The sequence below is a fragment of the Thamnophis sirtalis genome, unplaced genomic scaffold (assembly GCF_051295495.1).
Source record: "Thamnophis sirtalis isolate CommonGarterSnake01/CBP01778 unplaced genomic scaffold, rThaSir2_p1.2 scaffold_1, whole genome shotgun sequence".
Lineage (NCBI taxonomy): Eukaryota > Metazoa > Chordata > Lepidosauria > Squamata > Natricidae > Thamnophis > Thamnophis sirtalis.
Genome location: NW_028261381.1, coordinates 29837599 through 29981777, shown reverse-complemented (window position 1 = coordinate 29981777; position 144179 = coordinate 29837599). Strand labels below are relative to the sequence as shown.

The window sequence follows — 144179 nt, the reverse complement described above, 5'->3', positions numbered from 1 at the left end:
TTCTGTATGTGTCCGAAAGTGATGTCACTCAGGAGAGCTGATGAAATGAACTATTACAGTCCACCAAATCTGATGCTGAGAAATAGTTTGATTCTGAAAGTCCTACTGGACTCTTTGGAGATATTTTCATTAAGCCTAGGGGTCATTTGCTTCTCTATGAAGCAGGGAAAGAGGTGGAATAAGAAAGAGCAGCCTTACCTTCCATTTATCAATTGGACAAAATAAAAAATGGAGGTGGTGTTTTATTTCCCCCTCCCAAATAAGTTTATCAGCGCTATTGTTTCTTTCTGATTTTATTTGCAGGTGCTAAAGCAAAGGACTGAGGAGATGGTTTTCCTGCATAGTGGGCTGAAGATAACACAGGGATAGAGGCCAAGAAGGCAAGCAAATATTGAAAACCAAAATGTAAAATATTTATAGGGCTCCGCTTGGTCAAGCCAGAAAATTATCCAGCACTGTGGAATTTTGGTGAGCCTGTTGGTTTGGCATCTTTGCACACTCTTGCTTCAAAACCCCATTTTTTGTTAGCACAAAAGACTCCTGAAATGTGCAAGCTAAAAATACTGGGAGTAAACTCAGTGGGATTTACTTCTGCATCAAGCTATATACAATGACACTGCAAGACTATGGCAAAAGAAACCAAAGCATGCCACAGCAATTTCACACACAATGTGTACTTTTTGCTGAAGAAAGATTGTATTTAGGTAGAAGTATGCTGCATTGGATTTGTTGTTTGCAGGAATCACCAGATCCTTTGATACAGGTCCAGGCTGCACGTCAGCCTTCCAAGGCAGAAAACCTGATTGTGGGTTGTTGTAAATTTACTCAGAAGCAAAATACAGTTTTGGGCTGTGTCAACCAGAAGCGAAAGAGACACATTTTGGAGGGAAATCATAACTGCTGAGTGGTAGATGGAAGGGCTTTACTTTATTTCAAGTCCTGCTTTTTTAATTGAACAGTAAAACCTTCCATCTACTACCCAGCAGTTATGATTTTCCCCAAAAATGTTTCTTTCACTTCTGGTTGACACAGTCCAAGACTGTATTTTGCTTCTGAGTAAGTTTAACATGGTCATAATGACTTTTTCTGCAATTCAAGGAATAAACTTGTCTTCCCAGCAAAATTACTATTAACAGTCTGACAAATAGGAGCCCAATGAATGAAACTTTTCACATAGAATGCATGGCAAACACAGTACACATTCTGCTCCCTGACCAATTGTAAATTGCTTAAAAATTACTACTCTGTTTTAGATACAATCCAGCCTCAGTTGCAATTTGGGTCCCTTTTTAAACTTAAATTCTGCCAGCTGAGTTAATGAGATACACAATATTCAAAAAGAGGTATTGTGTAAATTGAATGCCATCCAATATGTCATTAAATTGCATCCACCATATCTGAAAATGTTTGAAATTAGTATTTTTCCCAATAACGCACATAAAATTTAATCATTGCCACTATATATTTAAATATTGCACAAATGAAACAATGCCTCTTTTTTAAATTACATCCTTAAAATGCAGTAAAGTTTTTTTTTTAAGTTTGGGTGTTCCAAGAATACATACCAGCATAAAAGCATGCCCATAGTTGCCCTGAGTGGAACATTATTCCCATTTCACAGATAGGGAAAGACTCATTTGTCCGTAAAGAACAATTAGTACTATCTTAATGAGATTGAATAGAGAACTAGAAGGGAAACTCTCCCCAACATTTTGTGGATTAGGATTCTGGGTAGTTTTAAGTCTATAGCAAGGAGCAGTGCTTGGGGAGTGTCAAATACTTAACCTTTGAGTTGGAAGCAGCCTTTTAGTTGTCTAACTGATAAATGATCTCAGGTGTTACTGCTGGACTTAGCTATAACTAAAAACAACTGCTAATTAAGAATAAAAGTAATTGCTGGACTAAGGAGAAAACACTCCTAGTCCTATGGAGAGGCTGTCCTCTGCCTATAGCCATGTGGAGGAAACTGCCTATCTCTCTTGCCCAAAGTAGCTCCATCCTTCCAGCAGAAAATCAGTGGACCCATTGTGGGGTTTCCCCCCACCTGATGAGCTGTGATTTTCGCAGGTGGCACCACCCACCTTTCACTGAGGCAGCAATATAACCTACCTCCCCCCACCCTTGCAATCCACAAGAAAGGGCTAAAACTGAGAAAGGTGGTTCTACACAAGCCAAAGTCAATTGCCTCATTTCCTATTATAATGTGGACTTCAGAGCAGAGGGTCCAGATTGCTTAGTGAACAGTGAGCCTGTCTTTTCATCTCGTTGATTAAACTACTCAGGGAAGGTAGCTTCACACCCCTTTGGATTTTGAAAAGATCACTCAATCCATACATTGACTTGGGGACCCTTAAACTCAAACCACCTCCATGGATAATACTACCATGCAACACATTCCTGAATCCATGACCTCTCCTGAATTGGTACAAACACCCTGAGGTAATGATTTGGCCTACTGTATTTTACCCAAGAGCTTTCCTCCACATCCAGTCTTTGAAAACACATAGGTGAGAAAACTACTTGTCCTTCAGTGCAGGATATATTTTAAAAGGATCATATTTAAGAATATTTGAATGAAATATGAAGGATTTCACATCAAAGGATATGAAGGATATTTATAAAGCCAAGTACCCCTTTTGAATATTATATTAAAATTAAGCAACGGAGGGACTCGAAGGAGCCTAAGAGATAAACTTGTTATGCTCTTAAACAATAAGCGTAGATATTTCTGTGGGGTATGTCTGTTAAGGAAAAGGGAAGCCCCTGGAGATAGTCTTTTTTTTTAATGAAAATTTTGAAAAAAAAACTTTTACAAATATTTTCTTCCCTCCCCCCCCCTCCCCCCAAACCCCACCCAACCTCCCCCCCCCCCCGCGACTTCCTAGAACCAATACAGGGTATAAATCTTAAACATTCTAAAATAAACTTTAAAAAAGTTAATATCATCTTTCATTTGAGCTTTAACTCCTCCTTGCTAGGCTAGCTCTAAACAAATTATATCATTCCTTGTTTCTTTAGTCATAAGCTATCTCAAATTTCATAGTCCCATATTTATTTTGAGTATAGTCAATCCATCTTCTCCACTCCAGTTTATATCTCTCGTTTGAATGGTCCTTGAGATATGCAGATATTTTAGCCATCTCAGCTAGGTTTGTTACTTTCAATGTCCATTCTTGAATAGTAGGCAAGTCTTCCTTCTTCCAGTATTGTGCCACCAGCAGTCTTGCTGCGGTTATTAAGAGCAAAATCAGGTTAATCTCTACAACTGTACAATCAGTAATTATACCTAACAAAAATAACTGAGGGGTGAGATCAGCCTTAATGGCAAAGTCCTAGGGAGGGCACACCAGAATGCTGCAGCTTTTTTGCCCAAGAGAGTCTATTGGCACTTCTGGACATTAACCTCCACATTAAAGGGCGAGGGCAATAAAAAGGGGAGCCCCCAGTCTTCTACTAGATGTGAAGCCTGCTTGCATGCAACAGCGAGGCATTTTCCTTGCTGCTTAGGTGGCACAGTGGTTAGAGTGCAGTATTACAGGCTACTTCTGCTGCCTGCAATTTGGGAGTTCAAATCTCACCAGGTTCAAGGTTGACTCAAGCCTTCTATCCTTCCGAAGTGGGTAAGAGCATCCAGATGCAATATGCTTACTCTGTAAACCGCTTAGAGAGGGCTGTAAAGCACTGTGAAGCATTATATAAGTCTAAGTGCTATTGCTATCCCCAAGGAAGCACTTGAAGCCATGTGGCCGCACCATTGTTGGCAAGTGGAAATGGGCTGTTGAGTTGAGTTGCTTGCTCTCCAGATGGGAGGAGCTGTCAGCCTGGTTTCTTTTGGCTTCACTTAAGCATCTCACGCATGAATCCCCAGCTGCTGTGGAACACTTCCAGTCATTTTGCAAGTGAAGGGCTGCCCAATATTTTACTTTTCATCTCTTTGCAACCGGAAATACAAATTGGGGCTCTGGTTACAACACCTAGTTATTTTCTGAGTAACCAAGGAGTACTGAATAAAATAATAATAAAGCCACAATGGGCTTGGATATACAACTGACCAATCAAAATAAACACCTCTATAGTTTAGTGTGATGACTACATGCAAGGCTGTGAGATACAATGTTTGTATGTGTTTCCTTTCCTGTCTCTTCTAGGATTGAGTTTACACAATTTACAAACCCATAAGCCAAACCACAAAGGTGGTTTGCCTGTTGGCTCCTGTTTTTTTAAAATCTGCCACTAGGATCCAAATAGTTTGCCTGCCACAGATATAACAGATTGATATGATATCCTTATTACAGTATGAATACATGAATTTGCAGATACAATTATTAACATTGATCAATTAGTCTAACCCATTTGGTAGGAAAGCTTGAGACAGCTGAAACAAGTAAACATGAAGAGCAAAGCTAGCTGTGGGCAAAAAAAGAACAAGCTTGCTTGTTGTTTGGCCTATTCTCTGAACCCAGCCAGTAATGTGTTTGGCTGAATGCATTGGATGAGGAACGCTGGTTATAACGATTCTTCTTTAGTGGATAGGTCATTTAGGAACTATTTGCAAATATGCAATAATATATCTTTAAATATCATTATCTGACCAATGCTTGCACTAACAACCAAATTTCTGCACCTGACAATAACACCCGAGGGAGTGATGAGACTAAGTTTGAGATTTCTCTCCTCCCCGTTCCATATACAGTAGATGGAGGAGGAAAGCTCATATGCTTTTTTCTTCTCCTACAAGCTAAACTCTGTAAAATCAAGCAAAATATATACTCTGGAAGGCAAAGATGTACCAGTTGCTAAGAAGGAACCCATATTGCTCTGCCCACAATGAGAGTAGCTTTCACCATAAGATCTCACTTCCTTTTTAATTGTTTTAAGGATGTCATGGGCCTTATTTTACCTTTTTTCCCGTCAAGATCAGCTGTGGAAGTTGGAATTGGGGAAGTACTGGAGTCAATCTCATTGGGTGTGAACCAAATCTTCATTTCCATAAATACTGAATTTTACCAGAAGCTTTTAGTCTCACACCCAGAAATCCCCCAAAATAAGTAAAAGCAGAAGATAATCTGAAGGGAAACTGTATATATTGTTTATTTGGAAGGGCTCCTACCTGAAATTCAATGAACTGATTTAATTGTTCCCATTATATATGTAAGCAGAAAGCCAGCCATGTTTCAACTTAGTATGCTATGTCAACCAAGCCAGCCCCATGTGCTTGGTTATATTAACTCAAGAAACCATGTTTGTGTTGCAAGCCAGCTATGGGATATGACTGGACTGAACTGAAGGGTGGAATAGATTCAGGATCTAGGAAAAAGGCTATCTGTTTTCACAGTGATAGAGAACATTGGGGGATAAACTTGGAAAACTCTCCCATCCTATAGAAAGCAACATATCTTCATACACCCCCTCCCCTCCACTTTCCCAGCACCTTATATCCCCTCAATTGAAGTTTGTTTGACTGTTTCCCTTTCAGGCCATCTTAGAAAAACTCAGTTGACTAACAAGGCAACAGGAATTAATGCTGAGATTCTACTGAGTGAAGGTGTGGAAAAAAACGTGGTGCTAAAAATCAGGAGTGGAGAAAGAAGGCAGGACTCTCTTCACAAGCTTGATTTTTGTTGGATGCTACTTGACAAATCTTAGTCTCTCTCAGGATGAGACTTCACCTTTATTGACTGAGACCACTAACCACAATGACTAGGGAATAGGTCCAGTGATGGGACATGGAAGGGTAACATATTGGGTGTGTTCACAGGAAAGAAACTAGCCAGCCACATTTTAACATAAAGTTTGTCAGCAGTCTGATAGCAGTTCATACTTTTGTGCATCCTGCAGAACCACAAAATAGGATCACAGAATAAAAGTGAATGTGTGAAGCCAACCCATCCATAATCACATACATGCATATTGCCATCTACTGATTGACTATGCTGGAATCTCTTTTGCAATTTAGTGTTTTGGAGTGATCAAAGTATTTTAGTGGGCAGTTTTATCCACAATTGCAAGACACTAAATTGGTATGCTATGTTCCATATATATTTGTCTAAACACATTTAAAATTGCTGTGACATTAGTATTAAAACAGATTGAAAATCTTAATATTTGATTTAAGCAACCTGGACAACCACTTATTCAAAGATCCTTACTGCTTGCAACACTCAATCACAGTAGCTATTTCAATATTCATCATTGGGCAGAGAGGAATGTAAAATACTCATTTCTCCCCATACCTTACCAGCTTTTAGACTAGGAGAATATTAATAGGGCTTCCTATACAGATAGTCCTCAACTTACATCATTTAGTGACTATTCAAACTTACAACAGCACTGAAAAAAGTGACTTATAATCATTTTTCACATCTACTTTTGCAGCATACCCATGGTCATGTGATCAAAATTCAGATGTTTGGCAAGTGACTCATTTATGACAATTGCAGTTTTCCAGGATCATGTGACCCCCTTTTGTGACCTGACAAGCAAGGTCAATGGGAATGTTTTTCAAGGAACTTGGCAAGGCTGTTCCAACATCTTGGAGAACTAACCACATGTCTTCTGGGGATGTAGGCTACCTCAAATCCTTCTGTCTCTTTATATAATCCCAAAGAGATCAGAAGATGTTGAGATCAGGCCTCTGTAGCACCAAACCATCACTTCCAGGACTTTTTGTTCTTCTTTATGCTGAAGATAGTTAATGACATTGGCTGTATGTTTAGGATCATTGTCCTGAGTAAATTTGAGACCAATCACCTGCCTCCCTGATGGCATGGCATGAAGGGTAAGTATCTGCTTGCATTTCTCAGCATTGAGGACACCATTGATCCTGCCCAAATCTTCAACTCCATTTGCAGAAATGCAACCCCAAACTTGCAAGGAACCATCACCATCTTTCACTGTTGCCTACAGACACTTATTATTGTACCGTTTCTCCAGCCCTTCAGTAAACAAACTGCTTCCTGCTATAGCCAATTTCTTCAAATTTTGATTCATCAGTCTAGAACACCTGTTGTCATTTTTCTGCACCCCAGTCCTGTTTTCATGCATAGTTGAGTTGCTTAGCCTTGTTTCCACATTGGCAGTATGGCTTTGGGGGCATAATTCTTCCATGAAGACCACTTCTGGCCAGACTTCTCTAGATAGTAGATGGGTATACCTAGGTCCCACTGTGGTGATGGAACTGCTTGATACTTTCTGAGGTCAAAGGAAATTAAGCATGATGTGTCTTTCGTATGCAGTATTAAGTTTCCAACTACTGCATTCACAGTCCTCAACATTGCCCACATATTTGTGCTTCTGTAAAACAGCTTGAACAGCAAATCTTGAAACCCCAGTCTACACTGAAATCTTTGTCTGGGTGAGACCTTGCTGATGCAGTATAACTATCTTGTGTCTTGTTCCTGTGCTCAGCTTTGCCATGGTGTATGACCTGTGACATGAAATTGTCTTCCACAACCTCCCTTTAATATCAGATTTTGGCTATTCCTCACCTCTCCTACACAGTTGTTTCAGTTTCAGTTAATGACTGTTTCAACCTACACATGAAATTGATGATCGTTGGCACCTGCTTGGTATAATCATACGCCTGCCTCTAATCCTACAAAAATCCCTGTCTTTGTGCAAGTGTAAGAATTGGTGCTGGTTTGAAGCCACAAGGTAAGTCCCACCAAAGATTGATCTGATTTAGATATTTCTTCGGATTGCTCAAAGAAATAAACAATTAAAACTATATTTTTGAAATATAGTTCTTAATTTACAGCATTTTTGCACAATTACCTAAAATGGCTGCACAGTACTGTATGTCTCTTATGACTCTGACCCTCAAAAGAACCATTTTCTGACATCTGGCGACTGCCTGACCCTTGGCAAAATAGGATCCTCACTACTGTCTTAGGCTATAAAAGGAATGGAGGAAAAGATAACTTTCATATTTGTAAGATTGTCCTGGTATGGTAGATCAGACAGGAAATATGGCCAGATGAACTAATTCTATTTATTTTAATATTAATTAGGTTTTTAGCTTTACACATTAGAGATGTCTCAGCTGTGCAGGTAGTGTGAGTGCAGGATATTTAATAGAGCCTAATTACCATACTGTACTTAAAACTGCCTCCCCTTAAGCCCTCATATAAAATATTCAGCAATGCTCCTTCTGATATCATGACCATTTATGATGTTTGGGAGGTCAGGAATTAGATTTGTAGAGGCAAGCCTCATAATGGTTGAATTATCAGTGCAATAGAGGGAGCACCTGTCAAGATGTACAAGAATGCTAAATTTGAGAATACGATTTTTTTTTAATTATAAACTGAGCTCAAATACAGTGATTTCAGAATTACTGTGTAAAATAAAAGATTCAAACAAAACTAAATATATATAAAGGCAAAATTGTACAACCAGCAATGTGAACTAAAACCTATTAAGCTTTTAAAATTATTACAGAAAAATATTAAAATATCTTGAAGTCAGATAGTGTTTTCTCATTATTAAACATTTTTATACAACCCTACTTGTCCATGGATTTCAATAGTAGCTTCCTACAACAATTGGAGTGTGCAACCACTTTATTGTGTCAATGGCTGCGCAACTTTGTTAAATCAAGAGCTGCACCTGCCTTTCAATAGCTGGTTGAAGGCCTCAATGCAAAGAGCATGGGGCCACATTAAAATATTTTAAAAAGTGGGTAGGGAATGAAAAATCAAATGAATATGGCAGCAGCAGATGTACACAAATAGAAGATGAAACAGTTTTTGCTTGACAAATCCATAAAGATAAAAAATGAACAAGACTGAATATCTAAAAAAAATAGGACAGCAGTACATAATGTGTTGGTGCTGTAACCTAATACAATTCCCATAAATCTTGGCCATCTTCTCTCAACTGTCATGCAAAGCATCTAGAAGACATCAGCTTAATATTATGCTTAAAAGCAGAGCTCCAACAGAGCTTCCCTCCTTGGAAATTGACCCCACTTCTGGATTCCCAACTCTTAGGGGATCATCTTTTAGTTTTCGAAGGATCTCTATATAAACTTTCTCTACTTATGACAATCAAAATATATGTATGGATTCTAACTCAAGACATGCTGCTCACCTTTTGAGAGTACACATTTGAAGGTTGCTACATTAAACTACCAAAAATATCCAATTAAAAAAGAATGGCACAAGTAGCATTTCTGGGTTTTTTTTTTTGTTTTTTTTTGGTCTTCAGCTTCCACCATTTCCAAACAATGGGAGGAGGTGGGGGGATTAAAATTCAAAATTTCCAGAGAGCATCAAGTTGCCTACTTTCCTGGTCTAAATGCGGGTCTCCTCCCTCTCTCCCTCTCCCTCTCCCTCTCTCTTGTTGGGGGTCAAGTACGCTATGTGTTTTCCTCAGGGTAAAACCCAGATTTCACTTTCCAGAAAATATGCTGCATGCCTACATTTATAGACTCATTTTACTATTAGTGTCATCAGATACTTAAAATACAAGATTTAGTTTTATTACATGACCTGGAAAGATAAACAAGTTTATTTATTTATAAATAAATGTACTTATACAGCATACCAATAAGTTGATACTTTCTTCTAGCAAATCTGTTTTGGCAGCTTTAGAAGGGAGGAAAATTTCCTTTGAATCCCACTTGACTCCTGGCAACTTATATGGAAGTAATTGCTCTTTCCTTCATGCCTAGTCTGCAACTTTGGCGTTTCCTGCTTACCTGTCTCAATTCTAATCCGGTGAGACCCTGTTTATTTTTTCCAGATCAGTCAGGAAATTGACCTACCGAATTTAGAAGGGCAATGATACTAATTGAGGTGCAGTGGTGAAGGCATGAGGCCAGAAACTGGGAGATAGGGAGTTCTAGTTCTTCCTTAAGCACAAAGCCAGCTGAATGACTTTGGACCAGCCTCTCTCTCACAGCCCTAGGTAGAAGGTAATGGCAAATCATTTAAGAAATCGTGCAAAGAAAACTGCAGAGACTTGTCCAAGCAGTTACCGCGAGTCAACGACGATTAGGAAGTACCAAAAAGAAGTCACCTAAGATCGTGCTCTCAGCTCCCCACCAGTATTTCAAAGGGTTAATAGCTTGACGCTGTTCATCTCATTGCTCTCACGGGAAAGCGACCTTCCTCCAAACTGTACCTGTAGAATCGCAGGCAGGCGTTTTTCTAAAACCTGTTAAAATGCAAGGAAGCCAGGCGTAGCCGGTAGCCACGGTTAAAAAGAAAAGGCAAGATGGCGACCACCAGCCCGCCTGTTTTTGACGGATATTGCAAGAGGCGGCCGTCCTGGCCTACATCTTAACTTTTTGGACCATATGCCGAGGTTATCCTTGACATGTTAAGGGACCTGGTGCGGCTGAATTCATATTCTGGGTTGTTCGCGCTGCAAATAGGAATGCTTTCTGCTACCTTCTTCATGCATCCAGGGAATTAAGTAATCATGACTGTACAGAGTTAAGAAAATCTTATTTTATTCAGCAGAGCTCTGCAGCTGCAAAACTAAAGACAATCTGGTTTCTGGCGCGGAGCTGGCATTCGCCTGGCGCGAAATGAATGTACGGCTCCTTTCCAGTTGGGAAATACAACTAGCTGCAAGGCGCTTTGATGAACTAGGATTCCTACCATTTCCCCCGATCTGAGACGGCGATGCTGTGCAAACAAAAAATTACCTGGGGTCAGATTACAATTCTGGACTGTTGTTTGGGAGTAAATCCCATCGAATTATGCGGATGGAGCGGGACGCGGAGTGTGGGGTATTATCATGTTTCTTCTCCCCCCCCTCCCTCCAATATACGTGTTGGACTACCACACCCATAATCCCAACCGGCCGAGACTATACAGTTTCAAAAAAATCGGAGAGTACACCTCCGCGGCCGCTTCAAAACCAAACCAGCAAGAGAAACCTGGTCCAAATTGTACGGTTCAGCAGGTACCCGGAGCTGCCAGGGCACCCTTTGCAGCCTCGGCCTTCGTAGCACCGAAGCGCCCCTGAGCAGGAGCCCTGGGCTAGTCTTGCCCACTCCTCCGGAGGCATCTCCCCGGCTTTGAACCGTGATTCCTCCGAGAGTGGCTGTGTGAGCGCTATTGCCAATCCCGGAGGGATTTTTCTCTGAGAGCGGCAGCCGTCAAACTGGAGCCGCCCTCCCGGGTCTCTCCTCAGCTGGGGCTGTGGCGCGCTGGACGGCCTTGGCTGCGCTGCTTTCCGCAGGACGGTTCTCTCGGTTGTTGCATTGTTTGTATTAATACGAATATCTTGTTCTGTTTGTTTTGTCTCTTGGGAGCCAATAAAGCTGTGAAGTTTTTCTTTACACCAAATGCAGCTCTACGGGCGATCAATCAATGGGTAGTTTTTGGATAATCTGTGAGAGTGAGAAATCTAATAATGCAAGCAACTCAGAAAAGGAAAACAGTCTATTTTCTCTTACGTTAGCAGAGCCAGGACTAGAACCGCGTATGCAAGAAATTAGTGCACGTCTTGGTTTGTATGTATCCGCGTGTGCGCGCGCGCGGGCCTGTACACAGACACATTGCATATGGCTATTTTTATCGACGCACAAAAAGCATAGGAAATTTATAGTTTTAATCGCATATTCTACATTACTGGAAGCACACGACTAAGGTGGATGGGTGGGTGGGTGGCAGATTACTGAAGGCAGAAAGGGAGGAAAGGTGCAGGTTTCGGCTGGCGGCTACGGGTGACAAAGGGAAAAACCTCTCTCTCTTGACATCCCAATGGCCCAATTTATGCGACTGGATTGTAGCTGTGGCAGAAAGGTCTCTGCAGGCCGGAGAGGCCACCACCCTTTTGCTGAGAAGCTATGGTACTCAGCATTCGTCTCTGTGGTCCAGGGACAGAGCTATAGGGCATCTGTCGCGTTTATTATAACAGCTTTCCAGCGCACTTTCCTCCATCACCCCACTTTCCCTTTCTGGAAGCCGCCTCAACCTGGCGCGGCCTAATAGGCCCGGCTCCTGAATATTAAATTGGGGGCGTTAATCCGATTCCTGCAGGGTTTATTTTTTATTAAGAGTAGGATGTAAACCTGTTGTTAAGGATGATAATTGATAGCCCCCCCCCCACACACACACACAGTTTTACTTTGTTAGGCCAAGGGTCTGAGTTTTAGCACCTGTGGGAGATGTCATCACCCCTCCCCCCCAACCACTTTGCGAGGCAGAATTGTTGAAGTGCAGGGGAAAGGCCAGGGATCCTTTTTCAAGTGTGTTAGCTTCGTGGAAAATTTAACCAAGCCACCAAACGACGCTAAATAGCTATGACCCATCCAAATCCAGCGCTTTAAAGTCTTATAGTGACTTTAAATCGGAAAGCTATGTGTAAACCTGAAACTGAAATAAATGGTGGACCTGTGCCTTGGAAAAAGCGCCATCCTTCAACTGCAGGTGCGTCCTAACTTGCCAGGCAAGCCCCATTAAAAACGGCAGGGTAAACGAGGTTGGGCATCCTTTACCCAGAAGTAAGTTTTCGGGCAACTTCTTAGCTGTCGCTTGGCTGCCATTCTATCGCCTTTATGCCAGGGACTGGCCCCCATTCGCATCAGGACTACTTTGAAAAATATGACCCAGAAGACCGTATCTTGGCACTCCTGGGAAGGTCTCGATCCCCCAGTCGCGTTCATTGCATCTCTCCTCGCGGGAGAGGCGTCGCTGGATTCCCACGCCAGGGGAGATTGCGTGTGCTGGTTTGACGGCTTAATTGTGCCGTGGGAACCCAGCCAATTTAGAGGTATATGACACAACAAGGCAAAACTAACTACCGACGTGAAGCTGGTCTTTCCCTGCGCAATGACTGGCTTCTCACGCGCCTACTCAGAGGTAAGGCCCCCTCGAGTTCAGCGAGGATCTCTCCAGGTAAGGGGCAGCAGGGGCTCCAGCTAATCAGGCTGGGCTGCGAAACAGACCCAACCCCGAGCCCCCACTCCCATTAGCAGCTGGCTGGCAGCCGGAGCCCTGCTTTCGACGGTGATGAATTGCGAAGATCGCTGGAACCTTGTTTTAAAGTCACGGGTAATAATACAACAAGTGAAGCCACAACCACCCCCGTGACTCTGGAGATGACAACTGAAAATCCCTACAAATTATTTAATCAATGAAGCGTCTAACACAACTCTCACACTTCCCGGTCGCCTTGTTAATAAATGTAATTTGAGGTAGATTTATTAAAGAGGCGGAGCGGCTGGGGGAAGAGAGCAACTCAAGCCGCGTTAGGCGCCGTTCGCGTCTCCCAGATGCCTACGGACCCTCGGAATGAGGTGTTAAAGAGACAAAAGTGACCCATACCGCCTTTAAAAGCGCAGCATGACCATGGTTTTTATCTCCCCCCCCCCTTTACTTCTCTGCAAACCGCCTCCCCAACACACACACACACACACACTTTGCGGTTTTTTTTTAAAAAAAGATGAAACTTCTCTCCAACTAGCTATCACCCAGATTTAGTGTGAAAAGTAGTGTAATTGTAATTCACGCCATCAGGGTCTATGGCTGATAGACTATCAGCTGTTCTGTAGTTAGGGGAGGCCGCCTTCTTCCTTTGCTTTCTCTCTCTCTCTCTCCTTTTTCTTCCCTTGGAAAGAGGAAAGCTGCCAAATGCTCCGATACCTCCAGCAAGCTAATCGGATGCCAAAACAGCAGCTGCACACATATGCAAATTGGCAATTAATAATATAACATTCTGGGTTGGGAGGGGAGAGAAGAGAGAGAGAGAGAGATTTAATATTTTCCCCACCCCCCAAAGGGAGGAGGAAAAGAGGAGCTACCTGAACGCGTCTAGCCTTCTCAGTGCCTGGCAAACTTGTTCTGAATGTCACGCAATTAATGAGCCACTGGAGAAAGAGGGTGGGCCACCTTGCTTGGATCTTTGTGATCCTGCCGAGTTTCCCCAGTTAGAGAGTCCCAGTCATGTTGGCTTTCCAGAAAGGAATCTCTCCAATTAGCATGGCTTTTGTCTAAAGGAAGGAAAAGAATTCACCATACAATTGCCTGCCTATAAAGGCAGCCTTCCCACTAATACCCTCCTATTCCTTCATCTATGGTACCAGAGTATTATTGTTATTGTTGTTGTATTATTGTTGTTGTTGTTATTGTTACAGTATTATGGTTAGTTGCACAGTTAGTTAACAATAATAACAACAACAATAATAATAATACCACATTTCCCCTAAAATAAGACCTCCCCAGATAATAAGCCCAACCAGACTTTTGAGCGCATGCGCTAAAATAAACCCTCACTGAAAATAAGCCCTCCTCCAAAATATTGCAACACAGCAGCAGCCATGAGGTGACTATGCTCCCCGCCTCCTGCACCTCCAAAACAGTAAGACCTCCCTAAAAATAAGGCCAAGCCCTTATTTCAGGGGTCAAAAGAAAATAAGACCCTAATATAATAATATATAAAATAAAATAAAATAATTATATATATATATATATATATATATATATATATATATATATATATATATATATATATATATATATATATATATATATATATATATATATATATATATATATATATATATATATATATATATATATATATATATAATGGTGTACATGGATGATTTCAAGTTGTTTGGTAAAACAAAAGCTGAACTGAATTTATTAATTGAAAGCACAAAAGAATTTAGCCAAGACATTGGTATGCAGTTTAGAATTGACAAATGTGCAACAATAGTAGCTTTTTAAAGACAACTAAGTCAAAAGCTGAATATAAGAAAGAAGTAATTGAGAAGCGAGCTGAAAATTGGAAAAACAAAGCTATGCATAGCCAATACTTGAAAAGTATTGAAGGCAAAGCTTACCAAAAGCTAACTTGGAACTGGTTAAGATCAGGAGCACTGAAAAAAGAAACAGAAGGCTTTATTTTGGCAGCTCAAGAACAAGCCTTAGCCACAAACTGCATGAAGGCAAAAATTCAACATGTTATCACCAATAGCAAATGTCGTCTCTGTAATGAGATAGATGAGACAGTTGACCACTTGATCAGTGGGTGCAGCAAAATTTCACAAACTGACTACCTACAATGCCATGACCGCGTTGCTAAGACCATTCACTGGAAATTATGCCAAAAGTTTGGATTTGAGTACTGAAAAAACCACTGGGAACATGAGGTTCAGAAGGTTTTAGAGAATGCGAAAGTCAAGATCTTGTGGGACTTCAGAATTCAGATTGACAGGCACTTGGCCCACAACACACCTGACATAACAATAGTTGAAAAGAAAAAAGTATGGTTCATTGACATTGCAATACCTGGAGATACACGAATTGAAGATAAACAGCAAGAAAAAAATCACAAAGTACCGGGACTTGCAAATTGAAGTTGAGCGACTGTGGAAAAAGAAATTGTGTGTTGTCCTGATTGTAATTGGAGCCCTTAGAGCAATACCTAAAGGGCTACCTCGCTATTTGGAAATTCTAAATTTATCAGACTTGAACATTCTGATTCTACAAAAAACCACCCTACTTGGAACAGCTTATATCTTTCAACATTACCTTAACAATTCCTAGGTCCTTGGTTAGGACTCGAGCTGTTGAGCTACCAACCAGCCCCAAAGGCTTGGTGAATCTCACCAAAGATGAACCACATGATGATGATGATGATGAACCACATGATGATGATGATGATGCCCTGGTACATAGTTTGTTATTATTATTACACTAATTATACAAATATAAATACAAGTATGTTATTTGTGGTCATTAGCCAAATGCAGTGCATATTTATCAAAGGGCTTTTCCGGGTCATGTACTGCAGTTGCGGCATCAAGTGTTATCACACAAACTGGGATTGTTGGGGCTCAAGTGCTGCTTCTGGTTAAAAAGAGGCAGCTGCCTCAAATCTGGTTAGAAAGGGGCTGCCATTGTTTAGCTCTTGAAATTATGATAATGGTCAGGTCTTCTGGATTTCCCAGAAGGTGAGAACCTGTGGGGAGATGCCCACTGCTTCTGTTCCCTGTCCATGGTCTGGTCACAGCACAGAAAATACTATAAGCCATGGTTTGGAGCCTGTCTCTGACTTGAAATCTGACAAGGTTTGTATGTTTGCACATATCAGCAACCTTGAAACTGAACAGAAAAAAAGGCAGGCATACACGCCCTATTTTTATTCCCCAGTTGAGGTGGTCAGATTTGCTTTGGACCTGCCCCTCTGCCTCAAACAGCAATTCCCGATGCATACATGAAACTGTGGCACGACAAAACCGCGCTCGACTACAGCGCGCCCGATTAAACCGCGTCGCTGACATCAGCAGCAGGGCGACAACAGCGAGCGCGGAGAAAAAAGGGCGCTTTAAATAGTGCTTTGAAAGCAAGCCGATTCAAGTTAAGGTAAGGGTTAGGTTTAGGGTTAGGTTAAGGGTTAGGGTTAGGTTTAGGGTTAGGTTAAGGGTTAGGATTAGGTTTAGCGTTAGGGTTAGGGTTAGGGTTAGGTTAAGGGTTAGGGTTAGGTTTAGGATTAGGTTTAGGGGGGTTAGGTTTAGGTTTAGGTGTTAATTTTAGCTTTAGCGTTTACAGCGTGCTTTTTTCTCCGCGCTGTTGTCGCGCTGTGATGACGTCAGCTACGCAGTTTCGTCAAGCGCGCTTTAGGTGAACGCGGTTTTGTGGTGGAACCCATGAAACAGAATGATTTTTACTTCCATGCTCAGCAGGTCTTCCTTTGCTACATTTCTTGAAAAGTGGGACTGAGCCCAAGACTACGTACACTTCTCTAGAAATACAGCTCACCGCCAGTTGTCTTCTATCCATTTCCCCCACTTGTTGGAGAAGACTTGATGGGTCACCCTCTGGTTAAAAGTTTTCAGGGTCTCCTAGCTGGAATTGGTTAGGGAGTCCAGAGGAAGGAGGAGAATAAACCAGAAAATTGTTTCTCTGGTGAAATCAAAAGAAAAGCTAGATGGGCAAAAAAAATTGATAGATGGACAGAAATACACAGCTTAGCATGCTAGGAAATTGATGTGTTTAATTTGCAGAGAAATTGCATACTCATTTATAAATAGTCTTAAGGCTGTTTCTAATATTAAGCTAAATCCCGACTGGACTCAGGCTGGATTTAAATAGTATAAGGTAACGGTAAAGGTTCCCCTCACACATATGTGCTAGTCGTTCCCGATTCTAGGGGGCAGTGCTCATCTCCATTTCAAAGCCGAAGAGCCAGTGCTGTCCAAAGACATCTCCGTGATCATGTGGCCGGAATGACTAAACGCCGAAGGCACACGGAATTCTGTTACCTTCCCACCAAAGGTGGTTCCTAATATTTCTACTTGCATTTTTACATGCTTTCGAACTGCTAGTTTGACAGAAGCGGTGACAAGTAATGGGAGTTCACTTTGTTATGCGCCCTAGGAATTTGGACCGCTGAACTGCCGACCTTTCAATTGACAAGCTCAGCGTCTTAGCCACTCAGCCATCGCATCCCTTCCTTAAATAGTGTAAGAATACCCATTTTTCAGAAATAAAATGGGCATTTGAATAAGATTATTACTACTGAAGCATGCATTTATTAGTTTTAGGATCAAAATGAGTACTTTAATCTTGCTTTGCAAAGAACCCATCCAGATTTTGACAGCTTGCCTCCTAATGACTATTTCCTTAAAGTGTACAAAGTGTACACTTATATTTAATATATTTCTTTCTAGTGTCATGCATATTCAGTTGCCAAATGCTATGATTTTCAGAACTTTTCAATTTTAAAAAAAAATTAACTCTAAGCATAATAGGAAATGTAGTACCCAAACAAGCACTTGGTACATCTAATAAGCATAATAATTCTGAATCTTCTAAGTGAAGATAATTTAAAGGGGAAAGAAAGTGAATTGGAAATCTACCTTTGTCTTGAATACTGTTTGTCAAATCTCGTCCACTACTTTTTTTTAGAGTATCACTAATATGGTAGTTTTTTTGAAGGATACTCATAGAACAAAGAGTGAAGCCTTTATAAACATATATGCACACATATATAGAACATCTTCAATTTAAATATCTCACAAACAACAACTGTCATAAAATATATTAACGAGAAACAAACAAGACCAGGCATCTAAAAATAAAGAAAAGTTTTCTTAGATATTTCTATACAGATGTGGTTTTTCTCCCCTGCAGCAACAACTTTTCATATGTATTTTGAGTGATTTGATAGTTTTGTAATTTCTATTTTTATAGGATAAATGTATTAGTAACAACTATAGGACAAGTATGATCAGTATTAATTTTAAATGAATCATTCAAGTACATGGAATGCTTCGTTACCTGGTTGTGTCCCCCAAAAACCACTTCCCCACAACTGCTATCAAAGTTAACAGCCTAAAATCAACAGCTCTCTAGCCAAAACCTACATCACCAGTTGCAATTTAATGCCAAATCACATTCTCTTCATTGGCAGGCACACTAGTAGTTTTGTGTGATGTTTAGTCTTTTCATCTGGTTTTGTCACTATCCCCCTTGGACCACCAAATGGGAAGATATCCACAAACTGGAACACTGAGCAGTTGTGAGACTCCACCTTAATTTCCAGAAGCTGATTTGTCTTCTCATTCTCTCACATCTTGTTTGGGCATCTCAGAAGTTAAAGTAATGTGAAATGAAGAAACATATGGGGAAACAGCTCACAGTGATAAACATGTGTCTACCAAAAAAAATATATCCTTTAATTGATAAAGAGCAGCACCAGGCATTTTCTAATTCTATCCAATATAATTAGACATACAGAGGGATACCCAAGGCATAAAAAGCTCTACAGAGCTAAGAAAGGGAAATATGAATGACAAAACAGGTAAAAGATGGAAAATAGAAAGAAAAAAATTATTTGAATATTATAGTGATATTGGGGGGGGGAGTTAAAATAGAGATAGAAATAAGAAGGGAATGATATATAAATAGATATAGATATAGATAGATATATGAAAGAACAAAAAGGTTTAGAACTGAAGGGCGATAATAAAAGGTATGTGTAAACAACATGAAACAATGAAATGAATAACAATATTATGCTTATTTGTATTGAAATGTATGATACTCAGGTATCACACCATTCACACATTGATATGTATAAATATAAAAAAAACATTAGAACTAAAAAAAAAAGGAAGGAAACAACCTCTGATATATGCCTAATAAACCCTATAAAGTTGGTAAACTAAAACTAACCAACCCATGGACTATCCAGCATCTTACGTCCTTACTTCCAATTTATTGATAATGGTAATTCTTGTAAAAGACCAGTTCAGTCTTTTGAATTACTTTCAGAATGCTGTAGCCACCACAGAGATCTGGCCTCTGTGTTTACCCTGACGCTATTTAGAAGTTGAAAAATCTATCTATAGAGACTTTTACCTTCTCCTTTAATATGATTCTCCCCAGAATTATATTTGTTATGCTCTGATTTTTGCTCTCCTCTCCTCACAGTATGTTTGGAAGGAAGACCCTGGGAGAGTTTGAGTTTAAATATGGGAGATCAACTTGGAAAGGAAACAGCATGGAAAGAAATTATAATATGTGTAGATGATCCTGGACAATGGCCAGAAGGAAAGGCTTCCCAAAAAACTACTAATATGGTAATATACCTATAGCAGTTTATGTTTGTTTATTGCAGTCAAAGACCAGAGACCAGAGCAAGTTAAAAACACTCAAGGAATAAGTAAAGGTAAATGTTCCCCTTGTCATTCCGACTCTAGGGGCGGTGCTCATCTCTCTTTCAAAGCCAAAGAGCCAGCGCTGTCCGAAGACGTCTCCATGGTCATGTGGCCGGCATGACTAAACACTGTAGGTGCATGGAACGCTGTTACCTTCTCACCCAAGTGGTCCCTATTTTTCTACTTGCATTTTTACATGCTTTCGAACTGCTAGATTGGCAGAAAATGTGACAAGTAACGGGAGCTCACTCTGTTATATGGATGCTAGGAATTTGAACTGCCGACCTTTCTGCTCAACAAGCTCAGCGTCTTAGCCACTGAGCCACCGTGTCCCTATCAAGGAATATCCAGTTAAAAATTATAGAACAAAATAACAAAATAAATAATATAGATAAAATCTATATGATATTAAAATCACAATTTGGCATCCAATCTGCCAGTTGCACATGAGCAAAACACAGCATGGCCTAACTATAATATAATATCACTCCTTAAACTATGAGGCCAGTAGTCATTAAATACTCAAATGCAAGAGAGTGATAATGCTACAATAAATAATAGATAGCCACTATATTTGTTATAATAGAGCTAGGTGTGGTGTTTAAGGCATTGGGCTAGAAACTAAGAAGATTGGGAATTCTACTTCTGCCTTAGGCACAAAGCCAACTGGTTGACCTTGGGCTAGTCACTTTCTCTTTCTCTCAGCCGCAGGAAGCAGGCAGTGGCAAACTACTTCTAAAAAACATTGCCCAGGAAATCGATAATTGAATGGAAGGGGAAGAAAATTTTATGCCTCAAAGGTATGGCAGGGCAGTATTGATTTAGGAGGGGCAGGGGACTGTTTTTATTCTGATACTGTGAAAAGACTGGAGGCACTTTGGGACCAAGATGAAACATGGGGATTGCCTAGGCATTGTTGCCATTTTATCTACAAGTGGGGAAATACTGTAGTGAAGAAGAAAAAAGGTAATGCTTTGGAAAATTCAGTTTAAATCTGAATTCTTGCTCAGTTGGTTCACGTTATTAGCATACATTATCATATCTAGCTAATATTTTAATTTTTTTAAACATTTCAGGTTATTAGCGTAGATTATCACATCTAGCTAACATTTTAAAAATGTTTTCTTTGATATGAAGATAATCTTTAGTGTTGTGCTTCGTTATCGTACCTGTGCTATTTCCTAGCTGAACCATTGCTACTCCTGTTGTTTCCCACATTATTACTAAGAGTGAGGTAAGCACATAAAGTAAACAGTACAATGGGATCTCTTCAGTGCTCTAAAAAGGTATGCGCAATTTCCTGAATCTAAAATTTAAGGACACATTGAAAATAGGAAATCAGAGGTCATGTTCCCTAGGATTTGAATCTTAGAGAAAGTGGGCCAAGTCACTGATTGCAAGCATAGAATTTACGGCTTGGGAATCTTTCTCTCTTAGTTACATTGTGGCACTTGGATTAAGCGGACATTTTGTGCTGATAAAATCATTACAGAAGCATGGCTATTATTTCTGCCATATTTGTTTGTTTTTTAGTCATTTATTCATTTATTCATGTGAAAAAAAGAACAAAACCCAGATGCATTGTAGATTCTTCTCAGCTGGCACCCACTCACTTTCCACTACACCTCTTCTAAATAAATTGTTCTGTGAATGTGTAACAAGAAAACATTTGTGAATATGAAGCTGTACAGCATATTGATGACTTCCAAACAAGACAGAAAGAGATGGCACAATAAGCTTAGTTTAACTTAAAAAAAAAGCTTGTTGAAATACACAGATTTTACAGACTTTGGCTTCTTTCCTTTTTTTTTTAAGCTTCTGTTTCCCAGGGTGTTGTCAATTTTTCAGTGGAAAGTTTAATTTTCTGTAGTGTGTCCCTAAAAGCATCTAAACTAAATAGAGTGGTTGCCTATGTCCCCTCCATGAGCCAAATAATATGCACACGTCCCTCTGCTCAAAATTGTATTTGTGCCAGTAGTGAAATTCAATTTTTTTAACTAAAGGTTCTGTGGACGCGGCTTGGTTGGGCATGGCAGGGGAAGGATACTGCAAAATCCCCATTCCCTCCCCACTCTGGGACCAGCTAGAGGTGGTATTTGCCAGTTCTCCAAACGACCCAAAATTTCCGCTACCGGTTCTCCATAATCTATCAAAACCTGCTGAATTTCACCCGATTTGTGCCATATGTTCTTGGAGAGAATGGAAACAAAGACATTATTCCCCAAGTCTTCAAAGTTTTCATTGTTCCAGCCATGACCATTCTTGCCTTGATTCTGAAAACTCTAATTTAGAGTTCTTCTAATCTGACCTCTGCCCAAAGCAGGAATCCTTACACCATCCTGAACAAATTGTCCACTCTTTTCTTGAAAACCTTCAATGATGAAGCACCCCCAACTCCAGGCAAGCTGTTCCATTGATTAATCATTCTCACTACCCGGAAATTCCTGAATTTCCAGACTGAATGTCCCTCTAATGAGCTTCTACCCATTGCTTCTTAGTCTCCTGCCCTCAAGTGCTATGGAGAATAGTCAACACCCTCTTCCCTGTGACAGCTCTTCAAGGGTTGGAAGACTGCTATCATGTCTCTCGAGCCTACTCTTCATTAGGCTAAACATGTTTAGTTCGCTTAGCTGTTCATCATAGTATTTAACCCCGTCCCCTTATCATCTTTGACACTGTATTCCAAGTATGGTCTCAGCAGTGCAGTATAAAGCAGCACTATCACTTCCCATGATCTTGATACTTTCCCTTGTTGATGCAATGTAGAACTGCTTTTTGGGGGGGGGCAGCGGCAGCACACCACTGACTCATACTAAAGTCATGATCCATCAGGACACCTCTCATTTATTTCTGTTGAACCAGATACCCCCTATCCTATATCTACGCACTAAGGATCTTATTTTTCTCATCACTGAACTGCATCTTGTTGGATAAGGCCCAATGTGCAAATCTGTCAAGATCCTTCTGAATCTTGAGTTTTATCTTCCAATGTGTTGGCAATTTCCTCCCAGATTAGTGTGGTCAGCAAATTTGATGAATTCCCCTTCTATCCCCTCATCTGGATCATTTATGGAGATGTTGAAAAGCAGCAGGCCCAAATCAGAACCTTGAGGTACCCCACTGCATGCTTCCCTTCATGTAGCTCCTTTGAGGACTATATGCTGAGTGTGGTTGGTCAGCTAACTGCAAATCTATCTGATTTGCAGCTCTACTCTACATTGTTCTTATCTTACTGAGAAGTAGGCTGTGGTCTACCATGTCAAATGCCTTACTGAAAACCCAGTGTACTATATCCATAGCATTTCCCTGATCCACTAACTTAGTCACTTTATGAAAGAAAGCAGTAAGGTTTATCTGGCATTATCTGTTTTTAACAATCCCATGTAATCATTTCAGTAATAGTTCATTTCTACATACTCACAAATTCACTGCTTGATCATCCTTTTCTTGTTTTCCCTACTGTAGTGTTCCTGGCTATTTCTTGGCTTTTGCTTACTGATATTTATGTATTTATATTTTAAGATTTATAAGGCCACTCAGTTCAAACAATGTAGAAGAGAAAATGCCACAGCTTTTGATGGCAATGATATTTGTACACTGATTTTACAAGCAGTGTTTGTCCCACTGGCATGGACTCTTAATAGACCTCATGTGGAAATGAAATGAAACCTGATGGTGGCACATGGCATTGGCTATTTGGTGAACATGGAGAGTTGGATTTGGAGCAGGAAGTGCTGTTATCCCCAAGGGAGTGAAGGAATTCAACTGGATTAACAAACAGCTGTCAGGAAGAAAGCTGCCAAGCCAAGCCAAGGATTTTGAAGTGATCAGACCTTGAACGTGCCTCAACAGCAGCCTTTGCTGGCTTCACCTAAGGCATGCCAACACTGCAGGCACCAAAAGCAGGGCACTGGCTGGAAATGCATCTCTTAGTTAAACCATAAATAGAGCAAGAACTCAGGGCTTGGAAGTCAGGCTGGTAGTAAAAGCAAATACTATGAGCAATAGCAGTATATTAGAATCCTTGTCACATCTCATTTCACGTCAATACAATTTCTATTTGAGTCTCAGTTTCTGAAGCAAATATAGTCTTGCTCAGGTCACGATCATGCAACTCAGAAGGGGATGATAAAGCTGGAGCCATTCTAACAAACACATTCTATTCTAACCCAGTTTCCTGAATTGAGATTTTGTTTTAATCCTTTCTACTTCTTCAAGGATTATGTTTTTGGTGCAGTTATCTGTCTTTTCACGCAGAGGGCAGGCAAGACAGAGTCACAAACTAGCTCCAGGATCCTCAAACATTTTTGTGATCTTTAAAGAAGAAAATTTAAGTTTCGTGTTCCTTTTATTTGTTTTCCTTGGAGAAGGGGGGGGAATCCCCCAGGTAGCCATTTTTTACTTCTCTTTTATCTCTGTCTCTTGAATTTCCTTTCAAGGCAAAGTCTGTATCTCCACAATTTATCTAATCCCTAAGAATTGAGTAACAATTTTCCTCTGAACCACAAAAATATTACAGATATCCATGGTTTTGCATTCACCAGTTGTGGGAATTCTTTAAGTAGAATGATGCAATTTTACACCTCCCTCTTTTCTTTGGTCCAACAAATATATGTATAACTCTCAACTCTGTTCAATAAGTCTAGTTCTGTGTTTGCCTCCAAAAAGTATACTTTATTTTCAATTATCCTTGACTAACATCTATAATTAACATAACCTCTTGATTTATAGTTTACACTGTTTTCCGTGACATTGTGGATATGATCTCTTATGAATCTCCAATCTGAAAATCATTATAAAAATCCAGTGAACGTGTATATTGTTCTGCCTATCTAGCTTTGATCATAATTTTACCTCAAGTAACTTCAAGAATACATTATATATTACCAAAATTAGACATTTTTAGTTAGATTTACATTCTAAATGAAAAGAGCATAGTTGATAACCATTGCTCAACTTTTCCTGTAACAATACTCCCAAGGGATAAATAGTACTGAGAGACAGAGATTGGCCACAGAATCAACCAGTAATGCATCATCATTGGATGAACTAGTAAATTTCCACAGCTGAATATATATTTTATTTGGGTCTTCCTAATCACAGTTCACCTTAGTCACTGAACCACACTGGGCATACCTGATATGAGTTGCAAAAAGCTGCATGACTATCAGATTGTAACAAGGAAAAGGTTTTGTAACCTGGATCTAGTATTCTTGGGATTGAGTTGAACTCTATTCAATATTCAGAATCCATCTTCAGTGTAAAGGCCATATATCCCATAATCTAAAGGTTTATTTTTTAATACCTGCAAAAATTAAATATCAATAGTTATAAACTGTTACAAGCAATGGTTAAAAATGCTTAAAGTCATTCCAGCATCAATATCAAAAGAAAGAACTAAATCATGAAAAAAAAAGTTATCAGCATGAGAAAATATGGTGGAAGGAACTGTGTATTGGTAGATTTGTATATGTATGGGGTTTTTTTTCCTCAGTTAAATAGTGAAAAAGAGATGAAGGTAGATTTGACCACACCAATTATACAGCAATCATGATAAATTATGAATTAACAGCAACCATGTGATTAATATAATCATAATATTGATCACAATTATATCAATGAAAGAAGTAACAAAAATTGGGAATGCAAATGCTGGAAAACATTTTAAGATAAATCAGAAAAACAGAACATGCAAAAGAAAAGTTGCCTTATATCAAATCAGTCTAGTGGGCCATTTAAGCTTAGTAGTAGCAGTTATAATCACCACTAATCATTATATTAGGGACAGGAATAGAACTTGGATCTTTTATATGCAGAGCAAGCACTATCTCTGAACTGCAGCCCTTCTACTTATTGCATTTTATATTGGATGTAATATCAAATATCTGTAAAGTACATGGGTGCAACAGCAATGGTGCAGCAGTGGCAACAGACCTGATGCCAATTGTTGACAAGATAGCAGCAATAACATCTGTTTTGCTTCCTTTGGGCAAGACACAATGTGGGGGCAGTGGTCATTCTTAGTTCATTCTACCTTTAATAGTGTTTATGCCTTTAGCTGCCCCACTGAAAGTGGGACTGAACTAGGAAAGTATTACTGGGGAAAATAAACAAGAAACCTGTCTTACCAGCTAGCTAGATTATGGTTTTGTTGAAGTGTTAGATGGACCCAGGGAGAAAGATGGCAGGGTGTCATTTCTCTACCTTTATTCTGATATTTTTCTACAAGCTGGGATCTCTAATCTGGGGATAACTTTGATAGCCAACATATTGCAGCCCACATCCCATCAACCAGATACTAACCTGGTTTATTCCAAAATGTGTCATAATTATTCTCACTGACTATATTTGCAATGAGATTTTTGCCAACACATAGTGTGGTTACTTATTTCCAAAGATACCATTTTCCAGCACTACTTTATATCAGAAATATAGGGCTTCCTAGTTTTATCATCTGTTTTGCATTAAAAGTATTGATGCAAGTATTGACAGCCAATTTTCTCAAAAGTTCCCTTTTGCTTCTTTAGCTTTTGGCTTCCCCAACATCTTCTGCAGTGCTGCCTTCAGATTTCTGCCTTCATGCGACCTACCTGTCTTTTATGACATCACAGCAGCTCAATTGTTTGAAAGAGCTTCAAAGGCTGACTTTCTTTCAGAGTTGCTGTGAAATTTTCACTGTCAAATTAGTAAAACTGAATAATTTATTTCCTATCTCATTTATATTTCTACAACCATCATCATAGGAAGAGCTCAGTACTATATTATAATATAATTTATTAACATTTTCCTACATGATTTCATTGTAAATATTAATCTTATCATTTGCCAACAATTGCATTACAATCTCTGATTCAGCATTAATGTCAGGCCCTCAAGGAAAAACTATCAGGCAAGAAGAAAGAAATCAAATCTCATTGAGAATATTAGTCATCATGTACATGAAAGATGGGAATTCAATGTGGAAGTTTGATTACTCAGCCTTCAATTTTGAAATCAAATGGATAAATTGACCCTTTCTTTTTCTTTGCATAAACTTACATCATTTCTTTCTTTTCTTTCTTTCTTTTTTTACAGTAAGAAGACCCTATGTGTAACTTCATGAACATCAACAGTTAGGGAATATATATACCAAGTCACCAGTGTCAAAATATTTCCCAAAGAGATCTGTTGATCTTTGCCCATATATGACTTGTTTATATAAATACACAGAAGATTTCTGTAAGATATATTTAGCTCGTGTATTGTAACTTGCTCATTACTTCTTTGTTTCTTAATGATGCTTCTGCTAGTGAGCTTGACTAGACTTTTCTTATTATTTTACGTCTGAAATGAAGGGATTCTATTAAAAGATGATCTAAATGAAGTGAACCATTTAGGAAATTCCTCACAGACATCTGATTAGAGCTGTCATATATTGCTAAGTGTTTCCAGGATCAAATACTTTATATTTAGTTTATTTAGATGAGTATGCGCGCAATGCAAATATCATCTAAGACTTAAATAGCTTTCTCAGAGTTAATTTTGTAGCTCCCATTTCATTAATTGGATTATTTTTAAGTTGTGCCCAAATCTTTTCGATTTAGCATTTAGAAAGGAAGTGTGGTACCTGAGCAGTTTTCATGCAATTTCTTTTTTAAAACAGGATGGGAGGACTTCTCCAGAGGTGCTCAATGACTTGTTGAGAATGTGCATGATCTACATTAAGATAGTAAGTTTCTTTGTAGATACCCAAGATTCAAAAATGGATTGGGATGTGGGATGGATGATGGATGGGTGGATGGATGAATGGATGGATGAATGAATGAATGAATGAATGAATGAATGAATGAATGGTTGGATGAATGGATTGATGGAGGGATAAGTGTGTTTTTTTTTAAAGGATATATCATTAGAGTGCTTCATTTAGTGGTTCTCTGAATTGTGGCCAAGAATTTGAAGGTCATCTAGTCTAACTCGTAAGATAAACAATTCTGATCTGGTCTTGTTTAAAATATTTTAAATAATGCTGCTCTCAAGTGGCATAGAAGATTAATGCCATCTTAAAAAAAGGAAACCATTCTAACTAGGCCTTGTTGCTTCAGAACAGATGACTGCTTCCCATTTGGAAGGGAGAGAGAAATATAACAGCTATTACACACACAGCATCACTCAGCCTGAAAAAAGCAAGGAATTTCTGAACCTATCATTGACCTTTCACTTCCAACCCTCCCAGCCGCCATATTAGTGCGCTCCCACCAAAATACCAGCTTGTGTTTACAGTCTGATTTCTCCTGATGGTGAATGGGCGCATACTCACGAGCACTCGCTCTATGTGCACTCAATGGGATCATGATCTGGAGAGCTGAAAATGTAAACACAAGCTGGTATTATGGTGTAACTAGCGGTTTATGGAGCTTTGTTTGAATATTTAAAAATGGGCACACTGGGCAGAACAAAAGGAGGCAAAAGCTGTGCTGCTACACAGAGGAAACTTGGAAAGCTCCTGATATTCCTTCACAATTCAAGTCTGGAATGTGGGGGATGGGAAGGGAGGGAGGCAGAGAGACAACTCAAATGTGCCCCCCTACTTTCTATTGTCAATTGAACTGATAACACCATTCCTTTTTCAAATGGGGTGGTGTTATTAACACTTCCTCTTCTTTTTCCACTTTCTCAAGGATTGTATATTATAGAAAGTTCACAGCTAGCAGACACTGAGCTAAGAGCAGCAAATTTGGTAGGGCTCTTTTCGGAAGGGAGCAGAAAGAGGGCCGTGGGCCAATATGAGTGAAAGAACCCGTAAAATCAGGTAATGGTACATACTAAAAGCTAAATAGGTTTAATCTTATTTGCTATCATAGCTCAGAACATTGGCACAGTTACCTTAGCACTGGAAGAAGAGCTCCAAGATTCCAAACTTCCTGAGAATGGGAGACATCTTCTTCATGGACCACCTGAAGAGCAGCCAAGATGGAAATGTCCATGGGTGAAGAAAAGAAGAACATCAGGGAACATCCTTGGCTGCAGGGGAATGTTCTCGACAATGTTCTCAATTACTAATGAACCTTCTCCAGAAGTTCAGTTCAGATCTAGAAATTTCAGGTCCCTATCACACACTACTATGAAGGGACATACTACTTGCCGGTATATATCAACAACTATAAATATATATAATGCCTTGTGCATCCAAACTGGTTAATTGTGTGATATAAAAAAGGGATATTTTTTTTGAAAAGTAGCTCCACAGACTAGTGAGGACTTTTAAAGTAATCTGATCTAGTCTGACTTTCTTGTCCAATGTGGTCATTGGGATATAGCATTTAATTTATTTAGTAAATTAGGAAAACCTGGCTTGATATCCTAAATCACTTTTGAAATTTTCTGGGTATCTTTGGGCCAATCATCCAAGGTTTCACTCCCAAAATCTGCTCAAGCTGTTGTGAGGATAAAATGAGAGGGAACAAGAAATGATGTAGACCATCTTGAACTCTTTGGATGAAATACAAGTGTAAGACTTCAATTGAGACATACTCAATAGTAAAAATCTAAGCATAAATGGTCAAGAGTAAAATTTCTTAAGAGGAAATATACCCTTGATTATATTATCAGATAGTCACACTTAAACCAATTGAAATCTAGGGAATTACATTTTCATATTAATTTCAATGGTACAATCATCTTCAGATGGATTTTACTCAGTTCTACTCCCTAATTCTTAATAACTATAGACTTCTTTTACTTCAAGTTTATTAGCCTAAAATGCTGTTAGAAATTGGTCAAGAATAGTTACATATTTAACAGTTTTATCTTGGGTTTTAGAATACAATGAAGTTTTGAACTGACATCTGCCTGCAGTCTTTGCCTTCTGACTATTGTGCTCACATATTTCTTGTAAACTGAAGAAATTTCCATGCAGCGAGTTTTATATAAGTGTAAACTCCAATTAATATAAACTGCATGAAAACTACTGTGGCACCTGCTGTTCAAATTCAGAAAAACTAGTTAAATTACTAGTTAAATTACTGTTTTAATCAACGTAGTGGTTAGGTTGGTATATCTTATTATGAAATGCCTATTGAACTTCTGCATGACATGATGGCTGGAGTTAAGACATAATGGTACTAAAAATGCTTCCAATCAGAAAGTGATTTAACTCTCATTTCTCCATGCAATTTTCTTGGTAGCATTAGAATTGTTTTTTTTCCAGAATGATTTGCTAAATTCCCAGCCTAGCCAATAGCCCTGGAACTCCTCCATAGTCCCCCATCTACTCTAGTGAAAAGAGTGACAGAATTTGGGGGCAGGATCAAAAAAGGGATCATCCTAGAAGCTCTACGTAAGCACAAGCAAGCTAAGTCCAGCTTGAATTCCGTTGACACATATCTAACTCCTAGCAAGTGGTAACTGTTAGTTGAGAATATTCCTGTGGATAGGCATGAGTAGCAATAAATCAGTGCAATTTCATGCCTGACATCCAGCTGATTTCCAAGCCAAACCTTGCTTAGCTTTCAGCCAAGACCAACAAGGAATTCCCAATCAAATTTGACCTTTGAAAATATTGTTAAGACACTTTACATGAGTAATAAAATGCAAACTACAATGCAATTAAAAAAACAAAAGCCAAATAAAAATGAACGATATATGTTGAAACAGTAATCAAACATATATGTATCTGAAACAATTAGAAATACATTTTCACTTGGATTAATAGAAAGGTAATGTGAATGCCAAGGAATCTGTTCAGCTATAAACTGCAGACAATACCTATAATTCTTTTTTAGCAGGCAGGAAATGGAAAAAATGGACTTGATGATTAAACAACTGTAATTTATAATTTTAGTATGGCCAATGCAATGCTGTGGAATGAAAGGACTACAAGGATGAAAAGAAAGGGAGACTTTAAAAATGAGAAATAAAGAATGGAAAAAATGTCCTGATTCATATTTATCATTTAACTACATAATTAGACTTCAAATCCAGTATCAACTTTTATATTGGTGCTGTTGCAATACCTGGTTCAATCAAATCTAATTTTAAACCCATTCCCACTAAGGGAAAAATGTGAGTCCCTGTCCCTATAAAATGCTATTTTCAGTAGGCTATTCCACAACTTCCAGGACTGTATTAATCATATTTGCCCACTGAGATGAAAGACTGAATGTCAGCTCCCAAATACTCATTCTAAATTGGCTTGCATAGCAGGAATAGGAAACACAATTTTAATTCAGTTCAGGGGGCTTTGTTTGTTTGCTTTATGGTTTCCCCAGCAGCAAAGAAGAGCAAATGTAATACCATTATATAAATCCATGCCACCTTCATGCTTACGATGCAGGGTACGATATTACTCACTCTAATTTTTATTTCCTTAAGAAATTTAAATGATGCCTTTCAGGGAAACTTTGAATATACTTATATTAAAAAAGAAAAGAAAAATGACAGGCTTAAAAAAAATAATGTAGTAAATCAGAAAAGACAAATTACAGAAGGAAAAAAATACCATAAATCTGTTCCCTCTAGATAAATTAATAATGGTTGTTGAGGGAGAAAAGTATTATAAGCTACTCTATATTAAGGAAGCCAGTAAAGCTATTTCCACTTTTTACCTCACTTTGAAATAGTTGTAGAGCAGAGCGTCAAACTCAAGACCTGGGGGCTGGATCCAGCCCGTGGGGTACTTACATCTGACCCACAGGACTATTCTGGAAACAGCGAAGGACTGACCCGTGGTGCTTCTGCCAGTGAAAACGGACTCCCGAGCTCCATTTTTGGCTGCCACAGCCTCCTGCAGCCCTCTGCCAGGGAAAATGGAGCTCACATGCAGCTTTCCCAAGTGCCATTTTCACTGGCAGAGGGTTGCAGGAGGCTGTGGCAGCTGAAAACAGAGCTCAGGAGCCTATTTTCGCTGGCAGAGTGCTGGGGCAACCAAGCGCCCCGGACAGGAGTGACATTGAGCTGGCCACGCCCACCCTAGCCCCTCCACCCTGGCGCCCCAAGGTCAAATACAACCCTGAGTGGCCCTCAATGAAATCAAGTTTGACACACTGCTCTGTGGCCCTCATGACAGGAAGTAGGCCCCGTTCAATAAAGCCCAGTTAAAAGAAACTATCACTAGTTTTAGTACATGTGAATTACAAACATTATACCTGAGTTCACATGCTGTATTCAGCCATAATGCAGTTGGTTTGATTCTGACTTGGCCCACGGAGTAAATCCAACCATTGTGATTAATACATCATGGAGTATGCTTTAGCACATAATACAAGTCAAATAAATTCTATATTAATCATTAATCTACAATTCTATATTAATCAATGGTTTAGAGCAATGAGCAAATTGAACTACTTTCCCGTGTCTTACCTTGCATGTACTCTCTCTTCCTTCTACAGCAGGGATCTCCAAACTTGGCGACATTAAGACTTGTGGACTTCAACTCCCAGAATCCCTCAACCAGGCAGCTTCCAATTCTGCCAGTTGAAGTCTTAAAGTTGCCAGGTTTGGAGATCCCTGTTCTACAGTATTGGTTGTCTACTCCCCGTTCAGCTGAATAAAGGAGAGGGGAGTGAAGTGGGTGATGGGAGGCAAGAAGAAGGCAAGTTTGGTGGGATCTATTGGAAAGGTTCTCCCCTCCCTCTAAAATGGAAAAATCCAGAGATGAGGCAGAAAGAAGAGTTTTCAGCACTGCTGGCATTTGTGACCCACCTAAAAAGCTACATATGATAAAGGGACTGGTCCCTTATGTGGAGAACAAACACAAGACCGACCTCTTTGGCAATTTGAATAGACTCATCCCTATCCCAATGTGTTTGTATTTTCCTGGTTTTTGCTAGGCAATTGCGCTTAAAAAAACAAATGGGGTGTTTCTGAAATACGGTACATTTATTATGCAAGGTTTATATAACACAAAGGATGCTGATTAAAAAAAAAAAAAACCTCTGCAGGGAGCTATTTATTCCTCACCCTCAACAGAGATTTGCACTGGATTTGTTACAAAGAAGTTTCAAGATTCTGGCCTCTCAGACTCGAAATTGTGTTTGGCTTTCCTGTTTTTGTTGTTTCTTTCCTCCGCTCTTCACAGCATAATTTTAAAACATTATTTATGACACGTTCAGTCGCTTGCACAGGCTGCCCAAGTGTAACTGCCATTATAAGGTAGAACATCTTGCCTCGTAATACATTATTCTATGTACAAACCTTTACAAAGACAGCTTGTGAGCATTTCACAAATTATAATAATGGAACCACCTACATGTATAGCCGTGTTGACAGATCTACATCATCTTATTTTCACCTGCAGTAAGTTCACACTCAGCTGCTACAGGAATATGCATGCCTCTCCTCTAAGTATGTTCTGAGAATATATGCATGCATGCTGTTTCATACAAATGTTGAACAGCCATGGTTCAATAAAAGTCTATTAGTTGTGATGAATTTCAAAGAGCATAGGAATGTAACTCTCGCCCCATCATCCCTGCATTCCCACAAAGCAGGAAAACTCTAAAAACAGCTGTGCCACTTAAGTATGCAGCCATTGCTTTTCCACCAGATGGACATTGCTTCATCCTTAGACAGCAGAAGACTTGCAATGCTTAAGCATTTTTGGAGAATCGCACAAGCTGGCATTTTCTATGGGTTTCTGTAACTGAAATGCAACCTTACTTGTGGGTTACCTATATTATGCAACAACTGATTGCAGGGCTGGTAAGGGATGGGGGCAAGCTGAGTTGTGGGGGAAGCCGAATCAACATATTAGACAAGACTTCCAACAATAATGGTGGCAATTTTTGGCTCAGCTTTCTATCTGCTGGGGAGCAGTACCCCATCTTCTGCGTAGTCCCCAGCACTTCTGGGTTGACATACCCAAGCGCTTTCAGATGGGCTCTGCCATTTTACCATGGTGTGCCAAAGGATAAGTGGAAAGTTGCCTATCTTTTAAGGGAAGCTTGAGACTAGACACAGCCAGTTCCTGCTCATGGTCTGTGAAATATATCAGATTGCTCCCAGCCCATTTTCTGCTTAGAAAAAAACATAACAACCATTTCTCAAGGTTCAAAAGGCTAGACAATTGATTTAACAGTAAGTGAAAACATTTTATCTTATGAAGCATCAAAAAGAGTGCATTTATCTATCCTACAATAGATGCCAATTTTGTAAAGGTAGGTTGGTATAGGTAATAATTTCAGACTAAATATGATGGAATCTAATGATAGAGTCCATCATATTTATCAGTAGTCTGAAACTATTACCCATACCAACCTCTCAACAAGATTGACATCTGTTGTAGAATAGCCACACACATCCTAACCATTATTTTTCATTGATGGATTGCAGGCTATACTTTAAAATCAGTGGTGGAATTCAGCTGGTTTGCACCTATTCTGGAGAACCATTTGTTAACTTTCTAAGCAGTTCAGAGAATCTCCTTCCAACAGCCTTTTGTTTTTTTCCCCCCACTTTACAGGGCTAATCTTGTCAGGAAAGCAGGAAAGAAACATTCTGGTGTGTTGCTTGTAGACTAATATTGCTTATCTTTAAGGGGTTTCAGAAACTGCCTCTCTGGTTAAGCCTTGATACATTTTAATATCTAATGGTTCTTGGCAGTATGCCCAGACTTTCTGTAGCCTGAGTTGCTTCTCTGGAGAGACTTGACTTTCTTAAAGGGGAAGGGTTGTTTTAAGCTTTTTACACTGCTTTAGTGGTTCCTGGCACTGCCCTTTTGGGGTGTACTTCCAAGAGGCAGGATGCAAGCTTGGCACTGATTTTTTTACTGCCTTTCTGGGGCATTGCATCTTTCCTTAAATCTGGAAGATTTCCTTAGGATATCTTGTGAGATGAGTGAGACCAACTGGTATCTTTAAGTGGTGCAAATGGATCTAAGGATTGCTTCTCCTGGGTGGAAAAGGGTGCTTTGTCAGTTCACTGAGCACAGGAATTGCGTCTGTGGGGATTCGTCAGTCTTCTAGGTCATGGCGTCCCAAAGGTGCTTTTTTCAAGAGGCAACTGGACTTTCTTGATTTCCAGAGTCTCTTGCATTGCTTTGGAATGGCCAAGGCACATGATTGCTCACTGATAGTAAGATTTTTAAAAAAGGAGGTAGGGATATGGATCCTATAATTCATTTTAATTTTCTCTCATGATAATAAAACTTAGTAACATGGCACCAGGTTTGAAGTTTATTTAGATATCTGTGGCATGTACTAATTTTATTGTGATAAGTTTGGGAGGCTTGAACCTGGGTCCCTTATATACTTTGTTAATTTGTCTCTTTAGCTCGGCGTTTTGTAGCCCAAGTGTACCCACCCACTTTCTGGAGAGCTTAAATGACCTCTCTGCTAAAGGGTTTCACTTTATGAGCAAGAGTTGGCTGCTGATAGTTGTCATTGCATTTTAACTATTTTCATTCTTCAAGGTGTTCTGGCACCCTGCCTGATTTGTAACTCCGGCTTGCAGGTATTGCTGATAAAAAGAAAGGTATTCAGACAGAATGGTTTAGGTTTCCATGATGACTGGGCTATCATTGATCTTCAGTGTGTATTCCCCCATTTCTAATCTAATCATTGGTATTTAGGGCAGCCTTTTGCAAGCAAAGAAGCTTTTTGTATTTTTGTACGGGTAATCCTTGACTTACAACAGTTCATTTAGTGACCATTCAAAGTTACAATGGCACTGAAAAAGTGACTTATGACCATTTTTCACACTTATGACCGTTGTAGCATCCCAAAGTCACGAGAAGCCGGGTGAGGCGAAGTGCCCCTCAATGTAAGTAGTGTTGAGTTGGCCATGCCCACCCAGTCACAAGCCCTCACAGCCACATCTACCTAGCTGGTCATTAGGGCAGAGAACCGGTTGTTAAATTATTTGAATCCCACCACTATTAAAAATGTATTTTTGACATTTTTCAATAGGAACTATTGGCTACTGAAAACTGCTTTGTATATAAAGGAAAGCAGTATGTGTGTGTGAGAGAGAGAACAGAACATAGTTATGTGAATTGGGACCCATGAAGAGTCATTTGGAGTTGAGTGGCATGAAATCAAATCAATCAACCAATCAATAGAAATTGTTTTTTAAAGCAATTAGAAGCATTAGAAGCAAAAAAAAAAAAGTTTTGTAAACACTGATGATATGCAAGTAGCACCACTGGGCAAAAGACTTCGAATGTGGTGCTATATAGGTCTTTAAAAAAAGAAAATGAAACAACAGCAGTGGTCCTGTCTAAACAGATGTCTTCTTCAGATCCCTGCTCATCAATTTAAACTTCCAAGAAAAAAACGAAGGTATTGAATCAGGGCTGAAATTTTCTTAGCAGAACGCTCAATGGCTTTTAATAATTACAGAAAATACAAGGGGAAAATATATTCCCTTGTAAGTGTAGGTGCACAGAAGATGTAGGGAGAGCTTGTGATTGATGGAGAAGAGAAAGAAAGAAAAGTGCTCTGATAGGGAACTAAATGGAAGCAGGAGAGTTAAGTGCCCACAGGTGCCTACCTGGACATCTTACCCAATGCCATCAATTCGAAGGCTAAAACTACATTGAGTGTGTAAGGCTTTTTTCTGGATGCTTGTTGTGAAGGAATGGACCTGCAAACAGAGCCATGCAGAATCCAAAGGCAAAATAAAAGATACATACAGAGATCTGCATGTAACTCCTGGCTGCAGCTTCCTAAATCTTTTCACAGGATAACATTGCAGCCCCAGAAGGCAGCTTTGCAATCTTGCAGAAAATTGCAGCTGCTTTAAGAAGCTGCAGACGGGTGCTACACCCATGCCTCTGTTCATGACGCCAAAGCAACTTTTTGCCCTTGAGTCTGAATCAGTTCTCTGAGGCTACAGAGACCTAATCTGTGGCTTTATAGAACTGCATGTTCTTTTGCTTCTATCTGTTCTTCTTCCACAATTTCATTTAAAGCATTTAAAGCAAACATGAAAAAGAAGCACTCCAGTATTCTCCCACCCAAAGGAAGCAGAATCTGAGTAGTCCTGCTCCTATTGCTTCTTACTGCAGAGAGAGCAAGATTGCATCAGATACATTGGAGAATGCAATCAGAACCCGAGGAGTCCTGTGTACCTCCCAAAACCTTGGGTTCAGCCCGTCCCCTCAATAGTCACTAGGTAAAGGTTCTCTCGCACATGTGTGCTAGTTGTTTCCAGCTCTAGGGGACGGTGTTCATCTCCGTTTCTAAGTCGAAGAGCCAGCACTGTCCAAAGACATCACCCTGGTCATGTGGCTGCCATGACTAAATGCCAAAGGCGCACAGAGTGCTATTACCTTCCCACCAATGTAGTCCCTATTTTTCTACTTGCATTTTTTTAACATGCTTTCGAACTGCTAGTTTGGCAGAAGCTGGGACATGTAACGGGAGTTCACTCTGTTACACAGCGCTAGGGATTTGAACCGCTAAACTACCAACCTTCTTACCCATGAGCTCAACGTCTTAGCCACTGAGGCACCACGTCCCAATTACAATAGTCATTAATACATTGTAATTATGAATATTGTATGGAAAAAGAGAAAAGTGTTTACATATAATGGGAAACAACATTTTATATTTATAAAAGTGCTTGTGATGAACCTTAAATGAAGAGTCCTTCTCTTGCTGGCAATTTTCTCATGCCCACTAAGGTTGGGATACTTCAGCCCTGGCACATTAGTCAAAGGCCTTGCCCTCCTACTTCAAAAGACGATTAAAATAAAACAAAGCAAGTGGAATATCACCATTTAAGGTCCAATTACTTTCCAAATAAAATCTCTATTCTTGTATTTGAGCATTATTAAGTATTGGCTTTATTGAATTAAATGGTGCCATCTGTTTGTTTGTTTTTAATACTTATTGTCATTTTCTTCTTAAAGAAAAAGGATAGAAAAGGTTTGAGAATACAAAGAAACCAATACAATTCCTGTACTCAGGTATCTTTTGATCCCTTGAAGTAAGATATCTGAATAGTGTAGTACAAATTAATCTTGTTATTTTAATACTGTATATGTTTTGCACAGCCTTAACAGAATTTTCCTTTGTTCTACAAAAATGATGTAATGGCAACAATGGTGATATAGCAAGAAAAACAGCATTGCTGGGCTGAGTAAATGCATTTTGTTTCCAGGTACAGTATATGCCTCTAGAAATTCCTAAATGAGATAGCAAAGTTGTTCCATTTATCCCCTGCACTGTAGTATACAGAAGTGTATTGCTTGCTTTCATGGACAATACTTAGCTACTATGTTATATATCCCCACCCCCTCTCCCAGAGGTCAGGGCAACAAGCAAAACTCCTACCCTCATCATTTTATTCTTGTAAGTTCTTAGAGGGGCTTAGAGAAAAAGATCCGCCAGAACAGGAGGTTGTAACCAATTTGGACTTCCCAGTTGGTCTGCTTTTGTTCTTGTTTCTCCATGAATTTATTTGGAACAAGTAAACTCTTGTGAAGGCTGCATAACATGTAGCTTACCAAACATGCTTGCTAATCCTATTTTAGCTGTTTGTTCCCCGGTGGGACACACAGCTTGGTGTAGTACTATAGATTTCAGGAGATGTTGCAGCAAACCAGAAGAAGGGGGCTAAGGAAAAGAGAGGAAAGAAACAAAATGGAAGACTCAGAGAGTGTTATATCTCAAAATGTTATGCAAGAAAGTTTTACGTTACAACTTATTCTACTGTCTGTGTTAAGAATGAAAGAACACAACAAATAGTGCTCAGAGCTATTTAAGAGTACACTACTACCCTATGAGGAAATACAGGTAGTCCATGTTTAGCAACCACAATTGGGACTAGCAACTCAATCATTTGGCAAAACAGGTAAATGAAACCATGATTGTGCTTTCCTTTCCTTTACAGACCTACTATGTCTGGGTAACTGCAGGATATCTGATGTGCCCCCCCCCCCAATAGAAATACTTGAAATAAGAACTCATAGGAAGGGGAAAGTCTATGAGTTCAGGCATCAAAGCAAAAAAAAAAAGGATAGTAACAAAGAGGTAAGAGCTTTCAATGATATCGTTGACTAAATGTAGTTTCTGATGCCTTTGCCTTTGAATAGAATGAAGAAACCTACACTTTGGAGTTGGATGAATTTGTGTTTTCTTCACTCTAAAGATGCAGTGCAAGCTGTATTTCAATAACATTGCACTCTGCGTATAATGAATGCTTTTAACCGAACATGTATCAACTGTCTAAAATAACAGAATTTCATCCAACATTCTGTGAGTGGATTTTTGCTTGTCCAGTGAGACTTACCCTGCTATCATCCCCCCAATCTGCTCCAAAACATTCCCCAGCAGATACGGGATGCCAGGATGAATTTGTTCCACTGGCAGATGTCTTTCTGTCAACTGATTGTCAATTGGATTCAACCCAGAAAGAATAATTCAGCCAGTTTTGTAATTCAGATACTCCGAATGGTCATATCACATGCCCCAGATACAATTCTAAACACAAAACCAGTAATTTTGGAAAGATTCTGTCTCTAATGTCATTATACTTTTGAGAAGAGATAATCATTCAAACATATGCTTGCTATTCTAAATAGGGCCATTTGCTGTTTTGCCATCAAAACTTAGATAACTTCTGCACTTTTTTTTTGCTTAATCATGCTAAACGAACTTTTTTCTCTGAATACAGGAATGTACATTTAACTTAGTTATTGATTAGATTTGATCTGGTACTTTTGGCTGGGTGCCAGGGTTGCATAATAGACCCCAGGAAAGAGAGTACAGCTTTATTTTCCATAATTCCCCAAAGTAGGATATCAACCAATGGGTGGTAGCTTTACAAAAACCTATCCAAACTCAAAACGAAGAGTATAATTTCTTGTCCATGAAAGCTATTAAGCAAGGATACAACCTGCTTCTTGGAGTGGTAGGGGCTTCATTGCTGGAGATTCGGATAACCATTTCTCTAAGATGCTTTGCTCTGGGTAGTGATTTAACTGAACATCCGTTCTAGCCCTGCGATCCTATGACGTGGGCAAACAGAACACAGTTCTGAAGAAAAATACTTTAGCAATATAACTCCCAGGAGTCTCAGTGAAGAAGGCTGAGAAGTAGAAAAGTCCAGAGGCCCAACATCATAGGCCCAACATATGGATGACAGCAAGTTATGTATTTCAGCATTAAAGTTGGAGGTTACTTCCCCAGGAATGAAGCCAAAAGGTGACTAAACTAAGTAGGAGAAAATTTTGCTGGAGATGCAAAAACAATACTGGATGCAGGAGCAACTTCAGGCTACACATCTGTATTTGCTCCTTACCTGGATCCAGCTTTATTTCACCAGCCTCCAGCTATCCTATTATTGATACCATATCCTGCGGAGAACCTTTACTGTGCAACTTATTTGATTAGATAAAAAAGACTCTGACTAGGTGGCTCAGTGGCCAAGACATTGAACTTGTTTATCAGAAAGATTGACAGTTTGGTGGTTCGAATCCCTAGTACAGGTCTCCTACGTGAGCAAGGGGTTGGATTAGATGACCTCCAAGATCCCTTCCAACTGTTACAAAGAAATATAGGATTTCATGTGGATGGCATAATAGTGTGTCTAACGTGCTACTCACTTGGGCTGATGATACACACATAAAACATTCTGAATCTGTTGTAGACTTTGAGAAAAGCCTGGTTAACACTGCCTAGCAGAAAGAAGGTATGATTTAAAAATAATAATAAAAGAAGAAGTATAATTTAGAAGAAGGTATTCTTGAGCCTGATGCTTGAGTGAAAGAAAATAACATGTTGGCAGGAAAACCTTACGTCTTATCTGAGAACCTATAGTGTATTCTCTTCTTTTATGGAAAGTGAGTGAATTGGGTGAGAACTTGAATGGCACAGATCAGATCATCAGAGGTGAAAGAGGAGCCGAGGTGGCGCAGTGGTTAAATGCAGCACTGCAGGCTACTGCTAGATCAGCAGTTCAGCGGTTCAAATCTCACCGGCTCAGGGTTGATTCAGCCTTCCATCCTTCCAAGGTGGGTAAAATGAGGACCCAGATTGTTGGGGGCAATATGCTGACTCTCTGTAAACCGCTTAGAGAGGGCTGAAAGCCCTATGAAGCGGTATATAAGTCTACTGCTATTGCTATTGCTATTGAAAGCTGAGCTGAGAGAGGAAGGAAATGATGGAAGCCTCATAAATGATAATCATCACAAATAATAAGGACAATGTCATCTAGAGACACATAAATTGAGTCCCTTAAACAATGAAAGGAGATGAACATGCATAGTCCCTTTGCTCATTACTAATTACTTCCATGTCTGTTGTTCCTAAAGGTACAGAAGATCAAGTCATGGAAACTTGAATTTCAACATGTCTATCGATACATATAAAGATTTTTCTAGGAATTTCCAGGACTAAGGATCTCTGGATTCGTTTCCTCTTGTATCTTTCACCACTAAATAACTGAATTAACAGGGAAGGGTTCTTTGCTTGTTAACCGGGTACACTAGGACAACTGAGGTTATTTTGAATGATCTAGCGGTGATGTTTTATTCATTTGCTTACTTTGTAAGACAATTTTTATCTTAAAGCTTATTCCTGTGTTAAGCTCACGCAATTAGTGGTCTTTTATTAAAATGACACAGATGGTGTGCTTAACACACATTTGCATACTGTTACTTATTTTAATGCCACAACTACTGCAAAAATGTTCTATTGCTGACTGCTAGCAAAATCAGTGCATAGAACGGATGATAGCTTTTGACCTTATTTTTTTCCTATGGGGGGGTCAATCCTTTAGGAGTCAATGAATCCAGTGAAAGAGACAGCCAGGTTGGTCTTTTGCAGCAAAGCGAGAGAATTCTTCAGCAATGTAATCACATTTATTCTCCCAGAAATCTAATGTGTAAGCCATGATAAATGCCATGGGGTTTGTGGCTTATGTATTTGCTTGGCAATGTGTATGTGCATGTTTTTTTTTAAAAAAATTGTGTCAGCCTAATATCCTTGCAAGATAGAAGCCAAGAAGAAACTAAGCCACATTTTGTCTAAAAAGGAAGTGATGGTTTTCTTTATAGACAAGGATTGAGATAAAGAATTTATAAAGAAAGAAAGAAAGTAAAAAAGCATTTTTAAAGTTTGGAGAAAATAGTTTGGGAATTTGTATTCATAATTCCTTGAGTTAGCAGCAACATGCTGAACAGATGTATATAGATCTGCTCATTTGGAGTCTCTGGCCTGTAGTAATAAGGGCATTTCTGATTGAAGTGTTGCAAAAAAAAAAAAAGGTTTTTTTTTAAAAAATAACACCATACTTGCAGTTTGATGTCATGATTATATTGTTCAATTTCTGTTCCTCAAACACAGAATTTTATTAGTGCTAAGATTGTGTGTATCTCTCTGTGTGTGTATGTGTGTGTGTATAGTTGATTATGCTGAATCTGGTTGCAGGCTATATAATCCCTTAGAGCAAAAGTGTAATTTATTACAATGTTGGTAAAATTATCAATTTACTGATTTTAAATGGAAGATCTCAGCATTAAATGGACAAGGTTAGTATTTGTCAGCTCTTTGAGGAAGTCCAGATAGGATACGAAAACCATGAATACCAATACTACCTATACAGTAACAAAATCTTGCAAATCTGAAAGCACTTCTACCCTTGGCTTTATTTTCTGACTATAACCTTGTTGCTTGTATCCTTATGATTTATATTGATATTGATTGTTTCCTGATTGATTACTTGTACCCTATGACTATTATTAAGTGTTGTACCTTATGATTCTTGACGAATGTATCTTGTCTTTTTATATCCACTGAGAGCATATGCACCAAAGACAAATTCCTTGGGTGTCCAATCACACTTGGCCAATAAAGAATTCTGTTCTGTTCTATTCTGTTTTATAGTCTACTCTATTTTCCAGAGAACTTGGAAGATTCTTCAGGAACCCTTTCTCTGTCCCCATTCCTTCTGTGCATTGAAATGTCTCTTGTCTGACTATTGTCTAAGCTGCCACACTTCTTCCTCTTGCCTCCCAACGTTATTCTCATATCCCATTAAAGTATTTGGATGGAAAATCTAGGAAAGTCCAGGGCTGTGGGCTAGATTAAGAAGCAGAAAAAGCAACTTGGAATAAAGCAATGACTAATTATTTCTATATTAGAAATGATTAGTCGGAGGGCTAGCAACTCCGAATCCGACCGAACACTACTAAGAGCCTTTATTAGGACATATTTAGTGGTGATACGGGCGGCAAAATGTGCACATTTTTCCACTCTTATTGCGTCCGCAGAATCTCGCCCAGCCGCCCTGTTAGGATAACCCGCTCCCTCCTAAAAGGGGAGGATGTGGGGGAACCCTTACAGAGACGGGCTGAGGAGTTTGTTTAGTTTCTGTCGGACAAAATCACTCAGATTCAGACAGACCTAGACTCCAGTTGGACTTGGACAGTACCAATGGAGGTACCAAGGGAAGGTCTTGCTCAGATTTCCTGGAAGGAGTTCCAGCTTGTCACCCCTGAGGAAGTGGACAAGGCCATGGGAGCGATGAGTGCCTCCACCTGTTTGCTGGATCTGTGCCCCTCCTGGCTGGTTTCGACCAGCAGGGTGGTAACACGAGGCTGGCTCCAGAGGATTACTAACTTGTCTCTGCAGGAGGGATCTTTCCCGCAATCCTTGAAGGAAGCGGTGGTAAGACCCCTCCTTAAGAAGCCTTCTCTGGACCCAGCTATTCTCAACAACTATCGTCCGGTCTCCAACCTCCCTTTTTTAGGGAAGGTTGTTGAGAAGGTGGTGGCCCTACAACTCCGACGGACCTTGGATGAAGCAGATTATCTAGATCCCTTTCAGTCTGGATTCAGGCCTGGATACTCCATCGAAACCGCTTTAGTCGTGCTGATAGATGATCTCTGGCGGGCCAGGGATGGAGGACACTCCTCTATCCTTGTGCTCCTTGACCTCTCAGCGGTCTTTGATACCATCGACCATGGTATCCTTCTGCAACGGCTGGAAGAGGTGGGAGTGAGAGGCACCGTTTTACGGTGGTTCTCCTCTTACCTCTCCGACAGGTCGCTGTCACTGTTGGTTGGGGGACAAAGGTTGACCCCTAGGCCCCTTAAATATGGGGTGCCACAGGGCTCGGTCTTGTCCCCCCTCCTATTTAACATCTATATGAAGCCACTGGGTGAGATCATTCATCGGCACCGGATCAAATACCATCAATATGCGGATGATATCCAGTTGTGTCTCTCCGCCCCGTGCCAACACAGTGTAGCGGTGGAAGTGATGTGCCAGTGCCTGGAAGCTGTCAGGGTCTGGATGGGGGTGAACAAACTCACACTCAATCCTGACAAGACCGAGTGGTTATGGATGTTGCCTCCCAAGGACAGTTCGGTTAGTCTATCCTTATGCCTGGGGGCTGAAAATCTACTCCCCTTAGAGAGGGCCCGCAACTTGGGAGTCGTCCTGGACCCACAGCTGATGTTAGAACATCACCTGTCGGCTGTGACCAGGGAGGCCTTCGCCCAGGTTCGCTTGGTGCACCAGTTGCGGCCCTATCTGGATCGGGAGGCACTTCACACGGTCACTCATGCCCTTATTACCTCAAGGCTTGACTACTGTAATGCGCTCTACATGGGGCTGCCCCTGAAAAGTGTTCGGAGACTACAACTAGTCCAGAATGCACCCACATCACACCTATCCTCCACGAGCTGCACTGGCTTCCTATTGGTCTCCGGGCGCAATTCAAGGTGCTGGTCATTACCTTTAAAGTCCTACATGGCCTAGGACCCGGATATCTGCGAGATCGTCTTCTGCCACATACTTCCCAACGACCGATAAGATCGCACAGGGTGGGCCTTCTCCGGGTGCCGTCAGCCACACAATGTCGGCTGGCAACCACCCAGGGGAGGGCCTTCTCCTACCCTCTGGAATAAACTGCCCCCAGAGATCCGAACCCTACCCACGCTCATGGCCTTCCGAAAGGCTGTTAAGACCTGGCTATTCCGGCAGGCCCCGGGCTGTTGAACTCATGATTGAGTTCCAGCCCCGATTAGACTGGGTGTATGTTATGGGTTTTTTTTTAATCTATGTTTCTGTGTTTTTAACTTTTTTATTTTTTAAATGCATTGTTGTAAGCCGCCCGGAGTCCTTTGGGATTGGACGGCCTATAAATTCATTAAACATCAAACATCAAACATATTATTACCAAGAAAACTGCATGGGTTTCAACTCAAGGGTTTCTTTATTTTGATTAATTAATTGTAAGGGTCAGGCGTGTCTGCAGGATGTGATCAAAAAGTCAACATTATAGCCATAATGTTTAAAACTCTGCCTGGTTTTTTATGTATGTCACATGTGGTCCTATGTCTGCATAATGTCATGATTACCATTTGACTTTTTGATTATATTCTTTGGTTACCTCTAGAAAACACTTATTGGAACATCATTAGTTTTCTTCTATTTTTGGAATATTGTCATAAGATCTAGGAAACTATTATATAGCAATTAACATATACACAAGCAGGAAAAGGATTTATAGCCCAATCATATTTGTAGATAAATAACAGTTGTATAATATTGAAGCAGTACATTTTAGGATAATATAACAATAACATTCACTAACTTAATACGTGTGATTTTAATTGAAATGGTATATTGATATTTTTGTAAGTTTATACAGAGACCATAAAAAGGACATCACATAAATATATTTACTTAGCTAATTTCCAGTTCATCTGAAAAACATTTCTAAATTCTTGTCTGCAAATGCTGATATATGAACTTAATGAAATATTAATATTTTCCCCAAATAATCAATATTGGTACTTAATATGCAGGTTAAAGACAGTGTCTGGTGTTTGACAGTTAATTATCCTGCAATAGTATCGGATTGCATTTTGCAGTTCACAACTCAAAAAGATTTTGTATTGGACATCAACCAAAATCAAAGCAATCAAATGATGGCAACAAATATGAAGCACTCCAAATTCGTATTTTGAGATAAAATGTCACATTTGTGATTGATATTTTCAATATCACTTTCAGTGACTGGTTGGATAAACATTATATCAAATATCAAATAAATAGGACATGTTCATATTCAGAATGTCCTTACCCCATCCACCAAAAGCTGTCCACCATCTTCTTAACTATGCTTATCGAAAATGCTGATTTTGTAGATTTCGTAGTAACTAGAATACAAAATAATGGTTCAACATCTTTTTTTTATTTTGAATACCTTGTGTATAATATCTCTCATTGCCTTAAGAAATAAATAAAGCAATAAATAACACAGGAAAAACTCAAACAGATAAATAACAAATAAATTTGTCTTCAAATGGCATAGCTACTATCACCATCATCACCGACATACTGCATCTCCTGGGGGAATTATACCATTATTTCCATTTCTAGGGGTGAAAAGCAAGACGTCTCCTTCCATCAGTATTGACTCTGCTGGCATAACAGACATATCACAGGAACAGTACCAAAGTGACATGGCATTGTTTTCTAGGATGTTTTTACAGCATACCTTCAGAGCTATAGAATTTCTTGGTAACTTCTCATCCAAGTATTAACCAGTTCTGATCCTCCTGCTTAAGGTTTTTTAAATCATCTAATTGCTATCCAGTTGGACAATTTTCTTGAAAGAATTAGACAAAAAAGGCCTGTTTGCATTAGCAAGGCTCTTACTACCTATAGTGGTTTACCCCTATAAGGTAAAGATTCCCCTCGCACATATGTGCTAGTCGTTCCCGACTCTAGGGGGCAGTGCTCATCTCTGTTTCAAAGCCGAAGAGCCAGCGCTGTCTAAAGACGTTCTCCGTAGTCATGTGGCCAGTATGACTAAACATTGAAGGCGTACAGAACACCTTTACCTTCCCACCAAAAATGGTTCCTATTTTTCTACTTGCATTTTTACATGCTTTCAAACTGGACTTTATTTTTCTTTGAAGACATTTTGCTTCTCATCCAAGAAGCTTCTTCACTTCTGACTGAATGGTGGAGGAGGGAAGGATAGTTTGAAAGAGGGGGTCAAAGAGGCTATCTATATTAAGATTGAACAGTCCTCTCTCAACAGAGGGAGAGTGGTACAACACAGAGATGATATTCAACAGGTTCTGACTAGTTCTGGAGAACCGGTAGAGGAAATTTTGAATTGTTTGGAGAACCAGTAAATACCACCTCTGACTGGCCCAGCCCCCATCTAGTCTCTGCCTCTCGAGTCCCAGTTGATTAGGAGGGAATGGGGTTTTTACAGTATCCTTCCCCTGCCATACCAAGCCACACCCACCAAGCCATGCCACACCCACCAAGCCATGCCACACCCACCAGCCATGCTCACAGAAGCGGTAGTAAAAAAAATTGAATCCCACTGATACACCACCAGCTATCTCCTCTTTACAATATAGTCCTTTCAACAGTTCCAAAAAGGTTCCGCACCCATTCTCACTATTCAGGTGACCCTGCAGCCACAGATAAACCTCCAAGTGCCCTCAACAACTTTCAGAAAGAGTGCAAATGAACAAAAGACTGCAAGGGATATAAATCTTTCCATCATCTACCATTCAGTCAGAAGTAAAAAAGCTTCTTGGAAGAGAAGCAAAACATCTTCAAGGAAAAACAAAGTCCAGTTGTCTTTTGAAAAAGCGCCTTTGGGACAATCATGATCTGGATGACTGAGAATCTCCATAGACATTTAGCAAGGCAATAAGCAGCTAAAAATGGAGAGATGAATCAACCAAGTATGCTACTGGAGATCGTGAATTGGTCCCCCGCCTCTCTCATGGAGGAAGCGATGCCATTACCAGTTTACAAGAGATGAACTAGCCAGCCCAAGGCTCCATGAAGCCCCTTATGCCTCCCTTTGCTACCCTTGAAACCAGAAATCAGACCAAGAACCAGGAGAAATCTGGTAGTACTGCTTTAATTAGCAAATGTTAAAAGAAAAACATGACAAAGGTAGACTATATTTAATGCTGCACATTTTAATGGCACAAAAATGGAAAAATAAGGAGACTCCCTCGGAACAAGAAATAATAAATAAGATACTGACGTGTGCAGAGATGGAGAAACTCTAGAGCTCAAAGACAAGGGTGAGACAGAATATTACGAAATCTGGGACAAATGGTACCGATGGTTAGAAATGAGGGGAAAAGGCGGGGACAGAAAAACACAGATAAGTTAAGAATTGGGAAATATGGTATTAAGAATGTGTGATAGGTAGGAATTGGATATGTATTTGTATTATTAGTAATTATATAAAAGAAAGGACCAACGGACAGGCAATCTGACTGACTACATACACCTATGTAATGGATATAAAATGTAAGTGTTGTAAGATCTAATCACTATATGGAAACGTTTATGCCAGAAATGTCACACTATGTCCAATGTTTTTAATGTTTATCTAATAAAAACACATACATATATATATGTATATATGTATGTATGTATGTGTATATATGTATGTGTGTATATGTATGTGTGTGTATGTATGTGTGTATATGTATGTGTGTGTATGTATGTGTATGTATATGTATATATACATATACATATACACACACACATACATACACATACATACACACACACACACACACACACACGCACACAGTATATGCAAATGCTAGCCGACAGAGGCTTTCATGAGCTAAAAGCTCAGTTCAATAGATGGTTGCTAAAAATTGATGCCATAGCTTTCTGCAATTTTGAGATGGGATTATTTAAAAAACATAATGGCTAAAATAGCTGCAATGGTGTTGTTTTTAAAAAACAATTCTCCCCCCAAGAATCTATTTTTTTTTAAAAAAATCCTATAAAATCCTGAGCAAACCACTTTGGATTATCACCCTGCCCATTGCACCTCCCCATCCCCACTACAAAAATTGCCTCTTGGGTTGCCAATCCCCGTCTGGATAGGAATGCCATCTTCACTGTTTTGATTTTCTATTGCGTATGGTTGAATTTCTAAATGAAGCTTTTCAAACATACTGAGGATTATGATGGCTATTCCTGGCTTTGGATTCCTGGCTGCCAATTCCCAGGCTGCAGAGGCTTTGGGTAGCCTCCAGGCTACTTCCAGATAAAGTATTTGCAAGCTAGTTGCTCATTGTTTCCATATTCTTTCCAATGCCATATGCGGGAATCATTTTGATTTGATCGTCACTTGTAATACAGCTACATCCATCTAATTAGTCCGTCTGCTTCTAGCAATTCAGTCTTATACTACTTAGATTTATTTGTGGCTGCAACAATTCATACATTCTGAAATACATGGCAATGACACTCTTGCATGGAACTTGTAACCTAAAATCATTTGAGGGTCACTTTCAAGCATTGGATTAGTAAATAACATACAATAAATTAAATAATAGTTGCATGTACACAGAGCAAAGAATATTCAACTTACCAATTCCAATCCTATTTTCCTCCACTTCTCTGCTAATTTTGTCTTTAGACTGATGGACTCAGCAGCTTTTATTTATTTTTACTGAATCCAATTCACTACACATATCATATAAAATCTGCTATTCCTGAACTTTATCTTTTTTTTAAAAAATCTCTTTAAATAAAATTTCTTTATGATAATAGAGAAAAATGGTAATAATGTTGATTCTACACAGCTTATATAATTATGACTGGTCATGGTAATATTTTGAGAGGAATGCTATAAGATGAATGGAAATGAATATATATATACCCCTTTCTTAGGTTCTCTCTCAACAATTGTACAGGAAACGTACTTCAAAATTATATACCTTGGCACTTCATTCCAGTTAATAGGTGCTCTAAACATAAAATATAAACATAACCATTTCTTTGATCATATATTCCAGTAGTGGATTGCAGGCGGTACGCCCTGGTACGGGCATACCGGTGCCTGCCGGGAGCACCAGGTACCGTTTCGGTACGGTGCTCCGGAGGGCCCACCCGCCTGCCTGAGCTCCTTACCTGTATTTGAGCTCTTCGCCATTTTCACGCTCACGCATGGAACATACGGTGCCTGTGCGACGCTCTGCCAAGCAGCTGGAGCATCGTGGAGGTAAGGAAGCATGCTGCGTGCATGCATGTGGGGGACGCCGGGTTCTGTTGCACTGTACTGGTTGCAACAGGATCCAGAACCCACCACTGATATATTCTGATATAAAATTTACATTGGACAGAATGTTTATGTACACAGTATTTCAAAAACTTACCAAATCTATTAGATCACAGATGTCTGAGTTAAGGGGACTGAAATGTTCACACAAATTATTGCTAATACTGCTATTATTGACCTGTTTGATATTACCAACTTTTGCCTTGAGCGAAGAAACACTATTTTCACATCTCTTGATTTTCTCTTGTTTAGTAAGAATAATTTTTGCAGCAGTTTTAAAACAGAACAATAATAAAGTATTTTAGACTTGACATTTTTTTTAAAATTTTCCATTTTTAAGATGTGGTAATCTAGTCCAGTATGTGAATTAAATATTTCACATACTGAAACAGACCATAGCAAAATAAGGCTGCAAAAAGATTGCCCTTCAGAATAGATGATAATTTGGAACTGTTTAACAGCATATGGTCTCTTTTGCTTGACATATATATATTCTTAATCATTTTGATGTATATTTTACATCAAAATATAAAATACCATCTGTCAAAAGTAACAACTTGGATATTGGCTTTACAATACGCAATTAATTCGCTGTATTTCCTAATGTAAATATTTCTCCTGTTTCCTCTCTTTTCTTGTTTTGAATATGTATTTATTTTACAGTATTCCAGTATATATATCAGTCATTAGAAGACAATACTATGACTTGATATATCATTAAAAATAACAGTGGGAATCTGTTTTCACTTTGTATGCTAAAAACCAAAGACATCTACCAGTCATCTTTAAAAATCTGTATAATTCCATCAATATCTATGGCAATTGTGACATTTTCATGCTTCCTGATAGGTGTATCCTATAGAATCAATCAAGCTATGTATGGATAATCTTCTATCTACCTACCTACCTATCCTGCCTTTCAGACAGATTTTACCTGGAGCATCTACATGGATGAGATTTCTAGACAACATTTCCAGAAATACCTTGACATTACCTTCTTTCTAGAACTGGATTCCAGGTCACTCAGCTGACTTTATTGTTTAAGGCAGGACTGGAACTAGTCTAGTACCTTAACTACTAGTCCAACCTGGCTCTCATTTTCTATTGAATTTGACTCAAAGGCAGGAGAGATAGGTACTTAGGTAGATAGATACTCATATATAACTTGATTAATAGAATAGTACCCATCATAACTTGATTAATAGGTTATGATTAGTACAATGTGTAAACTAAGTCTATGTAATCTTGAAATATTGATTGAATGATAGCCATAAGTAGACATGTATTCATTTAGTGGGCTGCCCTACTTAATTCTCTCTATAGCCTTTCCTTTAAAAAATCTATTTTTATGGCTATGGGATCATCTGGAATGGTATTTGATTTAGCATATGAATGCTATGTACACTTCAAATGATAAACATAAAGTTCCTAATTTGATGTTGCACTATTTTTTACTATTCAGTTACACAAATTCAAGATAATAAGCATTCCATTATGGTCACACACAGCAGCACAGCCAGTTATATTGCAATATCTATAAACTAGCAAGTTTGTGCCAAGATTTGTTATTATTTGTGATTTTTTTTTTTTTGTGATTTTATTGAGATTTGTAGGCCGCCCTTTTCCCTGAGGGGACTCAGGGCGGCTCACACAAAATCGGGGAAGGGGAAATACAGACAATAACAAAGACACATATAATAAAAACAGTAACCAACATGCATTCATCATTCGGGGGGGGGGCAACTATCTTCATCCCCAGGCCTGACGGGCTAGCCAGTTCTTCAAGGCTGTGCGGAAGGCCTGGACGGTGGTGAGGGTACGAATCTCCACGGGGAGTTCGTTCCAAAGGGTCGGGGCGACTACTGAGAAGGCCCTCCTCCTTGTAGTTGCCAGCCGACACTGGCTGGCCGATGGAATACGGAGGAGGCCCAATCTGTGTGATCTTATTGGTCGCAGGGAGGTAATTGGCAGAAGGCGGTCTCTCAAGTATCCAGATCCACTACCATGTAGGGCTTTATGGGTGATTAACAGCACCTTGAAGCGCATCCGGAAGTCGACAGGTAGCCAGCGCAGCTCGCGGAGGATAGGTGTAATGTGGGTGAACCGCGGTGCACCCACTATCGCTCGCGCGGCTGCGTTCTGCACTAGCTGAAGACGCCGGATGCTCTTCAAGGGCAGCCCCATGTAGAGCACATTGCAGTATTCCAGCCTAGAGGTCACGAGGGCCCGAGTGACTGTTGTGAGTGCCTCCCGATTCAGGTAGGGTCGCAACTGGCGCACCAGGCGTACCTGGGCGAATGCCCCCCTAGCCACAGCCGTCAAATGGTGGTCGAATGATAGCTGTGGATCTAGGAGGACTCCCAAGTTGCGGACCCTCTCTGAGGGGTATAGAGTTTGGCCCCCCAGCCTGAGAGATGGAATATTGGTGGAATCCTTGGGAGGGAAACACAACAGCCACTCGGTCTTTTCTGGGTTGAGCACAAGCTTGTTAGCCCTCATCCAGTCCATAACCGCCTCCAGACCCCGGCTCATCACGTCTGCCGCTTCATTGAGTTGGCACGGGGCGGACAGATACAGTTGAGTATCGTCCGCATATTGATGGTATCTAATCCCGTGCCTGCGGATGATCTCTCCCAGCGGTTTCATGTAGATGTTGAATAGTAGGGGGGATAAGACCGAGCCCTGAGGCACCCCATATGTTAGGGGCCTAGGGGACAATCTCTGCCCCCCCACTAACACCGACTGCGACCTGTCCGAGAGGTAGGAAGAGAACCACCGCAACACGGTGCCTCCCACCCCCACCTCCCGCAGTCGTCGCAGAAGGATACCATGGTCGATGGTATCGAAAGCCGCTGAGAGGTCAAGGAGAACCAGGATGGAGGAATGTCCTCCATCTCTGGCTCTCCATAGATCATCAGTCAATGCGACCAAAGCGGTTTCAGTGCTGTAACCGGGTCTGAAGCCTGACTGGAAGGGGTCGAGATAGTTTGCTTCCTCCAAGGACCGCTGGAGCTGAAAGGCCACCACCTTCTCAACAACCTTCCCAAGAAAGGGAAGGTTGGAGACTGGACGATAGTTATTAAGGACAGCTGGATCCAAAGATGGCTTCTTTAGGAGGGGTCTCACCACCGCCGCCTTCAGTGCGGCGGGGAAGTTCCCCTCCCGAAGAGAGGCGGTCACGACCGCCTGGATCCAGCCTCGTGTCACCTCACTGCTGCTGGTAACCAGCCATGAGGGACACGGGTCCAGTACGCAGGTGGAGGCACTCACAGCCCTCATGGCCTTGTCCACATCCCCGGGGGTAACATCCTGAAACTCAACCCAGAGGTGTTCCATCTGATCCTCTTGTGCCTCGGCTGGAACTGCAGGGGTGGAGTCCAAGTCCGACCGAAACCGAGCAATTTTGTCCGCTAAGAATTGGGCATAATCCTCAGCTCTGCCCTGTAAGGGTTCCCCCGCCTCCCTTTTATTTAATAGGGAGCGGGTTATCTTAAACAGGGCGGCTGGGCGGGACTCAGCGGACACAACCAAGGTGGCTATATGGGATCTTTTCGCTGCCCTAAGCGCTCTGGTGTATTCCTTGGTGCAGGTGGTTACCATTGCTCGGTTCGATTCGGACTTATTGGACCTCCATCGGTGCTCTAGGCATCTCCTCCGGCGCTTCATCTCCCGGAGTTCCTCGGTGAACCAAGGAGGTCTCCGGGATCCGCCGCCTCGGAGGGGCCGTAGTGGCGCAATCCGGTCGAGGGCCTCTGATGCTGCCGAATGCCAGGCAGCAGCCAAAGTCTCTACCGGATTGTGGGCGAAAGAATCAGGAATGACCCCAAGTTCCGTCTGGAACCTTAATGGTTCCATGAGTCGCCTGGGGCGGAACCACCTGGTCGGTTCCTCCTCCCTACAGTGGGGGTTTGGCCTCCGGAAGTCGAGCCTCAGTAGGCAGTGGTCTGTCCACGACAGGGGTATGATGTCATTTCCCCTCAGACCAAGATCACAAATCCACTGCTCCGAGAGGAATACGAGGTCGAGCGTGTGCCCCGCCGAATGGGTCGGGCCCCGAATTACTTGGGTCAAGCCCATGGCTGTCATGGAAGCCATGAACTCCTGCGCCCCGTCAGAGTTTTCACCGAGCGACGGCAGATTAAAGTCCCCCAGGACCATCAACCTAGGGAACTCAATTGCCAGCTCGGCTACCGACTCGAGGAGCGAGGGGAGGGCTGCTGCAACGCTGTTGGGAGGCAGGTACGTTAACAGCAGACCCACTTGACCCTTGAGGTCCAACTTTATCAGCAGAGACTCACACCCGACAAGCTCCGGAGCAGGGACCCTACGAGGAACTCTCCCGGATAACAACGGCCACACCCCCACCCCTTCTCTGGGCTCTCGGCTGGTGCAGCACCTGAAATCCTTCTGGGCACAGCTCTACAAGGGGGACTCCTCCCTCTGGGCCCAGCCAGGTTTCAGTAATACATGCCAGGTCTGCCCTCTCGTCTAAAATTAAGTCCCGGACGAGAGGAGCTTTGTGTACTACAGACCTGGCATTTAGCGACAGCAGCCTGAATCCAGGGTCCTGATCACTTGCGCCATCTGGTCTCGGAGTGGGACTCATAGGGCCGGAAGGAGGGATCTCTGTAATGTAGCGAACCCTCCTTCCCCGGTAATGGCCTGCCCTAAAGTCCCCGCCGTATCTGCCCCTCCCTGTTACGACCGTAATACCCCGACCCTCTCCCGTGTCTCTGGTCCCCTCAACCACCCCCATGGCCCCCGCGTCTCCCGGCAGGTCCTCCGAATCATACATACCCATGCACTCCCCCAACCAGTCCCCACGTAGAAGTTAAAAAACACAAAAATTTACAGCAATATGATAATAAAAGTGGGCCATTCATTCAATCACAACCAGTCCCATACACTCATCATACTATTTAAAAAATTGCGCAATTAGATGTATAACAATATGAAAAAGGGGGGGGGAGAGGTACTCCGTTTCTCTCCCCTCCTATGTCCTGGGAAAGCGTCCTTGGCCGTCCAATCAAAAATGGATAGTATACAAGGCGGCCGTATGCAGGCAGGGCAAGATGTAAAAAGTAGGAAGTCCAGCAATTCATAGATGGCAGTCTTAACGATGGATAAGTGTCCCAATCCAGGGGGCCAAGGTTTGAAACTAGCCTGAGCCACTTTAGCAGAGGAGGCGGGAAGTGCTGATGTTTTTGGAGCCCAGTCTCTGCCACCATGGTCGCCATCCCCCATCACTCTCACACCAACTCAGCCACAATCCCTAGTGGCTGGAGCGGGATGCAAAGGGCAATGTCCGGAGAGGCCGCAGTGACACAGAGCTCAGTTCAGGGAGTTTAGAGGGCCGTCCTCTTCCCCACCCTAGTAAGCACACCAGTCAGTCAAAACGGCCAGGTCTTTCCTACAGTCGTAAGGGCAGATAGCAAATAGCCGGGTGAGCAAGATAGAGCCAAGGGGGGGGGGGGAGCGTCTGAGGCAGTAACAAACACAGTCAAAGCTTAAGGTCTCAATAAGCTTCCAGCGCTTCCTTCTTTAAAGAGATGCTGATTAAAATTAAAACCCTCCAGGCTCACCAGTCACTAGGGCTCATCAGGGCTCATTAGTCCTTCAGCGCGAACAAGTTCAAACAGGCTGGCTAGGGAAGAGGCGTCCGAGATGTAAAAGTGCTGCGAATCAGCTGCTTGAAGTCTGAGTCGCCATCTTCCCTCCGCGTTTTCCTTCCAGCCTCCGCGTTTTCCTTCCAGCCTCGACCGCTGCCACTCTACTGCTCAGGAAACGGCTGCCAGGATAACAACGAAGCCTTCTCTCATCAGGGGGCCCACTAAGTCGGACGGGCAGCGCCAGAAACGTCCAGGCGTGCAGGATGGTAAAAAAGAAAAACGCTGACCATCAGCGTCAGCGTCGCCGTCCTTGCGCAGCTGGGTGGTCGAAGGCTGCGAAGCGTTACGGGGCTAAAACGAACCTCCGAAGTGTTAGCCCCCAGCTATCTGGAGTTCCTCAGGCCCTGCAGATCTTAAGCTCTTCCAGGATCCCTTTCCAAGAGTTTTTTGCGGTCTGTTTGGAAGGCTTCCCAGCGCTCCTTCGCCAAGTTTGAACAGAGCGAAAGAGCCCGGTCGCCATTCCAAACCCGCACATGCGCATGATATAGAGTGCATAAAATAGTAATATTTCTGGAACATGGTTTTGCTGCAGTTTAATGTAAAATGCCTTTTAAAAGCATCTATAATCATTGTCAAAAACGGAAACATACATGCTCTTAACAATGACAACATAAGGAGGGGAATCTTTGTTCCCTAGGAGTGTCACTTCGATTTCTGAACATTTATATGTAGATTCCATGATTGCTAAAAACTTGAGAAATACTGATCTCATATGAAAAAACCAATGACCACATAGTTTAACGACTATATCTGGATTGGAAAAGAAAATCCAAATAACTCAATGGTAGCAGAGTGCTTTTAAAATCTCTTTCCTGGCATTTAGTGATCCTCCAGATGCTTGCAGCCCATATTTGGTAGCACCAAGAAGTTTTAGGAAAATAAATTATTGTGAATTTGCTAGAGTGCAGTGGAAAATCTATAAACCTCCATATATTGTTCAATTTCAACTCCCCGTAGCCTCGGCCAATACAGCTAATAGAGAAAGCTGGCATACTGGAACATCTGGAGGCCCTTCATTTTTTCATCCCTGCACTTTACTCTTCTGTTAAAGTCTGAGTGCATAGTTAAATATATCTCAAAAAAGTACCCATTAGGAGATACAATGCAGCCAGTTAGTATGTGTTAAAATTTCATGTAAGTTCTGTAAAACCCTGCAGGGTAAAGACAGTGCATTTTAATTATTATTTCTACAGGAATAAAGTACTCATTTGAGACTCAAGTGTACTTAGGTCATGCACAAACCTGCTGTTAGCTCTCTGTTTATTAGTGCAAATTGGCAGCAGAAATTCTGTCCACTGAAATAAAGACTAAAACACAAATCAAGATGTATGTTTATTCATGTAACATTTGCAGTATTATTTGTGCTGTTGTCTTGAATTCATGCAATGGGTTTTAAAGAGCTTAGCAAAGAGAACCGAAGAAGCCTTGACCTCCTCAAATCACCTGTCTGGTGAAGATACGCTTTTCTCCCCCTTCCTGCCACGATTTCTGTGCTTTCTGGGGCAAAGAATTAAGGGACAAAGATGTTTCCAATATCTTGGGTAACCAATTAGAACTTCCCCATCATACTGCATTTCATAGCATTCTTGATAACTTTGTAATAAGAACACCATACTAGAAATTATGAAGGGAATTATGGAGGAATTGGTCTAGTAAGACTGTCCCATTATCTCTGTGATTCTTTCACCAAAAATACAGGGATTGTGATATAGATGTGAATCACATTTCCAAGTGGGAACATTGCGAGGATTCATAGAGTCAGAAAGGATTTGTCATATTTCTATAATATAAGTTGCAATTTATATAGAGTCAGAATATAGAACGAGCATTCATAACATGAATGGGCCAATATATTTATGCTTCCCATTAAAGTTCTGTGGGAACCTTTATTGTCGTAAGATTTTCTGTGCAGAGAAAAACCAGTTCTGCCTCATTTTTAATAAGTCCTGGGGATATAATATTTAAGTCTGCTTTTCACATGTAGTTGGAGAAAGAAAATTCATCCATCCATCATATTTTCTTCTACCTTCTAAATCCATTGAAATTCTCCACCAAAAGCTCATTCTATTTTAGCTTAGTCTAAATCAAATTTTTATGTAGGATACATTACTACACAATAATAAAAGCATCAAATACCAAATCAAGGAAGTTGAATGATTAAAAAAAGACTTATGGATAAAATTGATAAGGCATTTAAGAACAAGAATGTCTAAATGGATAAAAGGAGCCACCACTTCCATTTTAATGAAATTATGAACACTATAACCTCTCAAAGACACAGTAATAGTTCAGAGAGTTGTCACAAAATATAATACTGCTAGTTTCTCTTCCTTCCACAAGGCAAATAATTAATATTTAGTGGTTGTCTGGATTTTCTAGCCCAATTTCTATGAAGCCCATCTTACTAATATAGTGACTCTAGGTGGCTTACAGTCATCAAAAAGCTAAGTGCAAAAAAAATTAAAATTCGAATAAAAAGATTAAAAGCAAGATGAAGGGCCACCTGGGTTGAGCACCTTCTATAGCTCATCAGCCACGCCCAATGTAGCAGTTCTCTGTCAGGGCCCTAGGCCAAGCTGGAAGCCATCTTTTGATTCACGCCTTCAGGCCTGCCACATTTAGTCTGTGGGAAAATGCGGGGGGGATTATATGAAGTATGGGAGATATATAGTCTAAATAACATTCCTTTCTGAAAGTCAAGGACATTTTTTCCTGCACCTGGAGGGCAGTGACATGCGGTGAGGTTTACGGTTGGTGAGGCAAGAGTGCGGCGGCGGCAAGAAGCAGCATCCCCGCAGCTGTCCCCGACAGAGGCATCTCATGTTTATGTCCGCCATAGATGCGAGACGCCTCTGTTGGACACAGCGGCGGGGACGGAGGAGGCAGGGGGCAAGGCGGCAGCCGGCAAAGAAAGGTGAGAGGAGAAGGAGGAAAGGAAGAGGGGAGTAGGATGGGGTTCCCGGTGGGGGGGAGAGGAGAAAGGGAAGGGGGGCACAGCAGGCAAAAGAAAGAAAGCGCCAGCCCGCCAGCAGAGACGGGTAAAAGACTGGCAGGTTGTCCCTCTCTTCTCAAACAAGGCTGCCCTCCCTGCCTCTCCCCCTTCCCTCTCTTCTCAAACAAACTCTCTCTCAAATTGAGAGTTTGTTTGAGTGAAGTGAAGAAACAAACACACGCACACACACACACACACACAAATTACTCACAATAAAAAATTACTTACAAATTACAATAATTTTTAATTCCTCCCCCCTCCCTCCGTCCGACCCACGTACCTTTTCCAGCTGTGTCACAGAGGATTTCAACTCTCCTCTTGTCTGCCACGATGAAAATGTGAAAATGTAAAAAGAAAAAGGCAAGAACTGCTCTAGCCAGGCTGGGATAGTTGCTGCTAGAGTCACCATGTGGATGACTCTGCTTAACTGTTTAAAAAAAGCCTCTAAAAAAAGTGCCCTCTGCAGGAGGAGGCGAGAGAACCACGTGCCTCCTTTTGCATAAGGAATTTTTTGCCTTTTAACCCTTGCTTAACTCTGCTCAAGTGATCATAAAGATAGTCTAAAGGAGGCCCGTGGTTCTCTCGCCTCCTCCTGCAGTTAAGCACTAAGCAGAGTCATCCACTGTGAATCTGGCAGCAACTACCTTAGCCTTTTTTCCTTTTATTTATTTTTTTTCTTTTCAGGATGACAGTGATGAGGCCCTGCCTCCCCTGACTGCACGTCCCTGCTGGAGGGGTATGACTAGGAGACATCTCCAGTTGAGATAGGGTCTCATTGGACCATGTGACGGATATGTGGGTGCTGGGCAGGGTTCTTTAAATTGGGGAAAATCTGGAAGCTTTTGGATTCAGGTTTTCCCAGATTTGCCAATATGACATCCAATAAAATGGAACTTGGAGAAAACTCAAGCCTCAGAATCTTCATTCATTGGGTGTGTTCTGTTCTGGAAGGCCAGGAAGGTGGGCATGGACTTCACCTCTAACAGGAGAATATTCCAGAGGGCACGGGGCCACAGCAGAAAAGGCCAACAGGATCCAAAGAATCCTTAGCATGACTAAGACCTTGGCTATATCAACAAAAATGAGCTAATGGACCAGATCGACCTTTCTTCTCTGGAATATTTGTCAAGTAGTTATGAACTTCTTTTTTTCCTCAAGAATTTCTCAACCTTGTTAGTGTCCATGAGGAAAAAGTCTCATACTTGTCCTTTTGAAAATGGCAATTTTTTTTTGAATTCTTCTTTCCATTGTGTTGGGAGGTTTGTATTTAAACCATCATAATAAAGATTGATGTAACTTTCTACACATATTTGCATCTCTGAAGTAGTTTGAGTAATTTTCTTTAACATCCTTGCAGCATAGCTCTATGAATTCTTGGATTTTATTTAATAATTTTTCAAATACATCTCTAATAATTTGCTCCTCCATCTTCTTAACTTTAGTCAAAGAGTGGCTTTTTGTAAGTCACTGAAGAATTGCTGGCCAATCAGGAATCAAAGAAATCAGAAAGTTTTAGCCACCCACCCCACCCACAGCAAAGCAGACTAAACTACAAATGATTAAAAATAATAAACTAGAACCCCAACTTTCTACCCTTATATTTCTCCATCAACTTAAAAAAGATACTCCACACTTCCTTATTTTAGTTGGCCTTAGCCTTCTTTTGTTGTTTAAAAAGGAATAACAGGTTGTGGCTCAAGAGAGCCTCTCTTAGTTTAATAAAGATTAATAGTCTTTAAAATGATTAAAAAATGAAAGGCACAACTTACTGTATCCATTTGAAAAATAAATTCCAAAACGATTTCTTCAACAATGAACGGATTGCAGCCCTGCCTCCCAGCTGCCTGGAAGCAGGCTGCTATGAAGCACATCTCCTGAAGATGATTGTGGGATGATTCTAGGACAGTGATGACTAACCTTTTTGTCCTCGTGTGCTGAAATCGCATGTGGGAGCACGCATGCCCACCCTCACAATGCAATGTGCCCTGCCCCCCTGTGCATGCACGCATGACCCCCCACCCCCATGCATGAGCACACATTTCCCGCATTTGCAGTAGAGACCCAAAAATCACCTGGTTGGAGGGAAGCACGAGTGCATGCGCGGTGGAGCTGAGCTGGGCGACGGCACGTATATAGAGGGCTCCACATGTCACAGGTTCACCATCACGCACTACGACTTTTCCTAACCGATATAAACTAAAGGAATGCCGATTCCTTCTGTTGGTAAATCGAAAAAGTGACAGCCAGGGGAAAACCCTTCAGGGATCTTTCCCTGGGCATGTCATTTAGTTGGCCATCTTCATCGGAAGTCAGCTGTGCAATCTTAAAAAACATGATTGAAAAATAAATGAAGAAATAGTAGTGTCTCTGATTTTTTTTCTACCTATAATCTAACACTGTTGTTTTTTAGGTTAAAAAGCATATAAAAAGGAAATATAACCATAATATTTTATCCTTTATAATACTTCTCAAATTTTACTAAAATTAAAAGAGAAAACAATATACCAATTTTAAGCTATTCTATCAAAAACCAACAGAAAACAGAGCAAGTACGGTAGTTATTACACTCAAAACTCACAAACATTTGTCATAATATTTAATAAGCAAGATCCAAATTACTATGAGAAGTATCCTGTCCTTGTTCTTTTGTTTTCATACAATGTATTAATTAAGCCATATTGATAAATTCTCAGATTTTTCTTATATAATCACTCATTGTAGGTATGACTGGTGATTTTGAATTTGAAATATAACATTATTTATGTTTCTGATGTACCATATATTGATTAACAAAGAAAATATTGGATGAAGTGAAATTTCAAATCCTAAAAACTCTATTATCTGAGGGTTTTCTTTTCATTTCCTTTTTTGCTAAATGACATTTCTATTTTGTATAAATAAAAAGTCCATTTTCAGCAAATGCATGGAACCCAAAGGGATGGGTGAATTCATGAGGTGACTCCATTATTATTGATATCCTTTTGTCTATAGTTTCTCTTTTCTTGTTGATTCTGTTTTTATAACTTTTAATGCTTCCTCCCAGTTATTAGTAATTATGCTTTTAGGTACTGTAACTATTGTTTCACATGTATTGTTTATTGGATTGTTGTGTACTACCCAGAGAAATGAAATGGGTGGCCATATAAATTTTAATAAATTAAAAAAATAATAATTTATTACCACAGAAGTAATATGAGACTTTTCCATTGTTAATATGAAATTTATGAATATTGCATCACAAAGTTTGCCACTGCAGTCCTAAGTCACGGCACACATAACCAGACCCATGGGAGTCAGTGACGTGCGGTGAGGTTTATGGCTGGTGAGGCAGTCCTCTCCCCCGATACCCCACTGACTAAAGCATTTTCTTTCGCCCGCCTGTGCTCGTGGCAGAGCTCAGGCGGGCAAAAGAAAGCGCTTTAGTCAGTGGGATGTCGGGGGAGAGGAGAGAATGCCTGAGCTCTGACAGGTGGGTGAAAGAAAGCGCTTTAGTCAGTGGGGTGTCGGGGGAGAGGAGAGAATGCCTGAGCATTCACGCCTCTCCCCTGACACCCCACTGACTAAAGCGTTTTCTTTTGCCCCCGCGGACAGAGGCGGGCAAAAGAAAGTGACTTTCGCCTGCCTGTGCTGGTGGGCTGCCACTTTCTGTCACCTGCCTGTGTCCGTGGCAGCCCGCCAGCAAAGGTGGGTCTTTCGCCCGCCTCTGCTTGTGGGCTACCGTGGACACAGGTGGGCGAAAGTTACTTTCGCTGGCCTGTGGTGGCGGGCTGCCACTTTCTTTCCCCCACCTGCGTCCGCGGCAGCCCGCCAACAGAGGTGGGTCTTTCGCCCGCCTCTGCTGGCGGGCTGCTGCGGACACAGGTGGGCAAAAGAAAGTCTCTTTCACAGACCTGTGCTGGTGGGCTGCCGCGGACACAGAGGCGGGCGAAAGAATGTGAGTTTTGCCTGCCTGAGCTGGCGGGCTGCCGCGGACACAGAGGCAGGCGAAAGAAAGTGACTTTCGCCCTCCTGAGCTGGCGGGCTGCCCTCCCTGCCTCTCCTACCCCATTCCCTCTCTTCACTCAAACAAACTCTCTCAAACACACACACACACAAACACACAAAGTTGCACCAGGAGGATTAAGTTTGAATTCCTCCCCCTGCCTCTGACCCACACGTACACGTTCCTTTTCCAGCTGTTTCACAGAGGATTTCAACTCTGCTCTTGCCTGCCATCATGAAAAGAAAAAAAATGTAAAAGGAAAAAGGCAAGAGCTGAGGTCAGGCTGGGCTAGTTGCTGCCAGAGTCGCCATGGATGACTCTGCTTAACTATGTCAGCGTTCCAAATATCATGCAGAATTAAATCAGAGTCGAAGGCAAAACTATGCTTAAAGTTCCAATTTAATAAGGCAGGCATGTTGGCATCGGGCTATGGAATCCCAATTCTGGAAGTTACATCAGGATCCCACCCAGTTAAAAGTTCATGATCGTGTCCCCACACCCACAGTCCATCACATGGTCCAATCTTCTTCTTCCACGCTAGCACCTACGCCCAACTGCTTCCGATCAGGTGCAAAGGTTTGGGAGACAAAAGATGACCTTGAGCTTATAGAAAGGAATTTTTTATTTTGAAAACAACACATTCTACCCCTTGCTAATTTTCCCCGTTAATGAAAGTGTGGCAGGCCAAAGACTCTTAAAGAAACTGCTGCAGGCCTGACAGGCGGCCTCTCTTCAAAAGAGAAACAGTTTCTGGAAAATAAAATTAAAGAAAGGTTACTATATATACCTAACCACCCCTTCCTCCCCCAGGGGGACCCTTTGGCTTATCAGGGAACTTCTCATGGAATTGTTTCACTAATTTATCTGCTTTTAAATCCCAACTTTTCACCCATGTAGCTTCAGACAAAGGGTACCCCTTCCAATGCATATTGTAAGTGACCTCTATACATCCTGGAATCTAAGATTTTTTTTCACTTCCTAATGTGTTTCCCCTTCTACCACTACAGGAGGAGGGGGAGCTTGGGTAGATGGCCTTATACTAGACCCCATTACAGGTTTTAACAAGCTACAATGGAATACTGGGTAAAATTTCCCTAGAATTCTGGGTAGGCTGAGTCTAACTGTAACTGGGTTAATTATCTTTTCTATTGGTTAAGGACCTAGGAATTTTGGACCCAATTTCTTGCTAGGCATCCTCAATCTTAGTATTTTGTAGATAAAAAAAACTTTGTTCCTCACCCTAAGGGGGGTTGGAGGGAACGATGTTTATCAGCTTGCTTCTTGTAGGCTTCCGCTGCATTGGTTAGAGCCTTCTTCATATTTTCCCATCCCTTCTTTAGTGTGTCCATCCATTCATTCAGAGACATGGAGGAGGGAGGTTCTTTAGGCAGCTCAGGCATGGGAACGAACTCCATGCCACTGGTAATCTGGAACGGAGTTAAACCGGTACTGCTGTGGACCGCATTGTTGTATGCCACTTCAGCGAAGGGTAGTAAGTCTGACCAGTTTTCTTGCTGATAGTCCACATAACACCGGAGATATTGTTCCACCATCGCATTGGCCCTCTCTGCTGCGCCATTTGTGCTGGGATGAAATGCTGAGCTGAGTCCCTGTGTGGACCCAATTGATCTGAGGAACTCTCTCCAGAACTTGGCGGTGAACTGAACTCCACGATCTGAAATGACCCTTTTTGGCACCCCGTGCAGGCGATAAATGTGTTTCACAAACATTTTCAATAATTTCTTTGCAGATGGCAACCCTGAGCAAGCGATGAAATGTGCTTGCTTGGAAAACAAATCAATAACTATCCAGATTACTCTATTACCGCCGCTGTCTGGAAGCTCGACGATGAAATCCATGGCGATCTCTTCCCATGGTTGGCTGGGGCTGGCCACTCATTGTAGTAGTCCAGGGGGCTTTCCCGGCTGGGTTTTCATTGTGGCACAAGTAGCACAGCTTTTGACATAATCTTCCACCTCCAATTTCATCTTTGGCCACCAAAATTGACGTCTGGTGAGGTAGAGAGTTTTTAGGAATCCGAAGTGGCCTCCTAGTTTCGCATCATGACTCCGCTGTAGCACTTGCAGCCTCATCCCTGCAGGAATGTACAGCTTGGGCCCCTTCCGGCTAAGCCATCGCTCACCGTTAGGATGTCCTTGGTGTTGTTGAACCACGGGTCCGTCCAGAGAGCTGCTTTCAGCTCGATCGTCATCTTATCTTGGCTTTGAGTGGTGACTTGAGCTGCTTTTTGGTGAGAGGGAGATATGATGGGGTGGACGACTTCTTCCTTCTTACTGTCATATTGCAGTTTTCTTGACAGAGCATCTGCTAACAAGTTGTTTCCTGCTAGGATGTGTTTAATTTCAAATTTGAATCTTTGGAAGTATTGTGCCCAGCGAACTTGCTTAGGGGATAACCTCCGATGTGCTAAAAGAGCTTTGAGGTTTTTATGATCAGTCCAGACTTCAAATGGTATGTCCCCTCCTTCTAGGAGATGTCTCCAGGTGAGCATGCTCCACTTGATTGCGAATGCCTCTTTCTCCCAAATGGGCCACCTTCTTTCAGTAGGGGTGAGTTTCTTGGAGATATAAGCGCAAGGCAATAGGTGGCCTTTACTTTTTTGCAGTAGTACTGCGGCTATTGCTACATCACTGGCATCCGTCTGGATTATAAATGGTCGTTCTGGGTCGGGATGCTGCAATATGGGCTCTTGGGCAAATTTCTTTCAATTTCTCAAAGGCTTTTTGACAGTCCATTATCCACTTTAGTGGTTGGTTTGCTTTTGGCTTTGTTGGGGAAGGACCCGTCTTTAGTAGCTCAGTCAATGGTAGGGCAATTTCAGTGAAAGTCGGGATGAACTGCCTATAAAAATTCATGAATCCAAGAAAGCTTTGTAGTTGTTTGCAAGTACTTGGAGGTTTCCAATCCAACACTGCTTTTACTTTTCCTGGATCCATTTCTACTCCTTCATTGGAGATACGATACCCCAGGTAATCGAACGAGGTCTTGTGGAACTCACACTTTGACAATTTTGCGTACAGCTTGGCAGCTAGAAGTTTTTTCAGAACTTGACGCACCAGTTTCACATGTTCTTCTAGGGTCTCAGAGAAAATCAAGATGTCATCCAAATAAATGAGTACTCCGCGGTACAGGTGGTCATGTAGCACCTCATTTTGTACTGCATGAAGACTGCGGGTGCTCCTTGTAGTCCAAAAGGCATGACTTTGTACTGGAAGCTTCCCAGGGAAGTGTTAAATGCAGTTTTCCTCTCATCCCCTTTTCGGATTTGTATGCGGTAATATGCTTCTCTCAAGTCCAGCTTGGTGAAGATATTGCCTTTAGCCAAGTGGTTCAACATATCCTTCATGAGGGGGAGGGGATAGGTGTTTTTTTTGCATACTGCATTCAAGGCTCGCAGATCTACACAGAGGTGAACTCCGCCATCTTTCTTTTCTCTGAAGAACACTGGGGCCGCTACTTTCGACTTTGTTGGTTCAATAAAACCCCTTTTTAAATTGGTGTCTATGTACTTCCTTAATTCAGTCATCTCCTTGGGAGTCATAGAGTACATTTTTGGTTTTGGTAAGGCTACCCCTGGTTTGAAGTCTATCACACAATCTGTGGGGCGGTGAGGTGGAAGGTAGTTTCCGTCTTCCTCACTGAACACCCCCGCCAAGTCCCAGTAGACCTTTGGTACTCGTTGGATCCCCGGAGGTTTGGTGCTGCGGGGGCTGCAGGTTCCAGATGGTTTGGGCTGTTGGTTCTAATTGTTCCTGGGTGACCTTTAGGCTCCACGGTTGGTAACGGCCCAAAATCAATGATCAATTTTCTAACACCATCCTCCCACTTTATAGTAGGTGCCCACTTGTCCAGCGATGCAAGTCCCAAGATAATTGACTCCTGCATTTTAGGAGCTACAGTGAATCTGAGGAACTCATAGTGGCGGCCTATCTTCAACTTTACTAATTAAGTGATCTTTGTGGCCGGAGCACCCCCAATTAGGGTTCCATCTACTTGCTCGAACCGAATAGGGTGGGTTAGGGGTCTTGTGCGTATACCTAGCTGCTCCACTATCAACATGCTGATTCAGCATCTGGTGCAGACGGTGTCTATGATCACCCCAACTTCCCCTTCTACCCCTGTTCTGGGCACTTGGAGTTGAGATTTTATTGTAAAGGAGGGAATAGGTGCACTCACCATTGGGTTGTCTTCGGCATTTTCCTCCTCCTCCTCCTCCTCCTCCTCCTCCTCCTCCAAGGCGCCAAGGGTTTCTTCAACAGCAGGGCTCTCCGCCTCCATTGGCTGCTGTAGCAAACGGCTCTTTTCTGGTGGCTTTCTGGGTTTTTTCTTCATTGCACTGGCAGGTGGTTGCCGCTGTGGTGGAACAGGAGCTGGAGCCAGGCACTCTGTTGCTCTGTGCCCCATCTGACCGCATCGGTAACACTTTATAAAGGCCCCACGAGGGGTTGGTGGAGGCCTTTCAGCTCACTGCCTCTGCGTATGTTGGCCCAAAGGTTTTTGGCAGGGGTTCCGGTACCAGGCTTTTGATAGGTGTTAATCTCATGGTCTTGCATGATTGCAGTGGTGTACCCATCTTGGAGACATTCTGAGATCCCCCTTACGGCACAAGCTTCTTTCAGTTTGGGATCTAAGGCCTTTTTGAATGTGTAGACCAAGAGTCTTTCTGGCCAGTAGCGTAGTCTCCCAGCTATTCTCTGGAACTCCCAAACTAATTCCTTCACGGGATGACCAGCCTGTCGCAATTCCTGGGTTTGGTCTTCAGCATCCACATTATGGGCCACATCGCTAAACCTGGTGCGCATCAGTTGGATGAACCCATTTATATCATCTAGCTCAGGAACCGCTTCCTTGTGGAGCTCTGCTATCCACTGCGCAGCCTTCTTTTCATTCATCCCCTCTGCTATTTCTTGGATCAACTCTCGATCAGATGGGTATTGTGGCCCCACTTGATCAACGTACGCCCATACTCGATTCAGGAAATAAGCCAGCTTATCCGGGGTCCCATCGAATGTTGCATGAAACCGTGGGGGTGTGGGAGGAGGGGGCACTGGTCAATGTTCCCTCTAATTTTTTTTCAGTGCGAGCGGAAAAGTATAGTGTTTGAGCGGCATATTTTCATGCCTGAGCACCTGGATTTTTTTCACAGATGTCACCCAAGACAACAATGAAATCAGTGTTATTTGAAACTCAAAGTTATGTTTATTCAAGGGACCCGCTTAATTAAAAAGTGTTATATAATATCAGTATCATAATACTGCAAGTCTGCAATATTAAAATACTTGTATAGGGGATCCCCTGGATCCCCCGAAGAGTTCAAATCACAACCAGTATGCCACTTTCTTGGTATATTGCTTTTATTTTCATTGAGTTTTTAAAAATGAGCATTATTTCATCCTTTTTTCTTTATTTTTGATTGGTATCTGCAATTTGTGTTAATTCTGTTCATACATATAATATAAATGAAAAACCCAGCTCTCTTAAAAATCTTTTAAATTCTTTGTGGTCCTCTCTTTTTGAATTGGCCAACTAATATTTCTGTTCCCCCAACTAATGCCAGGCAGAGTTGACTGAAAAAGTAATTTTTCATAAAGGGACATTTTCCTAGTATTTATGAATAATAGTTCATATTTATATCTGCCAGCTTCAGCAGAGGATGACCAATTATTCTAAAGCTATTATTGTTGCTTGTACCTCTTAATTTCAATATTTGTCTTGACACTCAGTACATCTTACAACTATTTGCAGTTGGCAAATAAATGCGGTAAGTGATTATGCTTTTTAAAGACATTTAAGTAATTGATAGTAATTAGTATTTTGCATGTTGTGCACAAACACTGCATATTCCATACTGGGGGAGACATTCCCCAAAACACAGCAGGAACAAAAAAGACAACATTCCCTTAAAAATCTTTCAACTGGAAAGTTCACAATAATTACATGCACTAACCTCTTAAAGGAGCCGTTGCAAATACCCATTTTTTACCATTTTACTGAAATGTGAAAACTCATGATAAATGTTTTTAATTCATTGCTAAGGAGGGAGGGGGAAGGGGTGTTTATTGTTTATTAGTTTATTGAGGGCTCCAGACCGTCACCCTCTGTCTTGCAAAAAGCATGATCTCACACCCACTAAAATCCCCAACTCCCAGCCTCGTTGCTTACTGGCATTATCCCTTTCCGCAGCCACTTTTCCTCCTCCCTCCCCAAGATTCACCCACCAACACCAAGAGGAACAGGGAAAGAGGCGCCTTCTCCACCCAGTGCCCCATACCACTGTGCGCCGAAAGCCATCCAGAACCCCCCCAAAGCAGCCGGTTAATGAGCTTCCCCGGTTCAGTCAAGTGAAGCCTCTGCCAGGAGGAGGTAGGCGCAATCCAATCCGAATGGCAGCCAAAAGCCATTGCTTGTTCCCCGCTGGCTCTAGATTTTTCCTGGGAACCGGCAAGCGCGAGCAAGAGAGGGCGGGAGACATCCGCTTTCTCTCCCCCGCCACCTAAGTCCGGCTGTGCAACCAACCACAGAGCAAAACTTTCCCTGCCTCCGCCCCAAGAGTGGAGAGGTATAACTTCTGTGACAGAAATCACCCTGGGTGCTCCGCAGTTTGGAGCAGAATTGGCAGGGACTCCAGCCGTTATGTAAAGAAAGCCCAGAAGCACAAAAGTTAGCACCGGGAGCGGAAAGTGGCCTCTCATCTAACAGAAAGCATGACATTGAAAAATCACTGCGCGACAGTTGGAAGCTGCTGCGCGGTGTTTTCATGTTATGTGCGCGGCCGCGCAGGTACGCACCTTAGAGGGAACAGTGGCGCTGGTGGTTGAATAGGGGCAGCTTGTTAGTCTGCTGCTGGGGGTGGTAAGCCCCTCTGCTGACCCACACCCATCGGTTGGGCAAAAGCCTGTGGAGGCATTGCTGGGAGGGCTGGACCCGGTGGCGGTCCCATTCTCTGGGGTTGTCCAGGAGCAGTTATCTGGGAAGGCGCCATCTGCTGGAAGAGGGTAGGCGTCCATTGACATTGAGCCCATCCATGACCTGGGATGAACGCCCACCCTTGGTTTGCTTGATTCATGGATTCAGAGACACCTCTTTGCAGCTGTCAATCACATGGTCCAATCTTCTTCTTCCATGCTAGCACCTATGCCCAACTGCTTCCGATCAGGTGCAAAGGTTTGGGAGACAAAAGATGACCTTGAGCTTCTAGAAAGGAATTTTTTTATTTTGAAAACAACACATTCTACCCCTTGCTAATTCCCCCCCTTAATGAGAGTGTGGCAGGCCAAAGATTCTTAAAGGAACCGCTGCAGGCCTGACAAACTGTTTAAAAAAGCCTCTAAAAAAATGCCCTCTACAGGAGGAGGCAGGAGAATGACGTGGAATTTTTCGGGTTTTAACCCTTGCTTAACTCTGCTCGAGCGATCATAAAGTCAGACTAGATGAGGCATGTGGTTCTCCTGCCTCCTCCTGTAGAGGGCGTTTTTAGAGGCTTTTTTAAACAGTTAAGCACTAAGCAGAGTCATCCACTGTGACTCTGGCAGCAACTAGCTCAGCCTTTTTCCTTGACATTTTTTTTTCTTTTCATGATGACAGGACAGGCTCTGCCTCCCCTGACTGCACGTCCATGATATATACATATACATATACATATACATATACATATACATATATATATATATATGTACATACATACACATACATACATACACATACATACATACACACAAAAAATAAATACACACATACACATACACACACACACACCAACTACCTACCTTTTGGAAAGAAAACCAAAATATAAATAATATTTTCCTGCTCTTGGCTACAGAAAGGAATGATTATCTCAATGAGAAAGTGTCCAATGCACTAGGTATTTTATCTGAAGATTCGTAGTCACCTAAACATGCAAAAACATGCCCTTTTCCAGTATGGGACCAAAATGATCAATGCTACAGTTTCTGAACTCAGTGGATTTTCCACAGCCACAGCTATACCTCTTATCAAAATTGTATCTATTTGAATGGAAAAGCACCTGAAGAGGACCCCTCCCCCCAAAAAATTGGACCAACGCCCCTCCCACCACATCTGTCTCTATAATCTTCTTCACAGCAAATCCTTCTCAACTTTCCCCGTTTTAAAAATAAATTATTTAAGGAAAAAACAATTTTCCTTTCAGGGAAACAGAACCATAATGTCACAGTTGGAATCAATTATAGTACAGCTGAGCAAATAATAGCTACCAGACTCAGGTAGCTAGCTTATTTCCCTTTGTACTGAGAGTTCCCAAGAAGATGGAATATTTGATTTACATATCTTCTGGGTAGTCTGTCTAGGTTCTAGGACTACTAATTTATTTGTATTTACAGGAAATTGTCCAAGCTATTGTTAACTAAATTGGAGAGCTAAGTTTCATTGCTAGATAATGTATAGAGAGAGTGTGAAATGAACCAGCTTTTCTGGCTGTTTTCCAGGAGAGCTTTGCTGGCTATCACCCAAAATAATTTTGGCAGTAGCCATGTCAGCAGCCAGGATCATCACAGATGGCTAACACCATGATACTCTGCTTGTAATCTTCCCAGATGCATCTGGCAGATTGTTGCTAGATACAGATTTGGGGACTGTGGAAGGATCTTTTCATTTATCCAGGAGAACAATTCCAGATCCAGATCCCTACCCTATCAAGCCAATTTCAATTATGGAAAAGTATGCCTAATGTAGAATCCTCTTATCAATTATCAGCTGATTAATCAGCTGTCATTGGCCTGACAATAAGCTGTTCTTGATCTGATAATCAACAACAGGGAAGACATACTTGACAAAGTAGAAAGCAACAATTCTGGAGTTCTTGATTTGAAGGGAAACCAAATCTGATCATATCTTGGAACTTCAAGCAAATAGATTTTAATATTGTCAGAACAATAATAAATATTCTAAATATAATATGGGCATCCACAGCATCCTGCTCCTTTTATCAGAATGAGCTACCTGCCAACATACCACTAGCTCCACCCCTATGGGACTGGCATGGGACATCACAAAGCACATACAAAAGGGTTGGGGCTTGCATCGCAATGGCACAACAGTATTTTTTATCATTCTGCCTCCTGTGCACCCATGCAACTTGATCTCTCTGTTGATGGACTTGGACTTAATCTTCGTAAATGTCAACGTCCACAAGGCAGTGACCGTTGCATTGTGAAGGCCAAAGGCAGAACGTCACGGATTACAGAGTTGTTTATCCATGTGTTGTCCTGCCATTGGATTCTCAGCTTGTTTCACGGTTCCGTCGCCACGGGAACCAACACTCCCCATTTATCCGGGCTTGTGACCGGCTATGGTTTCCCATAGGCTGGGTTCTCTGTTGATGACACTGTTATGAGAAGCAAATGGGGGAAAGGATCTCAAGATGGATCAGAATGCTAAAGGAGAGACATAATTTTAAAAATGCAAAGGACGAAAAATAGAGGCAGTAAAGAAAGCCAATGTGGGCACATAAGAAGCTTCATTAGCATCCGGGGAAAAAAAACACATACAAGAAATGGGAAATTGGCCAAGTCAAAAAGGAAGAGTACAGACTAGAAGCTCCAAACTGTATAGTTAGCGTCAGGAAAGCAAAAGAATCAGCATTCCAGCTGCTCAATTAAGAAAACAAATAATAACAAAGAAAAGCCTTCTATTTTGGTTTAGACTTTTTTTGACAAAAATAGTATAGGTTCCATAAGATCAGGCAGTTGGGAAGACAGAGGGGGGTGGGGACAAATTTGAGAGTCGCTCCAACTGTGAGATGGGCAGCATATATATTCAATAAATACATGAATTTGAAAATTGAGACTGACAGAAACAGGGTTTGGAAACACCTCTCTGAATTGCTGTAGGTTAAATCTCCAGGACCAGGTGAATTCTACCCTGGGGTAATAGCAGACAGTCTGGCCAAACTCTTGGGTATGATCTTTCAGAAATCCTGGATGATATGATTGGAAGATAGTAAATCTTTCCCTTCTCTTCACAGAAGGGAAAAGAAAAGTCAACAACCTAGAGACCAATCTATCTGGCTTTGATACTTGGGAAAATTCTAGAGTGGCTTATAAAGAAGTGTTCAGTCTATAAACACCTAAAACCAGAAATCCACAAACGTTTGTCAAGAATAAATCTTGCAGTATCACCTTATCTCCCTTTTAAATTAAATAACTTCCTTAACAGATTGTAAGAACAGAGATATCATATAATTTGACTTGAGCAAACATCCCATGATATGATAATTAGTAAGCTTAATGAAGTATGACTGGTATGCCAATTAAGTAGATTCATAGCTAACTCAAACAGCCACCTCAATAAGATTTAATCAGTGCTCTCGCCTCAAATTGGAGAAAAGTATCAAATGGGCTGCCACAAGAATCAATACTGAGTCCTCTGCTCTGCAGTAATTAATGATTGGGGTGAAGAGGTAGAAGAAATTTTTGTCAGACTCACACAAAGGATACAAAGTTGAGTGGGACAGTTAAGACTCCAAAAAATATTAAAACCTTGATGATGATGTGGAAGAAATCACCAGAAAGTAATCAAATTAAATTTGAGAGATAAGAGCAAATCTCTGATAAGACTAGGGATCCCTTGATTAATAATGAAAAATGTGGAAAAATGTTATTGGAATAATAGTTGATTGCAAACCATGAATACAAGCAGCAATATACAGCTACAAAAAAGTAGAATTTTAGTCTGTGCTAACCCAAGTATAATTCCTAAATCACAGGAAGAAACAATCTATTCTATTCTGCTTTGGATAGACTCTTCCACTAGTAATGCAAACCACCTACCATCTCTCATTGCAACGTTGACTATATAAATTTAATAAATAAATAAAGTTTACCAATGGAACCAGTTGTCCATTGAGGTGTTAAGTTCCCTTCCATGCTTGTGTTGAGCCAGAGGCTAGCAGCCCTATTTGTCTAAGAAAGGGCTGTCAAACTCATGGGCCACAGGCCGGATGCGTCATGCGCTGGCCACGCCCATGCCTGGTTTAGCGAAGGGGGGGAAAGTTGTGATATGTCATGTGACGATGCCATGACGACACGAGTTTGACACCCCTGGTCTAAGATGCTTTAGCTGTGGTTCCTGCACTGATCAGGAAATTGGACGGAACAGACTAAAACAGACCTGTGCACCATATGGATCACAGACTACCAAGCAACCTTATGCGCTTCACTGGCATTTTTCAAAACTTCAATAAACTCACCACTGCTGAATGTCGCATTGCTACCATAGAAGGATCTGTCTTCACTACTCCAAAATACATACTGCTGAGCACATAAAATGCATCACCAATATCCCACTCCAATGCTGCCTCTGCAGTTCTAGTCACTGAACAGCCGATCAACATCATTATTCCATTGTGAGTCCCAATTCTTTTTACCATGGTGGCTCTTTTTCCCTCTACAAATTGTGCAGGCCTGAACTAAAGGTTCCCTTTCAACTCTATTATTTATGGTTCCATAAATTTCTTTAAAGTAGTGATGTGATATATATCTATATATCTATATATCTATATATCTATATATCTATATATCTATATATCTATATATCTATATCTATATCTATATCTATATCTATATCATCTATATCTATATCTATATCTATCTATCTATCTATCTATCTATCTATCTATCTATCTATCTATCTATCTATCTATCTATCTACCTATCTATATATATATTGTTGTATTTGTGCTGACAAATAAATAAATAAAATAAATAAACAAATACAACAAAATGTAACAAAAAGGCAACAGTAAAAATATTGGGTTTCTGCCTGGATGGTGTCTTGTGACGAGCCGAAGGACAGAGAATGGAAGTAGTGATCTTCCTCCTATATTTGGGCATACCGGGGGTTGTAAATAAATAAATAATATATATAAACAAACAGTTTGGACAACTATTACAGTAGACGGTAGGAGAGATACACACTAATGGAACTTCTAAATTTGCTGCTATCCAGTGGCCACTGGATATTTGCAAGCCAGAGATAATAAGTCTAATTAATTAAGAGTTAAAATTTTTGATACAATAATTAAGAGGTTTTTTAAAAAAAAACAATCAGATGAAATCAAATGAAGATGAAAATAACTGTTGGAATGTTTTAGATGTGAATCTTCTTATTTGAGAATGTGGGAAATAACTATCTCTACTTTGATATAATAGGCTTTACAGCATAGATATTTGAATACAATATTTAGTATTATCCCATGGTATATAAGGGTTAGACTTTATGAATTTTACCATCATACAAGATTAAGTATATGACTAATGTTATAATTCTATGCAAGCAGACTTAATTGGGATTCATCAGAATGAACACACTGAAATGTACAGTCGAGTGAATACATAAAGAATTGCTATATATATAGAAGATGGAATATATTATTTTTGTAAATATTTCATATACCCTCCCTAATGCCAATAAACATGGTGGCAGAGAATGTGAATAATTATGTAAAAGCTGAGGAAAATGTGAGGCATAAATACCAGAGGTGGATTGCCAATTTTTTTCACTACTGATTCGGGCGTGCTCGCACACGCATGCAACGCTTCTGCACATTCAGGGCGCGTGGGCGGAGCCTCTTGCCGCCGCTTCTATCAGTTCGGCCAATCTGGGCTGAACCGGCAGCAACCCATCTCTGATAAATATTAAAAAACATGAACTCGGATCCATAGCTTCTTGTATATCTCTAGATGTTTCTTTACCTCAAAGGCAGCAGCAGCTTGGTACGCAAATCAGTTTCTGCCTTGGAATTGCTCCATCCATTGATAAGAATAAGAAGCCTCTTGCCTGGCAAGTGAACGTGGGGTGTAGATTCTTGCACCTGCAAGAGGCTGTGATATCAAGATGATCATCTGGGTAAAACACTGGAATCTCATAGTACCATTGCACTTAGTTACATACTGTCTTTTCAATAGAAAGAAATGCTGAATTGGCTCAGTTCCCAGTCAATCCAATCCATAGAGCATAAACATAGAACAGACCTTTTGTTATGAAAAGGTGAAAACTTCAGGCACCTTGCTGTAAGTGCCAGAGAGTGAAGCTATATTTCCAAGGTAATTTAATTCTTATCAGTGACATTCTTAGCAACACTCTCAGCACATAAATTATGGTCCACTTAAAAAATACAACTAGAAGCTGAAAGATAATTCAAAGATTTTCTTACATGATGTGTGTTGTACTGTGTTGTGGATCAGTTTTCCATCACCTGTTTGGATGTCCTCAACTGCATATGCCACAGGCCATGTTTGCCCCAAATGACAGAACTCTCAACCAATGGACCAATTTGAGGAAGGCTGAGGGGCACTCACATCAGAGGTGGGTTGCTCCCAGTTCGACCAGGATTGGGCAAACGGGTAGTAGCAGCGGCAGGAGGCTCCGCCCACCCACCCGGACACTTCTGTTAATGCATTGCGCGCAAACACATCCAAACCAGTAGTAAAAAAATTAGCAACCCACCACTGACTCACATGCCCTTTTTTGTTATGTATAATTCCTTGAGATCTTGCTTTCTGCCCTGTATAGTGAAAATAAAACACTGTAGTGATCTTAAAAGTATCCAGTCTGTGATGTTCCCTGAGAGCCATTTCATCTCCACCATTTTTCAATACAGGAAGTCCTTGTCTTACATCCACAATTGAGCCCAAAATTTCTGTTGTTAAGTGGAACACTTAAGCGAGTGCCCCATTTTATGACCTTTCTTGCCACAAGTGTTAAGTGAATCACTGCAACTGATAAGTTAGTAATCTGTTAAGTGAATCTGGCTTCCCCATTGAGTTTGCTTGTCAAAAGTTTGCGAATGGTGATCACATGACCTTGGTACACAGCAACGGTCATAAGAACCACTTGCCAATTTTGTGAATTTTGATCACATGATCGCCAGGATGCTACAAAGTTTGTAACTGTGAAAAATGATCATAGGTCCTTTTTTCAGTGCCATTGTAACTTTGAATGGTTACTACATGAACTGTTGTAAGTCGAGGACTACCTGTACCGACAATATCAATTTTCAAGGGCAGCATTCTTGCAAAGGAAAGGGGGGAAAAGACACTGTATAAATTGCCATAACTGATATTTGCAAATTGCCGCTTATGCATCAAGGCTTGCAAAACTACTGAGTTTAGGATTCCAGCAATATTATCTTCTTTAACAACCAGTGCGGGAGGAAAAAACCCGCTGCGTATCTACAACCAAAGAAGGACAGACAGCATAATAAGCCCAAAGCTACCAGCCTCCTCAGGCTGCATCAGAAAGAAACTCCAACGAGCGCCTCGAGACAGTCAGAACCCAGTGGCGGGGCGGGACAACTCGTTGCTAGGATCCCCAGCTCGAGTTATACGATTGGCTGTCAACACAGCAACGGAAGACGGGGCCTGTAGTAGGAGCGGGTGTCGCTCTTTGGCCCCGGAAGTGTTTCTAGGGGTGGGAAGTGCTTGGGACGTTACACCGGGTTTGAATGAATCGGGCTGATTCATCGCGGCCCGGCTGAGCGGAAGGTGTCGGGCGGGGCGAGACGAAGTGGGACTCCAGCAACCACTCAACGGCGACAGACAGGTAGGCCGCGTGCGAGCTACGCAGGCGCTGAGAGGGGGTGAGACCGCGCGCGACCTCTGGGCTCCCCTGGTAGGAGAAAAGGGAGCCGATCCGGCTGGTGGAGGAGCTCGCAGGGTGCTGTTTCCAGGAGGCTGGCCCTTTTATAGTCGGGTGGCCGTTGGTTATCTCCCTCCCTTCTCCCCCTTGTTCGGGAGTAAGGCTCGCTGAGGAGACGGCGCCTTTAAGCTCCCTCTCTCTCTCTCTCCTTTAATCCCGAGAACCCTCGGTGTAAAAAGGAAACTTCACGGAGGTAGTGAGGAGAAATAAAAGTTCAGGCGGACGGAGCTCTTGCCTCGAAAGACGCCTTATCTTGACCCGGTTTGGGGTGGGGGAACACTTCGGTCCTGAGGGGGAGCTCAGGTCTTCCTCCTGAGGTGGCTGAGAAAAGAGAGGCGCCCGGTTTAGGAAAGCAGCGCTTGTCTCCCCTGAATGTCTGTGGAGATTCTCAGTCATCCTAGGTCATAGTTGCCCCAAAGGTGCTTTTTTTCCCAACAGGCAATTGGACTTTTCTGTTTTTTCTTTTAAGAGGTTTCGCTTTTCATCCAAGAAGCTTCTTCAGCTCTGACTGGATGGTGGGGAATCCAGTGTCAGCTGAAGAAACTTCTTGGATGAGAAGCAAAACTTATTCAAAAGAAAAAACAGAAAAGTCCAGTTGCCTCTTGAAAAAAGCATCTTTGGGATAGCTGTCCTTAACTTTCTGAATTCTTATTCTTTCTGAGCTTATATTCCCTTTGAGCCCTCCCGGTCTCCATAGGAGTTTTTAGAGAGTCTTTATTTTGGTAAGGTTGGATCCCTTTGAAGTTGGAGTGATGAAACTCCTATTTTTTTTAAAAAAGGCAGTCGCTTTGGCCTGGTAGCCAAAAAAAAAGGGGGGGGGCTTACATGGATTATGAGACTTCAGAATGACTCTTCCGATTCTGTGTGTTCCTCATAGGAACTTTGGGAAACCTGAAATAAAAACATTATGGGGGCCTTCCTGAAGGCATAGCTCCTGCTTGATGGCAGCTGTAGCCAGGAAGAGTTTTGTATTACTTCATCTGATGTGACATCTGCACCTGTTCCTGGATCTGGAGGTCCATCAGACTAACAGCTTAGTCACTTCCTAGCTTGACTACAGCAATGTACTGTATGTGGAGCTGCCTGCAGTGGCATGGGAATGCTTAGATAACTTTTATTGTCATTTTTGTTTCTGTGCGCACTCTGGCACACATTAAAAATGAAATTGCCTGCTCTCAAAAGTCTACGCATACATGACACACACATAAATGTGTGTGTGTGCACGCACACACACGCATATTACAAACTAGGAGTGTCAAACTGATGGCCTGTAGGCCAGATGTGTCGTGCACAGGCCATACCCACCCCAGCTCCGCAAAGGCAAAATTGTGATACATCATGATGTCACGTGACGCGATGGAGTTTGACACCAGTTCTATATACATTTCTTCATTATACATTTACATGGGTATACATACATTTACATGGGTATACTTTGCAAGCTGCACTGGTTGCAAGTTTGTTTCCAGGTGAAATTCAAGATGCTAGTCATTACCTATAAACAACACCTTGCATAGGGCCTAGCCAATTTGATCCAACAGTATCAGCCCATTTTGGGTTCCTTCAATTAATGCCATCAGTTGGATTCCTGGAAGTCACTTTTTCTCCCTGGCAACCTGCTCTTTGAAATTAGGTTCCCCCACAAGGTTCAGATGGCCTCAACCAGCAGGAATTCTGAGTTGCCTTGCTTGGCTCTTAATCCAGGCTTGGGTGAGGTGATTAAACACCCTTTTAGGTTGTGTGGATTTTTTTTCATTCCTGTCCAGTTTGTGCTCTTTTATTCCTTGTTTTATTCCTTGTTTTTTCTTTTATTATAATATTGGTGTATTCCTTGTTTACTTGTGGACCATCCAGAGTTGTTGTGAATTGCATGTTATATAAAATTTAAACATAATTTCTTTTGTAAATATTTTGAGGAAATTGAAGGCTGGCATAGAAGAAGCCAAAGTTAACTACTCACGTTTTTTTCTAGCTTCTACCGGTCCAGTATACAGATAATCCTTGAGTTATGACAGGACTTGAATTTCTGTCTTTAAGTGATGCAGTCATAAAGCTCAGTGTCATGTGACTATTGCTTAGCAATAGTCACAATTCCCATTGCTGTTTTTAACTGAACCCCAACAACTGTTAACTGAAGGCCACAATGAAGTGCAAGGTGTTAAGGGACTGCAGAATGCATGGGGCCAAAATTGCAGAGATGGGGGAGAAGATGGGTAGGTGGGAGGTACACTACCTTTGCTGTTACAAGTTTGGGTGGACGGCCAAGTGCCTGAATTTTGATCACATGACCTTGGGGTGTTGCAGTAACCATAATTTCAGGAACTGGGCATAAGTATCATTTATTCAGTGCTGCCATAACTTTGAACAAATGGTCTTAACACAAGGACTACCTGTATTTCTTTAGCATATTTTAGTAGATAATATTTTCACTAGTTATTTCTCAGAAGTTATTCTTGCCAAGAAAGCTGTTGGATGCCTTTTGCTTTTGTTGCTGTGACAACAATATTTAACTCTATTATTATAAATTCTGTTCATTTTTTTGTACTTCTGTTGTAAAAGTAGATTAAAAGAATGCAAATGCAGTTCTACAGATATGCAGGTAGATTTGAAGGATTAAAAAATAAAGCATTTCCATTTAATATCTTTTTGCATATAGTATCTTGCCCTGTATGCATACAGGTTATCTTTGGTTAACTGTTACTTCCTCAGTGACCATTCTGAACAAGTCTTACTTATGACCAGTCCCCAAAATTTAGGCTGTTCTAGCACCGCTGCTATCACATGATTTTAATCCAGGTGCTCAGCATCCAGCTTGAAGTTGTGATGGTGGCAGTGTCCGGCAGTTATATGAATACTGGTTTTGACCTTCTCTGCCAACTTCCCACAGTCAAAGTCAATAATTGCAGGTGGCTGCTGTAAGTTACTTCCCTCCCACCACTTTTCTTCTAAGGCGTTCAAATATGGAGTACAAGATCCCAGGGATCTTATACCCCATAGTGTGTGCCTGCAGCAGCCACCCATCCTCACCCAGCATCAGCCATTACTTGTTGACTGTGCTTGTGCTATGACACTGCAGTCACACACCCACAAGCCTGCTTGCAAGCTGCCTAGGACTTGAGATTTCCTGCCAGCTTCCCCATTGACTGGGCTTGTTGGAAGCCAGCTGGAAATTGTGAGTGGTTCTCATTGATGATTTTTGGTTAAGGATGGCAATACAGACTGCTGGGATTGCTGTTGCTAAGTGACGCAGTCATTTGACATTATGCTTTACAACCACATTGCTTAGCTTATGCTTACATGGAAACCTAAGTTCCAATTGCTGTTATTAAGTAAAGTGAACCTGTATTTTAAAACTCAATTGACTTTGTTTTAATATACATTCAATTCTATATTGTATTTATATTTCAGCTATTGTTGGAGTACGTTGTGTGAAGTTTATCCCATCTCAGTGATTTAGGACAGGTAAAAAAGTAACTTTTCTATTACTCAGATTTACACAAAAATCTTTTGTGATTTCTATTTATATATCTGTATAAAGTTCTCTGAATTCAAAGTGGTAAATGAAGTGAATTACCTCAGTGTTTTTTATTTGCATTTTTGTAACAAGCATGTGTTTTACTTTGTTTCTGAACAAACAAGGAGCAAAATTAAGAAATTAAAGAGAAGTAGAGCAAACTTTGGGCACCAAAATTTATCATTAGCTATCTGTTTCAAATAATTAGCTCACTCAGAAGATTTTTTTAAATGCTTGGGGATAATTTGTACTACATTCTTACCTGTCTCTTAGGGTCTGACACAGGGATGCCTTCATAATAAGTGTTAGTTAATTGGGATATTTTAACTGGATGAAATATGAAAACTAGAAATGTATAATGTAAAAAGCTTAAGGTAATTAGGAAGGCCTGTTTGTGGACACTTTCTGGTGCTTATAATAGTTAATAATTAATTTTTGATGATTCAACAACATTATGTCATGTAAAAATATTAAATGTCATTCAGCATTGAAAATTGCAGGCATTCCATAACAGATAGTTACAGAAATGTGATAATCATCCACTATTTAGAATACTGTAGATGCTGATCTACAGTTATCTTAGCTGTTGAGATGAATTGTAGAGTCATATATATCTATCTCAAATTTACCAAACATATTTATTATTAATGGTATTGAGATAACATGCTAAGTAAAAACCCAACTGTCTAAATACACATTCATATATTTTACGTCTCTCATGAAGCCCTGCTTTGCTTATAGCCTAGTTTCCTGAGTGAATACATCTGTCTGGCTTCAAACAGCACATTAAGCCTGAATCTTCCACATTACAATAGGCTAGGAAAGAATCCAGCAATTTAATTGTTCTTCCATGTTTGGGAACTCAGACCTCAATAATTCATAAAACAAATTTCTTAGTAGTTTTAATACGTTGATTTTAATTTATAAATTTGACTTTGATAAGAATGGTACTTTTCCAGTTCAGCTTATATTGTAGAGACAGCTTGATTGAGACTCTCCATAGAAACCCACATATACATTGCCTTTATTAACTTTGTCTAACACGTCTAACATATACAAAACAGAATTTTATGATAAAAAGAAATCAATGTAATTTATTTCAGATAATTTCTATTTGACTGTAAACTCCCCTCCAGGTTCACAAGTCTATTGATTTAAAAACCAAATTAAACTTTCAGTTGATTCAGGGATGGGTCCACAGCTGTCAGTTCTCCAATTCTATGGAGGGATTGTTCCATGGGATTTGGAGAATTGGCAGAAAAGGAGCCACTCCCCCCCCCCCGTCTCATAGAGGAAAAGAAAGAAGGGAAGCTTTTTTCAGTGCCAGTTCTCCTTTCCCCTAGCAGAGTGGAAGACACCAAAGAGCCACTTACCTTCCAACAAGGGAAATGGAGTGAAAGAGGCACTTCTAAGTAAAGCTGTGCCCATAGGTGCCAGTGAAAGAGCAGCTCCATCATGGGGCTACCAGCTGCTCTTCTGCAGGCAGAGGCATGGTGGAGCTACTTGTGATTTCCATGTAGGGTTGCTGGCAATGCTGCCAGGAAGCTGTAGTTAGCTTCACTATGGCTTCCTCACAAGGCTACTAGTTCTGCCAACAGTGTTGCCAGGAATAGCTTTGTTTTATTTTATTTTATTATTTTATTTTATTCTATGTGTATGTCCACCAATCAACTGATAAAACTGCTGGAATTGTGATGCCTTGATGTATCTCAGTGGTTTACAGTTGATTGCTGGATGTACAGTTAAACAGTTACCTGAGGCTTAAATATTGCAGTGCCTAAGATGGGAGTAGCTATACTGTGGGGAAAGCATCTCTGCATGTGGCACTCTTGCAGTACAACTGAACCTCTGGGGGGAATTAGATCTTTTTATGCACAAGAGAAGTGGCACCAAAAGACCTGCTTCCCTTCTCCCAAGCAGGAAAAGAAGGGAGCATGGCTTCCAGTATTTTCTTCCAGTTCTTTAATTTCACAGAGATTGGTGAAGTAATAGCAGAAATCCCACTCCATTTTTCTTTTGAGAGGGGATGTTTTTTGTTTTTGGGAAAACGTGTGCAGGTTGTCCTCAACTTAAAACCACAATTGAACCCAAATTTTTTGTTGCTAAGCAAGGCAGTTGTTAAGTGAATTTTGCCGTATTTTACATTTTTAGATTTTTTTGCCACGGTTAAACGAATCGTGATTGTTAAGTGAATCTGGCTTCCCCCATTGACTTTGCTTGTCAGAAGTCAGCTGGGAAGGCTACACATGAATCTGGGACAGTGCAACTGTCATAAATAGTTGGGGTTTGGCTAAGATCCAAATTTAACATATAAATAGTGGAGTATCTTCTCTTTGCAGTGCGGAAAGGAAAAAGTGTAGACGAGCCCTAAGTGAGATTAAAGATAGATCACGCTGGTATTTTGTGAAGTAGATAGAAAATTAAGAATAGATAGTCCTCAACTCATGACCACAATTGAGCCCAAAATTTCTATTGTTAAGTGAGAAGTTAAGTGAGTTTTTGTCCCATTTTGCAAATTTTCTTACCACATTTATTAAGTGAATCACTGACGTTATTAAATTAATAACAAGATTGTTAAGTGAGTCTGGCTTCCCCCTTGTCTTTGCTAGTCAGAAGGTTGCAAAACGTGATCCTGGGTCACTGCAACTATCATAAATATGAACCAGTTGTCAAGCATCCAAATGTAAATCAAGTGACCATGGGGATGCTGCAACAGTCATAAATCTGAAAAATGATCATGTCACTTTTTTCAGTGCCATTGAAACTTCAAACAGTCACTAAGTGAACTGTTGTAAGTCGAGGACAACCTGTATAGGTTGGATTGTCCTTTTTTAACAGAACATTCTTATACTGTAAAAGTTTGCTTAGACTTGAAAAGTGTTTCAGAATATAAAATAAAGGTTTTTTTTGAAAGATATCTTGATTAATTGTTACTTGTGTTTAGTAGGAGCTTCACTTTGTATCTAAACTTGGAGACTCCACTAAGAACTGGAAAAACATTGTAGAAATAAGCTGAAAACCAGGTGAGTACAGTGTAAAATTAAGTACATGAACTGGTTCGTGGCAGTTCTATTTAAATTGCTCAAAAATGTCATTCTAGTATTAAGGATAATGCGATGGGCTGTGGAAATATTTATGTATTCCGTCTCAGTTCAGCTCATGCGTTATGAAGAAAAATTAACTTTTATTGATTGATCTTTACTAAAATATTCACATTGTATTAATTGGATCCTATATTCACATTGTATTAACTGGATCCTTGATGATGATCTGAGATAATTAACTTTAATTAAAAGTAATGAGAATTCTTTTGAATTGTGCCCTCTGGGCATGATTATAATTCTATTTTTTTTTAATCTTTAGGAAAACCTTTAGTATTTGTAACTTTTTGCTTTTGTCTGGCTACAGTTAAACAAGTTAAACAATGTGGTAAGACCAGAGACATTGAGAGCAGCATGTAGATAGAGATAGATATTAACCTAGAACTTCAGGCCATCTTGCTTACTGCATTAAAGTTCATGAAAAGTACTTCTTGATTCATAGCAGCAGCTACATCTTTTGTCTTGGAAGCTGCTGCCAGCTGATTCTGCTCAGATGTACACGCAGAGCAGCCTCTGTCCTGTTGTTTCAGAAGCATCTCCTAAAGATTTTGGACAGCCCTCTTGAATATTGTATTCAGTCTAGGTCACAGGTGGGAACCAGGATCTGCCAGATGTTGGTAAACTACAGCTCCAAGCAATTCTAGCCAATATGGACAATGTTGGAGACTTGGGCTGTTCAAACAATTTGAGTGAAATGCTCCTTTAAATCATTTGCAGTCTTAATGAGGAATGCTAGATGTTTTTATTCATCCAGAAGTCGGCACTTGGTGACATGCTAATAGTATTAAAAATGTTTCCAGTCATATTACCATGTTGCATGTTAAATATTTTACTATTAAAGCAATATAACAAACAGCAATGAGATTCATTTTCTTTCCACAGTATTTCATATTTAATGATATCTGCAACAACTATGTAGCCCTTAATATTTTAACTAAAGGCATTTAATGTTTACTTTATAGTGTTCTTTTGGTGTAATGAGTTCATTAAAAAAAGCGTTTGATGCTAATTCAGAAATCTAATCTGTTCAGTGTCTTTCACATGCAGTTTTGATGCTAACTGACAAGCTGTAAGTTAATTAGCACAGAACTTACTAATGAGGATGTTAAAAATCTTCACTTTTGAATTATTTTTATATTGATGTGTTCTGGATAAATTGAAGGAAATTAATCTGCTGGTGTTGAATTTTCTTTGGTTTGCTGTACAGATGCTTTTTGGGGGTAGGTGGGATCAGAGGAGGAAATAAATGAATTTTGCAATAAAAAAGAGAGTTAAACAAAAAAGCTTATCTTTTTTAAAACTGGGGATAACCCAAAATCAGTACGCTTAAAGTGCAGTTGTTAATTAGTATGGAAGACAGCTTCTTGAATTAATATGTGGTGTTAATTAACAGGAAGTCTGATGTTGTGTTGTAATTACGACCAATATTTTTGACATAATGAGTGACTGAAGGTGAATTTTATGGAGAACAGTTTGGTAAACACATCAGAACCTAGGTATGCTATCTGTTTGTTTCTTTAGGAAATATGGATCGACTTCTACGACTTGGAGGAGGAATGCCTGGTCTAGGACAGGTTAGTATTCAGATTACCAGTAACCTTTTTTGAATTTAGATTACAAACTTAAAGCTTGCCCCTCCCTGGAAAAATAACCATTTGAGGAATTACAGAATTACAATTCCAAAAATTGTATGTATAGTAAGTGCAGAAAAGTAAGCATATGTTTTTGATAGATTATCTTGTCTCATTGTAGAAGAGTACCTGCACATTTGCTGTAACAAAACATTGCAGTGTCCTCCTTCACCTTAAAGTTTGACACTGACTTTAATTTTCCAAACAGATCTCATATTTGCTCACTTTTATTAAGAAGCAAGATCTTTTTATTTGCTATATTATACATTCTGATCCATCAGGTAACTGGAAAATTTCACATGATTTTATAAACATAATCTTCCTCAATTAGTTAGCAGATGTTATTCTCAAACCTTTTGCGTGTGCTCATTTATGCTGTTGCGACAGGACTGTCACTTCTGCTCTATCTCCTCAAAGTGAGATCCCAGATCTGCCCCAAAGTGTTATCCAGCTCTCTGGATCAGGTTTGCAAGAGATTTAAAATCTTCCCATAGGAAGAATATCAGCAATAAAACATAATCACACCATTGGATCTATCTATGGAATGCACCATCTTTTTCACTCTTGTAATCCAGATTAATCTTTCTCATCTCTATAGGAATGACAATTTCAATCATGTTCTTGACTTATCCATATAAACAATAGTTGAAAAGATTGGGCTGTTGGTCTGAGGCTTGGCAATTTGCTTGCCAATGTTTTTTTCATCATTTGAGGAGACATTGTCAGTGCGCTTTGAATTGTGCTTGTCTGTCAGAGCACTGGTCTTTAAATACTTTATGTCAGTGATGATGAAACTTTTCGGCAAGGAGTGCCCAAACCACCTCACAAGAAGTCAAACCACCTAATCAGTAACAACAACCAGCCATTCAAAAAGACCCCAACCAGACCATGACTCAGCAGTATCCGAACAAACAACACTAATTTACATCATACAGACTGTACTTAAAACCAAAGACCATGACTCAGTAACAACAGCCAGCCAATCAAACAGTCCGAAGTCAGACCATGACTCAGAAGTAGCCGAACAAACAACATCCATGCTAATTTGCATCATACAAAAAAGTATTTAAAGACCAGTGCTCTAACAGACAAGCACAATTCAAAGCACACTGACGACGTCTCCTTGAATGGTGACGAAACATTGGCAAGCAAATTGCCAAGCTCAGAGTTCAGACCAACAGCCCAAATACCAACCCGACCTACTTATATTCAAATACATTTCAGTTGAAAAGATGCCCATGAATGTTTATACAACTTCTACCCACTGGTTTCAAAATAGATAAATGAGAGCCATTTTATCAAATAGCAGTGTTGACTTTATTAGTGCTAGACAGATTACTTAGTGTCATTTTTAAATTGATCCATCATTTATAGTTTGTATATTATTTTAAAATACGATCTACAACAGTAATAAAATTGTAAGAAAGATCATAACTATTCAGCCAACAAGTACCCTAATGAATACTTTGGTATATTTTTTAATGTAAATGTAAAATGCTTCAGCAAAAAGGAGTGTTCAGACCTGACGCTGAAAGGAAAGCAAATTATATATCTGTGGTGAAGGCATTCCAAAGTAAAAGTGCCATCACAGAGAAGGCTTGCTGTTTTGCAAATGCATAATATATTTCTAATAATCAGAACTATTAATGCACTTCTGAAGAGCTCAATGCATGAGCTAACTTTACAGATGGAGGTAGTCTTTTGGCTAGCCAATGGTTAAAAGGAGCTAGATGTAAAACTCTTCCTTTTGATTTCATACTGTGAGCTGCATTTATATCTGTCCATATTTTCAATTATAGAGTTTCTGCTTTAATATAATGTAACTTAGGATACAGACATTATTTTTCTCCCTGAAATTGAATATTTCATTGAATTTTTAAGACTACACTATTAGTTTAGGTATTTATTTTAGGTGATTGTGCAACTAATCAAGAGTATAGCGTATTACTCAAAGCAGAGTTTTTCTTTTTAAATTTTAGCAAGTATTTACATTTTGCACTTTCTTCCAGGTGCTTCGCAGTGAACACTGTTTAAAAATACATTTTTAACACTATGCAATTGGAACACTTCTCCTGAGCCTCATTCTTTAACATAATAAGCGATTCATAATTATTGAAGTTTTTCTTAGTCAGAAAATTAGGAAAAGAGACACATGCTGAATTTAATATATTAACTGTTACTTTGTTCTTACAATGCAGCATGGTGCAATGGTTAAGGTGCTACACTGGGAGTGAGGAAACCCAAGTCCTCACTTAGGCATGAAAGCCAGATGCTTATTCTTGGGCCAGTCACTTCCAGTTCAGTCCTAATCAGCACACCACTCTGCATAAGATCTTGTTGCATCATGTACTGATAGCTTTCTTGTAGGAACAAGGTGACACAAATAATAAGTAGACTCTGCAATCATACAAGACAAATACTAGGGGGAAAGCCTCAACTTTGTTGTTTTTTGTCTCCTGCAAGGATCTATTTTGATAGTGCGGCTTTGTGATAGATAAGTCAACATATTTTTAAAATGAGCAAGAAAATTGATAGCTATCAGCCTCCTTTGGTTAAGTAATGACAACATAATTAAAGTAATCTGTCTCATTATGACTGACACCTTTTTATAAAATGTATTGTCCAAGGTGTGAAGCTAGTCCAATTTGTCCTGGAAGGCAGAAATCTAGAGGCAACTTGCATCTTAACATGGAAGACTGAATGCTGGTTGCCTGGAGCCTCTGATTGAATGGGAATTGTACTGCCATTCCACACTGCAAAGCATTAAATCTTTTCAAACAAAAGTAAAGAGTTTTGTTGAGTGTTTCCCTCCATGCTATGTCTCATGCTGGTCTGGAGGTTCTCAAACATTTGAGAACAGATTTGGGGATTTAAAAACAATAGGAGAAATGGTCTCTTCCAGCTTCAGTTAGTTGAGGCGTCCACTAAAATCAAGTCTTTCCATGAGCATGAACACCTTAGGGTGCAATCTGCAGTATTTTCTTACATATAGAATATTATTAATGTATGGAAGTTTCTGAAATGTGATTGAACAACTATAGAAACAAGTCTTCGATAACATGGGAGAAAAATCCTACTTACAGAGGTGTTGGAAGGTATTTTTTAGACTAAAAGCTGAATAAAAGACCTTTGGAAACTTATGAAATTTTGATGCATTTCTGCTTGTTAATGCCTTATCAGCAAAATAAGACAACTTTCACTAACTGTTTCTGTATCCTGCTGTATCCTTCTAAAAGCTATTGTGGACAATCAGAGGATTCAACAGGGAAATGGTGGTGGCATGTAATTCGGAGAGCCCCAAAAGGAAGGAGAAATTGGGGGAAATGATACCATTTTTCTGTAAGTGGAGATAGACGCTAGAACAAATGCCACTTGTAAGAGTCCATATCATGAATATTGTAATACTAAATTACGATTTACATGTGAAAATAGATTTAGAGTCTCTTTTATCTACTTATATCCATGCTTGGATTTGGACTCCTCCATCACTTACAGGACTGTACAGGATTGTTGATTTGTAGTATAACTAGATTTCTCTGAGGATTTTTGTATCTTAGTAAGTAAACGTGGAAGGTGAGCAGAGTTGATCTGGTTAGCATTTCTATAATGGACCAAAATCCCAGACTCTCAGTTCAAATGGGATTTTGAAAAAATAAAACCAGAAAAACAAAAACAGAAGCCTAGGAAAACCATCTATGCAATCCCGCCAAGGATGGATGCAGTCATCAAGAATTGAGCTGAACTTTTTACATTTTGTCTCAAGACAAAATGTCTTAGATTTAGACATGTGATTGCTGTAATTTGTAGGATTTCAGCAATTTGAAAGTTGCAGTCATTATTATGCATGCCAGCTATCCTTATATGATGGGGCCTCACAGAACTATCAATGATATGTAATCTTCCTATGCTTTAAAAAGATTTGGGTTAAAAAGATATGCCTGATTAGTTACATATGAATTGTTTTCTATTATAACAAATTCTCATTCAAATACTTTCTTTACTTTTGAAGGTAAAATGTGTTAATGACTTTATTTCCCAGAGCATTTTAACATGAGCATTGTATGTATTGTTCCCTGTTTTCCCATACGATTTAGAATACAGTAAATACTGATGATAAAATATTTATAATATTTGAAACTTTTCTTCATGAAAAGTAATGTACATTATGTGGGATAAATTTCTATATGTGTGATGCGTTAAGATTACTCTCCTTTAAATGGAATATAGGTTGGTTGTGCAACTTAAAGATGAGAATGCATGTCCAATTTAAAGATGAGAATGAGATTTGTATGCCCATGACTGACTTGAATTGAATTTTTTAAAATATATTTCTAAATTTAAAAGCAGCTTATCTAAAATATTGCATACTATGTATAATATCGCATAATTATGACAAAAGTCTAGATAACAATTCCAACATCTAACATACACTTTTAGAATTACACCCAAACTACTTTTGGAATTTCCTCGGTTTTTGAAAGCAGTTTACTTTCTTTAGCAAAGAATTCCTATTGTTGCAAGGAAACAAAGTAGTATACCTACAATTGTGTAAGCTAAAAGAAACTCCACTAATATAGAAGATTGACGAAAAGTCTGAACATGTTAATTAGTACCATTTTCTGCTCTACATGTCTGTTTCAATGAAGCATATAGAAGTCAAAATCTGACCTCTTGCTTGTTTTTGAGACCACCTGGATCTTTTTGTGACACCCTTTGGATTTAGATTAAATGTGGATATAGTTTTGCTGCTCCTGGCTATGACTCACTAAATATTTCTGATTATCAGTTGAAGAACTTTGCATACAAACTTCAGAAATGGGCACCCCCATATCTCTCTTTTCTGTGCTCAAAAAGAGAAGATTACCCACCTATGATAAGCCAGGGTTTGTTGAATTCATAGTTTGCTTTCAGTTAAGTTCCCAGAACATTGATTTTGGATTCGACACTACATTTGAATGTGACTATTACCTTATGGAGAAAAGGGTTAACAGTCTTTTAAACTAGTCGATTGTATTTTTTCTGACACCAAAGTGTATATTAAGGAAGGTAGGGTATGGGTGAATTTTTCAAGAACTAAAAATGTTTTCATGGATTGTGTTTTTTTAAGTTAAAGTTGTAATACATACACAGTATTCTGCACTATTTTTTTTTTGTAACAAACATGCAGAAGAGCAAATAATTCTCACTTCCCAAATAGCAGATGTAGGTATGCATGCTTGTTCATAACCTTTATAATGAGCAGTATTAGAACCATTACCTTGTTCTTACAATTGCTGGTATCCATAATGTACACAAGGCATGTGAGAGATAGGACATAACTATACAATTGCAGTGTTCTCAGCAACGGTTCAGAATTTACCCATGTTATCTGGTAAATTTAAATTAAGTGTTCTTGGTGCATTTCCTCTTCTGAATTTTAAAATGTCATTTCGAGTGCACAATAGCACTGACAGCTGGTGACATGATGACGTGGGTGGGTAAATAACCCAGAGTAACACTGTATACAGCCCTCAAAAAGAGTAACTGAAATGCTAAAAAGTCTGTCCTTGGTTACAGAACACTATATCTTGTCATATTTGCTTAGTGCAACTTCACTTCAGTGCTTTAAATGGTGCCTGGGGGAATAGCTAGAAAGGTAGATCTTTTATTTTAAAAATGAGCATGGAGGAGGGGTGACCTGTCTCTTAGCCGTGTTAGCACTTCTACTGGAAATAAAGAAGCAAGAATTGCAAATAGCTATTTTGTTTGAATAATCGGCTTGCCAATTAGCCATCAAGTGCTTCCATCTGTGAAATTGTTGATCAGATGGGTTGGTTGGGACACTTCCAGATTAGGGCATTGTACATGGCACTTGAAAACTGTCACTTTGAAAGGTTTCAAGTACTGCACTGCTTGATGCTGTAGAATTGATAAAACCTGTAGCACTTAAAAGACCTGCTACTGATCTAAAAATCTTGTTGAATCTACTACTGGTCTAATATATGTAGATCTTAACCCTGTAATCTAATTTCGTTTGGATTATGTAATAGTGATGCGTTTTAAAAGGACTAAATGTAAGGACTGTTTCTTTTAATATTTCAGTATAGTAAGGTTACTTTCAGATACTGCCTTAGGCCTTTCTTTTGAAAGCTTTATGAAGTTTGATATCTCAATAGTCTGATGTATTAGGAATTACTGTAATATCTTTTGCTTTGCCATTTATCTGCCTACAGATAAATTTTGTATTTTTATTTAACTGTAGTGACATTTCTAAAGCTATAACCTTTTATAAATATGATCAGTCAGATTTAAAAGATAGAATAAAAGCATATGTTAAAGAATATTGGTCCACAGCTTTTCCTAAATAGTTCCTTGAAAAAAAATATAAATGCAAGATGAGGGGACTTTTTATATTGGTCTTATTATGCTCAGACTGCCCTTTCCTGTTCTGCTCTTTAAGTAAAATTTGAAAACATGAAGTCCAGTCTTGCTCCCAAAAAGGAAAAAAAGAAGGAAACTACCATACACATTTATTCCTATGTATTGGGGTAAGCATATTGGGCTATCGTACACACTACAAATCCTCCTTTGAAGATAGGAAATAATGCCTTCTGCTTGACAAATGTGGACTGAATCTCTATCCTTAAGTGTTTTACTATTGTATTTAACTTCTTCAGTAATATAACTGAGTTTAAATGTCTTTAAAGTTTTCCCCTGAAATAAAAATAATAGAAATCTGTATTAATATTGAAATGATCCGACAATGAGGTGTAGACTACTTGCACCCTTTTTTTCCTTTCCAAAAAATATAGATTTCAATGTGGCTTGCTCAGAGTCATCATATCAACCTGTTTGCATTTCCACTTCTTAAATATTGACTCTTCCCTCTTTGACTGCTGCTCTCTTTGTCATGCATTTTCTCTCAAATAATTCATATATATTATTTAGATTATTTTAAGTCATAAAATCCAAAACACATATGTAATCAATATTCTACATCCTTTCCCTCTTTAAAGTATTGTAAATGTCTGTAGCTTTTTGGTTTTTAATGTTCATGGATGGAAAATAATTTCTACTATACCTAAGAAGGAAATCTTACAGTACCTTACTATAAAAAAAGATACTTTGTTCCTGTATTGTCTTCGCTTCTTTCATCCTTATTTCTTTCACAAGTACTTATTGACTGCTGTAACGTTATTTAATTATCTACACAGTTTCTCACTACATTTCATAGATTCTTTTATGGTTTGTTACTTACTGGAGTGCAGATATCATCTAGTATAATCTGGGGACCAATTTAATGTTCAAGAATAGTCCAATGTATTCTGGATTGGTCTGGACATAGGTATTATGGATCATTACCAGGATCAGAAATGTAAATTAGAAAAATGATCTTTATTATTCTATACCCCAATATGGAAGGAACATACCTGTATTGCCTTTGCTTTTTAGCAGTCTAGAATGAAATTGGCAAGCAGGGTGATGGGAAGGTGGTATGTGCAAAATGTCATACAGGTTGATACAATGATTTTTAATCCATCCTAATTTTAAATATATGTAAATACATAGCTGTCTGATTGAGACAAACTGATGAAATTTGCAACAATGGTAGTCCTGCAATGAAAAACTGCTAACAAGTTTGTAATGGGCACAATTAAAAATGTTTTGTGCAAAAAGAACAAGTGTTTGCAACAAATTATGATATCTGTTATGGCTGCACTGGAGTTGACCTGCTGATTAAGATCGAAATATAAAGGGTTAACTCACTTTTATATTACCTTTCATAAAGTAGAGCAGCATTGAGTCTACAATTTTGGTCATAATTTATGATGGTCATTAAGCAGCCTATCACATACTGTGCCCAGTTTTATGACCTTTTTTAATGGTCATTAAGCAAATACAGGTCATTAAGCAAGCTTGCTGTTCGCTATGGAACATTTTTTCCCTCCGAAAACTGAAAGTAAACACTGGTTTCCAGCAAAATCATTGTAAATTGCAGTGATTGCAAGACATAGCAAATGGCCGTCATTGAACACTGGTTGCTGAATACCCAAAATGTAGCAGATGGGGGGCGGGGAGTGTTTGTCAGAAATTTGAGTCTGAAGCCTGTTGTAATGTTAAGAGGTTGCTAAGTGACTGGTTATTAGTCAAGGACTACCTGTATACTGATTAAAAATAGAGTCACTGCTCAACATGTGAATATGGAAGTGGAAATGGAGTGAATCATAAAACAAGGTCATTAAGTAAACACAACAGTCATTAAGGAAGTCTACAATTCATTATGGAGCATTTTTTTTGCCAGAAAGCTAAAATAAATACTGGTTTCTGGCAAAAACATTGTAAATTGCAGCCACGTGACTGTAGGACACAGCAAATAGCCATAAATGAGGGCCAATTGCCGAGCAACCAAAATGTGGTCAGGTCAGGTAAGGAGGGACGATGTCAGAATTTTGAGTCCTGAGTAACTTTTTCGGAGGTCTGTCATAACTTTAAACAGTTGCTAAGAGACCCATCATGCGTCGAGGACTACCTGTATACTGATTAAAAATAGAGTCACCGCTCAAAATGAGAATCTGGAAGTGGAAATGGAGTTAATTATAAAACAAAAATATTTCTCCTTTATCCAAAATCTTTCCACACCTCAAGAAATTGTAACAGTGGCCTAAAAGATCACTCTGATTTCAGGGTAGATCTGTCAGTCACTCAGTATTTGCCTTCCTTAATCTTCTGTGATGTTTAACCTAAAGTTCATGAGGTCTAAAAGTATGTAATAGATGAGTTTCGCTTACTGGCCATGCACACCATATCACCAGTATACAAAGGCTTCAGTTCCAGATCTTTACTTGTTGTTCTGAACAAGTCTGAATGGGAGTTCTATGCATGTTCCTTTAAGATGCGTAGAATCTATTGTGCACCCAGGGAACTTGTAAGTCCTGTCTCCAGTTGTGCAGAAATTCTACTTTCTTTCAAATTTACACTGTGAGACTTCTGATTCAATTGTCACCTGCTTATAGTAAGGCAACACCCAGAGAGTGAATCCAGGTACGCATGGAACTAAAGAAGGACCAGTGTACACCACCCATTTCTACAGATCAACAGTCATGGCAAAGGTTATATAACTGGTTGAACATGGCTTGATGTACCTTACAGTGGAGCAGAAGTTTAAGCTTTATTTGGCCTACAACTACTACTATACACAAAAGTTGTCAAACTGATGGTATTTAGATGTGTTCTATTCCATATATTCATGTTACTAAAATTCTTAGTTGTCCCAATTATTAGTTAAAAAACCTTACTTGTTTACTTCATTCTGTTTCTGTGGGGTTCCATTCTTAAGACTTACTGTCAATTGTGCCTAATATCTTGAGAAAGATATTTGCAACTTCTGATACAATTAGGCACAATTGCAATAACATGTTACCATTTTCTTTGTTAAAGAAAATCATTTGTCCCAGACTTCTATTGTAAGTCTGCAGACTGTTGTGCATTTCAGAATACTTGTACCCTTGATTACTTGTAGTCATGTGTGCCTTAACCATTAGATCATTCACAGATTACTTCTGGTATATAGTGCATAATAAACCGTATACATAATACAATTATTTTAAAGAAGAAAATGCCTCTTTTTGTGCCATCTGAAGTAGCACACACTCTCAATTGTCTAGGTGTAACAGCTGAAAATCTGTACTCCAAGAGTTAAGTCAGCATGAAAGAATTCATTTCCACTTTAATGACCTAGCCTTGCTGGGTTAGGACGATGGGGAACATGCTTCTGACTTGCACTCCTATTGCCAATTAACACCTCCTATAACAGGTTGTCTCAGCTAGTCATTGAGGCAGAGGCAGTAGAAGTAGTTTACATGCATCTTGTTTTTCACACTAGTTGTTTAATACTCACAAAATTAAGTATTAAAAGGTTCCTATTTTTATTTTATTGGGTAAGAATAAACATGACAATGTTGGATAGTTGTACATTTGCTTATGTCTGTTTTGTTGTGTTTATATTTTAAAGGGGCTTTAACTAAAAAGAATGGATGGAAATAATGTTGGATCTAGCTATCTAATAATTTAGTTATAGAGGTATCCTTTTTGACATTTTAAAGAAGTGTACCACTTTTTCCACATTTAAAAACTTTTTAATGTAGCACGGTTAAATGGGGAAGATTATTCAGTAGTTTTAAGGGATTTTCTAGGTCTCTGTTCTTTTTGTTGCTGTGGCTTTATTTATTTTCCATCACTTACATTTAAAGAAATGTATGGTGACGTAAAGGGCAGTGCTCTAAAATGACACTTTGATTCATGATAAATCAGCAGGTATTCTAATAACATAATAAAACTGGCTAAATAATTGATACCAGTTCACACTAAGAGAAAGGTGGAGTAATATACCTAAAAGTGTTAACAAATTTGCTAAAAGGCCTGAGTAGATAACACTTTAAGGCGTTAGTTTTATGCTGTTAGAATGGCAAATGCCTTTTTTAACACTTAGTCAACAAGGGCTGCCCAAGGAAAAGTCACAGCTTTTATAGTTGGATTATATTCGAATTCTCTTGAAGAAAAGTAATGTCTCATTTTAATCTCACTGGATTGATTGTCTTGATCTTTCTTCTATTAGATTTTTAGAAAGATTGTATATGTATTTTAAAATACTAAAAGGTTTTTTTAATTGTGAAAAACTACCTTAAATTCTGCATTAGCTAATAAGGAATGGCTAAAAGAAATGATTGATGCAGCTTACAGCTGATGCGATTGCCCTGCAGGCAGGTCAGTTCACTGTCTAACACTTGGTAGACAGTTTAGTCAGAAAGAAGCATCTGTTTCTTTTCTTAAAAAGTATAATCAGGAATGATTTTCCTCATTTGTTTTTGTATGCACTGGATACAAAAGAACTTTTTAAAGCTATAAAGTTGTGTTATTTTATTTTTATGGCTTACTTTAGTTGTAAGTAAACGACCAAATTTAAAGGCTTCGGTTTTAGTCTTTGGTGATGATGTTAACACATTGATTCTCTGGGGATTCTCATGCATCTGGTATATCGGCGAAAAGTATATTTACTTTTCATCACCTTTGTAGATCACTGGTTGGAATGGAAAATGACAGGCAGATGTGGTTTGATGTATAATCTTAACAATTTAATATACAAGCACTGTGCACTCTCATTAATGTTATCCAGTGGTAAATGGGAAGGGAAGGTAGGGGAGAAAACACAAGAATCTTCTGCATTTTGTGGCATACAGATGTGCCATCTTGCATGTCAGTGAGATTATACATAGCTACAGAAGAGGGTAAAGTAATCCATTATTCTGGTGGAATTAAGGGTGCCCAATGCGTCTTGCTATCTACAGGCAGTTATTTTCTGGCCATCCTTGATTGTAATTTGGTGGATCAGTATCTGTGTGTTTCTTCTAGTGTCTTAAAAATAATTTGGTGTAAATTACTGTAGTAATTACTAAATAAAAATTATTTAGTTTTGTATTTAGGATGGTAACTAAACAATTTACATGACTGAAGATTTTAAATACAGTTTTGTTTAAATATATATCCAGAATTTTGCTTCAAAACAGTATCATAATGAATCAAATTTGTGTTGTTGCTCTGAAAGTATTCATTCTGGAATACCATAATAATATTCAAAAAAAGTATGTGATGGGGTAGTATATTTTCAAATGAATATGCAAATAGGCTCTATCGCTGAATTGGCACACGTAAGACTAGTTAAAGATAGCAAGCCTAGGATAAAAAAAATGATTCTCAATTGTATCTGAGAAACATATACCAGTGGAATGGCAACATGCAATGGAATTGATTCATTTGCCATTATTAATGTCCTGAACACCAGATCTAGTCTAACAATTGAGGAACCCTCAAGATTAAGCACTGTAGTAGAATGAGACGTTCAGTTGATCAAATGGCTGTTGGCTTATATCAAATGAAACTATCGCATTTTTCCTTGTTAATCATAACATTTGACATAATATTTTAAACCAACTATTTGAATACAGTATATGGTGTAGAGCACATTAGGGAAATTTGTTTAGGAAAATTTGGCAGATAGAAGAGGGAATAGCATATAGCTGTATATTAACTTTTGGTTAATTTAAGAAACTTTGTTGACATCAGTGATGGCAAAGCAATAATATTTAAAAACCGATAGGGAAAAAGATCTTCTCTAAGCAAATGCACAAAATAACATAATAGTTCAAAAACTGGTATTAGGAGAATGAAATATTAAAAGTTTCATTCTGTACTTAGTATTATTTTAAATAGTAATATAAGGACCAATTGTGTGATAAATCCAAATTATTTAACAATAATACTGCTTTTTTTTCAGAAATCAATTGAAAATGACAATTGTGTATAAAAAGAGGAAATAGAATTGAATATTCCAGAGTTCCAAGCGGTAATGTGGAGAGATCAAAATAGCTGAAACTTTGTTAGCAATCTTTCTGCCACTAAATTTTATATTTTCTAATATAGTCCTTCCTTATAAAACATTCTTAATAGTTACCCATGCTCCCTATTAATTATTTTCATAATACCTATCATGAAACTTCTGTTTCACTGTACAACTTTTGCCATGAACTGCTCTCATTTATAATATTTAGGTCATTTGCTGGATTTAAAAGCAGGATTTCTGAATTGTGGGCTGAATTCTTTGAATGTCCATCTTTGAAAATTCACATATTGATATTTTAGGGATAAGTAGATCTTCATTATATTTAAATAGCTTAAATAATTTTAAATATAATGAAGCAAATTATTAAAGTAGAAATGCTTATTGTTAAGTATTCTTAAGTGTTAAGAAATTGTTAAGTAGAAATGCTTATTGCATGCTTGATCATTAGTATATATTGGTAGTGGTGGGTTCTGTGAAGTTATCCTTGGTCACAAACCACAATTAAAAAAATATTTTGTACTACATCATTATTCATAACAATAGCATAATTTTAATTTTGAAGTTCTGCAGATGGCATTCTGCACTTGAACAATAGATAATTTTGGCCTTGGTCGTCATTCACACCTGGGACAATTGTGCTAATTTTTTATTAGCTACTCATAAAGCAAAGAGCAGAGTATTTTGTTCACAGCTTTTCTGCCTAGGGATTGGAGGTCCATTTTTTCTCTCACTGCACCAATGGATCTGCAAAATGCTCCTGTAGCCTTTTTCCAAGTTCTCTTTAAGTAAAAACTGATGAAGCAAAGGGAAATTGTGTTTGTGTTGGTGCCAGTTAATCATGCTAGCCTAGCAGCATTTATATTCACACCACTGTAAGAAACATGTAGTTAATTGGAGATTGTGTGTATGTGAGAGGGAGAGGGAGAAAGAACAGTATGTATAATTTATTTATTTTATTATTATTATTATACAATTGTATCACAGTGGCCAGTTGTTTCGCCGGATTTGGCATTGGTTACTAGTTGGGCCCCACCCAGGGGCCTAGGACGTTGTAACATATTTTCGTAATATGCATGCAGATCCAAGCAGTGCGGCTTTTTGCATTTGACTGATGGTGATTTTGTCAATTTTTAACTGTTTCAAATGTAATTCCAGTGCTTTTGGAATAGCACCCAGTGTGCCAATTACCACTGGAATTACCACTGCTGGTTTGTGCCATAGTCATTGAATTTCGATTTTTAAGTCCTGATATTTTGCGATTTTTTCATGTTCCTTCTTGGCGACCCTGCTATCACCTGGTATTGCAATGTCTATGATTGTGACCTTATTTTTCTCAACCAGTGTGATGTCTGGTGTATTATGCGCCAGTATTTTGTCCGTTTGTATACGGAAATCCCACAAGATCTTGACCATCTGATTTTCGGTGACTTTTTCAGGCTGATGTTCCCACCAGTTTGTTGCTGTTTTAATATTATAATTTTTGCACAAATTCCAATGGATCATTTGTGCTACTGAATTGTGCCGCAATTTATAATCAGTCTGCGTGATTTTTTTACAGCAGCTGAGTATGTGATCAACAGTTTCATCAGCTTCTTTGCAAAGTCTGCATTTGGCATCATCAGAGGATTTTTCAATTTTGGCCTTAATGGCATTTGTGCGGATAGCTTGTTCTTGCGCAGCCAGGATTAGTGACTCTGTTTCTTTCTTTAATGTACCTGTTGTTAACCATAACCAAGTTTGTTCACTGTCCACTTTATCTTTTATTTTTTCCAGAAATTGGCCTGAATTAACTGTGGCCTGTTTTTCTGGTTTTTCACTTTGGTGTCACCATTCACATTAAGACTTTGATAAAAACGCCGTTGGTCTGATCGAAATTGCTGATTTTGTTTATATTGGATGATTCGTGCCTCATATCTTTCAATTTTTCTAGCTGTTGTTGTTATCCACTGTTTTACAATCTCTACAGCTTCATTGATGTTTCTTGTATCCAATCTATATGTTCTGATTAGCCGATCTATGATTTTGTTGTTTTTAAGCCGTTGCTCATGAATGTTCTTTAAGTTACTAGCATCTGCCCTTAATTTTTTGACTTTTTGTTCTAATCGGATTTTCCACTTTGGCTTTGATGCTTTTTCTGTTGTGTGACTAGGTACTTTGATTTTAATGCCTAGTTCATTAGTGACTATTACAGCTGTGCTGTACATTAACTGGTTCGTTTCCAAGATGGATCCCGATTCAATTGTTGAAAACACTGCATTAACCATTTTCATGATAGGGGCCAAAATTTTCTTAGGCACAGTTTTTAGTGATGGTAAACGTTGCCTTTCCTCATTAAGCAGAAAATGCTCCATGATCTTATCCTTCAATTCTTTTTGTTTTTGAGTTAGTTCATCAGTTGGTTCAGTGATAACTGGTTCTAGTGGTGGTGGTGTTATTTCCTCCCTGAGAGCTTCTTCTGGGAGTTCTACTATAATGTCTTTAGTTGTGTCTTGAATATCAGTTATTTCTGCTTGTGATATTGTTTTTTTGGTTTTGCAATTTGCCTGAATTTCCTCAAGTTCAACTTCACTAAACACTTTATTCCGTATAATAAATCGCCTTTGATCTGCTAGTCGTTGTTCACTAACATTTGAATCTGGATATTGTTCTTTCCATAATTCATACATTCGCTTTAAATAACCTCTTTTTTCTGGCTCTGAGTTGTAGTAACAGGCCATTATGGCACGGTTTTCATCTGCACTATATTTTTGTCATTTTGTTGGCTGGTCCACTTGTAGCCCACTTGTCGACGGATGTCCAGGGACCCCAACATCTGCCGCGGCCCTTGTTAACCTGCGCGACGATCGATGCGGTATAAAATTTTTATTAGTTTCTTTCACCATATTGTATGGGTTGGCGGGGTTTTTTTATGGGGCCAGTTGCCAACCTGACCCCAACCCTCCTCCTTTTTCATCCAGGCTTGGGACCGGCAACGGCGGAGTTGTTGTTGTTGTTGTTGTTGTTGTTGTTATTATTATTATTATTATTATTGCTAGATAAATGCTGTACAACCAAATAGATTTGACTGGAATTGAGAGATGTATAAATAATAATCAGCAGTGTATGAATGGGAGAAGGATCTGTGTAATCTTCATAGGTGCAGGGCCAATACTAACAGTCATAGGGTTCCTGTATTGTAATACAATGTGACATGTAAGGTTTTGGCTTAATATATAGAAATAACCATGATGCTTATTCATCAAACCATGACACTTGGGTATTGCAGTGTGTGAAGCCAGTTAGTGACTTGCTGAAAAACAGGAGTTTATGACAGATGCAGAGTTTAAAATAGGTCTTCTAATTCATAGTTCAGTGTCTTACTAAGCTTGTTTTCATATGTGCAGGGAAGACTATTGAGTGTTTCACATAGATGGAAACAACCACAATAGCTTTGTATTCTTCATATGAGTCTTTTTAAATGGTCTGGGAAGAAAAAGTTGAAACCCTTCTATAGTAAGAGTAGGGGTTTGGGATTGCTGTTATCATTTTTGTTTCAAAATTCTGCATTTAATAAAACCGAATGTATTCCTCCAGGATTTTTTTAGATGAAGCTCATTTTATTTATAAAATAGAGTTGTGTATATTATAGAATGTTGTGTCTTTATCTAGGGACCTCCAACGGATGCACCTGCAGTTGACACAGCTGAGCAAGTTTACATTTCTTCACTTGCACTTCTAAAGGTAAATATCTGTGTGTGTTTTTAAGTATTGTGCAAAGCACTGAATATATTACAAGTGGGATGTTTCTGCTGCGTTTTGTATCAAAAGTTACATTTTCTGGGGTATTTAAAAATCAGATTTGAGAAATGGGAAATCCGATGCTCTCCAGGTGTTGCAAAAGTATACCTCACAACTCCCAGCAATGGCAAAGGATGCTAAAAGTGATGTGGTCAAGCAACATCTAGATAACGCTACCTTTTAGATACAATTATTTGTCATATTTTTACTTCCGTTCAGTTTTTCCTCCTGGCCAGTAAAAATTGCTCAACACTTAGCATTTAATGATTATGTTTGGTTCTCATTGAACTCTTTAAGGGTTCTTTGTCCTTCATTTTTTTCTCCACTGTATATTCTAAGTGGTTGATGATATACTGGCAAGTAGCTTTAATTTTACTATTATGGGCAGCTATCTGTTTCATGCCTATAGATGCTATACACATAACCTCTAAATGTGACTATTCAAATTATTCATGGTTTTTATATATGGTACAATATAGGATACAAAATAAAATGGTGCTATCTTTATAAACCCCACTATATGGCATATATTGCATGATCCTAAATGAGAAGCTAGCAAAGCATTGATTATGATAGTCTGTTGTCCTCAAACCTGGGCAATAACTGGCACACTGATCAAAGAAGAGAAAAGCTATTTTATGGCCAGAGATGACACTTGTACTATAAAAGTAGAGAGATTTTTTCCCCACTAGTGTCTCACTGTTCTGTGTCGTTGTGCTCTTCATAGGTCTTCTTTTTCCAATGAAGATATTTTGAGCATAAATTTTGTAGATTGTTTTATACAAACAGAACTAATAGGCATTGGAAGGAATCATATATTTTATGAAATACTCTTTTATCTTTTTAAATGCATCGTCTTCTGAGATATGATCCACTCTTTTGCCAGTCCATTGTCTTTTGCTATCAGAAACTTGATTTCTCCAATAACAGCTTACTATGAATCTGTGTGTAAGACAGATCCTATAGTATTTTCAGAGAAAGCTGCTTTTGGCCTTAGAGCTCTTAAAGATGTGAATATATAATAGAAAAAGAAATTTAAAAACCACCAGAGAATCAAGCATCTGTTCCTTAAATATTATTCAGTAGAATTCTGATCTTTCCAGATGTTGAAGCATGGTCGAGCTGGTGTTCCCATGGAAGTTATGGGACTCATGCTTGGAGAATTTGTTGATGACTACACTGTCAGAGTGATTGATGTGTTTGCTATGCCACAGTCAGGAACGGTGAGTTCTTTCCGTTAGCACATGTGCTATAACACTGTTATAATTGTACCTCAAAAATGTTCTTCCCCAACATACTTAATTTTTTGAAGAAAATATTCATATATGCAGTGCATATATCCAAGCTTATATATAATGTGATGCTCTTATGTTCTATATAACTTTTCGAGTCATAAATAGCTATGTTGTTTTGTAATTAGATGTCAATTGCATGAAGCATTAGATTGAAAAATTCAATCTGTCAGGCGCAAACAACCAGGCCCATACTTGATGATTTTAATTAATTGTTTTATTGCTCAATCCTATACACAGGACCTTCTCAGACTGATGGTTTGTACCTGGTTGAGACTAGATAAGTTTGAACAGCATTCAAAGGTGGTGGTATCAGACTTTGCCCTCTTGTGCTCACATAAAGATTCTAGCCTAAGTCCACTTTTGACTCCTCAAGCTCATTCTTTCCTTCTAAAATGTATCTCTAATTTTTTTTAAATATTACATTTATAAACTTGGGATATTAATTAAAAAGCTGGATTTTGATGTGAAAGCTACTGGCTAAGTGCCATAAATAGTGGTGATTTACTTTTTGAATTGCTCTCAAAGCATGATTAGACTGGATACATGGTAGGGGATGAAGTAAAGAATCTTAGACAAAGCAGTCACAGCTCACTTCATAGAATCTTCTAGGCTTAAATTACTATGCACTCCTAAAAGAGAGCAGTGAATACAAATGAATTAAATGTGTTTGTTAAAAGAAATATTTTTGTGATTTCTGACATTTCTCTTAGTAGATCATATTATTACTATTCTGAATTGGTCATGAAAGTTACTTGTACCTAAAATTGCCTTTGTTAATCTGCTTCTAAATGCAGGGAGTCAGTGTGGAGGCAGTTGATCCTGTGTTTCAAGCCAAAATGTTGGATATGTTAAAACAGACTGGAAGGTTAGGATTTTCTTTATTGACTATAAAATATGTTATAATAACAACCAAGTCCTCTTGATTTCCTATTCTATCATTTACTACTGTTTAAATATAACCTTGTTCCTTCTGGGTGATTTATATGATAGATTGCTTACATTTAATAATGGATTTAATATATTGTCAAAAGCCAGCTAAGTGTTTTCAGATTCCCATCACTGTTTTTCTCCAGGTTTTACAATATTCAATACAATATTCAATTACAATTACAATTACAACTACAACATTCAATAAGAAGTTAAATTTCTGTATTAACACAATGGAAAAGGGACAATTAACCAACCTTTTCCAACTTTTCAACCACTGTTCTGTATACTCAACAAAAATAATTTGGGAAAAAAATCATTTTTTTTTAAAATGAGGACTTCATTTGGAATGTCTCAACAGGTGCCATCTTTGTGCTGAAATTTTTATACTGATATAAAAACTTATACAAGCTTACTGTGTTTCCCCGGAAATAAGACAAGGTCTTAATTTATTTTGTCCCACAAAATATGGCCTTGGGCTTATTATAGGGGGAGGGCTTATTGTTTTGGGGTTGCCGGGCAGCTGCTCCCTTGCGAATTGGTTCCCGAAGAGCTGGGCACAGCCTCAGGGGCGAAGCAACCATGAGGTGACCATGCTTATGAGCAACCACCCGGCAAACCCCCTCTCCAACTGGGCAGAGCACCACTCACTGACCTAGGGAGTATCCCTAAGGCACCAAGGCACGTGGCGCTCTGCCCACTTCCCAGTTCCCGCGGCTTGGCACATTTGGGATATCCCCTAGGTCAGTGCATGGAGCTCTGCCCAGCTGGAGAGGGGGGTTGCGGGAGCGCCTGTTCTGCCCCTGCCGCGCTCCGAGCATAACTTCTTCTCCAGCTTCCAAACTCCAAAACTCGGCTGCCAAGTCTTCCAGCAGCGGCCACTCTAGGAGTGCGCTCTATGGTTGTGGGCCAGCTGCCAGACAGAGAGTCTGGGTTGGGGAGCAGGCAGAGCCTTGGTGCCTTAGGGATACCTAGGTCAGTGAATGGCGCTCTGCCCGGCTGGAGAGGGGGGTTTGCCGGGTGGCTGCTCGTGAGCGTGGTCACCTCATGGCTGCTTCGCCCCTGAGGCTGTGCCTGGCTCTTCAGGAGCCAGTTCGCAAAGGAGCAGCCGCCCAGCAACTCCCCCCTCCGGCCAGGCACAGCACCGCTCACTGACCTAGCAGTATCTCGAAGGCGCCAAGAAACATGAGAACCTTTCCCCCCTCTGGCTCCCGCGGCTTGGCACCTTCGGGATACCGCTAGGTCAGTGAGTGGTGCTCTGCCTGGCTGGAGGGGGGGGTTGTCCAGGGAGCTTATTTTCGGGGGTGGGCTTATATTTTTGCCCACGCGAAAAATGTGACAAGGCATTAGTTTCAGGACAGGTTGTATTTTCGGGGAAACACAGTATAAGGATTAATGTGAACAAAAGTCTTGACCACCAAAGAGAACAGTACAAATTGCTTTTTGAGCAAATCTCTACTTCTGCTTTAATTGATAGTTAATCTTTTGATGTCATTTGATCCTATCATCCATGCTTGATAGATATTCTGCGGTGAAAAGCCAACTTGGCTCTAGTGTGTTCAGAGGAGATATTTCCCAAAAATGTGGAAAGGATAAAAATTGGATAGGAGGTGTGGCAACAGGATGAAAAACTGAGAGCCTGACCTAGACTTGTTACTACACCTCCCTTAATGCTAGCACTTCTTCACCACATTTTCATGTTTTTATTATAATGTGGTGAGCATAAATATAAATGTTTCGCCTGGTGCTTTCTTTTTCCTTAGTAATTTCTTATGCTTCTGTAGATTACACTGTTGCTTTTCATATGTCCTGCTGCAAATAATTGAACTTCCCAATGCTTCCTTTTTTCCAGGCCCGAGATGGTTGTTGGCTGGTATCACAGCCATCCTGGTTTTGGCTGTTGGTTGTCTGGTGTGGATATCAATACTCAACAGAGCTTTGAGGCCCTTTCAGAAAGAGCTGTGGCAGTAGTAGTGGATCCCATTCAGAGTGTAAAAGGAAAGGTATGTGCTAGCTTATATTAATTAAATTATTCTTTTAATTTTTTTATCACATCTTGTATTATGGATTCTTTTACATGGAAAATTTTGGAAAATACGGTATGTTATTTCAACCATCTCTTCAGATAAAAATATGAGAATTGTCTTTCCCCTTTTTTTGCTTAAATCAAATATACCTAGCTTGAGGTATATAATTTTTTTTTCACTTCCTTTAATTATTTTCTGTACTTTTTTTCTTGAAAAACTATTTGGTCTTTAGGGTAAATTAAAAAGAAACTTTAAAAACTTTTCTATTACATTTCTATTAAATCCAATACAATTTGTATCTTAGGGTCAAGATTATAAATACCATTTAGGTTGGTAAAACCTTCAATCTTTTCAAAATGAAATAGCAGGTCAAGATAGATTAAATCCTTCTCTAGAGATACATAATGCTCATTCTTGAGATGGAATCGGGTACTTTTTACATATTCTCCAAAATAAAAATTTCTCTAAAAACCATTTGCAACCATTCACATTTTAGGGCAAGTTTGCAGATGAATGATTATGCAGAATCCTTATGAAAAGAGATTAACTTGCAAAGCATATTGGGTTATAGTTTGTCCTTTGTTGAAATCTCTTTTGTTCTTGTTTGATTCTTTTTTTATTTCTTTCTAGCCCCATATGCCATTTTCCTATTTCCTGCCTCATGACAGCAGGGAGCAGCTCTATTATCACCTTCACAGAGCTGTCTGCAAATGTGAGAGGCAATTCGATTTTGCTCAGCCACAGGGAGAGTGGATTAGAAAAACTACAGAACATAGAGAAATTGGCTAGGTGGTTACTGCTTTAAAATACTGCTGAGGTGTTTTGTTTCAGCATGCTTTCCTATTGTATTACAGAATAGTCATTCAATTAATATGTATGACATTTGTGCAATGTTATAAATATTTTAAGTATTTAAGTTTTTGTGTTAATGGATCTGTGATCGTAAGCTGGTTAACCAACTATAAATGTTGCCACTTTCTTGATAGGATGAAATGATCACTTGTATGAGTATAATAATAGCAACATATGGCCAAGTTAACTGTTAATTTTCATTTTAAATGTCAGTATATTTCTATATGTCTGTCCAGTTAACAATCCCTCTCCCCAACAAAAAACCTCAAATGTGGTGACTTAAATATATAATTGTAAAATACAAAATTATGCTTAGCATTTCAGATTGCAATGATATTAGGAAAGGAGAAAAAAAATCTAAGGCAAAGAAATTACTTCTCAGCTTTAAAATTTCCCTTATGTTGCAAAACAATGCTTTTGTATTATTACAACTACCCATTGATTCATATAAAGCTTGACAACTACGGTGAGGATTTGGGCATTGTGGATGTTTCTATATTCTGTATTCCCAGGCATTTTTTGTAATTCACTATTTTCTTGATAAATCTATCTAATATAATCCCATTTCATTAGACAATTAATTGATTGGATACGTTTATAGTTGATTGGGTAAGCTTTTGTATTTCTCTGGAATTCTTATGTTAATATCTATAGTTTCTAAAATTAAACTTACTATATTTTTCAGAGTATAAGACACACCTTTTCCCCTCAAAATGAAAAATGGGCCTGTTTTCACGAAAAACGGGCTTTTTTGCTCGTTTTTGGCTCCCCCATGCCCCCAGGAGCACTCTGCAAGCCCCCTAAAGGCTATTCATGCCTTTGGGGGGGGGATGGACTCGTTTTTGTGAAAAATGGGCCGTTTTTGGGAGGTTTGCAGAGTGCAAAAACTTTTTAAAATTTGCCTCTTCAAAACCTTGGTGCATCTTATACTCTGGTGCGTCTTATACTCCGAAAAATATGGTAATGAGAGAGATGGGCTTATAGCTTGGAGAATGAATTCTACAAGTTTTCATAGAAGATAGGAGTATTTTTGCCTAATCTACCTTGTTGTGCCAACTCTGTTTCTGACAAGGCCTCAGACCTGATGGTATTGTATTTGGTCTACATTATTGCTGTGAAGTTTTATATTTACTAGAAACTTGGGAACTTGGGCCAGAGTGTTGCAGTGAAAATGCTGATGTGTGCTTCTGTCTATCCTGGAAGGAGTGTTTTAGATACCTATTTATTTTCAATGTTACTAAATAGCCTTCCTGAACATGATGCCTTAATTCCACACCTAATCCTTTATTTATAAGCAAATCCATAAAATATCAACTTTTCAATCCTGATGTCAGCAAAAAGTTCACAAAGATTTGGCAGAGCATGTCTTATTTAACTTTCATCAAATAAACCAACTTTATATTCCTTTCTTTTACCTCTAACAGTCTTAATATTTAATTCAAATATTGATGTAGGATTTGATTTCTCTTCAATTCTTATTTATCCCCATGGCACAAATTTCTTCAAGACTTTAAAAGCCATTTTTATAACAATAGAAAACATTTTCCTGGCCATTCTCTTGGTTAATCATTTTTCTTTTAATTTTTAAAACTTTAGCCAGTTTCTTTTGTATATCCAGTACAGTGTCCTTTTCCAAATCATTATCCCAGCATGTCATTTGTAATTCTACTTCCGGTATTTGTTCCACACCTGTCATTCTTCATAACATATTTTAGACATTGTATATCCATAGAAACAGACATCATTATTGACAGTGTTGACATTATAGTTACTATTTTCTGACTCCATTCTTCAAAGATCTCCTTTAAGGTTTCCGATGTTTTGTGTCATGTTCTAAGTACCAGTATTAACTGGTATTAAGAACATGTTTGTATTTGATGACTTTTTAGATTTGTCATTCTGAAGGTCTTCAATAGCTTTAAAATGGTTAATAGACAATTTCTGAAAGTGAGTAGAAAGTGAGGTTTGCAAATGAAGTGTCCTTTAAAAGGCTCTGCTAGATTGTGAGCAAGAGGGATGATCTCGTTATTTCTTGGTGCTCAAGTCTGTGGAAAACTGATATCCTGTGGTCTCCTTGCAAGCAGCAACCATCTGGATCATGCATCCTCACCTTATTCAGAGATGTTCCGCGGAGCCAGTCTTCTCACTGGTTTCTTGGTCTTTCTTCAGCTGTCAGCTCCATTTTCATGGAGATGTCTTCAGTTTGCCTACCCTGAAATCCAAATTGAGGAAGCTGGAATCCAATTCTTATTCCTTTCTTTTTCCAGAAAAATAGAAACAGCTTTTTCATTTTTATAACCCAATATCTGCTATTACCATCATAAGAAAAGAAAGCCAAACCACATACTTTGATGGCCCAAACACAGAAAGAATTGTAAAGATCTGGAAAGATAATTTTATTGGAAAGAAAAGAAAGTACTGATAAAGGTTAAAAGAATAACTTCAAATTAGTTATTGCCCCAAATACTTTGAGATTGACAAAAAGAAAGCAGCTAGTTGAAAGTGTAACAATCCCAAATATATGCCCACTTCTATAACTTCGGAAATATATCAAATTCCCTTCCAAAACCAAACTCAATTTCAATGTACCACCTTAATTTATACTTCTATTTCATCAGCCTGAATTTATACAAAATTCTTGGCAGAGTTAATTACTTGAGTGTGGTTTGTAGAAATATCTTGTTGATTCATAACTGCAAACACCAAGAACTGTTGTGTGCCATCTGCTCTGAGCACTAGCACGGCACACTTTGGTATGTCTTTGCTTCTCCCCAAGCCACATTGGATCATCTGGTCTCTTGGTGTTTCTGTAGCTTCAGTTTTTCTTAATTTTTTGTGCTTCTGATGGTTTGCCTTCATTGGCTTCTCCACTTTTGTATGGTCTCCCATCCAAAACTAGCTCTTCGCTAATTCATTTTATACAGCTAGCACTTAACTGGTTCTAGGTCTGAAGAGTTCTTTGGCCTGTAAGCCTATTAAGAGTGTAATATCTTCCCAGTGTCAGAACATGACAAGTTTTTGGATTTCAATATTTAGGTGAGAGGTTTACATATAACAATGGATGCAAACACCTACACTATCCCTATATATATAACATACAATGTTGATTAAATTTCAGCCAAATGTACCTTATTTCTGCTAAACCAATGTGTCTCTAAAATATAGATGAAGAATCCTTAAAATACTTACAATAGAAATATTCACTAGAAAGGAGGAACTGAAGTGTCTCCATCTTAATAAAATGTCTATCTTTGTACCAATTGCTGGTTATACCAATTACTGGTTACATGAGCAATCCTATTATGCATTATGAGTAACTTTCAAAAATGGTTCAGCTTGAGTTCTATGCATAGAAGCCAAGTTCTATTTAGAGACTATATTCTCTATAGTTCTGTTTAGAGCCATGATGGGCAGCAGTATCTGAAGAATCCTTCATCAATGTTTCTTACTCTCAAATCAATTAACTAATATTAGTCTATTCTCTCCTATCCCTTTTGTCATTCATACACTCTCTGGCAGTTCTCTCCAGCCATCCAACCTTTACCTTCATTGATTCTCAATGTTAGTATACTGTCTACCATCCACACTTTGTTCCACTTTTCGCATTACTGTCAGTCCCACAAATAGACCACACTACGAGAAACCATATAAGCATAAAGCTACGTTTATTTTTAAAAAGCTGTAGTAACGGAATCTTGCAACTCTGAATGTGCTTCCTCTCCCTTCTTTATTTTCATATAAAAAAGAGAGGCTGTCTAAGGCATTTTTGAAAATCTGTCTGTTAGTATGAGCTAAAGCTTCATTTATGTAATTGCTACACAACACGTAACCTGTTCAAAGATATTTCCTAAAACTAAACCGAGAAACAGAATGACCATGGTTGGGCAAAAAGGCAGTGGGAGTAGGAGTGACTTCTGACATCCTGCCAGCTTCCCCCTAGATTTTCCTTGTAGGAAGCTATCAGGGAGCATTGAAATGATGATCATGTGACTTGCTGCTGACCATTGCAGCACTGAAGCAGCCACAACTTTGCCAAATTTCAATCTTACAGGTGTCATGGATCCCATGTTTTGGATGCATTCTGTAAGTTAACCCATTTGTAGTATATTTTTCTTTTTCTTTTGCCCTGATGTACTATTTCACCCAGCTGAAGGTTACAAATAATCAAACCAATAGGAGAGTTTCAGATGTATATAGAGTGCCAGGACAGGAGACTTTTAATGTATATAGATTACCTTTATAACAGATCTTCCCTCTGTCCTTCAAGGCATTTTTAATACTTCCTACAATGGCTTTCTCTATTTTTTCTAATCTGGACTTCCCCTTCTTGCTGCTTCATGTTTGGAGAATCCTGTTGAACAATGTTCAAGAATTCATAAATTGTGTTTTTTTTTAATGTTAAGCATGATTGTAGACTGTGACAAGTTTTCTCCTGATGTAATTTCTATTGAATTAGTAGCTCTAGATTCAGCCATAGTACTTTTAAATGTAAATTGCTTCACAGTTTAATGTTGTTGTTTTTTATTCTGCACTGAACGCTTCCCATTTTAAAATATTTTAATCTTAGTTATTTTGATGAAATAATTGCCTTATTTGGATAAATACTCAGAATTTAACAGACCCGAAAAGACCACTTTTTAAAAAAAAAAACCTACAATGCTGATTCTCCGAACTTTGGGCATTGCAATGAACAAGTACAGTGGTACCTTGATACTTATTAATTGGTTCTGGGAGGCACAAGAAGTATCAAAAATGCCAAGTACCAAACAAATTTGTTTCAGCTGGAAAGAGTAACAAATCATGAAGCTGCTGACACAAACAAACACTAGCTTGCACCTCGAGTGCCAAACAAATGAGTACTAGGACAAAATTTTTGCATCAAAATATGTTGAGTACCAAATCTGAAAAGCAGTCGAGTACCAAGGTACCACTGTAATAGATTCTTTCAGCTCTGTAATGAAAGAAAGAACAACCCCAAATATGTGACTGTTTGAATGGCTTGGAACTAATTTACATAGCTTTATGTAAGTTATCTCCACTTCTATTTTCCAGTAGCATTTATAGGTGCCTAGTAGGGAACTGTTGAGAGATTGCAAAACTTAAGTCTTTCTTTGGTTTTTTTTTAAAGCATTTATATGGCTTCACAACTTGTATGACTCTGGGCAGCATACGAAAGAAAAAGAAAGAAAATACAACAATGTAGAAGAAACAATATTAAAATCAAATAGTAAATGGCTAACATGGCTAAATCTATGGCCACTAAGAATGAGGATTCTACTGATTCTGATCCAAAAAGACCTTTACTAGATCAGAATTCTAGGCTACCCATTTTAAACTGTACTAATTAGGGTGTACTAAAAGCTAACTTGTATTAAAGCTAGTTTCAATATCACAGTTTGGCTCTGAACAATTTCTCTTAATACATGGGATCTTTAGGCACACAAGTAGATGAAAATAATAATACAATTGGCTGTCTAAATAAAATTTCAAAAAATCAGCAGCTAACATCCATAATCATAGCCATAGACCTAGAATTAGCCAAACATACAAATTTTGCTATATCAGATACACTGGTGACAAGAGGATGCAAATTTGAATATGCTGATGATTTGGTCACAGCAATACAAAACAAAAAAACAAAAAACAAAAAACATAGAAGTCACAGACAGTCTCCTGCCCAAAAATCTTAAGACTTGGAAAAATTCTTCATTGATTGGAAGCTTACTCCTAGCACTAGCGAAACAGTAACCATGTGCTTCCACCTTAACAACAAACTAGTATATGAAGCCCCTAAGTTACTACAACAACTTACTACCCTATAACACCCATCCAAAGTACCTTGGAGTAACATTGGACCAGGCTCTCACCTATAAGATATAATTAAAGAATAAGTGGCAAAAATCAATACTAGAAACAACAGACTTCAAAAATTATGTAAAACTAAATGGGGGACTTCAGCTGCCACCCTCAGGTCATCAGCACTAGGGCTGATCTACTTGGCAGCAGAATAATGTGCCCCTATAAGGCTTTACAGCTGCCATGCTAGTAATCTAGCTGCCAAACTCAATGACACCATGAGAATTACAAGTGGATATATTAAAACCACTCTGATAATCTGACTTCCTGTTCTGACCCATATAGCATTGCCAGCTTTATGAAGGTAAGATGCACTAGTGGGAGAATACAGAAAATTATAAACAACTCCTACCTACCATGCTGACCTTCCTCATTTATTAGCCAGAAGACTTAAATCCAGGAAGCCCACAACATATGCCCAACAACTTTAATATTGATTCCCAATGAGTTGTTGAATGCCCAGACATAAGAAGACATATAAATTACTCCACAAAAAAGGGATAGAATAGAATAGAATAGAGCTGGAAGGAACCTTGGAGGTCTTCTAGTCCAGCCTCCTGCTCAAACAGGGAAATCTATACAATCTCAGACAAGTGACAGTCCAGTCTCTTCTTAAAAATCTCCAGTGATGGAATGCCCATAATTTCTGAAAGCAAGATGTTCCACTAGTTAATTGTCCTTACTGTTAGGCAGTTTCTCCTTAATTCCAAGTTGCTTCTCTTTGATCAGTTTCCAACCATTATTTCTTGTCCTGGCCTCTGGTGCTTTGGATAATAATTTGACCCCCTCTTCCTGAATAGGATTTGTACTTTACACGGCATCTGCCAGGACTCACTGTATGAATGTGGCATAGTATTCTCCCCTCAGTGTGACTGCAAGATCCCAGGTCAAACTGTAGGTCGCATCATGACTGGTTGTAAGCTGAGGGAATATACCAGTTCAGTATCTGATTTAAAAAATAATAATAAATGATGATGTGCTTCATTGGTTAGATGGCCTAGACATTGGTATTTGAACATAGATCTTGTTAACATTTTTATTCTCCTATGATCTTGGAGACAGCAGCCAGACTGGTTTGCTCTGTCCAGTAATCAATTGGACTGAGTCTACACTTGTGATGTCATCGAGCCCTGGTGACTCCTCCCAGTTTAGACTCAGTCCAACCTGGACTAGCTGTGAGAATTGTTCTCTCCTCATTGGAATTACTAAATTACCTTTTTTTCCCCTTTCTCTATTATTGGCATTTTTCAAAATTAATAGTTTTGATTGGATTATATTTCCCCTTTTTTTCTCCCACTCTAATTTGAGTGGGAGATTCAAAACTGCCTTCGGGCTTCATCTGACTTGCCTGCTTGCCTCGCAACCACAAGTTCGCTCTGGGACGCGCTACAGCCTTAGTCAGCACGGCGCTGACTCTTTAGCTCACAAGCTACGGCTCAGAGGCTTTCTGATTGGTGCGCTCTGCTTCTCCTGGCTGTTTAAAGAGACCGCTGCCTCAGGAGGCTCGTGGACTTCAGATTGGAGCTCTGGCCAGCGTCGGAGGAGACAACCGCCATTTTGGGACCCTGCTGGAGGTCAGAAAACACACGAAAACAACGGTCGCCATCTTGCAACCCAGGGAAAGTGCGCAAAGCAGCAGCAGCCACCATCTTGGGCACTCGGCATTCTGAGGTCGTCGGGAGAGTTGGAGGACCGCTCCAGGCTGCAGTGGCATGCTCCTGGACTGTAGCGGTGAGATCACTCAATTTCTTTACTGGGGGCTAAAGTTGGCAGGCATGGCTGATCTCCCAATAGTGGGGGCTGTTCCGGACAAGGACCAGAAGGAGCAGAACCATCGGGAGTAAGGAGCAGCTGCAAGAGGGCAGCTAAAGAGGCTCCTGTTATTGGAAAAAATCCCCAAACTTCCAAGTCCTCCTCTAAACAGGCAGCCCTAGAGAAGGAACCTCAGCGGACCCAGAAACAAGCGAGCCAGAATATCCAGGCCTCTCGCCCACCCTCCCATGGGGGATCAAGCTGCCTCTCCGGGGGCCCCCGAGTTGCCACCCATGGGTCCTTGCCCGTCCTTGGATGTGTCAGATGGAGATCTGCCCTCTTCTTCTTCCTCCATAGAACCAGATACAAGGGCCAATTTCTTCTCTTTCATCCCCTGCAGAAATGGCAGCCATAATCTCAGAAGCCATAAAACAAGACATTGCTGCTGGGCTCCAGCAGCGCCCTCCACCTGGTTCTTCTCACAGAAACAGGCATAGATCACCTGGGGATACCCAGCAACACTTCATTCTACTTCTGCCACTCAGGCTTCCATCTTTGGGGACCAGGACACCCTCAAGGACTCTGACCTATCTGATGATGAGGGAATAACACCAGATGCCCCTGCCTTTGCCAGATTATTCAAAACCGATCGCTTTAAATCCCTTCTGTTCAAAGCAATAAAAGCAGCTAACTTACTTTCTGCTTCTTCTTCAACTTCTTCTACCCAGACTCAGACTGCTGTGTCGGCTTCCTCTGATCGTCCTAACACTCTTTTCTCTGAACCTATATTGGAAAAAGAAGTTATTCCGTCTCCAAAGATCTTCATGAATGTTGTCCAACGACAGTGGGGTTCCCTTGGTACAGGTCCGCAACCAACCAACCTAGACAAGTGTCTCTACAATGTCGCTCCTGAACTTACCAAATTCCTTGAGACTCCTCCAGTAGACGCTCTGGTTGTGGCCTTGTCTTCACCCACAGTGGTCTCTGGAGCCCCCGAACAAGTCCTCAAGTCTGAGGAGAAAAGGTCAGATCAAACATTAGTTAAAGGTTATCAGGCTGCTGCCTGGGCAATTCGGGCCTCCACAGCCACTTCCTTTCTCTCTAGGGCTGCGCTAGTCTGGAGTGAGCAACTCCAGGAGCGCATTGCATCCATTGATACCAGGTCACACGGATTTGAACAAGATTAGGGCAGCCATTGAATATTCAGCAGATGCTTCCTTAAACGCTGCCAGGTTTGCTTCTAAAGCCATGGCTGCTTCGGTCACAGCCAGGCGCCTGCTATGGCTCAAACCATGGCAGGGGATGTCCGTACTAAGTGGTGCCTCGCAGCCTCCCCTTTCAGTGGCACTCAGCTCTTTGGAACCCTCTTGGACCCCTACCTCACGGAATCTAAGCATAAACGCAAGGTCCTGTCTTCTATATACAAAAAACAGGACAGTCGCCTTTCCGCTTTCTATAGAAGGTTGCCCTTTCGGCCAACGGACTGGGGATCCTCCTTCTCCCATCCACAGCATCAGTCCTTCATCCCCAGACAGGGATCCAATCAGGACAGGTCCAATCGAAACACCCAACGTTTCCCCCCTAAGAAGTCCTACCAGGGAGTGGGTAACCGTCATTTCTCAAAGCGAAAGTGACTATCTGGACTCTCTCCCAATAGGGGGTTGACTGGCGTTTTTCGCTCACTGCTGGGAAGAAACCACAGTCAAATTTGGCCTTCATCTGGAATTCCTCTCCACTCCCCAGGAACACTTTGTCCCTTGCCCGATATCCCAGTGCCCTCGCAAGAGGCTGCTGATGGATCAGGCCATCCAACATCTGCTAGAGATTCATGCCATCCAACTGGTCCCTTCCCATCAAAGGGGCCAGGGCTTTTATTCCTGTCTATTTGTGGTACTAAAGGCTTCCGGGGGCTGGAGGGCGATCCTGAACCTAAAGTCATTGAACCGCCACATCATTTATCCGCGGTTCAAAATGCACTCCCTCCACATCACCCTACAGGGGTCAGAAAGGGGGATTTTCTCATCTCGGTCGACTTGACCAAGTCTTATCACATTCTCACCTTCACAGACCACCAAAGATATCTCCGTTTCTCCTATGGGGGGAGGCACTTCCAGTACCAAGCCCTCCTGTTTGGTCTCTCCTCCGCCCCCAGGGTTTTCATGAAGGTGCTGGCAGCTCTAGCTGCCCACATCAGGGCATCGCCCATCAGAATTCTTTGCTACCTGGACGACATTCTCTTTCCAGGTCGCCCCATCCGGCGAAGAGGGATCTAGCCCTAACAATCCAGATCTTGCGGGATCACGGGTTCGGAGTGAATCTCAAGAAGAGCCATCTTGTCCCCGGGACTTGCATTTTGCACCTCGGAGTGGTCATAGACACCGTGGCAGAGAGGATATTCCTGTCCCAAGACCGCATCTTCAGCCTCAGGGAGTTATTCAGGAGGGTCATGCGTCTACGCAAAGTGTTCCTTCTTCTATTCCAGTTGTTAGAGGAAATGGTGTCCTCCTTGGGATAGTCCCATGGGCCAGGTTCCACAGCAGGTACTTGCAGTGGTTCATGCTCCCGCATCAGAAAAGCAACAGGAGCTGCTCCCCCCACAGGGTCCTCCTCCCTAGACAGGTCACCCAGTCTCTGGAGTGGTGGCAGTCCCTGGCAGTTTTGCGGGGGACGTTATTCAGTGAGCTGGCATATCTCACTCTTACGACGGATGCCAGCCTGACAGGCTGGGGAGCACACATGCAGACCCTGGTAGCTCAGGGTCAGTGGTCACTAGAAGAAAGCCAAAATGGCATCAGTTGGATAGAGCTAAGAGCGGTAGGCCTTGCCCTGATTCACTTCTGTCAGACAGTTCAGGACAATCACGTCCTCCTCCTAACCGACAACACCACTACCAAGGCACACATCAACAGGCAGGGGGGGACCCTGTTAAGTATATCTCCTTTTAGAGACTAGAGTTGAGTAGCTTAAGGTAGCAAGGAATGTGCCGCTGAATAGTCACACTATCAATCACAGCCGCCGAAGTTAAAACAAGGATAACTTTACTTGCGTTGACAAAAATAAAGTAGGATAAACATTCTCCAAAACAAGCGATAAGTAGTCTTGAATTATATACACAGTCTATGATACAATACATTGGTTTACAGATGCTCAACTCACAATTCACCATGTAGACAGGTAACTAACATACAGAGTAGCCACCATCCAATATACAGTATTCAACTCCAATAACAAGCACGGAGAACATTCAGGAACAACCAGGAACAAACAGTAGTAATTCCTACTCCCTCTTATGGCTGATTAAAGCAACAGCATCCAATCACATCACACTTGAGGATTTAAAGTGACAGACACATTATTTCAATCTTGGCTTATATATATATATTGCCAACCCAAAACTAGGATTACATCCCTAATAGACCCAATCCTGGCTGCTGATGCAGGAAGCCAACCTGTTATGCCGTTGGGCAGAATCTCATCTACCATCCCTCAGGGTGGAGCACATCTCGGGGGGCCTCCAACGTCCAGGCAGACTAGCTGAGTCAAGCCAGGATAGACCAGGCGGAGTGGAGTGTTCACCCGGACCTCTTCCACTGACTCGTGCTCCGTTTTGGCCTACCAGTATTAGACCTGTTTGTGGCAGCGGACAACAACCAAGTCCCCAGGTACTTCTTGAGGTTTGTGGATCCCAGTGCGGAAGTGGTGGACGCTCTCAGGTGCCAGTGGCCCAGGGGTCTATTGTATGCGTTCACTCCCTCTCATCCAGAGGATAATACAAAAGATGTTGGAACAGGAGGCAGAACTCTTACTCCTGGCACCCCACTGGCCACGCTGGCCTTGATTTGCCAACCTCGTGTTACTGTCGATCTCCCCCCCCCCCCGTGGTGCATTCCATGGTCACGAGTTTCTCTACATCAGGGGTCCATCCTACATCCCAACCCCCCAGTGGCTGCAATTAACTACATGCCGATTGAGCGGCAAGCCTTTACAGCTGATAACATCTTCCTCAATGTCATTGCTACTATACAGGCTTCTCGTAGGAGTTCCATGAACCGTATTTATGATGCCACGTGGCAAGCGTTTGCTCTCTGGTGCTCTAACCTCTCTATTGATCCTCTAAGGGCTTCTATTCCTCAAGTACTGGACTTCTTGCGGAAAGGACTTGATCAAGGTCTCACTCCAAACACGTTACGGTGGCAAGTGGCCACTTTGTCTTCCGTTCTGGATGGCTATCCCTCAGAACATCTTTCCACACACCCTTTGGTCTAGAGATTCCTCCGTGGAGCCTCGAACCTCCGACCCCCTGTCATCCATAGATGCCCGACTTGGGATTTGCCACAGGTCCTGGAGGCTCTCACAGCCTCTCCATTTGAACCATTGAGATCCACATCATTGAAATTGCTGTCACTCAAACTTTGTTTCTAGTGCCAATAACATCGGCCCAACATATTTCTGACTTAGCTGCACTATCTGTGAGACACGATCTCTGCATCTTCCATCCAGACCGTGTCATTTTTATGACTTGATTCAACCTTCTTACCAAGAGTCAATAGCCGTTTTTGCAGGGGCCAAGATTTGACTTTACCTGATTTCTGTCCGACTCCTCGTCATGAGAGGGAGCACAAATGGCACACCCTTGATGTACGCTGAACCCTTAAGGTCTGCATCGACCGAACAGCCTCACTCCGCCATTTGGAATCTCTCTTTGTCTCTTTTCCCCAGGCATCCTTGGGAAACAAGGCTTCACCGTCGAGTCTGGGGCGGTAGCTCAGGGCCTGTATTAAGATGTCTTATGAACCTCAGTCCTTGCAGGTTCCACAGAACATTACAACCCATTCTACCCGGAGTGTGGCAACTACGGCAGCATGGTCTACACAGGCATCCTTGGAAGAAGTTTGCCGGGCAGCCACATGGACCTCTCCCATAGTTTTCATACGCCACTACAAACTAGACAAGTATGCGTCGACTGATGCATCTTTTGGCCGCAGAGTGCTGCAGCAAGTACATGTACCTTAACGTTCCTTCTTTTATTGTTCCCACCCTGTGGACAGCCCATTCATTGGTATGTCCCAGTCTGGCTGCTGTCTCCACGATCATAGGAGAATGGGCGTTGGTCCTTACCCTATACCATGCTCTGTGACGTGGAGACAGCAACCAGCTCCACCCTAATGTGCATTATTTCAGCTCATTTTTTGTGCGGAGGAGAGAGAGTATGCATTGCGCGATTATTATTTTTGTTTCACAATTCTCACTTGAGTCTACAGTCTACTTCATCTAAACTGGGAAGAGTCACCATGGATCGTTGACATCACAAGTGTAGACTCAGTCCAATTGGTTACTGGACAGAGCGACACAATCTGGCTGCTGTCTCCACGTTACAGAGAATGAGCGTATCAGGTAAGGACTTACACCCATTTTATTGTGTTTTACTAATCATGATATGCCATACATTAAATAATAATAATAGCCAAAGAGTCCATGAAAGCAGTCCACAGCACACTCGACCTAATAATAAGCAAATAGACCAAGACAGAAATATCAAGAATCATGGATCTTATCAACCTCTGCCTAACCACTTACCTTCAATTTGATGGACAAATATATCAACAAAACAAAGGGACACCCATGGGATCACTGCTTTCAAGATTTATAGCAGATACCATAATGGAATGCCTAGTATTTATAGCATTCCCATGCATACAACTCAAAATATGGATCCAATATGTAGATGACACCTTTGTCGCAATTTTAAAAAAGGGCCAACTAGAGAACACACTGCAACCATTAACATCATTTTCGAAGGTATAAAATTCACAAGGGAAGAAGAAAACAACACACTATCCTTCCTCAATATCCTTATCAGCAGAGATAGCAATGGCAACACAGGTTTATTGAAAACCACGCACACCCACCAAGTGCTCCACTACCTCCCACAAGAGAAGCTGTGTAAGAACACTATTTAGACTAGCATAAACAGACTGCAACAATTCTGAACATCAGAAAAAAGAAATACAGTAGATCATCTATGTAACATCTTCCAACAAAATGGATATCCACACACCTTCATCACAATGTTTCCTGACCATTCAACGTAGTATTGCACAACCAGCACAACTATGAAAAGGATAACACTGCCATACATTAAAAACATGTCAACATCCATCAACAAACTATTATAAGCACAGCATAGCATACAAACCAACTAAATTTGTCCAAAAAAATCCTAAGGAAATCAAAAGATCCAACAGTCCCAGAAAAAAAAACCCAAGAAACTTCTGCAACATACAGTGCAAGCAATAGCCACTACATAGGACAAACAGGCAGAAGACTTAGCAGAGTGCATCATGAACATCAACTAGCAATCAGAAGATATGAAAATTTCTTAATTTCACAACACATGGACAGATTTGATCATAGTTTCAACTGGGAAACTATAGCCATGTCAGACCAAGCCAAGTCAAAAATGTGAGAGATTTCCTGGAAGCCAGGCACTCTGACATATCGGCCATCAGTGTCATGTAGACATAAACAACCTCTAGATACCATTCAGAAGAGACAATCAACAAACTAAAGACCAGAACACCCCCTCATCAGCGATCAACACCCAGATGAGCAGAGATTAACACCAAGGTTAACATTAGAGCAACAATAACAAGACAAATAATATCCCAATCAAGCAACTGTTGAACAAGCTAACAGTAAATATCCCAACCAAAGAACCACCAAGACCATTCCCACCAACACTGACAGGGCAAGCCACTAGAACAGAGAGGTCAAGCTTGCATCGTAATGGGGGTGTCACATGACATATCACCACTCCCCCCTCACTAGACGGTGTGGGCGTGGCCAGTGTGTTACGCATCTGGGCCAGGAGTTTAACAGTCCTGCACTAGAATATAAAATGAGAGCAAACCCTACTCCCTAGATTATGTTACCTAGTTTGAATAATAAACCATCTACAAGAAAACAAATCAAGCACAGCAAACACCAAGGAGCCCTCATTTCAATCCTACAAATATTCTCCTCTTATTTAAAATCAGTGGGTTTCCCATTTTTTAAAAAACTGACAATGTGATGCTAGTTCACCTCCTCATTATATAGTAACACACTGGACAAATTTAGAATTGTAAGCAAGGAGTGCAGGTAACTTATACAGATAGTCCTCAACTTATGATTACAATTGAGTGCAAAAATTCTGTTGCTAAGTGAGACATTGGTTAAGTGATTTTTGCCTCAATTTTGCCTTCCTTGCCACAGTTGTTAAATGAATCATTGCAGTTGTTAAGCAAGTAAAACAGTTGTTAAGTGAATCTGGACTTTGACTTTGCTTGTCAGAAGGTTGCAAAAGAATCACATGACCCTGAGACTCTGCAACAGTAATAAATGTGAGTCAATTGTCAAGCAGCCAAATGTAAACCACATGACCCGAATGCTGAAATGGTCATATGTGTGAAAAATGGTCATAATTTTTTCAGTGCCGTTGTAACTTTAAATGGTCTCTAAGCGAACTGTTGTAAGTCGAGGACTTATAGCAATAGCAATAGCAGTTAGACTTATATACCGCTTCATAGGGCTTTCAGCCTCTCTAAGCTGTTTACAGAGTCAGCATATTACCCCCAACAACAATCCGGGTCCTCATTTTACCCACCTTGGAAGGATGGAAGGCTGAGTCAACCCTGAGTCGGTGAGATTTGAACAGCCGAACTGCAGAACTGCAGTCAGCTGAAGTAGCCTGCAGTGCTGCATTTAACCACTGCGCCACCTCGGCTCTATAATTCAATTTCTAAACCACCAATGGCTAAGTTACTGGTGGAATTTTGGAGAAAAAAACTCACTTTACAGAAGAGAAATTCATAAATAGAAGATTGAATCTGTTTATTGATGTCTAACTGGGAGGTATCAATTTCACAGATATTCTTTACTAAGAACTTCAGTTGAATGATAGTAAGTGCTAGCTAGCATTTGTAACTATGCACAACTATATAACCATGTTTTGCCTCTCATGATTAGTTCATATTCTGGAAAAAAAAAACCAGAAGATATGGATCCACACCAGTGATGGATTTCAGGAAGTACGGCCCGGTACAGACATACCGATAGTAGCTGGGAGCAGCGGCTACCGTACTGGAACAGTAAGCCGTTTGGCTCATCCGCCCACCCACGTTCCTTACCACATTTTGAGGCAAACTGGCCAATTGCGCACGCGCACACAGCATGCGGTGCCTGCGAGACCTCCGCCAAGCAGCTGAGTGTCGCTGGACGGTGGCAGGCGCATGTGTGCGCAGGGTGTGTCCCCACCAAGGACGCCCAGCCCCGTTGCAGTGTACCGGTTGCGACGGAATCCGGAACCCACTACTGATCCACACAGCTAGAATCTTATTCCCTCTGTACCTTCACATATTCAGCTTAAACTGTGGCTTGCCATGTTTGACTGAATCAATGGACATTCTGAAACATATCCAGAAATTATACTTGGCTGGTTTTTGATTCTCCATCTGGAATGTAGGCTCTAATAAACTTGACATTGCGAGAACTTTGGTTAGTACTAAACAAGCAATAGAAAAACATGTGTACTGTGTTAGCATGTGGAGGGGGAAGGAGGATAAAGAAATGTATGAGTTTGCAGCTCATTTGCAGTTGGAAGTTCATTTGAATTAAGCCCATGTTTATTTCTAGCTTCATTTCTCTTCCATTTTTATCTCGTGTTTTTTTTCTGCCCAGTAATGATTTCATAGATAAAATATAATATATATGGCATGCAAATAATAATTATGTGCTTAGGTTTTTTTATTGCCTTCTTAGCTGTGTGTAGTTATATTAGATAGTTGAATAAAAGTTCCAAATAGAACGCTTCATTAAACATAGAGAAACTTCGTGCTGAAGGTGTTTTTTTAATGCAATAACACTCAATGTGGTATACTTCAGAGCAGGCAGTTATTTTTGCTTGTTAAACTGCAAGGGTTATTTTAGCTTATTTCCCTTTTCTAAATGAAAAAGTTTTGAGTACACTTTTCATTTAATAGTATTAATTTTTAAATGCTTTTTACCATGGGAGATGTAGAATAGTCCATCTCTCTTTGGTAAGACATAAAGCTTGGAAACTTGTGTTTTTTTTGCTTTTGGGGTTACAAATGCATGCCTTTGCTTGTCAGACTAAATGTATTATTCTGTAGCTGTCTCTCCATTCTGGATATTCAGGTTGCATAGTAAACCTGACCAAAGCAAGCAAATCCTCCAAGGATAAAGAAGGAAAATGTATGCACTCCTAGGAATCTTTTTTTCAGAGCTAAAATTGACATTTTTATAAATAATTACCATGTGTAAGACCTCAAAACTCACAATCACAGCAATTCAGTGGTATGCATTTGGCATGAGTCAATTTCTGTTCTTAGTGCTTTTCATTGGAAATGGCATAAAAGTAAGATTTCTCTGAATTTTTTATGCTGTGGGCTTAGAGGGGACCCAAGATGTTCCTTGGTCACGGTTGTTTAAGTGTGCACACCAGCATAAATATCAAAGTGGTCATAAACTTCAGCTGCACTTCGAGGGTCATAGTTCCATTTAATTTTTCAAAGAATCTAGAAACCAACTAAGCAGTCGATAACAGTTCAGTTGCAGGTGATAAAGGAGATTTTAGATGGGACATTACTTCTCCTTCCACACCTGGCAATAGTTACATTATAGCCCTTACACATGATTTCTTATACAATGCTGTTTTTTTATAAATGTGCATGAACAATGGCTGGATGCTTGAATTGCAAAGCACCTTAATGCATTTTTTAAATATAGCTTCTATTTGCCATGGGGCTTCGGGGACATTTTCTGCAAATACAGTGATGTCAGAAAGGGCTTCAGTTCTAACTAACAGTGCTAAGTTAACTGATTGCAGTCCATCACGTAAGATATTACAGCCATATTAGGAGTTTGTTGTCCCCCCCCCCTCTCCCCCACAAAAATACTGTAGTGATATGTTGAGATATTTAAGAAGTAGATATCTGGAAGTATATGGGCACTTGTCAATTGTAATGCCTCTGGAAAAAGCTTAATTGTAACAAATAATGCATTGCTGAAAGATTTGTAAGTAATAAAAATATTCAGCATATTATTCTAGAAACTGTCAAGAGATGGAATTTGTATATAATAGTAGGATGACTTGGTGGAAAAGTTACTAGAAGAGCTGTTTGAAAATCCATCTTTTGATAAAGGCAAGTGATGGTGTAGATTATTGATTTGAATAACAACTGAAAGTAAGATGGAAAGTATTTTTCAGATAGTGATGATTTGTAAGAAACAGTTTAATGTAGTTTCCAAATATTGGGTATCCTACTTGAGTCATTGCAATTACTAAAGAATCTATGCTTTTTAATTCCATGCATCCTACAAACTAATTATATTTACAAGGTCAGAATCAATGCATGTTTTCCGAAAAAAATATAGGGTTATATAAATGTGTCTTCTCTTTGGCTGTTATATCACAGTTTGTTGATCTGGAGTATAATGTGTACAATTCACAAATTTGTCTGATAACAGAAAGTGGTGTGTGATTGTGTTTATTTTACTAACCAGTATATTCACAGCAATCACTTCCAAATATCTCTCCAGTAAAGATGTGTTAATTACAAAACAGACAAGGTCTTCTATTATATTAAAGCTACTAACAAGAAGACAGCAGGAATCACACATGTAAATAGCATCATCAACCCCTATTTTAGTCCTCTGTTTTGATCTGTGAGTTGCGCATAGACCAAAGGTGCTATTAAAGACTCACTGTATGAAATAGGCAGCATTATATGAACAAAATTTATTCAACAAGAAAACAGACCTTTAACATGAATTTAACAAGCCTGAGAAATTATAAACTATCATATGCTGCAGATTCATGCAGTGATAATAAACAAAAAAAGAAAAGTAAGAGGTTTCCTTAAGCTAGCCAAACCGCTAATGGTTTTGTTATAAGCTGTCTACTGTTGAAGTGACCTCTGCAAAGTCTCAAGGCACTTGCACCAGGCAGAATTAAATCGTCCAGTTGGTGAGAAGAATTGCAGGAGCAGATATCATGTAATAATAAAAAGCTACCTTAATCTATACCCTTTTCCCCACCATGGCATTAGAGGAAGCTCTTTATTTCTTCATCTTTGGAAGAAATAATTTTGCATTAAGCCTTTAGGCTGCATTTTAATGCACTTACAAATCATTGTGGTCAAAAGAAACTTAAGATTTTAAAACAGTCAAATGCTAACAAAATTAAAGCAGTACTAATTTATTTTCCCTCAATTGACCCTGTGATCCAACTGCCTGTAAAAATTTCTTTTGCAAAACGTAAGGTTACTACATTGCTATCATGCTTTGCAGAGAATTTCAAAGTACACAAACCTAGTGAAGGCTTAATCTACAACATATATCCAAGAGCACACCAGGGTTTTATCCTTGAATCTTACTGTAGCATAATTAACACCTCCTTCATCCATTGCTCATTAGCGTACTGGACATTAATGAGCCTATTTATTCTCATATGACTCTAAAGAAGGAACTTATTTGTTCTTACTGTGCAAAAAAAGCAATTATAAGATAGCTTAGAAATCAAAATGTAGGGTGTGTTGCTGCATTTATGCTTTTTATTGCGTCCCAGATCTAATTTTAGGCTGCAGGTTGTTCAGCATGTTAGTTTTCCCTAAGACAGTTGCTATAGTGATTGCAGTGAATTCTTTTAATCTTGGTGTAGTTAAAATGTTCCTTCTTATGGGTTGAATTGATGCTGTTAAGTAGAAGCAAAATGTCACTCAAGTCATACTTTTGTCCAGTAGTTTATTAAAAAAATAATAAGAATATAGTAAGGAATTAAGCACAGTAACATTTTGCAGTGCAGGCCCATAAGCACAATATCTTCCACCCAAACATATACAACTACTGATCAAAAATACAATGAAATAAACATATGCAGTAACATTGGTATTTAGAATTGTTAGGCCATATTCCACACAATAAAATTTTTAAAACTCGGATGTATCTAGTCTGTTCCAAAACCGTTTTCTCCTTGAAATTCCACTGTACAACACTAGATGGCTGAAGGCATTTTCTCAGAAAGATTATTAAAAATGACCTTGTAAAAATGGGCCACTATAATCCCAGCACACTTGCAAAACTGATGCATGGCCACTTATTTAGCATCCATTCAAATAGCTCATCGTGAAAAGTGCATATGGAGCTCAAATCTGAGTAGAAACAATTCTCTTACAAAACACTGCTGTCTTGGATAGGTTCCATGTTTTCTAGTGGAGCAGTCATTTCTAATCCATTCTAGGAATGTAAGTGTTAGTAGTACTCTAAAATACAAAGCACCTTGTGATTCTGATACAGTGCCAAGTAATTGTATCTTCCCCTCTGAGTAAATTCTTTATTTGTGTCATTTCTTATCGAGTAAATCTCTAGAGGACTACAGTGTAGGATATTTAGTTCTGTTTTTGCTTACTTTTAATTTATACTCCTTTGTGGTTGGGCATTTGCAGGTGTTCAAAAATTAGAACATATGGCTGAAATGCTGCTTCAGGAGTTTGGGAGATTTATAAGACTCAATCCATATACTACTAAAACTCTCCTGTTTGTTTCGGAATCTTCAATTAGCCAAACAGTGCATCAAATCGCAAAAAGTTTTAAATCAAGGTACCTCAAATGTACCAACTAAAAAAAATCATATAAAATCTGGAACCCATTACTGTCATGGCACTGAAATAATAATAATCTTCAGGCCAGTTGTATTTGCAAACTTGTGGTCATTACAGCATTGCTGATAGTGATCAGGACTTCTGAGCTACTCTGCCAGCTTCCAATAAGCAAAATCGGTAAGGAAGCCGACAGGAAATCAGAAAGAATACAATGTCAGCATTTTTGTACTATAAATCTAATACCTTTATTATTTGGTCAATAGTTTCGTTCATGACAATCATCATAAACATATTTCTTGAAATGGCACATGGAGTGCAATTGGTATGCAAAAGTGATCATGAGGCAGCAATATGCAGAGCATTGGGTTACTACATAAAGACAATTTCAACCTTTAGGAACTACTGTTAAGGAGAATTAAATTCTATCCATTCACACATTTCAGAATCAGTCTAAGCAAATTTCTTGGGGGGATGGGGCAGGATCCTTAAAATTAAGATTAGGTGATCTCTAAAAAAACACATACATTATCCTCACTCCCCTCCCCCTACTAGGTTCTCTCTGCACAAGTTAATGCTACTGTATTATGTTATTAAAGGCCAAAGTTGCTTGAAAACAGAAACACTCTGTTTAATATAGACCTAGGAGTAAGGAATAAGGGTGACACTGTAGGATTTGTGAGCAAGAAGAGTAGGATGAATATATTATAAAACCTATATTATTCCTGAGGTTTTTTTAATTCTAGAACAAGTTAGAAAAAATAGGATAATTTGATCAAATTAGTGTGAGAACATAAGCTTCTTATGTCTTCAGAGTTTTATGTAAATGCATTCCTAGTCCCATAATGGAAATGTCAGTGCTTCATCTTGGGGCTTTAGCATCTCTATACCACTAAAACCTAGTATCTGTAACCTTTAATTGAGCAAACAGTAAATCATAGTGGAATAATTTTCGAACCAAGGTACCTCAAATGGACTAATTGACATAACGTGTTTAAAATTTGGAACCTGTGACTCTAGAGGGGTGAAAGACTTTGTTTTAATCATTGCTTGTTGAATTGTAGCTTGCAAACAATCATCAGATTCACATAACATGCTAACCTAAAATAAATTAGCTACAGCATGGCTTAGTGCAATGTGCAACTCAGATGTTATCTATTGTTTTCATCATTGGCAACCATATTAAAATGTACAGATGGAACATTATGTGAACTAAAATATGAAGACCAGGAGCTCTTAATTTAAAAGCAAGATCATTATGACAACGAACTGAAATTTCAGTTTATTTCATTTATTCAGTGCTTAAAACAACTTCAGTACAGGATTCCCAATCAACACTCTTATTTATTGAGCAGTAAAATGTGTAGATGATGCATATTTCATATCTTTGGAGCATTAATATATTGGTTGTAGCTGCCTTGCTCTTGTGAAAAAGCATAATGACTATAAATTATCTTACATCATTTTTAAGTAACATTTATGCATTTACCTGGTACTTCCGCTGCAAGACAGCTTAAGTTCTTATCTGCTGCCTGCCCATCAGAATAAACTGAAATAAGAGCCAAACAATTGTGTAGTTTCATAATTATTTGTGATGGTCACAAATTTGTTTTTTTAATCATTATTTATTTTAGTCTTAGAGATTTTATTGGATGCTATTGAGCCTCCTAATTCTACCTTATGCTTCCCTTCGGGTAATGATACAATCGTCCTCTCTCATCGTGCCACTGTTTTGTATAGAAGCAGCATTTGGAGTCAAATGCTGCTTTTATACAAAATATCCTACACTTAGGGAAACGATTGCTGTTCTTGGACAATCCATCAGATGCAAATGCATGCATATTTACGGAAAACCACTGTTATGTTTCTCCAGTTGAAATTTATAGCCACGTACATTCACTTGGTTATACTATATATCATTGTGTAGAACTGGTGTACAGCGGAAAGAATGCCTTTCCATAAGGCACCTATGAGAAGCAGGTTGCAGGCTGTTAAATGTACAGCTCATCCTAAACAACACAAACTTGTATATGTTCTTAGAATGTTGAGCTCGGGTAAACTGAGAAATGGCTCAACTTTGTATGAGTAACACTGTAGTTCAGAGGTTTTCAAATCTTTTCAGGCTACAGAATTGTTAGCTTAAGAAAAAAAATCTTGCCACTTCCAATCAAAGGGAAAGTTTTAGTAACATAAAATTGACTCATTTGAGTGAACATTCCCCCCGCCTCAATCCTTAGTCTCTCACAGAACCCATTAAGATTTAGAGTACCACAGAGCATAGTTTGAAAATCTCCTTTCCAGTCTTTAATCTGTATTGCGCCACATTCTATCTTTCTTAGAATCAGGGAACCATTTATGGCATTTTACGGAATTAAAAAGAAATCATAAAGTTTTGAAAGTTACCAGCTATATTGTTATTATTGTGACCTTATTTTTGTTCGCCTTGTTTTTTTGCTCTCTTTTACTCTTGGCCATGACACTGACAAGGTCATCATAATCCATTCGACAGTCTGTAGCCTCTTTCTTACTTGCAGGAAATAAAAAGCATCTGACTAGGAGGGAATACATGGGGCAAGTTCCTTGCTGGCTATAATTTTGTTGTCATTTCAAGTGCTCCGTTGGTATAATTGATGTGACACGACTGGGCTTTACACAGAGTCCCTTAGCTTGTGCTCAGTTTCAGAGTTAGTCTCCCTATTATTCAATTTGAGTAGAGAAAATGTTTTTAAAGTTACATTGTGTATGTGTGTGTGTATATATATATATGTATGATGTATGTAAACATAACCATCAAAAGAGAGCATGAAACTTAATTTATTTTCTCTCATCACCTTGAAAAATGTAGTAATTGGTGTCCTCTTGCAATACTAAACTGAGTTGGTGTGCTGATGGCAGAGCCAGCAGGCGGTTATTTTTTTTATTAATATTATAATTAAATAATTTTCTGGAAAAAGACCAAAAACAGATGCGACTTGATTGTTATGTCTCTGCTGTTCCTTGGTGCAATCACTTGCATTTTTTTCAGAGAATTGACTTTTCTGTCTTGTTTTTACAGGTTGTTATCGATGCCTTTAGATTAATCAATGCTAATATGATGGTCTTAGGACATGAACCAAGACAAACAACTTCAAATCTGGGTCACTTAAACAAGCCATCTATCCAGGTATTTAATATTAATGTACTTACTTTGAAGATAGCTTAAAATGTATGTATCTATCAATATACAGACACACACAAAATTTAATTTGATAAAGATTTAGATCTTTAGAGTTAATTGCAGATGGCATGAAGATGTTAGCAATATGTACTACTCTTTTACAGTTGCTGTGTCCTGATAAAATGTGCTGTTGTTTTAGAAATTGTCTGCAGACTTTTTTCCCCTAAGTTGTTCAAATCATTTTAGATACATGTTTGTGACTATTACATGATGGGGAAGGTGGTATCTTATTGATGTTTATGGGTTCTGTTACTCTTCAGCTTAATTTTCCTTTTGGATACAGAGGTCACCAGGGCATTTCTTGGAAAACAGATACTGACTACAGTACATATATGCCACAAATATGTTTTCATTTCAGAAGATGTTGCTTGTTTTTCCTCAAGAGGCTTTTTTATAGTGTCCCTGAAAACAGGCAGGGGACTTGTGTACCTTCATGAGCCTATAGACCATGGATGATATTCATCAGTAACTTTTAATGTATGGCAATAAATCCAAAAGCCCACTCATAGTATTGGGCAGAATCCAGAACATAATTTCAGAATGAAATCCTTTATAGTTTATGTCTTTAAATGGAGTTACTTCCATGAAATATGCATTGGATTGCAAATTACTGTTCTTAAATTTATTTCCTAATAAAAATAATAATAACCCCAGGTCCTTTGGAAGGATTTGATAGGTGAATAAAAATACCATATAAAGGACTTGATAGGTGATCTAAACATCTGCCGAACTGCACAACCAAGTATAATAATGACTTTGTAATAAATAAGTAATTATTTACTATTTCCTAAATAAATAAGTTGGAACCTCAAGACTGCAGGTTAGAAAGGATGAAATCACTCAGAAATAAAACTTCATATTGTTAATTGACTCCATCTTTCCTTTATAAAGATGTTGATTTTTAAATTTCATTTTAGAAATATTAAGCAGTCATCCAGCATGTTCCTATTCCATCATCACCTGCAGATGAATTTATATTTTTGTTTACTGTTAAGAATTACAGTAGTTCTTCTCTTAATTGCAAGCAATGCGCTCATATTACCCACTGGTCCAGGTTTTAATATTACTTAGATAATGTTAGAGAACACAGCTTTGTCTTAGCTGCAGTGAAGTTTGGTATGGATGCACTTACATCTGATAGAGCTGAGAGTAAGGGAATTTGTTCTGGGAACTTGCTCGAAGGAAAGAGGGTGTAATTATGCAGCTTGCTGTTTGTTTTGTAAGTTCAGACCAAGATACTAAATTAATCTTATAAATACTACTGAATGTGAGATCTACTTATCCATAGTAAGTGATGGGTGTAAACAGACTTCCATAAAGTATTTTGTTTCTTAAACAAGTATTCCCCCATGAATGATTATTGCTTTGTCATTATCATTTTCCTATGCTAAAGGTAATATTGCCAAAAATATTATTTTTCTTTTAAAATGAATTTTAAAAATCCCAGTTAGTTGCCACCAGAAGTCTAATTATTTCTCTGAAGATTAATTACAGGACTTCTAATACTAACACATGCTGCAAACACGGTACTTGTAGTTGAAAACAGCAAATACTACTGTTGATTTGCAATTTTTGTTCTTATCTTGGCAATCTTGTATCTGTCAATAGTTTATGCTCATATTTCATAAACTATATGGGCTTCATGAATAATTATCTACAGATTTCCCTAATAAAATAGAACAACTTTTTCAATACCAAAGAATTTATATTTATCAAGAATGAATAAAATTACTCCCGATTAGAATTGGTACAAACTACAAAGCCTAATGAGTATAGAAGAACCCTCTAATGTTTTTGATTGGGTGCAGGCAAGCCTGTGCTTGTATGTTTCTAGAGAATATATTACTGGGCCTTTCAAGGCAGTATGTAATGACCTCTTATGCAAACCCCACGGTATTGTACTGCTTCCTAATTTTTTTATTTTTTATTGTTTGCTTTTGGAAAGTTAAGAAGTACCAGTATCTTACTTTTAGTTCGGCTGTTACATACAAGTATAAGTAGCCTGTATAAGATTGCTTTTTGCTTGTTTGGGCTGCAACCCTGATTTGCTGTACAATATATTTAAACATTTCCTCTAAAATTATTCAACTTAACATATCCCGTTTGTTAGGAAAAGAACTACCAAAAAGGGATCTGCATAATGTTTGGTAATATCTCCTCATGTAAGATGTAATACAGCTGCTTCCACTACTGAAGAGGTAGGCTGCTCTTCAGTGGAAACACTGGCAACAGAAGAAAAGCTTAGCAGCAATATTCAGTTAAGGATTTAATTCTGCTTTGTACATCTGTGGCTTTTTTGGATCTTAATCAGAACTAGTTCTGGGCATTTATTTAACTTATTGAATTTTAACAGAAACACAGATTCCTGCTGGTTTGCCTATAATCATTTAAAAAACTTTTGCATTATAAATGCTCCACAGTTATAATCTGTGGTATACTTACGTGTTCCACACCATTTATATGCCACCCCTACTATAGATTCACACTACAAAACAACTGAAATCTGTTTAAGTTAAACCCATTAATTAGGACAATGATTAATTATACTGTATGCCAAGCTATTATTTTAAAAGTATCTCTGCCCTATTGTCTATTTATTTCCTTGCCATTGAGTTTGCAACACCAGAACATCTAGATGTATTTAAGTAGCTGCATATTTTGAGGGAAAAAAGTTGAAATAGCTCAAAGCCTGAATGCAATATTTTAAGATAACTATTTTGTTTTGTTTGGCAGAAATGGTTAAGTGCATTTTAGTAATGCTTTTTAAACATTCTCTTTCTAGGCTTTAATCCATGGGTTGAACAGACATTACTATTCCATTACTATCAACTACAGGAAGAATGAATTAGAACAGAAGGCAAGCTCTGTTTTCCTATAATATTTTCAATTACTAACAATAAAAAATATCTTTGTCACTTCGATTCTTTATTACAGAGGGGATTTTTTCTGACCCAGATGGGGCAGTGTTACCAACATATTGGGGTATGGGTGAGGAGGTTAATTATCTCAAGATATTTTTCTTTGGTTTTTCCCCCCAAATTATATTGAGCCTATTTTAAGGATTAACACTACAATTTTTGAGTGTTCCTCTCCAGCTAGTAAGAAAATGCTGTTGAAATTTATTAACCACAATAATTTGGTGTCTCCACTTCTGCCTAATGTCATATAGCTGATCCATTGTCATCCCAAATAAAGTCTCAATGTGAACTCTGTGGTGTTCACATTTCTTCCAGAAGGCAACTGCATGCATAAGTAGTCAATGTGCTAGTAAATATGTGGTTGGCAAAAATCAGTCTGACTTAGACAATTTATGAACATCTTTGTTTAAATTATGATAAAAATATGGCTATTCTATTTTTAAAGCTACATGTTTCTGAAAGTTATTTTCTGTTTTTGTAGTGCTATTACAATGAATCTGTTAATTTTCTTGCCTTTATTTATTTTTAAAAGCATATACACTCTTTTCTTACATAGCTCAAACCTGCTTACACAAACCAGCTTATCCATATAATCCATCCAAAAATAATTAAGCTATTCTTGAATATTTACAACCAACAAAACATATAAACAGCAGCAATTGATTGAAGATTTATTTTGCAAAGCATATTAAGTAAGTTTACCAGCCTTTTCGAACATTTGCATGACTGAGCACTGGCAGCTTTGCTCAAGGAGCTTCATGTTTAATATCAGGACTACCACTATTCTTTTTTTTTATTACAATTTTTATTTCATTTTCTGAGGTAAATTTTGTGAAGGGTTGTTCAGCCACAGGTATGATCCCCCCCACACACCCACACAAATATTCCACAAAAAAGTATATACAGTTATACTTTTGTATCTATAATTCCAGTTGTCTAACTAAAAACATAACTCTCATTATTTTCAAAGTTTGCTAATTCTTTCCAAATGCAGACATTTTAGTTTTTATGCCCACAATAGATTCCATCTGTTCATGATTAAAGTTGATTTTAGAGGCACTGTAACTGTTCAGATACCTTTCCACACTAATTATCTGTTTGGGAGAATGTAGACATTAACTAAGGTCATTGTTCAATCATAAGTGTTCAGTAGTGTTCTTGAAGGTGACAGATTCAAACCGAAAAGCAGTCTTCTCACCAGGAGCTCAGTTGGGCTTGCAAAAATCAAGTGCTAAGGTCTTTGCTGCTTCAAATTCTCACTGCTTTAGTAAACACAGGAGAGCAATTTTGTTGAAGTAGGGAACGGCTTTGTGAGTTTAGATGCTCTATGTGATATACCTGTACTTTCAAGACATGGAAAAAGTAATATTTGAGCTGAGTTTTTTGCATCTTGGTTTGTACGGTGCGTCTTTTTCCCCCTCTGTATTCTGGAGGTTGAGCTTTAACATTAAGCTTTGGAAACATTACTTTGGTTCATTTCACTGCATGCACTTTTATAAAGGTGATAACAGTAATTGTCAAGTGTGATTTTAAAAGGGTTTAAGAAATGAAGATTATTTTCATCAACGTATGCAGCCTTTGCCCAGTGTCCTGGCATCCATGTTTCCCATATCTTTCTTGTCTGTATTCATGATTTCATACTCATGGCTGAAAATAGGACTTCTGCCGTTTTAACACCAATTATTTATTGGAAGCTGATAGTCTGGCAAAAGGCCTAAAACCACATGAACCCAAACATGTTTTAGCACTCAATCATGTCTTCATAAATCCCCCTATGAGTGTGGGTTCAAATTTCACAGTGACCTTACAGAGCAAACAATTTTTATCTTCTCAGATGGACTCAGAGGGAATGGATAGTTAAGTCTATGGTGAGCTAATCTATGAGACAGAAAAAGTTATCTGAGGTAGCCTAGGTAATTCAGGCTTGACACCAGTTTTCTACATTTAAACTCTCCTATGTTAGAAACTTTTGTATCTCTTTGCATTTATTATGATAAAACATAACTGAGCTAGTTTGAGCTCCAAATTCTGCCTCCTATAGACAAAATGCTGGGAGTTAGAAAGGAAAAGAACATTATTAAATATTCCCACCCAGTCGTCTGACTCTTTTTTTTCTTTTTCTGGATTAGAACTTATCTTAAGAAATGCCTGTATTATTTATTTTATTTATACTTATTTATACTTATTTATACTTATTTATACTTATTTATACTTATTTATACTTATTTATACTTATTTATACTTATTTATTAAATTTATATGTTACCTGTCTCACTATAATGGTGACTCTCGGTGGTTTATAGCATAATAATGAGATAATATAAAATGATTAAAATTAATAAACATTAAATCTTGAACCAGAGTTTCTCTGGACACCAAAACAGCAGCATATAAATTTAATAATAAAGAAATTAACAAAGAAATTAGATTGCAGTAGATATTTGTAATTTCTCATCTGTTCTCCTAATACCACTTTCATGTTTAAAATGTATAAATTATTTTCCTGTATAAGCCACAAATACAGTTATTTTACTATTTGCTCTCTATTGTTTTTCTTCTTTTTTTTTTTCTTTTGGGTAGATGTTACTGAATTTACATAAGAAAAGTTGGATGGAAGGTTTAACTCTTCTGGACTACAGCGAACACTGTAAGCTCAATGAAACGGTGGTAAAAGAAATGCTGGAACTAGCAAAGAACTATAACAAGGTATCATATTGGGCCTCTGCCAGACAATTACTTGACCATATGATTTGTCAGATTAGCTTCTGGAAGCATCGATTCAAAAATTGATTCCAATGTAATATGGAGAAAAAAGAAATACCCAACCTTAAAAAAATAAAATGGCATGAATCATTTCAAGAAATTAGCACAACTTATTTTAACATCTTGGAAATGGGCAGGCCTTGTCTTTTAATTTTTTAAAAACCCAAATTGCTGCAGTCAACAAAAATGAAATGCTGAATTTTGTGAAAAGATGTGCAGGTCAAGAATAGTGAAAAGACTGCTTGTTTGTGTTGTTAGAGGAACTTGTGTTAGAGTCAGTGACATTTGTGTAATCCATGTTATTTCTGGTTTTGTTCTCTCTTCATTGTATTGAGAAGGTATGACCAAATTGATATTAACCACACCCTACGGAGCACTTCTAAAAACCATTCAAGTAATTTTGAGAAAGGCATTGACTTCTATCCTGATATATAGTTAGTGCCTTTGTTGAACCACCACAGTGAGGGGTTTTTATATGTGTGTGTGTCCTTAAAATAACATTAAAGCTTCAGCTTCAATGGAAAAAGACAAAGTTTATATTTTGAAAAGCTTTTGAAATAATAAGATACTAAATACCAACCTTTTCTACATTTGTTTTACAGGCTGTGGAAGAAGAGGATAAAATGACACCTGAACAGCTGGCAATAAAAAATGTTGGCAAGCAGGTGAGGAATTACACTGGCATGAAAAAAAAATACTTGTGTGTTTATTTAATCATACATGGGTGATTTTTTTTGTTCTTAATTTCTATAACAGCCATTTCTTTCCACTATAATTACTTAAAGTCAGTGACATACAAGTATGTCAACAATGGACATAAAATTAACATTTGACATCTGCCATTGATATAGCCAGTCAGTCCTTATTTAGCAACCACAATTGGGACCAGAAATCTGGTTGTTAAGTGAAGCAGACACTAATTAATTCCAAGACTGTGCGTATGATCTTAATTTAGCTTTCCTTTGCTGTGAAAGTCATAAATATGAGGATTTTCATCACATTGTAACTACAAATGGTTGCTGAATATGGCAGTCACTAAATAAGTACCTCTAATTTTTCTTCCTTAATAAACCATGTTTTATTCCTAGCCTTACATATAGTGTGTTTCTCCTAGTATTCTGGATGCCTGAGTAGAATGTTGTAATCAATTTGTTTATTAAATCTCTATAACACCCATCTCACAAGTGGCTCATTATAAGGAAGTCCCAATTTCTGTTACATGGATATTTTGCATTATTGCCTGTAGTGTGCTAAAAAGAAAGTCTCCAAATTGCAAATTTATAATTCTGCTTTGAAATAAAAGTGTTATAGTGGATGGCTAGAGGCTGGGTTATATGTCAGATATATGCAGTTTAAATATTACTTGGTTAGGTGGTCTTAAGAGTTGTAGTGTGTCTACCCTTTTCCTTAGTTTTAGAAATAATACTAAGCTAATGTTCATATGGTATGTTGACTTCCATAACTTCTTCAAGCACATTTACTTGGAAATGAGTTTTATGTTGTATGTGTGAGGAATTCTTATTCCAAGCTAATCTACTTCTTAATGAAACCACATTAACCAATCCAGAAATGGACATATTTTTTTGCACTCCAGTTGCAAGCTACGCATAAATTAAACATTAAACATTTCTAAAAATAACACAGTAGTGATAATTCAGGTTTTCTATGTTAACATAGCCCCCCCCCCCCCTTAAGTGTATTTTATGGTTTGTTTTCATGTATTTAATTGGAAAGTGCTTTTGTTTTGAGTGAGTATATTTTAAAATAACATGGGATGAAATCCCAGTTACATTGGAAGCAAATGGCAAAACTCCCATTGATTTCATTAATGAACTTGATAAATAAAGAATGTTATGATCGAGTTATTATTTAAATTGACTAGTAATTTACAAATGTGATGCATATACAAGTAGTTAAATATAGTATACAGTGTGCGAGATGTATATACATCATTTTTACTTCTCTATCGCCATATAAAAGTAAATAATTTACTGTACATCATATTTGGCCTAGGTTTATAAGATTGCTTGGTTTTTAAGAAAAATTGTTTGTAAAATGACCTGAGTGTTTTGAAAATCTATTTTAGACAAGCTCATGGCTCCAGTAAACTATCAGCACAATAGTGATTAAGATGTGATAAAAATTTTCATTATGAAACCAAACTCTGGAATGTAAATCATCAAGAGTTATTTAAGCTTGGCAATATTAAAGTTGTTAAAGCTGGACATTAACATTTGAACTACTATAAGTCCATGTATTTGCCATACGCTAAATAAATAAATAGTACTAAAGTATTTGCACAGTATAAAATAATTAGGTTGCTGACTAATACCCTTTAAAACTTTGCACATAGCACCACCATTTCTTAAATTGGGTAATAAAACATCTGAAATAAATAACCAAATTTAGAGAGCATCAATGACTCCACAGTATTTATATCTGATAATATTACATGAAAATACTATAGTTGGTGATATAACAAATTTAATAAATAACTAATACATAGAAAGAAATGTAAATCCAAGTGTTCAAAATTCCAATTTTACATTAATATTGGGACAGTACTTAGGCAGATATAAATAATATGTCCCCTAACAGTTCAGTAATATTTTTGTTAGATATTGCCTTATATTGCTTGCATAATAGAACTCTGAACTTTAATTGCATCTTAACTGTATCAGTATTGCATTAAATGGAAATCACCATTTGTAAATGTGTTATTTCAATAAATTATAAACATTTTTTAACATTATATTTTAGGATCCTAAACGTCATTTAGAAGAACACGTGGATGTGCTGATGACTTGCAACATTGTCCAGTGTTTAGCAGCAATGTTGGATACTGTTGTATTTAAATAATGACTTGCTTATAAATGTTATTTGCTAACTATAATCATCCATTGTTTAAAGCACTGAGGCTAAGATATATTTGGATGTCAGAGACATCTGGCATCATTTGCAGTCTAAGAGCATCACTCTAACACCTTTTCATCTATGTTGTGCAATTACTTTGGCTATTTTTTTAATGCAAGATCTCTGCAGATTCTAAAACAATTCAAGAACCGGGTTAAAAGGTATATTTTCATTTTCATTTTTGAAGATAATTGGCAACACATATATGCATTCATTATTGTTATGTAGCTTTTTAAAAAGTGTGTTGAACTCCTTAGTGTTTTGCTGACATTGTAACTGAGAAAGAATCAATTATTGACAATACTGTACAAAATTCAACAAAGAGACAAATGCCTTTCAGTCAACTGATGATTTGTAAAGACCTGTGCCATGGACATGATTTTTTGCAAAAAACTTACTCAGATTACAGATCCCTTTATAGGAATCATGGTTAAGTCCCACAGTATTTTTATCAGCTTGGACTCGACCTTGCAATACAAGAAAGAAAATGGAAAAGCTCGTAGACAAAGGCAAAGCACTTCCCATGACTAACTCTTTGTTTCTAAAAGCCCCTGGATTAAAGCTATTAAGTCAGAGGGATGTGATTTCAGGTAGGCCTAAACCTGTTTCTGCTGCCTTTAAATATGGATCAGGAGTCAGGACCATTCACCACGAGAACCAGAAGAGTTGCATATGGTTTTTAAATATAATTTGAGACTGTCTGGCCCTGATCTAACAAAATAGTAATTGCTGATTGTGGCAATAGTTAACATTAATTTGACACATTTGAACAATACCTGTAGACAGGAAGCAATGGTTTTTTTATCAAGATGAGAAACGTGCTATTAATCTTGCCAAAATGCCAATGAAAACCTGATCATAAATTTTGTTGAACCTTCTGTGTAATGACATTTCTGTAACTTTCACATCTGCTTTGTCAAGTACAGAACTCAGTAGACTTCCCAAAAAGTATAATTTTCTGTTCCCATCCCCAACTTTCCTTTCCTTCATATAATTATAAATGGCTCTATGGTATATGAACAAAGCACAGAAGATGATAAAAGCCTGGAACCAACATCTGAAAAGCTACAAGAAGTCTGTTACAGACAAGGTCATCAAAATATGGATATTCTTTGTCAACCTACTCTGTAAATAGCATTGAAGTGCATGCTGAAACATTAAATTACAATTTATTTTAGGATTTTTTTCTTTTAAACTGAAAAATAGACATTTTTTTTAAAGAAAGCTCGGGGCGGGGGGGGGGGGCTTTCCAAAATGTACACAAAAAATAAGGAAAAAATATTGACTGCTTTATGAGATACTGTTATGGAAACCAATTTTTAATTTGTAAATGAAGTACAAGTTTATAAATGAATAAAGGAATACCAATTGTTAAGAAATAGTCTGGGTCTAATTATTATTTTTATTTATATAATTGATAAATTTAAACCTCACAGAACTTTTTTATTTTTTATTCTGCCTTTATTATTTTTATGAATACACATTAAAAACCCTAATATATAATTGCTTTATTCACTATGCTTCCTGTATAAGTCAACAGAAATCAATTATTTGTTAATTTTAATCCCACCTTTATTATTTTTTATAAATACAACATTTAAAAAACCCTGATATATAATTGCTTCATTTACTGTGCTCCCTATACATGCAGGTATAAATCAGCAGAGATCTTATACAAGAGCTTAATATTATTTCCAAGATAAGGTTTTTCTCTTTGGCATACTTTAAATTTGAAATATTTTATTTTATAAAAGAAGTATCAATTTAGGTAAGCAGTGGGCAGAATTTCCAATAGTCATGGAATGAAACATCAATACTCTGCAATGCTTTCTAGCTAATTAACACTTCCTTGAGGATAGGAAATGTTACCCCCTGCCTGAAGGAGGCAGTTATTAGACTTAATTTTTATTATTTTCTTTTTTAGAAATCTTCCCTTGATCCAGCAGATCTGTGCAATTATAGGGTAGTTTCAAGACATTTCATTACTGGAAATAGTAATCATAAATATGATGATCTCACAGCTCCAGATGCACTTACGATTATGCTGAGAATCTGGACCATTTTTAATTAGGCTTTTGACTGGTATATGGTATTGACAATGGTTTGGTCATCTAAGCGATCATCCATACTAAAATGGACAGGGAGAGTGCAGCCTACTAAATATTTTTGGAACAGATTTTATATTTCTGTTCCTTTGTTTAGGATGCAGACCTACAGTGTCCCACAGAGATCTCCCATTACATGAAAAGGCTGGGGAAGATCTACCTGTCACTGGATTCATAGCTGACATAGTTAATTAGCAAAATTATGGCCAACTGCAGCAACAATCTTTCCAGAATTGGACGGGGAAGCAATTTCCCATGGAGTAGTTATATCCCACCTTGAATATTAATAAATATTCTGTGTGTCTGTCTCTGATAAGACCTTGAAACTTCAATTGGTGGAAATGCAGAAGCTAACTGGGACAAAATGCAATAATTGGGTGACACCTGCATTTAAAAATCACCACTTACAGCTAGTTGATTACTGGGTACAATATAAGACATCGACTGATCAAACAAACAGAAGAGAAGTTGACAGTAATAACTCAGCCTTGTTTTGTGCTTAATATCTGCAGGAATAGACTTGAAGAAAATATTCCCTCAGCTTCTGATCTGTGATGGAGAGCTACTCCTGTGCCATTTCAGGCCATGAATGCACTTCATCAGAGGACAGAAGTAACGTTTCCTTCCAAGTTACATCCTGTTTTAAAAAAATTAAATTGGCTTTAGTATTAAAGCAGTTTGCATGTTAATTTAAACATCATTAAGTCACTGAGCAGAAAGGTGAGTTATAGATAATGAATGTGTACATGCACACAAACTATTTACATATTAAATCATATATGTTCTATACAATGTTACATTTATTTTAATCTTTGTTATTGTTCCTAATGCATGGTGACAGTACAGTGCACTCCAGATGTTTCTGACCGACCTTGTTGTATAAAACTGATTATAGAGATGTAGCTCAAGTCATCTAGAAAGGTCTGAGAGAGTGATTGTACGCATATCTGCCTTAAAGTTAAAACTGATGACATATAAAATTGCTTAAATAAAGTGAGGTCAACTTATCCATTCTTGGAAATGCTTGGAAAAACTTTAGTGTTCTCTGTAAATGAGATATGCCTTTTTCCATTGTCAACTCTTTATAACTATCAAAAAGAAAACCACACCCCCATCAGACTTGGAGTCCAGAGACACCAAGTATTTTTCTCTGACAATTTTAAACAAGCAAGAAATTACTATAGTTGGCAGTATAGCAAGTTTTATAACATAACTCTAACATAGAAGAAAATGTAATCTGAAAGCAAGCTGAGAGGGCACCAAAGAAATTACTCTAATCTCTCACCACTGAAATTATCCAGCCTTTAGGTTAGGGTTGTCAAACTGGCAACCTGTGGGCCAGATGCATCACACCCAAGCCACACCCACCCCACCTTGGCAAATGGGGAAAACGTTACGTGTTTTGACACCCATGGTTTAGGTTGACCAGAATTCCTTAATTATTAACTGAAACCTATTCAGTAAATGAGTGGAAATGTAATAGTGAACTTTGGAGGTCTGGGCGCAGTCTCTTTAAAAAACCCAGAAATTGCTATAGTTCTTGCACCAATTAACTTCAACTCTTAAGAGATGCAGGACTCTGTTAATATTTTAATTTATTTTCCACCCTTCTTTTGGTCAGATGAGGCATTTTTTAATGTCAGAATCTGCATTATGTTGGGCCTTGTTAACCAGTTTAAGAATAAGAGTTTGCATATGGCAATCCTTTCTCCAGTAGTGTTAATTGCTACAGAATTAACACACAAGAGTATTGTCTATTGGTGATGAAAATTGATCTGAAATTTAAACATGAAATTTTGAAGCTTTTTAAAATATGGATTTTTATTAGCTCTTTCAAGAAGCAAGCACATTTATGCATACATATATGTTTTTCAGAAAACAATGGAACTATATATTAATAACTTAGAATATGGAGCTTAAACATTCCAACTGAATAAACCTGGAATAAACAAGCAGCACTGGAAAATAAAATGTGAATTTAGTGTTGATCATTCAGCCGTAGAATCAAAGTATTTATATCATGCAAAACAATGGCTTCCTATGTTAAAAATCACAAGTTCTCACCATTTTTAATTGATGGGTATATTCTTTTTAGCATGTATTCAATCTACAGATCTTGATTTCCTTACTGTAACTCATTTTCCATCCTCTACATAAAACCTACCATAAACCAGTTGTGACCATTAGTAGGACATCAAAGGAAAGGTAAGTAGAAGTTTAAACTATCTCAATTATGTCAGGTTTCTTCAAGGCTCACAAGGTATTTGGAATTTTGGAAGCCCTGATTTTTCCATCATTCCCCCTCCCAATGTATTTGTTTAATCTACTGCTATATTCAAGCAACAACACACTTTGTTATAGCCCAAGTAAATTGTTTCTCACTCAAAACAGTGGAAGTGTGACAAAAGTACTTCCTGCAACAAGGTAGTTCTTATGCCTGACATTAGTACCATAAGATTGCATTGCTCACAACTTGCACCACCTTAAAACACTAATGACTATATTGTGGCATAAGCTTTTGCTGAAACAGACCAACAAGAACTGTTCCTCGGGGAATGTATTAATTAACTCCAACTTAGCAGCTTTGTTTGAGAGTTTCCCTTTGAAACTTCTTGTTGTTGTTGCAATATGGCAACTTTATGGGCTACAACAGAATGTCTTGGGAAACAGGAGACTGAAGTGTGTTACCACTTTGGGGCTAGAATTCTGTACTGATTTATATGGGAGTAAGCCATACACACTGCCAGATTTGTGTCCACTGATTGCATGTGGTAAACTCTGGGGTTTATGCCTGTAACAGTATGGTTAAAAGAAAAAAAAAAGAAAACTTCACAAAATCTCATTCATTATGGGAGTAAGACAAGAGACTAAACTTTGCTTAATTGACTGGATATTTTTTGTTGAACTGAGTGAAACATTTTTCAATAACCCATTAGGGAAGCATATTTTGTCATTTTCCTAAAAACTCTCATTCCACTGTTTAAAATGTTATTCCTATCAGTATTGTGACATTAGAAGAGATTAATTCTGGAAATGTGGAATTAGCTCTCATATAGAATAAGTTCAGCTAAGAAATATGAATCTGAATTTCAGCTTTTTAAAAGCAGAGCTTGAATTCCGGGGGTTTATATAATAAACCAACCCACTTATTTTAATGACTCTCCTCACAATGTTTAATGTGCATCAAACATTATGTGTCAGTATGGCAAAAAAAGGGGGGGGGATTGTGAAACCTCGAGCAAATTTTGAAATTCAAGTAGGCAGTACAATAAATAACCTGTGATTCAACTAAAATTTGCAGTGCCAAATGCTAGGTTTCCAATCTTACTCCAGCTCTTTGTTGGAAAAACAGCCACCGTCATATGGGAAGAGATGGGTGGAATTAATTCGGGGGGGGGGCGGGGGGGAAGCCTGGTATTTTCAACTTTAGCTGTAATCTAAAACAGTTTTTTTTTAATGGCAAAGAAAAACTGACCACTTATAATACGGTCCCTATCTTGCCCCAAATTGCCAACCTGTGATTAGTGGAACGGAC

At 39.1% G+C, this 144179-nt stretch overlaps 1 protein-coding gene across 2 annotated transcripts; it reads left to right on the top strand.

Annotated features, from left to right (window-relative positions):
* Positions 1-76720: 76720 nt before the first annotated feature.
* On the top strand, positions 76721-139918 carry PSMD14 (proteasome 26S subunit, non-ATPase 14). 2 transcript variants are annotated; one of them, XM_014055887.2, is made up of 13 exons: positions 76721-76868; positions 80373-80426; positions 83426-83501; positions 85101-85153; positions 101235-101306; positions 102467-102586; positions 103453-103523; positions 105438-105588; positions 129784-129891; positions 132728-132802; positions 135444-135569; positions 136229-136291; positions 138387-139918. In XM_014055887.2, exons 4-13 carry the CDS (start codon positions 85106-85108, stop codon positions 138483-138485), a joined length of 933 nt encoding a protein of 310 aa, XP_013911362.1. In that variant the 5' UTR covers positions 76721-76868; positions 80373-80426; positions 83426-83501; positions 85101-85105; the 3' UTR covers positions 138486-139918. The 2 variants fall into 2 exon arrangements, with proteins under 2 accessions (XP_013911362.1, XP_013911363.1); XM_014055888.2 differs by having other exon boundaries at positions 83423-83501.
* Positions 139919-144179: the final 4261 nt, after the last annotated feature.

Coding starts and splice junctions, on each gene's coding strand:
- PSMD14 (XM_014055887.2), top strand. CDS start 85,106: ATGGATCGACTTCTACGACTTGGAGGAGGAATGCCTGGTCTAGGACAG. Junction 85,154..101,234: donor GAATGCCTGGTCTAGGACAG/GTTAGTATTCAG, acceptor GTCTTTATCTAG/GGACCTCCAACGGATGCACC. Junction 103,524..105,437: donor ATGTTAAAACAGACTGGAAG/GTTAGGATTTTC, acceptor CCTTTTTTCCAG/GCCCGAGATGGTTGTTGGCT.